This window comes from Perca flavescens, chromosome 7 (genome assembly GCF_004354835.1).
Source record: "Perca flavescens isolate YP-PL-M2 chromosome 7, PFLA_1.0, whole genome shotgun sequence".
In the NCBI taxonomy this organism is placed as follows: Eukaryota; Metazoa; Chordata; class Actinopteri; order Perciformes; family Percidae; genus Perca; species Perca flavescens.
The window spans coordinates 14,284,794-14,426,407 of record NC_041337.1 but is presented as its reverse complement, the minus strand read 5'-3'; the positions used below and the strand labels follow the sequence as shown (position 1 = coordinate 14,426,407).

Here is a 141,614-nt window from a genome sequence, read left to right as displayed (position 1 = left end):
GCCAGGCTTTATAACTTCCATATGTAAACATTGGCTGTGAAATAATCCTGGAAACATACATTTAAAAAAAACTTTTGTACATACACTGTGTATACACTGAAGCATCCCAAATAGCCTGACATAAGGTGAAAGTAAAGCCCTGTTGATGATGCAAACTCACCTTTTTGTGCCTCCTCAAAGCGGTCATTTTCTGCCAACCACTGGGCATAAGGCACAAAGACGTGATTTTTGAACTGGGGGTGTTTCTCCACCAGTGAGAAGGCCTGAGAATGGACAGGTGAGTACAAAGAAGAGACATAAAATACAGTGCATGTTACAAGTTGACATGAGAATGTATAAGTCCCATGTATTGTAATATGGATAAAAAGTTTTGTCCTGATTAATTACGGTTGAACTGCAGTTGATTAGGGACATGCAAGTTATCACACATTATTCAGAGAAACAAACATTACTTCCAGTCAAACATTGCTTCGCAATACAGCTTTATTAATGAGTTGAGAACAAAAAAAGTTAAGTTAAGCTAAGTTGATTTCACACTGAATTGGAACTACAACTTCAGCTCTTACGCTGTTTGAATGACAGGGTATAATGAGCTGTTGAAGTGCACTGTGGACACATATTTGCCTGTTATAGTGAATGATTAATCTAAATGTCCTGTGGCAAAACCTGAGCCAAGAAACGCACACCAGTCATACAATACAGTTAAAGAGAGCTAGAGACTGTGTGTGTCCCAGGCCTGTGAGCCCAAAGTCATTTAAAAAAATACTTTGTTGTAGAAAAGAGTGGGAGCAGTGAATAGCATCCATATGGCCCATGCTGTAACAAAGTCTGTGCTCTGTCCCGTCTTGGTGTTCACCTCCCCCAGTGAAGCACACAAAGCCTAACCGTTCTCTTAACCCTTCCTCAAGCCTCCCTCTCTCTACTCTTCATTTTTTCTCTCTGAGGATCAAATAAATATCCAGGAATACTTCCTCAGACACTAAAGCAGAACCATGTGATTTGATGTTCTGTTTTTGGCTCTTCTGTTTCAGCGTGCAAATCACCAATGTGCATCTCAGTAACGCCCTAGACTCGATTAAAGATTAAAAATGTTCTTGTCTGAGCAGCATCATGGAGGAATTGGATTGGAAGCAGAAAAGAGCTTTAAGCTGATACTCTTTCAGTGCAGTAGTGTTTTGTGCTTCTCACTCCCTAATCATCATGTGGGCATGGATTCAGAGAAATCCAAAGCTGGATGATTAGCTCTGGTGTGTGCGTGTGTGTGTGTGTGTGTGTGTGTGTGTTTTAAGTTTGTTAAAAAATCCGGCAAATGCTTATTGTTTGCATTCAGTTGTGGTTACTTTAACAAATACAATACACTTCTAGTGAGACCCCTGCTTAAATTGAACAAGCCATGAACATCACGTGTTTTGTGATATGGGTTTCTGAGTACCACAATAGTTTATTTAGAACAGTCCCATGTGGTTCACATTATATTTATGTGATGTGTCTCAGGAAACTATATATAAAAGTTGTGATAAGCAGAACAGGTGTGCCTTCTGTGTGAATAATTGTGTCGTACCTCTTCCCAGTGCCGAGTTTCCACATGCAGCTGCACTAGAGCCTGCAGGTCTCCCATCTTGGAATAAGTCTCTGAAGCATAGCCATGGTGCTTCAGCCTCTCGAAATAGAACGCACACTTTGCCAGCGGTTCGCGTTCAGCCTTGTCCAACTTACGAGCAATGTCGATTAGCCTGGGTGAGAGGAGAGAGGAATGAGAGAGCGCACACACACACACACACACACACACACACACACACACACACAGAGGGCGAGTGCAGATAAACCCTTACATGGGGGTCTGCTGTATCAAATTATGCTCATGACGCCAAAAAGAATATGAACCAGTCAGGGTCACTGGCTGAATCAGATTCAGGTTAAAGAGCCCTGACTCTGTTCAGCTGCAGTGTTTATAGTGCTGACCCACTGGTAGCACCACAGGAGACTTACAGCATGCAGACAATAGGTCAGATGGAGTCAGCGGGGAGTTCTGATATGACCACCAGACCACTGGCTTATCAGTTTGCTGGGTTTTCAACAACACACACTCACACCCCTCATTCCCACTACGCGTGTATGAGAAAGCTAATAGAAAGGTAATAATTCCCTATGTACTTTCTTAGCTATCATGGCTTTCACTCAGCATAACAAATATACCTTTTAAAAACAGATCTGAGTGAGAGATGCATGTTTTGGATATTTACTCAAGTGATCTAATTACAAAATACCTCAACTATTTTTCATTTCAAAACTTTAACTACTGGACACAAGATGTCTACTACAGTACATCACTGAAAAGTCCATTCTCAGTGTGTGTGTGTGTGTGTGTGTGTGTGTGTGTGTGTGTGTGTGTGTGTGTGTGTGTGCACCGGAGGCTTAAAGTTTTCACAACACACTTGTTGCATACATGATTGGCTTCCAATCTCGTGATGAAACTTAAATTTAAGGTTAGCACAGAGAAAGTTTCTCCCTTCAGCAAATTATTGTGAAAACAGCATTCTAGCTTATAAGAGTAATTGCAAGTAACTGAGGGTCAATCATTCAAGTCAAGTAACAATAAACAACACATATTTTTAGTTGAGAGGAACTTTAAACTTAAACACATCCAATCAGGAGTCTGCAATGGTTAAAGCATGTGGACGGCTTAGTGGGCTAAGTGTGTATCTGTATCAGATTCAACCTTTGGGTTCAGGGGTTTAAATGTGGCTCTTTGTATTTTGTCCCCTCCCTATCCCAAGCTAGATTCACCATACCTCTTTTTAGAGTATTCAATTCATGTCTAGAAACATAGACCGTTAAAGAATGAGAATTCCACCACTGACAGTAAGACTTTAGACATTAGACAGAGTGTGAACATTTCTAACCATATTAACTTGACATTTCTTTCTTTTGTTTAGTTATGGACTAGAAATGTGCCTAAAGTATTTTGGATGACATTTATAGATTTGGTAAAAAATCATGCACACAAATCTAAAAGGTGGTTTAGTAAATGTTAAACAGTCTATCTTATGGTGGAGGACTAATCTACAAGGTTTCATACAGTAACTGACACCTACATGTCTTCCCAGCCGTGTTCCCCTATAATGTCTATGGCTTTGAGATGTTCTCCTGCTGACAGGTACATCTCCGCTGCTGCCCGGGGCTCCTTGCTGCTCTTAGCCCAGTCTGCCTGCTTAGTCATCAGGATCCGAGAGTTCTTAGGGTCTGTTGCTCCAATAAACTCCTGCAAGAAAGACACGCAGAGTCTTTTCAAATAATTACAAACTTACTAGTCTCACTTTGCCAGACCCTCCTCCAAAGCGCGCTGGAGGAGAGTCTGGTTACTCCACATAGCATTCGGGGATGGGAGGAAAACGTGCTCTGGTTTATTGGCATTTCTTTAAACCAATCACAATCGTCTTGGGTGGTGCTAAGCACCGAATAGGCAAAATGTAAAATAAGCACGGAAGGAACTTGTTTTGGTGGAACATGTGTATGTTTAAAAGTTGTGAAATACGGCGGATTTTCCGGCGGCAACGGAGCAATCCCGGAAGTGGAACGTCAAGGATATAGACTACAAACTTACCAACATACTAACGGATAACTGGGAAATCCTCATTAACAATGATGAGAAGCGAGGAATGTATGTAACACAGTTCATCTGAGAGGAGAGCAAGAGAAGTCCATTTCTGACAGACAGAATCACTTGGGTCAAGGCCGAGACAGGAGAAAGACAGTCACACAAACAGCAGGGGGCATGCCCTCCGGTGTCCATCCTACCTAAAACAAACAGCCTGTAGGACCAGATGGCCACATAGCCGCATAAATATACAGCAGCCACATCAAACAAACATACAATCTGATACATACGCACACACAAATATACATGGACGAGTCATAGCTGTGTCATCTGCTCCAGCAATGTGAATGTAACGCTGATGATCAAAGTGTCCCCCCACATGTAAACATAATAAAGCATGAATTTGTCTCAACTCCAACTGACCCCCTCATCAAAGTATTCACGTAAAAGCAGACCCTCACCTTATTTTTCTCAATTTGTGCTCCATTTCCAACTCTAACTATGTGTGTAAGTTACCCTTGTGTTGTACATAGATATGTCTGTAAGAGCATGGTGTGTGTGTGTGTGTGTGTGTGTGTGTACTGATCAGATGATATATGTGGAGATTTCAGTGATATATGAGGAGATGAAAGACAGACGGTAAAGGGGGGCCATTTGAACACAGTTCAGGGCCCCAACTTGGCAGAACTGCACACGATGAGGAAAAGCATATATTCTAGACCCCTAAAACATCCAGTGCTTTGCAGGTTGTTCTGTCCATATTGATACAAGAGTATGTTGTACATGCGTATGTGCATTTTTGCCAATCAATGATTTAATCACCTTGGCATACTCAAACATGCGCAGGTCAGTGTACATGCTCAGGGCTCTGGATTCGTGGCCGGTACGTTTGTAAAGCTTGGCTGCCTCATGGAATTTCCCCTGGTAGGCATAGACGTCTGCCAGGAACAGCTCATTGTCGTTCTCACCCCGCTTCTTCCTCTCCTGCAAATCAGGCAACACAAACACTTCATGTGAGCAGAGATAAATGCATATACACACAACATGTGTGTTCACACACACAATGAGTAAAAAAAACACAGAAGGCACTAACAACTATTGGCTTGCTGGATGCAGTCAACCTCACACTCTGAACCCACACTAAACTCTTACACCATCAGTCATAATGAAACTAGAGAACAAATACAATGTTTATAGAATAGAGTAAACATTTCTTTCATATCCCCTTTTCAAGAGTGAAAACTGCTAAAAAACTTTGTTCCGGCACTAGCCAAGTTGAAAAAGACTTTCCTCTGCTCTGCATGCATATTGTCAAGGCATGTGTGTGTGTTTTGCTGTGTGTGTATATGTGCTTGCATGTTGTGCATATTGGACCAGAGGAGGTAATTCAGGACACAGCTTCCTCCCTTGTTCGAGAGTTTTTTAAGTGTAGCTCAGGGCACAGCCTTGCAATTAATGTATGATGACCATAATAAGTGTAATTGACCCAGTATCCCCAAAGTTTGTCTAAATTTAATGATGTCAGCTCTGGTTTGAGCAGAAATCAGCAAACAAAAATGGGAACTTGGCTTTCCACAATATTGAAGGATTTTCTCTCCCTTTTTTAAGAGTAGGTATTACCTCGATGCTATTGATGAGCTCCAGGTAGCGCAGGTCTCTGATTCTAATGAAGGCCTGAAATTGGGAAAAGACAAGATATATTTTAGAGGATGGTCTCTCAGAACCTGATGTTTTGTGTTCTCTTTTGCAGTACCAGCTTCTTTAAAATCCTGAAAAAAAGTAAATGTGAACAATTATTTATATTTGGCTGCCTGGGTAATGTACCATACATGACATGAAGCCTAAAAGTAAAACTAAGGTAAAAGCAAGGTATTGTCACCACATTTGGAGGAGTTGCTGCTATTTTGTACATTTTGTGTGTGTGTGTGTGTGTGTGTGTGTGTGTGTGTGTGTGTGTGTGTGTGTGTGTGTATGTGACTGGCCTTCTTGGCGGTGTCAAAGTCAAGTCCTTCCAGGGCCTCTGTGGCTAAATCCCTCCAGTCACTGTCGGTCACACCTAGACAGGCGATCTGGTAGGCTTCCTTAAACATCTTCTTCTCCAGGTACTGGTACATGGGCGCTGACTGGGCAGAGCAACAACACCACCGGCAAAAAGCATTACAAACTTTACATAGCAAACTAATCAATGAATAAGAAGATGACCACAAACAAAATTATATCTTCACCACACTTGTCTCAATAACTCATAGTAAAGCAATTAATGTAAGTAATTTTTGTCTTTGTTGTACAAACGAATACCATGATATTTAAGATTCCAACACCAACCAACCATTGGCAGTTTTTTGCTTTTATTTCTACATTGTGGAACACCGTCATTGCCTCCAGACTACAATCAGCTGACAACATACTACACACCTGAGGCACCTCCACAGCCGACATGGAATAGACGTGGAGACAGAAGATCTTAGAGCCGTTGTAGCCAACCATAAAGCCTTGCATCTTCTGCTGGTGTACAGGGAAGTTGCTAGCCTTGATGTTAAGGTAGCCATTGCCAGAAAAGCACAGCATGTCCTCACACTGGGTGTTCCAGGCCACGCTGTTAGCATTAGGCTCCTACAGGGAGAGCAAAAGAGAGGAGGCAGGTAAGGGAGGGTAGCGGGCAAATAAGGTCTAGAGGTGACTGTGGAACACAGACCAGGCAGGAGTACATATAATATATGTACCTGTACCTAATACAAATAATTACACATACATGTGTCTATTTTATTCCATCCCATTGCACCTCTGGAATGTATTTATCATTCTATTAACTCTCTCCACTGCCTGCTGACCTGAAAAAGCAGCTCTTTACTGTTGATGTCATAGACTAGGAGAGTGTTGTGCTCATCCACCACAGCAAGTTTATTGCGGGAGGCGCTCATGTCCAGGCAGCGCACCGAGGTTGACAGCTTCAGCAACGTGATGGGAAACAGGTTGTCAACAAATATCTTCAGGATCTACATTATAAAAACAATGACAAGCAGAGTGAGATTAGAATAGAGCATCAGAACTACCACTAGCTGTAATGAATGTAAACCCTTAACAGGAATAAATGTTGCCACTTGCAGCCCCATCCACATAAAAATAAATCTTCAGGAAGAAAGGCGTTTCTTTTATGTTCAAATTCCTGGACCACTGGCTTAAGAGCATGATTTTTTCAAAATACTCACAGCTCCATTCTTTAACCCTACTAGTAGGCCCTCTCTGCCTGGCGGACCACCAATCACTTTGATGTAGCGAATTAGAGACTCCATCACCCATTCTTTTTCCCTGACACTGGTGAAGGACAGGCACTGGAGTCTCTTCTCCTGCACAAGAGCAGAGCGGGAAGGGTGAGACCACAATTACATTTAACACATCAAACACCAACTGCTCCAGCATGAAAAAAAATATTGTTTTTAATTATTTCAGAGTGTTAATCACACCCTTTACCTTATTCAAGCATACTTGTAAATGTAAAAAATCTTAGTACATGGTTCTTTAAGCGTGGCTTGACATCAGAAAGCATTGCTATAAAGACACAGACATACAAAGCTCATACCAGCACAGCCTATGGTCTAAAAGCTGTCTGAGGCATGAAATACAGGCATTTCTGTTAGAGAGAGATCTGAAGCACCACTGTCACACACAGACAGATTTAAAAGAAAATAACCTCTGTGTTATGGCTGCTCCTCCTCCCTACCAGCCTCTGTCAAACACATAGAGACAAGAAGCAGAGAGGAACCCCGAGAGACACCCACTGGTTCAACAGACTGTGGTCCTTCCCCTTCCTTCAACTGTCTTGCTTTATCCAGTTTGAAGAGGGTTAATAAGGGGAGAAAGACAGAGTCTGCAGAGCACATGCACAGCTGGAGCCTTTTGCATACTAGGCAGAAACATCTGGAAAAGCAGCAATTTCATGATATTATCATTTTTGGGCTAGTATTGAATGGCTAAATACTGATTCATTCTGCGTCCATCATGTTAGTGCTCAAATGTCTCTACGACCTCTTCAGTAGTCTTTCAATGTGCAATTGAATAATTTACAAAGAACCAAAGTGTAACTGCAGGTTAGTAGAATTTACTATATTATGAGAAGCATAACTGGAGGAAAATAGTTTGGCTCATAATGTGAGGAAAGACCCAAAACACAGGCTCTATAAGAAGCAAGCAAGACATTTTAAGTAAGCAAATGTAAATTGAAGTTTTGGATGCTTTTGTTTTTATGCGCATTACACTGCACAATGACTATTGAACTATATCGCTTCTGACCTGACACAGGATGATATGCTGGGAGCAGACCACCAGCAAGTTGCATTCAAACTTCCTGCAGATTTTCTCCTTGATCCGGTAGTGCATGTCTGAGGAGTCATCTGAATAAAGCTCATAGATGAGGATCTTCTCAGGCAGCTGGATAGCAAGACGGTTTCTGTAGATGGCGATCTTCTTCACCAGCTCACGGCACTTTATCCTCACTAGGGAAAGAAGGAAATGAAGGGAGAGTGTGACATTTGAAGGTGAGGAACGTTTAATTATCTCAGCCAATGCATCCTGTTGAATGAGTTTTTTCAGGGCTTAGTGTTACAATCTGTCATGCTGCTCTTCCTTGTATGTGTAAAATATGAAATACTCTGTCATCTCTCATTTATAAAAACAAATTAAGTTTGAAATGAGAAATGCACCATTTAAAAAACCCTTAACAAAAATAGTAATTTGATGTTAATAGGACAGATACAGTGGATATGAAAAATTACAATATATTCCTATTAAAGGTATTGGTAACGTTTAAAGTTTAGTTCAGAAAATACTGCCTCTATATCCTTGATCATGGCACTTAACTGTGCTGCTTCAAGACACATACATTATTATTTGGAGTAGTAAAATAGGTCCTCTATTATGAACGCAATATCCTGTTGCCAAAGCAAAAGTCCACCTTTTTGTTCAGTGATGAGGTGCTGGACAATGACATCAGTCATGCTGTCTCTATAAGCATAGCGATCCTTGTAGAGGCCGTGAACTGTACTGAAGATAAGTTGGTAGCAGGCGATGGTCCCATCCTGGCAGCCCAACACCTAGATAAGAGATAACAACGTAGCAGTACATCCTATTAACACCTCTAAGAAAAGACTGTGAGAGTGGGAAATGTTCCTGTTGTTAAAGCATCTATCTACACAGTAAAACTGAGACAATCTGCCAGCAACCAACTCATTCTTGCATGCCCCATCACTTTCAGTTAAATATAGTGAAAGGAAAATTGCTAAGGTGTTACTGTTAATATTAAATGACTGGTGTAACTGTGTAGCAAAATCAGATCAAGGAAAATGTGTCAAATGCAGATTGGCACCCTGAATATCAGGTCTGAGCTTTATCAGTGTTTTGCATTACATGTTCCTACGTCTTTTCTTACTCTGACACACACTAACATTTAAGGGTAGGGATAACTTATTCAGACATATGGCTTCACAAGCTGTGGACCCACCACAAAGTTGGAGTCAGGCTTAACCCGGCATGTCCACACCCAGGCATTCTGCTCTCCAATGGTTCCTAGCCGCACACCGTCTTTAGTGTAGAGAGAGGCCTGTTTATCAGAGCCCCCCATGACTATATACTCGCCCTTGGAGAAGTAGCTGACGCAACAAGGGTCATAGGTCAGAGTCCTGTCTTTTCCAATCTGAAAGAGACAAAGGGAGAAGTGGACATTAAACCAAGAAGTATATCTCATATTTATTGCCTAGGAGCCTGGGCCAACACCTCCAACTGTCTGGGGGGACACACAAAGTTCACAGTACATTCAACCATCCCTTTGGTGTTTGATGAAAAGATAGACAAAAAAGTGTTCCCCTCCTCTATTGTATTAATGTTCAAAGTCCATTTGCACAACATCAAAACAGTCCCCCAACTCTGTGCATCTGTTTCTCCTCAGTCTGGAAAAAAGCTGGCTGACAATCCAACTTATTTTCTTTCATTGCGAACAATTCCTGGTGTTGTAATCAAAACAGAATGTTCACTTAAATAGATAAATAGGCCAATGACAATTTATGAGCCAAAGGCATAACGGCAGAGTAATGAACAGTGCATATTTGTCTATAATTACGGTACTGCCAACAGGGAATTTAGGAGGAAGGCAGGACAGTTAGGGGGCCATTAAAGCATAGCAGGATCACTTCCAATGTACTGTTATGGTTTCAATAGAGCCTGACAGTCTAATTACAACAGGAAAGTGTTTTTAATACCATATATTTTGGACAGATAAACAGAAAGCATTGCCATTTCCTATTGCTATAGCAAGTGATAGCACATACAGTGAGCTGATTGTGTTTCAAAATGCCATCAGTCTTCTGGTATTTCAGAATCAGAATCAGAAAAGGTTTTATTGCCACAATAAGTGGCAATAAAACATGTCCATGCAAGGTAATGAGACTGCCTATATTTAGTCATCAAGATGTCCTTTTAAAAAGTTTGAAGTGGCAAAGGGGAAATCATTTTTTTATTAGAATGTGTTGCATGAGTAAGACTCAGTATATCTGTATGTATATGTACATTGCCAAGTCTCCATCTTGGTTGTACTTAGGTTAGTCTCACTTTGCCAGACCTTCCTCCACAGCGCTGCAAAAGAGGGTCTGGCTAGTCCACACAGCATTCCGGGATGGGAGAAAAACGTGCTCTGGTTTATTGGCATTTCTTTAAAACAATCACAATCGTCATGGGCAGCGCTAAGCACTGGACGGAGCCACGGTGCAGCTGCAAAATAGCCTCGGGAAGGAACTTCTTGGTGGAACGTGTGTACTTTCAAAAGTTGTTTTAGTTGTGCAACAGAAAACTGAGATTGGACAGATAGTCTAGCAAGCTGTCTGGATTTACCCTGCAGAGATCTGAGGAGCAGTTAACCCTAGTTCTCATAAATCCACCGGAGTTTAAAATTCCAACACAAAGAAAAGCGGAAGGTACCGGACATCCGGTTGAAAAGAGGGACATCCAGCGGAATTTCTGGCGACACCGGCGCAATCCCAGAAGTGGAACGTCATGGATATAGACTATATTTAGGCATACTATGTGGTAATTTAGGATTCAGGATTTTTCTTTTTAGATAAACCTGTGGTATTCACCTGCTTTCCACTGAGCTGATAGAAGGAGAGCTTCTGACCCCAGTCTGCCACAGCCAGAATATCATTGTGCTCATCCCTGTGAAAATACAACAAAAATGACTTTTGGCATAAGTACTCCTGTCAACATACTGTACTGACAGAACTTTCGTGTTTAGGAAGTGATGACTGTTAATAAAAGCAGAGAGGTCACCCTTCATCTAGGGGTGGCATGGTCAAGCCCTTTCCCTTAACAATTGAAAACCTTTAGCTTTACTATGTTTTTATCCTTAAATATTTGAATTGCATGTCAGGACAATGTATTTGTATCTTTATTATGGTTGTATACAGTAAGCCTTGGTATATATCCATGTAAGCCTGTGTGCTGAGCATCCATGAGCAAGAAACGGAATCCCTTGCAGCTCAAGAGACACTATTCCCTGGCTGACCTCAAGCTCTGACCTCCCTGTGATGACAAAATCTTATTCCATAAAGCAACCCAATAATAATATATCTGGTGCATCTTGTCATTGTCTGTCATCACTGCACTCTTAACTTTAACATGTTATCTTCCTGACTGCCCTTTTCTCTCAATGAACCTGTTTGTTTGTCCTCTGTAATGGCTACATCTGCACTCCTGGCTTTGGCTATAGGGGGCATCAAAGAACATGGACAGCTGCTCCAAGGCATAATCCTCTCCCTTCAATACTCCCTGGTTGACCACTGCCACCTGCTGGCCCCACACAAGCTATTCACTTAAAATACAATGTACTCTCAATAGCACATCATTATTTAAAACTAGCAACATGGATGGACAGTGTATAAGTGTGTGTGGCAGTGTGAGGTATTACATTTAATAAATTGCCACTATTACCACTATTTTTTACTTTTTAAAAATAGCATGGTATTGCCAATACCAACGCCAAATTTCTAAAATCTTATGCTGCAATAATTAAGTAAGACTAACTTAGAGGGGTTCCAGGCTATAGACCAGATAGGAGAAGAAGAGCCTCCTGGACGTTCTATCTTGACCTTTTCCTCTCCGTTTTTGTTCCGAATGCTCACCACTCCATTCATCATACCGAGGGCAAGGTACTGGCCATCGTTCGTCCACCTTCAATCAAATGAAAGCCTTTAACATTAATGTTTACATTAAAGTATACCAATGTTGCAGACAGTTATAACAACAACCTTTACTTACCCACAACATGTTATTTTGCTGCTCACTTTATGTTTGTTCACAGATTTTTGCTCCGGGGACCACAGACCTAAAAATGTTTTTAAAAATAGGTAGTCAGATGTCCAGTGCTCCATGTGGGCAAGTTCTCTATTTACAGGTTTGATAGTATATTATGCACAAAACTTTCCAGTCCAGAATAGACTCAAACTCACGGTGCACTCACCAAAATCCCCAGTAGAGCATGAGGCAAGTTGATGTGTGACAGGGTTGTAGGCAACACACTGGATAGAGTCATTGTGACTACAAATAAACACATGAAAAGAAAAAGAGTAACACACTGCAGAGGATGCATTACTCTACAGCGATGAGTAAATGTGACACTTACGTATATTTTAAAATACCCTCCAGTTTAGACGTCCAGATGATGATGCTTTTATCTGCTGAGCCTGAGGCAAACCTTTTACCTGCAGAAGAATGCATTGGTTAGTAGGATAACAATAATGACTGAAAAAGGAAAATGTAGTGTACAAATGAAAAGCCAGTGGAGTACCATCTTTAGCATAGGCCACACAGTACACTATATCTTTGTGTCCTTTTAAAGGCTGGATAATAGCTCCATCTGCTACATCATAAACCTGCAAGAAAAATGCAAAACATTACATGTAATAATAGTGCATGTATGTTCTTTAGATATAGTGCCTTGGCCAAAGAAAACAGGAAAGCCTCACCAGGACACGAAGCCCTGCAGCAATGATGAGTTGGGTGCCATCTGGCTTGAAGGCAAGATCATAAACACTGAAAAAGAGAATCATGGATTTGTCTTCTGAAACGGTTTTTAAATTGATTTATTCGTCAATCAACAACTATGTTGGTTAAAGTAATATATATTAAGTAAACAGGCAAACATTCTAGCTTTTCAAATGTGAGGATTTGCTGCTTTGCTCGGTTTCTTTAATAGTAAGCTGAATATCTTTGGATGTATCTCTGGATTTTGGACTGTGATCGGACAAACTAAGAAATCTGAAGAGGTTGAGGTTGTGGAAATAGAGAAGGGCAGTTTTTCCACTACTGTATGTTTTTTTGAGTTTGAAGGCTAATTGTTTACATTGCAAATAGCAGTAGCCTATGACAAAAAATCTTAGGGGGAAACAAATGGACCTTGTGATAAGATAAGATAAGATTTTTTGTCATTTACAGCAAACAAGACTTAACGTTAACTTGGTTTACAAAAACTAACGTTCCCCAACGTTCCCTAAACGTTCTGTGTTAGTGGGGTAACCGTTAACGAGAGCTAACTTTAGCTTCGACCTAACCTTATCTCGTGCTATACAATAACGCTGACATGCTAACTCATTGATAGAACAAATATGTTGCATGTAAACTAAGATACAATAATCATTAACCAGCTTTATGATAACCGAATTGCTGCGGGCTAATGCTAATGCTAGCCAGCTGGCTATACTAGTTTACATAGCAACCGCCGTTGCTAACCACCTAGCGTTACATCCCAGCATTGGGCCCAGGTTGACAGCGTAAACACAAACATCGAGACCCTCACCATTGATCCCGAATGGTTTCTTTCCATGCTAGAACGGCTCTCATTTCCACCTTTTAATAGCAAACGGGACGGATTTTTGTATCAACAGGTTCTTGTCGCTTGTTCGGTCGGTTTTTCATACGAAGCTCCGTTTTGATAATTCGTTCTCACTGCGCAGACTCGGATCTGCTCGCAACTTCCTGCATGAAGGAGGCGGCGAGCCTCCAATGTTGACATCAGAAAATATCCTGAAAGACAACGCGAGCACCCATGCACTCCTGTAAGAAAAAGAAAGAGTTCGAGGTTAGTTAACAAATGTATTGCTGTTTATCATGTCAGCATCTGCTGTAGATCCATGATACGTTACATTGTAGTATGTGAAGATGTCATCCATGTTTTGTTAATGATATACATTTTAGGTAAAGACGATTCAGGAATAGCTGCAGATGTTGGTTGTAAAACGTCCGCAGCTGGACATTGAGCTGAAGGCAGTGAGTGAGCTTCAACAGTGACTCCACCACGAACCTAACACTCTCTCAACCGGGTTCAACAATAATAATAACAACAACAACAACAACAACAACAACAAACCTGTCAAAATGCATACTAGCTGTGATAGCCACCAAAGTTACAAGGACATGGATGACTCATGCCACACCTCCACATTGCCCCTTGGCTGGATCAGAGAGGTTAGGCAGCGGAAAGAAGGGAAGACAGCAGGCAAAATGGACATCTACATTACAAGGTGACTAATTTTTTTCTGTAACCCTGTCTCTATAATCATACCTTGAACCATGACTAAGTGCTTTGCAGATAAGTGTCTAATGGATTTTTCTCTCTGTTGTGTAAGTCCCCAAGGGCAGAAGTTCCGCTCAAGAGCATCCCTGCATGCTTTCCTCCTAAAAGATGGAGCAGGGAACTTAGACATAAACCTCTTTGATTTCACCACATCCAAGGACAATGTTGTCACCACTTCACAATTACTCCCCTCCCAAGTAAAACAGAGGAGAAAAAAGAAAAGACATGCAGATGGACAGCAGACGACAACAGAAGATGCAACACCTCCAAATAAATCTAAAAGAGCCCCTTCCTCCCTCAGAAGTGAAACTAAAGACAGAAAAGTAAAGAGTGCAACTGTGAAGTGTTGCATACAAGCTGCACCTACATCCACAGAGGATGATGTCAAACTGCAGAAGAGCCCTCAGAGTCTGAGAGAGAAGCTACTCAGACTGGCTCCTTCCAGTAACCAACAAAACAATCTCATTGTTCACAAGGACGAAGAGGCAGACTCGCAGCCTTCTGTCCCGACTCTGAATGTTGAGCCTGCCACTGAGAGTGAGAGCGAGAACGAGGGTGAGGATGAACAAGGCGGAGATGAGATACAGATTCACAGCAAAGGTGACAACAAGTCTAATTCTGAACTGGAGGCCGTCGCTGAAAGACACCAGGATGAGGAAGGCGAGGTGTTGTTACCTGACATCACTGGTGGGAGCTGCACACCAGTGAGAGATTCCCAGAATGATGATCTACACTGTCTGACAGCTTATAAAAGTAGCAGTTCAAGTTAGTTTTCTCTGGATCTAATTTCAGCATCTTGTACAGTGCAGTACAATCACTACAATTTCAATTTTTTTCTTTATCCAGTTTCCAACTGCCTTCACATTTCTTCTTCATATTTCTTCCAGTTAAGGATACATAACAAATGTATGAAAAAATAAATACATTATGTAACACAAAGAACCTAAAACCAAAATGAAAGGAAAAAAGGGGAATGGAGATATGTTCAATGAAGAGGGAGGGAACAAGTAATCTCAATTATTACAGAATATATGTGATTTGTTCCATTTCAGAGTTCATTCTTTGAGGCAGGATCAGGTTTCAAGTAATACACTTGATGGTGGCCACTCATATGATTTGTAATAAGTAGAATACTTCTTTAAGGGCATCAAACACGTACTTCCAATTGTTACTTAACTTCAGACATGACCAAAAAATGCACAAATGATTATTTATTTGCAGTGTCTGGAAGTATATTGTCATTACTTTTCATTTGAATTCCCACCAGTATTATAGTCACCAACTGTGCCTACCTACATTCATTTCTACTTTATTTTTGTTTATGCACATAAATATTTGACACAGTTTTTAATCTAGTAGGTAGGCTAAGTGTGTTTGAGAGACCCATAGATGAGGAAGGAGTCTAAGGTTAAAAATGCAGATCAGGTTTTTTCTTCTTCATTTTCATTTCTTTGTAGATGTCTTCATAAATGTGTGTGTGAGGTTTTTTTTTAAGCTCTGCAACAAACAACCAAATTATTAACATAATATCAAACGTCTCAACAGAAATTGTGTGCAATGATAAAAGTATCAAATAAATCAAATAATAAATAAGGTAATTCCCTTACAGGACACACAACATGTCTGAGATCAAACATAAAGAACAAAATGAGCAAGGTAGTATATAGGCTCTCATTAAGGTGAAGTAACTGCACCCTGCCTCAGGTGTGATCATGGGGATTTCTGACATTATGTGTCATAAGAAATGTGTTCTGTTTTTATGCATACATATTCCCTGTCTACCTAGAGTCCAAGAGTGTGGAAGACAAGCGAAAAACAAGCCCTTATTTCAGCAGGAAACCCAACAGAGATGGTAATGTTAAAATGGTTTATTTAAGACAAGAAGCAAAGAGAAAGCTTGTATATATGTGAGATATACGATATATACACTCAATATTTAAGGAGACGTGTACACTGTCTGTAAACAGGCCTTAGCCCCCCCAGAAGGAAGGCCTTCAAGAAGTGGACACCCCCTCGCTCACCCTACAACCTCGTACAGGAAACCCTTTTCCACGACCCTTGGAAGCTCCTGGTGGCCACCATTTTTCTGAATAAGACCAGCGGTAAGATGCAACATACACACTTTGCGTTGCATTGCAACAGCATTGTATCAACCAGTACTCAAGTCTAGCATTTGTATTTTTTGTCTTACTATTCTCCAGGCAAGATGGCCATACCAGTACTGTGGCAGTTCTTTAAACGTTACCCGTCTGCAGAGGTGGCCCGCGAGGCCGACTGGAAGCCCCTATCTGAACTTATGAAGCCACTAGGCCTGTATGAGCTTAGAGCCAAAACAATCACTCGATTCTCAGGTGAATGTGCTTGTCCTTTATTGTAAGGGATTACGTTATCCACTTCTATGAACATTAATTACAGTACTATTGGATGTCACTGTAGATGTGTTTTTTAGTCAAAAAATTTGAAGCAACATAAGTTGCCAGAAAAATTTCACAATCCCTTTTCTCCCATGTAGATGAATATCTAACTAAACAGTGGCGTTACCCCATCGAGTTGCATGGTATTGGGAAGTACGGCAACGACTCCTATAGGATCTTCTGTGTGGGCGAGTGGAGAGATGTGAGTCTTTTCCAAACTATTTTGGATTACATTAGTTTTGTAATGTTCATTAATGCCAAATCTGATGTTTTATTGCTATTTTTTATGTCAAAGGTGAAACCTGAAGATCACATGTTAAACAAATACCACGCCTGGCTGTGGGAGAACCATGAAACATTTGGAATCTGAAACACATAATATGAGGAACTGCAAGGAAGATTTGATGTGGTGCTGACAAGAAAATCAGTTTGATCATATAAACAATACACATAACAATATCAGTATTATGATGTACATGCAATGTTAAACCTGAATACCTTTCAAATTATGCAGTTATATTTCTTCTTCCTTTTTTAATTTTTTTTACTTAATGTGTAATAAAATGGTTGGTTTAAAAGTTGGAATGATTCATGCGTGCATTATTCAGCGAGACTTCTGAATCGTTCCATGTCTTTATACGTAGATGTGATCTTCTGACTGTATCTGGTTAGTCCATTGTCACAGGCTAATAATCTTTCTTTTTGAGTGCACTGATGCATGACCTCTCACTCCACGTAGCAGCTTTCTTTTTGGTGCATGGGGGTAACCTGATTCCCAAGGCAACTGTTGCCAACGCAAAACTCTCAGTGAATGCACAGGCATGTCACAGTTTAATCTCTAACTAGTGCCAGTACAGTAATTTACTATATTTACTGTACATTTGGAGTTGTGTTATTTACTAGAAATCAGAAATGCTACTTTAAAGACATAATTCATTTGTGCAGGCATTGACACTTAAGCTTGATTCCAAAAAGACTACTCTGGTGGGCGAACAGAAGAAACAGCCTGAACTACAAAATGAGACTACGTAAGAAAACGGCGTTGTTTTTCCATTTGTTGTCTATTTTAGTGTTTCTAGTAGACATGTTAAACATTTGCTGTGATTCTGTTCATCTCGATCTTCATCACCACAGCAGCCATCTCTATAGCTTCCACACCAGTGTGTATTCCTCACGACACACTTCCTGTCCGACAGAGTCGCTGCCTGGTGGTCACTCCAATGATGTTTCCCAGCATCTCAGACTCTGCCCGGCTGTGGAGAAGCAGTCAGGTGAGCACAGATTAATTGACTGGCTGTCTCATAGGAAGATGGTGTTTGCTGTGACATAAACAAAAAAAGACTTCTATAAATGTAAATCTGCTCTCTAGAGTATTCCAAGACTGAACCCTTTACATCCACCTTTGGTCTATAAACGCACTGTCAGTCTGGAGACGCCAGCTGTTCACCACCACAACCACCAGAGGACACTGATTATGCAGAGGAGAGAGCACCACAGGTAGGAGCATCTAACCAATACCTCATTGTAACTCGTTTTTTTCTAATGACAATTACTGTCTGATGCCATTGCCATATTTGCTTTGTAGAGCTGAGTTCAAAGTCACTGACTTGTAGTTGGTTGATATGTCAGGTATCATCAAGTGTGGCGAAAACCTTTTTATGGAACCAGCAGTGAGAGAGAAGAGTACAGGTAAAATAATAAACACTTTCACTTCCAATACTGGTCTAGTCTTTTTTTTTTATCCTCTAAATCTCTCCAAATGGGGATTGCATTACAACACATACTGCATATATACTTCTTAACATTCATTGGTGACAAAGAAAATATATTCTCTTTCATGTAGGAAGGAGTTGCGAGAGCAGTTAAAGAAGCAGATGGAGGAGAAATGCGCAGCTCTGAAACTGCAGCTGGCCAGTAAAGTGAAGGAAGCAGAGTATCTAAGAGAAGTGGACCGCCTCGCCCTGTCCAGTGAAAGAGACTTAAGGATCCAGCACAGCAAAGCAATGACAGCTTACAGAGATGAGAACAAGAGGGTAAGTCCTACACATACATTATGTATCAACTGCTAATGCCTTTGTGTTTATGTCCCTCACAAGTATCCTGATAATGCTTCAACATGCCTGATGCTCTGATGTTACAACAATGTACTGTAGGGAGTGTGTGAGGTTTTTCTCGTGTGTGTAGCTAATGGAGCAGAGCTGGAGGGACAGAGCACTAACACGTTCCCAGGAGACCCTAAAGGAGAGAAAGCTGCTGTGTCTCAACCCCATTAACTGGAGTGGAACACTGAAATAGATGGAACCTCAAGAATCTAAACTTCAGACTCAGGCCTCACTGTAGCACTTGGGCATGCCTAAGTGTCAGATGAAAATGGGATGCAACATATATAATGTAATGTAAAGAGCAGAGGAAGCTTGACAAAATGAAATTAAAAATTCAAATACAAAACATGAGGAGTGACAGAGTTTTTATTGTAAAGCAAACATCTATATAACTTATAATGACTGGAAAACCTTCCACACTAAGAAAATCAAAGACAGTAGATGGTCCGGTAAGAAGTGATGCTTCAGTGGCTTAAACATGATGCTACTATATCTTCTAGAATTACAATTGAACAGAATTTAAAAAAAAAAAAAAAAAAAACAACTGCATGGAAAATGCACATAAAAATCCACAGGAAATGTCAAGAGCAAAATATGACAAACATCTTCTCAATAAATATTGCTTTCAAAATAAATAAAAAGGCAACAAAAATGGCTTAATCATCCAGATCAGAGCTGGTATTTACCAAAAAACATTCCCTCATACACATTAAGTGGTCAATAGCAGTTGTGTTGGTGATCCAGCAGCTGTTAAAGTCAGTCTTCCATGCCAAAGTTAAATTAATTAATACATACAGTGCAGTACCTGTCATTTCAAATCCTATTTTCATGCATTATTACTAAAAAGAATCTTTCAGTAAGTAAGGAGGTAAAAGTAATTCTGTGATCACAAATAACCAGTGGCTCATAATGGAAATATCCCAGAGTTTCGATGAGCTTTCTCTTTGGGGTGATCCTAAACATTCCATATTTTACCACATGCCCATTGCAAGAAGCTCTGAGTGTTGCAGTAACCTGACAGACAAAATTCACGTACCATTCAGTCTACGGGAAACCCTCTGCTTCACAGCATTGAGATAAAAAAAAACACAGGGTGGACATGATGACTGGAGGTTTTGATTGTGTGGAAGAAAACTACATAATTTCAACACAGAGGCCAGATGAGACATCCAAATGCATAATAGATTTTAACAATCAGTAGTGGTTTTCAGATCACCCTTTTTCCCAACAAAGTTGAGGTAGGGGATTAAGTTCAGTTCCCTTTATATCAGTGCAGTGTTGCTTTGATATTCCTCTTCAAGCAACATGAAGTAGCCTTCAAGTTCTCACTTTTCCTGTATTATGCTATCCGTAAACATTAATGAACCCAAGCCCTTTCAAGTAACTCCCCAAGTAAATCCCTGAATGGCTAGCATTACAGGGATAGTCTTCTGCCCCCAGTTGAGTCTTATTCACTTTAACTGGCTGGTATTCCAGTGTCCTTTCTCAAATCAAGGCTCCAGACAGTCTAGCGTCCCTTCAGAAATCCATCCAGCATTAAGTCTCCCTTTTCTGTCAGCCAGTATCCAGCCATAGCAGCTACACCGCCGATGAAAATGGCCGTGAAAACCATGTCACCCTTTGCGGCGAGCGTTGCTATGGCACAGATTACAACGCCAAAGAACATCTGCTGCAGTACAAGGACCTCATCATCTGTCATATCGTCAAACAGCCCCTTCTCTGGGCCAGCTGAGGAGGTAGAGGGAAAAGAAACTTAGTCAACAGATCTGAGAAGCGGTCAACAATATATGTCTGTATATTTACTGCTACTTACCAGGGGGCTTATTCTCAACACATATGCTATCTCTTCTAATGAATCCATCAGCACAGTCACAGTGGAAGGAGCCCTCCTCATTGGTACAGGCCTCATTGAGTCCTGGGCATGCTATTGCACGATCACTACATTCATCTATATCTGTGCGAGGAAGCAAAAAGAAAAACAGTTTAAGGAAATCAGGAAAAAAAAAAAAAGGTGTGGCACAGAAATACAGAAAATAAGCAGTATATCCTTACCAAGACACTTCGCTCCACTTAATTTGTAGCCACGTGCACACTTCTTACAGCGGGCAGGACCACTACCCATGCAGCCCACACATGCCTGGTCACAGCCTGGATACAACAAAAGCCCAGTGGTCAACATTACGTACTAAACTGGGCATTATGCGCTATACTGTATGAATAACTGAATTAGTCACACAGTGGAACATGAAAAAACTGCAACTAATGAAGTTAACAATACCTGCCCAACTAGAGCTCATTTTTCAAGCAAAAATGCCAAACGTTCACTGGTTCTACCTTCTCTGATGTGAAGATTTGAATATATGACGATAAGATTAATGTCTCTAAGTTTAGAATGTTGATTGGATTTAAAAAAGAAAAGAAAAAAAACAACTTGTATGCAATACTTGAGCTGTGGGAAAGTATAACACTCATTTTTCACCATTTTCTGACTATAGAAAATATTTAGAAGATTAATCGATGATGAAAATAATAATTTGTAGCAGCCCTGTACCAAACCAACCACACAGACAACCACTCATATTTTGTGATAAGATAAAGTAGATTGTTTGATTATAACTTCTACAATTTTGCAAATGTAACTAAAAACCTGCATCTTATCACAAATACATAAAAAAAGAAAAAGAAAAATCACACCAGCTGCAGAAATAATCTAAAAAACCTTGAGGGGAGCATACTTGCATGATTTCCTTAGGTTCAATACAGTACACTAACAACAGCAACTTAGACAGCAACTACAAATGAGAACATACCTCTGCATTCATATGATCCTTCTGTGTTGTGACAGTAGGTGTTAGAAGGACAACGAGCCAGTTCTGTACCACACTCGTCAATGTCTAAGAGACATACCGGGGCAGTCAAACAACACACATCCAAAAAAACTTGCACAGAGTCAATGAAATGTAACCAAATGACCGCTAAAGCCAAACTCACCTACGCACTTGTTGTCATGAAGGATCCAGCCGGCTTTGCACTCGAGGCATTTGTAGTCCTGTGGCCCTGCACATTTCTTACATGAGTGGTAGCAAGCTACAAAGAGTGAAAGACGAGTAGACAGCAGGAAGGTCAATTTTGGAGGACCTCAAACAAAATTACATACATGTAGAAAGTTGAAACCATTGAATCTCAGGCACCTGCACAGGCTCCTATGCTGTTGTTGGAGCTTTTCTCTCTGTAATAGCCATCAGCACAGCTCTGGCACAGACGCCCCGAGTATCCAGGATCACAGACACATTCTCCATCTCCGAGGCGAGTCCCTTCCCCCTCGCAGCGGCCCAGACCTCCACACACACCACCAGGGTCCGATGGACATTCTAAATTGGATAAATGTGCTATTAGTGGTACTATGGAACTCTTAATAACCAAGGCTCTGAATTAGCATGGTGAATTTCACATCTTGATGGAGTCTATAGCATCTCCACATGGGGCAACCAAGTACAAATGAGGTTTAGCATGGTAAGGTTTTCTACACTGATATCAGGAAGCTTCTGTTTAATGCTTTATGTTTTTCATACCTTTGCAGTCAGGTCCAAAGCGTCCAGGTGGACAGCAGAGTCTTAGCTCCTCTATGCACAGCCACTCAAACAGGTCCGGAGCCTCCTGCTGCCTACAGGACACAAATCATGTCAGTCATGAAGTTAAAAATGGGCATGGTAAGACATCTTATTAAAACATGTTCCTCTCTGTGATTCAGCAATAAAAACAGAACAAAAAAAGATATACTACGTAATCACATTTACCTGTGGAACCACCATGTCTCCACTTGGTCCTCTATCTGCTCCAGCAGCCGGTTACATTCAAAATCTGCTTTTTCACAAGCGGCTTCCACTATCTCTAGGAGCCGAGTCTCACTGAAACAAGAGATCAGCAATTAGAGATGTTTGCCAGAAGAACAGAACATATGCTATCTCACCCCCACACACCCACACAGCCCCCCAAACAATAGTGGGGGACCTTGCTTTGGTCCATTGAGAAGATTCACTTCCCTCAGTGGACTGTAACATTTAAAATAGAGTAGTCTTATATAATCATTCACACATAACAAATTATCTTAAATGTGCAAAGAAGTCAAAGAACTTCTGAAAGTGAATCACATTAGTCAGGATGGTTCCTGGATTTTAAATTCAAAAATATCAAAGTTAGTCTTTTCTTCGGTCTTCTTTTATATCAAGAATTGACTGACTCCACAAAGGTCCATAGATCAAGCAACTAAATAAAGTGTACAGTACAGGCCAAAAGTTTGGACACACCTTCTCATTCAATGAGTTTTCTTTATTTTCATGAGACTATTTATATTGTAGATTCTCACTGAAGGTATCAAAACTATGAATGAACAAATATGGAATTATGTACTTAACAAAAAAGTGTGAAATAACTGAAAACATGTCTTATATTTTAGATTCCTCAAAGTAGCCACCCTTTTCTTTTTTGATAGCGCTGCAAACCCTTGGTGTTCTCTCAATGAGCTTCATGAGGTAATCACCTGAAATGGTTTTCACTTCACAGGTGTGCTTTGTCAGGGTTAATTAGTGGAATTTTTTCCCTTATTAATGGGGTTGGGCCCATCAGTTGTGTTGTGCAGAAGTTAGTTTGATACACAGCCGACAGCCCTATTGGACAACTGTTAGATGGTCAAGTAGCTGCTAGGAAACCACTGCTAAGGAAAGGTAACAAGCATAAGAGATTTGTTTGGGCCAAGAAACACAAGGAATGGACATTAGACCAGTGGAAATCTGTGCTTTGGTCTGATGAGTCCAAATTTGAGATCTTTGGTTCCAACCGCCTGTCTTTGTGCGATGCAGAAAAGGTGAACGGATGGATTCTACATGCCTGGTTCCCACCGTGAAGCATGGAGGAGGAGGTGTGATGGTGTGGGGGTGCTTTGCTGGTGACACTGTTGGGGATTTATTCAAAATTGAAGGCATACTGAACCAGCATGGCTACCACAGCATCCTGCAGCGACATGCCATCCCATCCAGTTTGCGTTTAGTTGGACCATCATTTATTTTTCAACAGGACAATGACCCCAAACACACCTCCAGGCTGAGTAAAGGCAATTTGACCAAGAAAGAGAGTGATGGAGTGCTGCGCCAGATGACCTGGCCTCCACAGTCACCCGACCCGAACCCAATCGAGATGGTTTGGGGTGAGCTGGACCGCAGAGTGAAGGCAAAAGGGCCAACAAGTGCTAAGCATCTGTCGTGGAAGTTTCCTTTGCAGCAGGGGTGGGAGTTTTCAGAGTTTAGTATAATGAAACAAATAAGACAGTCTGAGACTAAAACCAAGTTGGGGTTTTTGTATTTTATTAAAAACATATATATTTGCAAATAGGAGCAACATGATTTCACAAAAGGCCACAGCCCAGTGTGGAGTCAGTTCCTCAAATGAGTGAACAGAACCACTAGGCTTTTATGCATCTTCAGAGTGACAGCACACACGCACTTGGATTATTATGACGCTACAATTCTTACAGGCAATCTGATACACATGCAGAAATCTCGGAGCCATTTCGCCTCCTCCTCCCTGTACGACTTTCACCCCCCAGTTACATCTTAACTGGCATGGGAAAACTAGAGAGTTTTAGGGTGACCTTGTACCTTTATCTGTTCAGACAAACAGTGCTCACATTATGTTCCAGACTGGATACCTCAGCAGTTTAAGCAGAAACTGAGATAAACTGTCTTTCAATAATGTGAGAGAATTAAAGTAGAAATAAACATAAAAATATAAGGCATTATGCTTAAATGTAATTTTCCCATTACACATCACTGGGAACTCCTTCAAGACTGTTGGAAAACCATTTCAGGTGACTACCTCTTGAAGCTCATCAAGAGAATGCCAAGAGTGTGCAAAGCAGTAATCAGAGCAAAGGGTGGCTACTTTGAAGAAACTAGAATATAGGACATGTTTTCAGTTATTTCACACTTTTTTGTTAAGTCCACATGTGTTCATTCATAGTTTTGATGCCTTCAGTGAGAATCTACAATATAAATAGTCATGAAAATAAAGGAAACTCATTGAATGAGAAGGTGTGTCCATACTTTTGGCCTGTACTGTAGGTGTGACTCCAACTGAAACTTTTATCTTACCTGCGTGCATACTTGGCCAGCTTTTCTTCTTCCCAGGCAGTGTTTCCTCCCCCAAAGTTTTTGTTTGCCGTTCTCTCTAAGCCCTAAAAAAAGGCAACATTTCAAGGAATATTTTAAGAACTTGCTTAAGAAGTAAAGCATGAACTGATGGAACATTAACTTAACTGCAGTACCTTAATGAAACTCTCTGTGAGTTTTCGGCAGGTCTGGCATGGCGCAGTCTGAACTCTCACAAAAGAGAGCTCTGAGAGAAGCACCAGAGCAGGCAGGAATGGCCAGGCCCACCACATGATCCTTCAGAAAACACACACACAAAATCAGTATATGGCAAATACATTTTTGTGTTTAAATACTTCTCAATGATCATCACAGCACGTATCATCAAATACACATACTTTGAAAAGCTTTACCTATCAAACATCAACTGGATGCTATGCATTATTACTGTATGTAAAGGAGGTTGACAAAACAAGATCACCTGTACATTATAAAGCAGTCCAAAGCCATGCAATATATAATAGCATAACTTTTGTGAAGCATAATGCTCAGTATTTATTGGGACAGTCTGTCAGAGTGGTGATAACTTTTGTATGTTTTTTAAGCTGTAGTTTTTGTTGTTAAACTGGATTGCATTATATTTAAGCCCGGTTTAGTTTACACTCTGTGACGTCAAAAAAAAATTAATATTATCATGATACAGATTTAAGTAATTTTTATAATTTGCGTGATATTTAAAACTACACACAATGCAATCCTCAGGTAGCTCAGTGACGTGTCTCCAAATATTGTTCTATTAACTCATTTTAGCCTGGTTGGGATCTAAATACAGTCTGTTTAATCCAGACTGTTTGGGATGCTCTTCTTTCACCGTTATCTTATTTTAGCTAGCTCAGCATCAGCACCACACAAAATTAGCCAACTAGCAGCTGGCTAAGGTCAATAGGTAGCTGCTAGCCTAAGCTAACGTTGTCTATCGTTGTCTTCTAATCTGTCCGGTGTATCTTTAAAGTATATTAAACTCAGCGATTACATAATCCTAACAATATTTAAGGTTACATATCTACTACGTAGCTAATTATTGAATTCAGTTTACGTTACTCTGATATTAGCTAGCCGAACTGCTTCTTTTGGCCATTCTGGTCTTAACGTTAACGTTACCTTATTGCAAAGCCACCACGTCCGCCGAACCAGTGAGGATTGTCCGATTCCCTGCTGGTTCACACTACGCAGGCAGAATTTCACATTTTGGAACGACACTTTTAATGCTTCAACTGTGCCATTTTTGTTGGTAAACCAGCTGAATGACTAGCTAGCTGACTGACGCTGGTAGTGCTCATGCAGGCTCGTGTAAAGCTAGCCCTGCGGTAGGCTCAGAGACTGGATGGGATGATGCTGCTTCCAGTTGATTCTCTGTTTCCATGCAGCTGCAGCTGAGCCACACAGGATATGGCACCGCCCAAACCCTGCTGGGATTTCATTTATCAACCAATCAGTCAGCATCCAATTTTACACAGTAAAAGTAGACACATCATGTTCATCAAGCCATTTAAACAACAAATCAGTCAGTTAATATGCATTTAAAACACATTTATCGACCTATATGTAAACATTTAGAGACAATTCCAGATATCTGCAATTATACCGATTAAAATGACAATTCGTAATATATTCAAATTCATTCACTTGTCAAAACCTATGCTCTGACTGCACTGATAAAAACTTGTGGGTTCCACAGGTTGTGGATTTTATGTAGGCCTATCAGGAATAAATTTCTATGCATGTTAAACTAATGCAGTCTTTTGCCATGTTGAGATCAGAAGAGCAACAGGGACAACATGATTATTCAGACAGATTCTTTATTCAAATCACACTTACAGTAGGACAAAACATAGTATAAAACAGACTCACCACGCATGAATAATGCAATTGAATATGTTTAAAGAGAATGGAAATAGCTGTTAAAAAACAATTCTTCAAGTCAAGGCTTTCATATGCAATAGCCTATAAGTGCATGCAGAATGTCGAATACTAGTAAATATGTCAAACACACAGTAAGTTAGTTTAAGACTGAAAAATGATGTCAAGAAAAAAACAGTGGAGCAATTGCTTCATTGAGATCCTTGCATTTAAGTGTAATTTTGGTACGTTTATGAAATATATTCACCACATGCCACTGTGATGTGACCAAACTGCGTAGCCAATCAACTGATGTATTTTTCCTTGAACTTACTTAAGTAGTGTGAGGTTTTAACGTTGTGCACTTTTATTTATATAGAGCAGCAAGAGCTCAAGCTATAACAACCCAGCTTTTTTTTTAATAAAGGAAATACTCTTTCCACTCACAAAACATGTCACCCCCTTTTCAACAGCCATTAGTCCCTAAATGTTTAGATCAGCAAATTCAAAAGCTGCAAACTGATACGGATGTATCTGAACATCTCCCAGAGTGTCACTTCAACTCAATACTGGCTGTTCATCCCAAAACTTAAGCTTGGTCTTGTGTCATCCTCTCCTGCTGTCAGACCCATTCCATTTCACTGACCTTGGGGTTTGAGTCAGGGCTGGAGGGAGGTGTGATAATACAAGGCTGCAAGAGCACTGTTTCCCCAGAGTCTTCTACTCCTACCCCAACACAACTCTGGGACACTCCTGCAAGGCGTAATAAAGTTGTCCCTGCTGTAAACCCTGACAGCCCTCGTGCCAGAGCTCGGGATGCCAGTCTGAGCCCCCCTGCTCTTTTCCGTCTGGCTGATGCGGTAGCCATTTGCCGAGACCCAGCCAGTTCAGTCAGAAAACCCAGGCTCTGGGACGGGAGGCTGTAGACATGAAGGCCGCGGAACAGTTCTGGCAGCGGCCGGAAACCACCCGGAGGCTCAGGTGGAAGTGATTCAAACTGCACCAACATAAACCGCTCACCAGCGCGGCCCTGTAAATAGTCTGCTAGAACACAGCTCAATGAAGCAGTAAAAACATCTACACAGGGAGAAGAAGCAGCGTAGAGTCTTTCTGCCTCCTCTTCCTCCATGACCCTGTTCCTCTCCTTGGGAGTGTTTCTTTCCCAGCTCCGGGCTCCCCATTCTTCAGCCCTTATCCAGGCAGCCTGGGTTAGGACCAACACCACTTTACCCCCCTGCTTTTGCAGTCGGTTCAGTCTTGAGTGGAGCCATGGCACGGGGCCCAGTACGCTAAGCTCGGCCTGGCTCCACAGGTCAAGAGACACACTGAAGCCGAGGCCTTGGAGGGACGAGCCCAGGTAATTCATCAGCTCTGGCAAAGCCTGGTTGTCATCAGATGGATACAGCAACACAACATGACCACCACCCACAGCTCCTGTAAAAGATTAAAACCTTTTAGAAACTTTAAAAGGAATATTTCCAACAGCTGGTTCTGTCCAACAGTCCAAAAATCTTTTTTTTGCAAAGAAGAATGAGCCACAGTAGCAGCTACGGTAACAGTGGCTACTAGAAAAGATACAGAATATAAATGTCAGAAAGAAGGGTAATATATGCAAGTGAGCATTTAAACACAAGAAAATGAATAGTCACACATCTCTACAAATGTATGGATGAAATTTCATTCATAGTGTTAACCCGTTTAACCTCCTGAGACCCAGCCCATTGACTTATGTCCACTGTAGTGGACATTTGAGTTTCATTCCTCTCCTTGGAATCTTTTGTGCAAGTCTCTTAATTCCTGCTGTACTAGTACAGAGGACATCCTGGGCTTTTCAGTGATGTGTTATTTGATTGGCTGGGAGGCCGGGAATCGCCTCTATCTTTCAATCCAAAATCGACAGCATAGGAACAAGCACATTTCATGGAAAGATAAGAGATGAGTCAAATATTGTTTGTCTATGGTTTTGTTACTATGATAATCATATATTTTCTTGTTCATTAAGGTGTTAGGAATCATATATTGAGTTCTGATAGAAACTACATTATGTATCTTTTGAAAAATGTCAATTATAGTGGACATCAGGACTATCTTCATGTAAATAATGACTCCACATCTACCAAATTTGTCTGTTTTCGTACTCAAATGATCCTGTTGTCCACTACAGTGGACATTCTTTAAATAAATAAAAATAAAAAAATTTAAATTGTAAGATGTTTTTTTAACCTTAAACAGGTATGGAATCACAAAAAAATATGATTAGGAAAAACAAAATTTTCCTTGGTTCTCAGGAGTTATATGAGATGTGGAAAATCATGGTTGCCCAATATGAAATAGATGTCAGGCCTTCTCATACCTTTAACATCATCTTCTTTTAACCATCTCCACATGTAGCCTAGAAGGAAAACAGAAGTACACAATGAGGTATTTTGATAAAGTGGTATTATTATTTATTTATATTTAAAAACTGACCTTTAAGGACCCCTTGTATAAGATAGGCTCCTATTATGGCCAAACACATCAGTAGTAGTCCAATGAGGAGTGGCAGGCTCCATCTCCATCGAGGTGCTGGAAAATAAATAAATTATTAAGTCTTTAAAAAGCATGTTAAAGAAGATTCACAGACAGCGATAAGTGTACAGTGAATGTGTAATTACTTATCGGCCACATTCTAATGACAAAATGTAACTTGTTTTAGCTGATAAGAGTTAAACAGTAAACATCTGGGTCTGGATAATAATTGTCTTACTTGCAAATGGACACTGGGGCTCTAAGTATAACTCCATCCCATGTATCTTTATCTAAAAAAATAATGAAAGAGTTAAGGTTAGCACAGTATGTAGGCTACTGAAGTATAAAGCAGTGAAATATGTTTTAAATTGTATGTAAAAGATTATATTTAATATATCGGGATCACCTGAACACAAATCAGAGGATGTGACGACCCATTGAACTCTCCTGTTTTCTGAAAAGTAGATGAAGAAATACATGAATGAATGACATAAGGATCAAGAAGAAAGTGAAGATTCATCATTAAACATGCAACAATAATGTAAAGCATATAGTTCATAATAATTACACGTTTTGGAGGGTGAGGGTGGTTGCAGTTAGGATGTGCAGTGGAGGATTAAGTATTTAGATCCTTTACTTGAGCAAAATAGCAATGACCCAATATAAAAACTGTCACGCCCCCGCCTACCATGACTTCCGCACAGTGACAGTCTGGTGTGTGTGTGTGAATGTGTTTTGGTTTATTTCTTCATTTTTTATGCCTGCCGTGTGTTTTGTTTTTTTGTCTGTCTGTTTGTGTTTCTGTTTCCACCTGCATGTTCCACAGTGTGCACCCCCACTGCCAGCCCACATTTACAGCTTCAATACAATAAGATTCTTTACCACCTACTCCAGTCAGTGCCTGAGTTATGTCCCCATTCCTGACAAAAACTAATCATGCATTCTTAATGTTACTTAAGTAAATGTACATGAGCATTGTTGAAAAAGAAAGTACTGTATCAGAGGAAAAAGTACTCTTTAGCAAAAAAAATGGTTATATTAAAGCTGCGGAAGGCAATTTGTTTCAGGCGTTGTTGGGCAAAAATGTCATAATAATCTTTCAGCATATTGTTATTCAAGTGGTCTGAGAGAAAACTAGACTTCTGCACCTCCCCTTAGCTCTGTTTTCAGGCTTTAGAAAATCTGGTCTGTGACGGGAGACTTTGGCCAATCACAGGTCATTTCAGAAAGAGAGACCGTTCCTATTGGCTGTTCTGCGCATGCATATGCCCGTGTCACAGAGAGAGCTGCAGCATGAGGTCTTACTCTACTTAAAATCCTGGCGTTATTTAGTTTTTTTGCTTTACTGTTGCTTTAAGTGTAACCGGTATTTTCCACCAGGCGCGTCTGCGCTGCGGAGGCGCTGCGGGCCGCATGAGCAATCGTGGCCATGCATTGCTTGATATTCCACCAGCCGCGCCACAGCACATCCCAGAAGCGTGCATGAAGTGTCTCTCCATACGTGCCAGGTCTATTTTCACACGGGTTGTTCGGACACCCGGGCAGGAAGTGAAACAGCGAGACTATCGGGTCAGTTGACCAAAAGACACCCGCCAATATCGTTTATGTCTCCTCTACAACACCACGGACAACAAGGGATTCGTATTGGAGGTTGAAACATAATATGATATCACAGATCTTTTTTTTTGAAGACAACACCAGACAAGAGAAGGCATGGAGTAAAGTTACAGGAGTGGTTGGAGTGGAAGGTAGATGCTAGCTAATAAACATTCAATTGTTCTGTAAAGTACTTGTAGGGACAATAAAATCTGTGAGTCAGGCAGCAAGACTCTCCACTTGTGAGGCACTCCCAATGTGGTATGGCGCGTGGCGGAGGACGGAACAAAACCGCGGCACAGCCGGAACGCAGCACAGACGTGCCCGGTGGAGAATCGGAGTACCGGTACAGATCCATTTGACCGACACGTCTGAAGTGTGGTGTCGCGACATCATACATCCATGCTTGATGCTCCACGCCCTTGACTGGCAGCTGATTGGACGAACGCCTGACGTGGGTCTGGCTGCTCGAGAATTTCAACCGAGTGTCATGGCGGCGCGTTGAGAATACAATCGTATTCATTTATGAAAATAGTTCCCCGAAACATGTTTCTGAAAACATTTTAAGCGAGAAATAGGCCATACAGTTGCTGAAAGTTACTTTGAAAGATTTTCGTCTACTTCTACTGGATAGTCGCATCGCATTCAACGGATTAATTTGCATAAAGATGGGAATCGTTCAGCTTTTGAATGCGCAGCATTTTTTCAAATGCAGCGCCGCCTTCTCGGAATGCTTAGCATGCACGTTGAAGTCGCTAGACGTCACCCTGAGGAATAGAGTGGAGCGCGGCGCGACAGAAGCGTTGCATGGTCAAATGGATCTGTACCGTAAGTGTTATTATTATTATTATTATTATTATTATTATAAAATTGGATTAATGTTAGTGATGCATTAAGCAGCATTTTAATATTATATATAGTCAAGATGGAGCACAGTTTAACTGATTTATATTCTGTTGGGTAGTTTAATAGCTGTCAGACAAATGTAGTATAAAACGCAATTTAGTGGAGAACAAGTATAAAGTAAAATTGAAATACAAATAAAAAACAAAAAAAACTCCAAAAAGTGAGTATAGTATTTTCCAACTCTGAAGATGTCATTGCTTGTAAAGAAACCAAAAGTTTTTTCTTGATGTTTTACCCAGTGTACACTGCGTGTTGCACTCCAGCCAGCATGTTTGTGGAGTATCTGTCTGGAGCCTGTCACCTCTTCACACTGGCCTCCTGCCAGGTCTTTCTTGCACAGCCTGACCTCTGCCTCCAGTCTGCAGGGGGCAGTCACATTCCAGATCAGCCCTACATCATCCTCCCTCATCGGAGACTCCTTCACAGAAACAGACACGTTGTGCTGCATTCTTTCCAGGGCATCTGAAAATATAAACAGTGCTGAACTGTGAAATAATTTACAATGAAAATGTATCTTGCTCTGTTTGACCTCAGTGAACTCCCTTTACATTTTTCATTTTTGAAAGGGCAGTATTCCCCACGAAGCGTCTTTCCCTTTCGCCATACCTTTAAAAGAAAGGTTTTTTAAAAGAAATTAAATATATGTATTTCCAAAACATGTTTGTCTTTTTCTTCTTATTTACAATTAACATGTTAGCTAACCTGGAAGCACAGGCATGGTGCAACAAAGTTTGACGAAATGGCAATTTCTTTCCTGCCTTTGGGCTGCAAAGGTTAAAAAGAAAGTTAAATAGATTTTAGATTGATTTTTGACAAACAGAGCATATTAATATAAAAAAAAGTTTAGCATTGACTGACCCACGGATGAGCCTCTCCAGATATGTCATTCCAAACCATCTTCCACATGAGCTCGTCTTCTCTGGTATCATTGTTTTCCAGTTGGACGAGGACCACATTTCTCTCAGGATCAGTCACAGAGAGTCTGGGAGCTGACACATCAATCAGAACGTATAATTAAGCCAACCCACTCTATAAGGAAGTAAAACTGATACTGGCCTGGCACTGCCTTGTGCATACTTGATTCTTATTAATGTTACAAACATCTCTTACCACATTCCTTTACAGTCCCCTTTAGGTTCATGGAGCACACTGAAAAAAAAAGGGTGGTGTTCAGTGACGTTAGTAGTCAGCAATTTAGCGTGTCTTTGCTCACATAAACATCACTTAAAAGTTACCTTCTTCTGAAGATGGGATTGTGATATTTTGAATGTTGTGTGTTCTCTTTGAATAGACCTCAACCACAACAGGACTGCCAAATGTCACTTTTTCTATCAACAGCAGCTGCATTTGTAGAAAAAAAAAAAAATATATATATATATATACACATTATAAAGTGTTTAAATCACTCAATAACAGCATGAACACTAAAAGACAAAGATCTTTTGGAAACTAGCCTTTGAGCTATTTAATAAGTAGGAGTGCAGGACAGTGAGAGAATAACAGTGGTGGATGAAGTATTCAGATCCTTTACATAAAAGTACGGGAGTAAGTCACACATGGGCAAGTCGCAAGCAAGTATCAAGTCTTAACCTTCAAGTCTCAAGCAAGTCCAAGTCATTTTTTGTGACAATCAAGCAAGTCAAGTCAAGTCATAGCTTTGGTCAAGCGAGTCACAAGTCAAGTCATACAAAAGTTTCCATTTTTAAACAAGCTAAAGACAGTGATTATGAACTGCTGGAGTTTTATTTGCATTTTTTACTTAAAAGACATTGCGTCCACATACATTGAAGAGTTTAAATTAACACAGATAAAAAAAATCACAGCCTAAAACTGATATTAGGCCAACAATAGATCAACATTATTCAATATGCCTCAAACATGACATTAAATCATGAAATTCCTTCAAACAATTAAAGTATAATGTTTCCTAAGTCAAATAATATTCTTCAAACATGCCTCACTTTTATGAGACAGAAACACATCCTTTAACCTTTCCTTCTCTTAAAGAACAAAACATATTCTTTAGGAGTAGCTGAATCCCACCACCTTTGCTTATCACATGGAATGGAAAGTATATGTTGATATTTGACAGTGTATTTGTGAGTGAATGTGTGCGTGTTTGAGAAAGAGAGAGTGAAAAGTTATTAATATTGGTGAGTGAATGTGCGTGTGTGTGAGAGTGCAGAGTGCGTTGTATTCCAGACAGCAACCCAACATTGAATAAATATTGATTTTCCATCGGAATCATCATGGTTGATATTAAAATGTCAATGCAAAATAAATGTTGAATCACCATTACAATATCGATGAAACCTGACGTTATTAATTTTGATGGCAACAACATTGGAACAACATTGATCTGTTGTTATCTTTATGAATGATTAAGCATTGATATTTGGTTTACCGGGCGATATTGCCAATGTGTTGAAAAGTCATTGATTTAGAGTTGACCGGGAAGCAAAATTACGAATCCCACTATGGCCACGCCATGACCCGCCCTACGAAGCAGCTCGATTGGTTGGGGTTAGGCATTTCACCTCGAGTGGTTAAGGTTAGGGTTAGGGGATTGGTCAGGGGATAGGACCTGTAGCTACATGTAAGCATGGACGCCTGGCCAATAGTAGTGTGTGAACGCTATTGAAGGGCGGGTCTTGGCGTGGCCATAGTGGGATTCGTAATATCGCGACCGGGAAACGACGTGTTGTTGAAAAGCCATCGAAATATAGTTGACCGGGCGTTAGCTAACGTTAGCTAGCGTTAGCTAACATTCGTTAGCGTTAGCTAGCAGTAACAGTCTTAGAATATGGTACAGATGAAGTTTGAAATGTTTTGGCAAGGAAATTATTGGATATGACTGAATTTCCATGTGTAGTTGCCTTATAGCTTTTGGATTTTGCTGAGGACAACTTTTAGAATTTGGTCATGTTATCTAATGCTAGCTAACGTTAGCTAGCGCTAGCCTTAGCCTAAACATTCATTTTGAACTGATGTTTGGCAAGGATGTGACAGTATTTGTTGCTCTAATTGTGTTGTAATGTGTTTGTAGAGAGGAAAATGCCAGGCGGAGAGGGAAGAAAAGAGAGATCACCTGCCGGAGGGACTGAAGCAAGTAAAAAGGTAACCTTCAATTTTGAAAAGTGATGTGAATGTAGGGAAAACATGATAGGTTAGACCACAACACTGGACAAATTGCCTTATATCCGATCATTGAAAAATACTAGGCCTAGTGAATTTGTTTCCAAGTGTGTATATGTGGGTGTTCTGTTTAACTTAAAGGCTAATTTTTTTTGCATTGTGCTTTTATTTTCTGTTTTAGATGCTCTTACACAGCAGATGGGGACAGCCGCCGTCACCCAATTTACTTTTGCCCGGGCTGTGCAACAGTTGCTGCGCTATGCATCAGACCGGGCAGGATGGACTGGACGACAAACCAGTCAGACGTCAGAGGACCATGAACTGTAACTATGCTAAAGAGGCTAATAAAATGAATTTGTTTTGACCTTAAACAGTGTGGTGTGGTCAGTGTTTTAGGCTAGGCTATAGGCATACAAGCTTTCAAATGTTCCATCACTTTTTAACATCCTGGCTGTAGATAAAGCAGGATATTCATTATAGGCTATTTAATTTAGGGCATTACTTTTTAGTATGCCTAGCAATACTTTTCTATGGCTTAATAATGATTGAAATTCCATTGAAATCACGTTGATCCTTAGTTCAGTTGAAATTACAACATTGTTTCAATATTCCTGATAATTGAACTACCATTGAAATTCCGTTGATCTATGGACAGGATTTCAACGTTGTTTCAATATTAAAACAGGGTGCAAAATGATGTTGAATCAACATCAGAATTTGATGTTGTTTCAATGACTTAATGTTGACAACGGAATGTTGATTTAACATAGTTTCAATGACTGTTTGCTATCTGGGATGTGTGCCTAGCTTTATTCACATACTTACGTCTGCATGTGTGTGTGTTTATGAGAGAGAGAGAAAGAGAGAGAGCAGTTTGTGTTGTGTGTGTGTGTGTGTGTGTGTGTATGTGTGCCTAGTTTTATTCGCTCAACAAAGAGGGGAGGGTGTGCTTATTCATGGCCAAAAACTGAAGGGACTTCTGTCCATCACAAACGTCCAAATAGTAGTTCAGCTGAATATGGGGACTGGAACCCGAATCTCTCCCGATTTGAAGTGTCTGATGAAATTCGACGTCGGAAATAAGTACTACAGACCTTGCAAACTGCCATATGTTTTATCTTTGCCTGGTCAGATGTGTAATCCTTATAGCCAAACTTTATTATTTTCTGTGCAGAGGGATAGGCGCCGATTTATGTTTTCCTCCGTGGGTGCTCACACGCGTACACCCTTTACAAAAAAAGTGTTTGCATTTCAGAACCTTAGGAAACGGACAGCGGCCGACACGAACACACACGCCATAATAAAAGCCAGGACAGGGCCACTTCTCACAAGTTCAGATAGGATTGGAGATGAAAAGTTTAATTGGAAATTAAGAATCAATGCCACCGACATAACCAATCACACTATGACAGACGCTCCACAACTGCAGTGTTTAATTTTAAAATAACGTAAAAATGAACTGGCAGTCTGGCACTCGTGGGCGGTCAGTATTTTCCGTGGGTGCTCCGGAGCTCGAGCACCCACGGTATCGGCGCCCATGAGAGGGATCCATGACGTTAAGTTAGCCTACTAGCCATAGCCAGTGTTGTTTACTGACGGTCTGCCGCCGCGCGCCGCGTCATCATATCAACGGTTCCTGCGCATGCAATAGCACTAAAATCGTAAAATTAACTCCTCAATATCAGAAGGGAAAAATATATGTATTAAACAGAAAATCAAGTAATTTCAAGTAATTTGACTCAAGTCTAAGTCAAGTCTCAAGTCATGAATATCAAGTCAAAGTCAAGTCGAGTCTTTTATGAATGTTAATCAAGCAAGTCTCAAGTCCTAAAATTTGCGACTCGAGTCTAACTCGAGTCAAGTCATGTGACTCGAGTCCCCCATGTCTGATTAAAGTACCAATACAACAATGTAAAAAATACTCTGTCCCTCATCTCCATACAGCACATGCCCAATTACTCAAACCACATGTATGACATTCTCCCTCCATCCACCAGATGCCCCCGGACTTTCCAACCTTTCCACATCCCTGCGCCTGTTCCCACTTCACTAATCAGCCCGGCAGTCACCTGACTTCCTGCTCATTCACCTGCTCAGCTGATCTAACTTCCCTCATCAGTGACTCCTACTTCATATACTGGTCCACTGCCTGTGGTTGTTGTTGGTTACTCATTGTTGCATTAATGTTTGGAGTTTTGTTACCTGCAATCTGTTTGCCTGTTGCTTTTCTTGCTGCCTGCCTTTGGATTCTCTGCCTGTAATCCTCATTTCTTAATAAATATTTTAACTGCATTAGTCCGCCTGTCCTTGTCTGCATTTCATTTGCATTTTGTGCAGTGGTCCCCAACCTAGAAGTCTAGCCCCTCATACAAGTCAAAAGATACATCTGATGGGCCATAAGATGATTAATTGGAAAGGAAAGACGAAGAAAAATGTTTTGTTACATAAATCTGTATTCATTTTTTGAAATTTCTCTAATTACTTTTTTGTAAAATAATTAAATATCTAATTGGGCCTCAAACAGTGATTTAAATTAAGCCATCCGAGAAGTTTAGAGATGAAATGTTTCTTTGGTGGAACTGGAAACAACTAATAGACATCTGAGAAGTGCCCCAACACCAGATTCTGCATTTTTGTAAGGAGCCACGAGCTGAATGGTTGGGAACTGCTGGTTTAATCTTATCAATGTGTTCTACCTATAATCTTATAATATATTTTTACATAAAATCTGTCAAATAAATGTAGTGGAGTAGAAGTTTAAAGTAATGTAAAAAATGGATATCAGTACTGGATGAAGATAAGCAGGCCTACTTCAACATTTTACTTACAGTTCTTGAGTGAATCTACACAGTTACTTTCCACCACTGACTAGTTAATGAATTAGTGAACAACAGAAACAACAACTACATGAGGTAATTCCCTTATAACTTCCCAATATTATCTACCTTATGTGTGGGCTGATGAGAAGAATTCTGGTCAGAACCAGAGAAGCTTGATCTAAACTGGAGTTTCTTGCAAACATTCCCAAAAGATTCTGGGGAGCTGACACAGATTTTCACCCAAGCTGTAACACAGAGAGTAGAGAAGAAGAGTAAACTGTGTAAATAGAATGGAAAAAGTTAATTTAAGTTATTCTATAGAATGCAATGTGTGAGACATAGTGTGTGTTATGGGTCGAGCTTATGGTTGTATACCTTTTGGCTCAGTGAACTCCTCTTCATCAGTATGGTCACCAGACTCCTCAGAAACCTCCTTTGCATTATCCACTTCTGCAACAACAATCACAGTCAGTAAATACCACAGTGGAGAACACAATGTTTTAGAACAAGTCCAACGACTACAACAATGCAGGAAACAGCTGCTCAAGAGATGACTAGACATTACTGTCTGCGCAAACAAAAGCATTTATTTTGGCAAGAAAAAATTTCAGAAGTATTTAAGGCGTGTCACCCTAGCTCACAATGTCGCAAGATTTACAACAAAGCTACCTTGGACTGTGATGTTGATTTGCAGGCAAGGTTCACAGTTGTCACGTGTGGCTGAACAGCACAGAATCACGTCAAGCTGCACATGTGTAACATCCACTGTATCATCTGAATCATCAGGGTACGGAGGGACTGTGGAAAGAAGAGCCGTTCTGCTTTAGAAAACTGTGAGATTATTACCGTGATAAGAGATGCACTTGTGTTGATTGGGTCACTACCTGAGCTCATGCTGCAGTCAGTCAAACCCTGAGGAAAGAAAAGTTGTAGGATGAGAATTGAATTTTCAACAATTCCACTTGCAAAAAAAAACTCTTGAGTAGTGTATGTGTCAACAGTGGTGAAAGGGTTATTCAGATACTTTACATGCGTAAAAGCAGCACTACCACTACTATTGGGCCGCAATACATTTTCATATAAATTTCACATAAAATAGCAATGGAAACTACAAACAGGTGACAAATTAAAGTATATGATAGTATTTCAGTAGGATAGGAACAGTAAAGTGACATTTTTATTTAGATCTACTGTATAGGAGGGACATATTTTTGGACCATTGTGTTAGACATCCCTACACCACCATTATCAATACATCAAAAAGCATGATGCTCCATTCCCAGTAGAGTTCCACAGTGCCATTTATATGTTATATACATACATTACATTACATAAGTACGATAAGTTCAATTTAACTTATCAATAGGCCCTTTTCACAGCAGACATTTTGACTTGTCAAAGTACTAATAATATTAACGGTAGCTCTGTTCAAGTGTTCCAGTAAGCCATGACAGTGTGACAGTGAGCCAGCTTGCACAATACCAGGACGATCAAACTGAAGCCGCTAAATGGAATTTGGCCATCATTAATTTGATTGTTTACACCTGTGATTTTCCCTTCTGTGATATGTCAAAATAACTTTCATTAAGAGGCATATACTGTACCTATATTTCTTCTTTAATAGAAGAAGAAATACTTTTAATGAAACGCAAGTGGAAATTACATTGTTACATTATGTTGTTATTACACATTACACCTGAAATACACACACACATGCAAAAACAGGACCTTATACATGCACTAATGGAGAGATGTCAGAGTGAGGGGGCGCCTGAGCAGTTGGGGGTTCAGTGCCTTGCTCAAGGGCACCTCAGCAGTGCCCAGGAGGTAAACTAGCACTTCTCCAGCTACCAGTCCACACTCTGTACGGTTCCCAATTCAAGTCCCTACGGAATGAACTAGTTTCATGCTAGCATAAAGCTTGCATGTGTATGTCATACTCCATATATTGATGTTCTCTCTTGTTGATTTAAGTCTCTGAAACAAAATTCAGAGGAAGTTTAAGCTACAACATCCCTCCTTGGAAATTGAGCGGTGGAGTAAGGTGTCAGGCACAATAGTAAATAAGTAATGGACATTAAACTCTGATCTCTCTCTCTCTCTCTCTCTCTCTCTCTCTCTCTCTCTCTCTCTCTCTCTCTCTCTCTCTCTCTCTCTCTCTCTGTCTCTCCTGATTTACCCCAAAACATGAAGCCTGCACACAAAATGTTGGTAATCCTGCATGTATGCATTGGCTAGAGTTTTCATACAACAATAAAACAAGGTGGTAACACACTTAATTTAGCAGAGGGATATTTATAAAGTAGAACTCAATTCTAAACAACGTATAACTTACTCTATTATTTGGCTCTTGTATTATATAGGGCACATTGTATGATATAAGAGAAAATGGTTGTACAAATTACCTAATAAAAGCAAACAAGAAGAAGGCCTATATTGTAATAAATTCCCTACAGAGTAGGACTACATAATAAATACACACTCTGTATCTGTTATCTGTAGCGCTTTTAAATCCTGTCAAATTATCATATCCTGGTTTCAGAAACCTGGATAAGACCCGCTACCTGAAACACCACTCTGCTCCGGTTAAAACCAACATATGTGGCATTTAAACGTATCCTGTTCTCTGAACGTTCTTTGCCGGCGCAGAACATATAGCGGCTGGTGAGAAGTGCACACAGACCCAACCTGGATGCTGTTTTGATCATGGGTTCGTTACCTCGCTACAGATGAGTTCAGGTGCGTCATGGTCAATCATCTGCAGCGCTCTTGCGGACATGAAGAGCCAGAGGCGCAGCAGTGACAGCAGCGGGAGAGAAACATGTGGCACCCGATGGAGCGTGAGAGCCATTTCTTGGAGAGCGCCTCTGCGCCTGGCACTGGGAGTCTCTCTCCTCTCTGCTGCTCCACGGCTACACTCCGAAACACAACTCGTAGAGCACGTTATCCTGAAATCCACCCAGCAGCATAGCATGGCAGTGATAGTTCATCGGAGAAACGAGTGTGGCTTGTTCAGCACCAAACTGTTGTGACGCTCCGAGCACTAGTCCTTCCCAATGATTGACAGCTCGGGAGTGGGGCGTGTCTCAGCGCTACCTGCTCAGGTGCGATATTGGAAACTTGTCACAGGTTTCTGTTTGGTTCTGATCATTCAGTGCAATTTATATCATAAAATAAATATGATCTAATTTGTATACAACAATAAGCCCAAAGCAGGTCTGCTATGCGGAATGCATGACGATTCATAGGACAGTTTGACTGAAAATGTGTTGTTAATAATAAGCCCATCAGCTAAAGTCAAATATTTCTCACAGATAACGATTAACTCTAAAGTAGCTTTGCACCCAACATAGAGGCTGTTGTTTGAATGTTTTCAGTTAGAGTGATAAAGTTTAATCATTAACCTTTAAGTGATAGGTCCGTTAAGTCCACTGGTGTAGATAGGAATTTATATTATTCCTTATCTACTGTATGTTATGGAGCCCTGTCACCTGTGTTAACTGTGTGTCTGTGATCCTTTAGTGAACAACCATAAACATGCAAAATCATTGTGGATCTTAAATGTATTTGGATATTTATAGATATACCTTTTTATACAAATTGACAACGCAATTTGACATCTTGAATATGTTTATATATATATATATATAAACATATTGCCCAGCCCTAGTTCCGGTTCCACATCAGTGAATGTTTTTGCAGTATCGTTCCAGTGGTAAATCTACTGAATTTACTTCCTTAGTACTGATAATCCTGTCAAGCAGGTGTGTCAGCATCAGAATACTGGAGTCTTGTCAATGTGTCATTTGAAAAACAGGTTGAAGAAAACACATGAAACTTATAAAAAAAAGTTACATTATTATACATTAATCCTTTTTTATTAAAATTGTTTTTATTATATTTCATTTAAAATGTTCTAATGCCAAGTGTCAAACAAATATTTATTCAAGGGGCAATCAAATGTTTGCTGAATTAACCCTTGAGTTGTCCTTGAGTCAAATTTGACCCATTTTCAAAGTTCCTGTATCAAAAATATGGGTTTCTTTCAATCAAATTGCTAAAAATAACATGGATAGTTCCATACACGAAACAGGCTGTAATTATTCAACAACATACATTCCTCTGATCTAAATTATTAGCTAAAGTAATTATATAAAATATAAATGAGGTTTATTGACCATGAATTACAAACATAAGTGTAAAACTAGAGGTGATAAGTTGGAATGAAGTTGGCTTAGAAGATGTATACTTTATGCTTTATAAAACAGGCAAAACAGACCGGGCCAATTTTGACCCGGGAAGACAACACAAGGGTTAAGCAGTGCATTAAAAAAAACCCTGATGGATGTATACTTTGTTTTTAAGAGGTAGTATGTATGCACATATTAAATAATAGGTCTCATATACTAAAGGCAATATTAGTAGTACAGGACCACATGCGCTAAATGGTCAAGCACATTCAATTTCAATAAATTCACTTAATCTTTCTAGCTGTTGCTCTCTAACACTGGAAATCCTGGGACAGCTTTGGCTCAATGTCCCGGCTTAGAAAATCACAAGCAAATTTGCACCTGTGCTGTTACAACTTTCAAACACTGATAAATGCATTATTAATACTGTAAAGTGAGGTCTAATTTGCAAACAGATTTTCATAGTGGTTAGCATATTTACACACAGTAGATAGGGCAGCCGTTCGCTATGGCTTCAGTCACGAAAGCAACATAAAGAGCCTCTGTTTAAAGCTAAATGCAGAAGACAGGACAGAGTATTTACCTCTTCTTAATATGCAAAATGAGTGGTGGCATTTATTTACATGATGGTGTCAAGTAATGAAAAGTTCTGACAGAGTGATTGGCTCAGAGGCGCTCACACTGAAACACCAACTCCCGTGTCTTATGTACTGTATAATGTATCATGTTTCCAGCAGAACAAACGGCCTGTCCCCATTAGACACTTGAAACCTGAGATCAAAGTTTCTCTTCTCGCCATGGCAACACATGGAGAGGCTCGTGCTCTTGTACAGTTCCTGGCCTTTCCACGTTGGCTGCCAGTGGCAACTTGAGCCTGCTTTGAGTCTTATCTGACATCATTTTTTGTGACGATGTGACGCTCAGCTCTTGCATTTTCTTTCCTTGCGTCTGAGGCAGCAGTGTTTGTAGTCTTTGGGCAAGCTGCCGTGCCAGCCACAGTGACAACACTTTAGACAGGAGTCTGGGCCAGCAGTTCCACCTTAATTTACCAGTTTGTGTCTGTCTTCTCATCCCTCCCAGCTCCTGTATTAAACCCCTGAAATCCTGCGGTAAGCAGTATCGATGGACACCTCTCAAGGCCTTTGGGATGTCCCTGCTTTGGCAGAGGCCGTGGAAGAAGACAAGGGCTACTCCTTGACCTTTGCATTCCTGCAGTGCCCCATCTAGGCAGGCCAGAGCAGCAGTAAACACTGGTACGATCACTGTAGAGGGCTCCCTCTGGGTGTACCAGTCTTTATCATCACATAACCTGGCACAACCTTTTTTCCCCGCAGCTTTCTCTTTTTTGCATTTTCCCAGTCTTCTTGCAATTAGTTTCAAATCCTCGTCCCGCTCTTCTCTTATTTTCTCATGTCTCACCTCTACTTTGCTGTAATCTTCCTCTTTTCTCTCATTCTTATCAATGTTTTCCCTCTCCTCCCTCCACTTCTCATAAGTCTTTGTGGCTTCAGGACTCCAAATAATCAGCACTTTTCCTTGTGCCTTACGCACAGCTTCCCACTGCCCGTACAGCCAGGGAAGTGGACCCAGATCTGCCACTCCAGTCCCAGTCTGTGTTTGTGAGCTTTGGGCCCACAAAGCCATGTGCACTTTGGCACTTAGCTCCCCCTGCAGGATTGAGGCTAATGCACACACGGCAGAGACGTGGGCTGACTGCTCTGATGAGCACACCAGCAACACTGGCTCCTGGATGCAGAGCCAACCTAGAGTTATGGGAAAAGACAGGGGATTTGTTGGCTAAATTTCAATTCTTCCTTTCCTAAATTAAGCACAGTTACCTTCAGAAATGAATCAAACTAATCAATTGAAGCAATACAATAGTGGAATTAAAATTATTTGAAATTTGAAGAAAGACACATGCAACCACTCAAAGACACAGAGACTACTGAACCAACCTGCAGCTCCACTCTTGGTGAGACGGTGGATACAAAATCCCAGTAAAGCAACAATAACCACAAATAACAAAACTGCCACAGCATACATGCCGCATCTGTTGTGCGTGTCTGTAGAAACAGAAAATGTGAATTTATTTACTTTGTAGGAGTTGTGTGTACATGCATGCATTCATGAAGTGATGGACAAAAGTGCATGTGATGGTACACTTGAGCTTGTGTGTGTATCTTGGCTACACTCACAGTCCGGGCACAGAATTCTTCTACCATGAAGAGCAGGATCCGACCGCCACACCTGCAGAAAAGCAAATTGAAAGAGTGAGAAGAGAGAAAAGGTAATGCACCGTGTCCAGAAACACCTTTCTCTGGCATGCACTTTACCTGCACACACGGCTTCTCAGCAAGAAAGTGAAGAGGCACATTTATCGTTGTTTCAGTAGTAGTCCGTTCCTGTAAAATGGATAAGAAGTGGCACATATTTACTCACATGAACATTTAATTACCATATTTTTCTCTCTCTTCAGCTCTTTCTCTCTCACAAACCAGTACGTATGCTTACCATTGTCACAGAGTGGACCTGCCCCATGGGTGTACATCCCCTCTTATTAAGGACACAGAGTTGAGCTGAGAACTTTGCAGCAGGAACAAAAGAGGTGAGATACAAAAACACACTCATCCTGCCAGGTCTGATATACACCTCCCATGAAGACATGTCTGTGAAGAACAAGGAGAGAGGGAGTCAAGAGAGGGAAACTCCTAATTTGTAATGCTAAATCATTTTTCTTCTTTTTCTGATGGTTATTGAAATCCAGCAAAATTTGGGAAAATAATTAAGTCTATATCTCATAGCCCTTCCTCATTCTTACCCAATCAGATTACTCAGGATTATGTCAGTGTTTCTAATGAGAAGGAGTTATGTGATCTCTTTAATAAACACTTTGTTGCTGCCAGTCACATATTTCAGAATTCAGGCTTAAATGTTCCGATAAGAACAATAACAAAAAAACACCTTATCTAGTATGTCAGGGGATGCATAGTTTCTCCTTCCGACCCTTCTCAAGACTTGAAGTGCTCAATGTTCTCTGTGACATTGACCCGAAGAAGTCCACTGGGGCTGACAAATTGGATCCTAGTCTTTTATTATTAGCTGCACCTTTAATTTAACTTTATCATCAGAGAGAATTCTGGATGTATGGAAGACCGCTTATGTAACTCCTTTGCATAAGGGTGGTCCTACAAATGACATGAATAACTATCGGCCAATTTCAAAACTACCCTGCTTAGCAAAAGTTTTCGAACGTCTGATAAGTAATCAAATAAGGTCTTTTTTATCTGACTGTAATATTCTAAATGTCTTTCAGTTTGGTTTTAGATCTGGGCATTGCACTGTATAAGCGGCCTCTAAAGTTGTGAGTGATACTGTTCGTGCCCAAGATAATAAGCAAGATTGTCTTGCACTTTTTATTGACCTCTTTTAGGCCTTTGATACAGTGGATCATGCTATCATTTTAGAGCATCTCAACAATATCGGGTTTGATATTGTGTCCTGTAGGTGGGTTGAGAATTATTTATCTGGTAGATCTCAAGCTGTTGTGGCTGATGGTTATCAATCAGATTTTCTGAATATCTGTAAAGGGGTTCCTCATGGGTCTGTTTTGGGGCCTCTTTTATTTATTATATTTATTAATTAATTAATATTAATATTATTAATTAATAATTTTTTATTCTGGTGTTAGAAACAGCTCAGTTCATCTCTATGCGGATGATACAGTCATCTATTCAGTTGCCCCTCCGTTGATCTAGGTCTTCTCAATTTACAATCAGATTGTTGTGTAATCCAAAGAGCTCTTTTTAATCTTATATTGACCTAGACAAAACTAAGTATATGAGTTTTACAAGAAATGTGTCTACTGTGATAATTAAAAGACACATCACCACTTTTGATGAGACACAAATTGAAAAAGTTTCCAGCTACAAGTATCTGGGCATTTGGGCGGATGATAATCTTTTAAACCACACATAACTAAACTTGTTAAGAAATTAAAGCCAGTATTGGCATTCTTTTATAGAAATAAATCTTGCCTCACCCAACATTTTAGGAAATAGATTGTTCAAGCTACATTTCTATCTATTGTTTTAGATTATGGGGATATCATTTATATGCATGCAGCTTCCTCTACATTGAATCCACTTGATGCAGTTAATCACTCTGCTCTTAGATTTATATCTGATGATGGATTCAGTCCCCACCTCTGTCTCCTTTATCACAATGTAGGCTTGACTTCTTTGGCTCTAAGAAGGGAGCAACAATGCATTTTATTTATTTAAAAAGCCTTGCTTAAAACATTGCCTGTATATTTAACAAGCGGAATTTTAAATCGTATCACTATGACACTCGCACTAGTGATTGCTTGGTCCTAAATATTCCATTTGTTATGACAAAATTGGGCAAAACTGCATCAGAGTATTATGCTCCATATAAATGGAATAACCTGCAGATTCTAATGAAATTGAACAGCCTGTTTCCATTTAATCACTTTAAATGTCTTCTTTATGAGTTCATGTATTCTGAATGTGCATATTTAGTTGTTTAACATTCTGTAATTGTTTTATGTGTGTACTGTGTATTGGAACTGTATATTATATATGTTTGTTTTTAATGTATTGCAATTGTATATGGCATGTAATCAGGGCTTCATTAGAAATGAGAGCTTGCTCTCAACTGGCCCTGCCTGAATAAATAAAAGTGATATATTAACAGGCTGAGAGTCTTCACAGCTTTTAGAAAAAAGCAAAACTTGTTTTATTCTTTTTTGACTCACCGGCTTGGAAGGGGCAAGATATATGATGGCTGCCTTGTAGAGAAAACTGCAAAAATTAAACACAAATATGTGAATCTGTAACTTAAACACAGGCAAACGGAAATATTTCAATCCAAGCACATTTGGCTAATCCTCACCTGCACACACATCTGAGGGTGTTTGTCCACTGCAGATGTGTTATAAATCTGTTGAGGAGACACAGTGGGTGTTTGAGAAAACTTTATTAATTTATATCAGGAATCTATCACCAATACTAACAGCAGGCAAGCCAAACATACCAGGTCTGGCCCATCTTCCTTCTCTTTCTCCAGTGTGGAGTTGAGTTCAGGTGTGCAGAGGTGTTCGTGTTGCCTCCAGCAGAGGGAGGCAGAGATCCTCAGGTCACTGGCAGGACACTCTGAGCTCCACTTTAAACTTGACTCATACAGTGTGACTTCAGAAGAGAGCCAAACATCTCTGACATCTGTTGAGGCAATGTGGACACAGATGTTTACAACTCTATGACAACGTGTCTGACTGCGGCTAATCCAAGGAGGAAGTTGTGGTAAACCAACCAAATATTAATTTACCAACATCAAAACTAGAATGCTGTGTCAGAGTAAAGTATCAAACTGGTACAAGAAAGTAATGTGCTTTAAAAGGGTCAGTTACCCCAATTTAAAAAAATTAACATTTTCTTCTCACCCCTTCTGGTGTCGAGGCATGCAGATAGTTTTGATTTTAGGTGCTGAAGGTTTGGGATATTTGTCTCTGAAACTGCATCCACCATCCCAGTACAAGCCAGGTGAATTAAATGAAAGGGATAATTTATCAATTTGGGAATGCTTTTTCACTTTATTGCCAAGACTTATATAAAAAGATTGATGCCAGTCCCATATCTGGTCAGTAAATATGAAGCTATAGCCTGACCTTTGGCATAGTTCAGCATAAAATCTGGAACCAAGGTTAACAGTTAGCCTTGCTCTGTGTGACAGTTTTATGAGGGGTTATGTGCCGGAACCATTTCTTAGACAGCAACAGTGACATAGCCTTTTGACAGAGCCATGCTTGCTTGCTAGTCGTTGTGCTAAAAGTGCTGTTTGGCTATCTTAGTTCTATTGGATACAAGATCTTCTCTAACTCTTTGTCTGACTCTCGTCAAATGTAAAAAATTACATTTCAAAACCACATTATATGGTAAATACCAAATTGTTTTTACAGAAACAATGTCCTCTATTTCTGTGGAAGTAGTTCCATTGAAAGGAAAGGGAAACTGTACACAATGAGGTCATTGCTTCTGAAAATGAAATTAAAATTATATTTTTTTAATGAAAGCAAAACTATCTGCATTTCTAATACCACTAGGTTAATATGTCTTTTTGTAGTTTTGGTGACCTGACCCTTTAAAAGTACAGCAATTTAAACTATTTTAAAACAAATGTTTTTTTCAGAATATCATTCTCTAATAAAACTGATGTGTTCTACACAAAATGTCACAAAACATTTTGTCTGTGCCTTTGAATTCCAGTTTTAACTCATCTAGCTGGCTATGTTCTCTTCCTGATGTCTTTTTAAATAATGTAGCAATGAGAAAGAGACTTCAGTTTGTGCACTAGTTTACAGTGCACATCCCATAAGATGTACAGTAAGCTATGTGACCAGCAGTGCAATGCACCCCATGAAAATTGTTTAGGCTCATTTTTGGAAAAAAAGCTAAATGGGGCACATTTAAAATACTCTAGATTCAAGGCTTAGGACACTGCGAAAAAGATAATGTCCTGCACATTTCCCTGGGGTTTACCATAATTCCTCGAATGTGGAACGCCCTTGTCACAACATTAGGAGATTTGGGCGGTAACATAATTTGACCCGTCTGCAGGTATTGGATAACATACTACAGAAACATACATCTTAGATTAGCCATATTTTTAAATACTAAAATAAAAACTTTGTACAGAGTGTGACTGTGTTAGAAATGGACACAGAAAGAAATTACATAATAAACAATATTTTTATGAACTGTAACAAGATGTAAAACTGGCTTGTGAAAGACTGCAAGACACCACCCAACAGACAAAGGGGAATGCCTGTTTTGTATTTCTGAATCGTGAGACAGGAGTATATCAGTCGTCAATTACAAAACAAGGGTAAAATAAAAAAAATTCCCTGCAATGTTTATTTTCAATCTGACTCTGACATGAATCATCCATCACACTCACCTGCAAGGCTCTCACTTTGAAATGGGCACTTTGTATGTCGCAGGGAATCCGTACGGGTGTAATATACCTGTCAATACAAAACAGGAATTAAACTCATTCGACAAAATAATAATTTTGCACGTGTCAAAAAAATTATATGGAGCTGGAAGTACCTGCACACACAGACAGGGCAGCAGGTAACGGATGCTAAGAAGAGCTGATCGAAACTGAGATGGATCAATCTGAAAAGAACACACATGCTTACTTTCTTTAGTGTGTAAAAACAAAAGTGCACATATGCAGATAAATGTGCCTCTGATACTTACAGTAATTTGGCGGGAATGTTCACCGCCGATGCAGTCCACTTGACTTTTTTTGTAACACCATTTGGCGTAAACTTTGTCTCCAGGCTCCACGGTGACCGAGATGGATTTAGACGACAGGTTCACAGACAGATTAAAGTCTGGCTTGGGATCTAAGTCACACACAAAAATAAAGCTACAGTACCGATATATAATCATCACCACATACAGCTCAAAACATACAGATGGGTGACGTGTTGAAGGAAAACGTGGATAAGTTAGTGAAGTTGAGAAACATAATAAATGCAGATGGTTTGGGTTCGCTTTTACTCTTAGACTGAAGGCATGCAAATCAAAACAAACCCTAATTCTTATACAATGGATGATTTTTGACTGTTGTGTCAGACACTGCTCTCCACCACCATCATCATAACACCAAATTAGGAAATATGTTTGCAACAATTCTGTTTGATGCCTTCAGTAGAGAGATTATTGTACAACTAATACAAATGAGCATTAGAGCTGTTCTGGAGGCCCGTAGTTTTTTTTCTTTAATTTGTCACCCATCTGAGACAGGATATAAAGTATCACACCTGACTCTTACATTTCCTATGCGTTATACAGGCTGCTCGGATGGAGAGAATCAAGGAGAATGTATGAAAGAACCAAAGGAAGGAGCAGAAAGGAAAAATTAAACCAAAAGAGGTAAAACATGAGGCCAGAAATCCTAAATACACTACCTGGTACTGTGTAATTGACACTGCAGCGTGTTGAATTTGTGATGTAGGACGCAGAAACAACACTGTTTGCTACAGCTTCATCACAATCATGTTTCACCTCCCACTGAAAAAAAGACCAAAAAAAAAGACTCCATCATCATCAGAATTGGCTTCACAGCAGCATGTTTGAGCCTAAAACAGGAGAATGCATCTTACCAGAGCAAAACTGGCATTGCTATGTGACTTGCACTTGACATGGTTTTCACCTGGTTTTTTTTTATAGTTAGGCTAAGAAAGAGAGAATAGAGAAAGAGAGATGATACCATTGTGTTCCACCCACTTAAACTAATAAATGAATGAACTGTAGGCTCATCATGACATTTTACATGTACACATGAGTTTGGGGCAGGTGCAAAGAGTCTAACCGTTTTTTTCATGATAGGCCTAATTGTGTCAAGTTGTTGAGAGTGTTGAATTTCAATCTTCGGGGCATCACGGAAGTCTGGAAGAGAGCAGTGTTCAACTTTTGTCAGACGTGCGACAATGACAGCTTTAGAAGATAACAAACTTGATTTTGCCGCTTGACTCCGTACCACCAGACTTCATCCAAACATGGACAGTGACACGTTCAGAGTAACTCCCCTTAGAGTCCTGGACTGAGGTCAGTTTCACAGGGCAGTCTCCCTCAACATAATCTGTACAGACAAGTGAAGAGCATTATTACAGCAAGTGGCATGTGGCTTCCACATGGAGTCATTGATATGATGCTATGATGCCTTCAACGTACCCGTTTGATTTACCATCTAAAATAACGACAAGAGAAAGACAACATAAGTTTAGCACAAAACTGTATCGATTGTGCCCATTGAATCCACATTAAATCACTATACTTTTTATTAAGAATATTTAGGCCGTTCAGTTAGGCTAGTGTTTTGAATGTAATAGGCCTAAATCTAATCTTATTGAAATATTATAATATTTGACCCTCAATTCATTATTGTGTTAAACTCACCCGACATGTTGTGGCACATTCCAGCAGCAGTGGAAACACCGCGACGGCAAGAAATGCCAACGCGATGCCGAAACTCCTTTTAAACATCTAAAACGTTTAAAATGGCAAATGTTTGCATAATTATGAGCCACAAGTTTGTGCCCTCGCGAAGCCGTAGTTTTTCCGCTAGTCCACGTAGCTGGTTTCTTCTGGTAAGAGCGAACACTTCTGCATATCGTCTGTGTTCAGCTGCTGAACACCTGAGCGCGCGCCCTTTAAAAGAGACAGGGGGGTTGTATGATCTAGCCTTCCTCAAGTAGACTGTTTTTTTTCTTCTAAGCGCTCAGGGCCTGCCAAATGACTAAACCAGGAGGGCGTTTGTTAAACAAAACATTTTTGGATGAATAATCGCGGACAACTCAGCTCCACCTATCTCAGGGTCCCAAACAGCAGAAGTATGTAGCTTTGACTCCAAGCCTAGTTTTATCTTCCTGATGCCCCAACAGAAAATACTACCATGGAACTCGCAGCTCGTAAACCTAATATAAGTCATACATTACCCAGCACTGTCTTCACTAGCTCTCTCTCACACTGTTGTACTAGCGCTCTCTCTCTCTCTCTCTCTCTCTCTCTCTCTCACACACACACACACACACACAACACAAAGCCCAGGTACAATCCACCCTGCAGCTCCAATTATTTCTTTTCAATATTACAATTTCACCCAGACACCTCCTACCTACAGTCATAAATACAAGTGTATATAAAAAGACTCAATATTAAATATTCATAAAATACCAAATACGTGTTTGCACAAGTATTTGCCCCCTTTAATATGACACCTATATCATCTCTGGTGCATCCAATAGGTTTTAGAAGTCAATCGATTGTATAAGTACACCTGTATCTGAAAAGAGAGTTAGTATTGTGACAAAACCTACACCATGAAGACAAAGGAACACTCCCAAGCAACTCTAAGAAAAGGTGATTGGTAAACACACACCAGTGGATAGATACAAGAACATTTCCAAGTCAGTGAACATCCCTTGTAGTCCAGTTAAATCAATTTTAAGAAATGGAAAGAGTATGTAACAGCTGTAAATCTTCAGGCAACTGGTTGCTACATCATCATAAGGTGTGTTCTTACGTTACCAATGACTGATGCTTATCAGTGGTTTCCACTCATGTTAAGCGCAGCTCAGTGCAGGAAACAAGACGCCTTTACTCAGAAGTGTCATTTTGGTTGCAAATCTAAAGACATCAAAATTGTGGTGAGTGGGTGTTCGAAATGGGTGGGGGATCTTTATCGTGAGCGGAAAAGATTGATCAAAGATTCTGGTTTGTGGAGAGGAAAGTCACATTGGCTGTCATCACAGGCAAATGAGCTCATGTCGCAACTGATAATGTAAACGGTCAATTAATTTATGGGAAACTTAATTAACTTGGCTGTAAAATTGAGTCATACTGTAAGCCTTACAGTATGATTCCATTTATTACAGTGTAAGGGATTATACCTGAAGATGCAGTGACATGGTTTATGTAATTTTGTGCTATCCTGTATTAAGGCCCTGCAATCTGTTTAGGTGCATCTTAAAGTTTTGAAAGGTTAACACAGGATCTGGGATTATTATGGAGAAGTTCATTTGTCAAAATCTGGTATAATTTACAGGCAACCAGACCACTGTCTCAACATCTGGGCATGTAAGATATACATGCAGCACATGAGGCAAAAAAACAGATACAGGATACAGAGTATAGGATACTGTGAGTTTTTGTAAAGGTTGTCCAACCAGTAGAACCAGTTAACTGTAAGTCTGTCCTTTGAAAGAAACATAGGTAGTGTTCATTGATGGCAAACATTGTACATGAAGAGGTGTTTTGTCAGTTTATGTTAATCAAAATCAGAAAGATGGAATGTAATAAATCTTGAGAAGCACTCATGAGTCACAATTTCTTTGCAAATAGGTTATGGGTGGGTAAGAATTTAAACTGAAGACACACAGATATTCCACACATGAAGGAACCCAGGAAGAACACTGAAACTAAGCAGACAGAGTCAACTCTCAGACACACAGTGACCACAACAAAACCCACAAGTTTAAAAAACTCAATTCTTTTTTTATTAAACTTCTATCTTTATGCAATCTGTATATATAAAAGTTCTAAAGCCATCAGCCTGAAACTAAGACAGACAGTGAGGCGATCACGTGTTTCAGTTTAGTCCTCATTATTCATTGAACAGCGGCCTGTGTGACAGACGTACATTAAGAAAATCGTAAAAACAGGAGACATGATGAACACAGAGTGACAGACGAAAAAAAAGGACCACACAATGGTGTCTTGTGTAGCAGGAGTGATTAGAAGTAGTCCATGATAAAAACGAGCTTGTGGACCTTGTTAAGGAGTAAGCATAATAAATAACATCAACGTTGGTTTGCCCACAGTTGAGGCTGTAATAGTCCTCTTTGTGCTCCACTGATAAATGACGCGACACTAGCACCAGGCCTGTTTTTTTTTTTTTTCTCAAAGAGGTGGGCGATATGTGAAGATGTGTTGGGGTGATGGCATTTCCCTGTCCAAATGTAAAATTATAGTTGTGTATGTGTAACACTGTTCATTTCTTGAGTCTGTAAACCATCCTCTCATTTGTTAATAAACATATCGACCACATATGAGGAATATTTTTGATTGGTCATTTGAAACATAGCATATTTTTCCATCATTATTATTAATTCCATTTTTTTTTTTTTTCTCTTAAATACAATATTTTACACGTCAGATTAAATACGGCTTAGTTTGCATGATGTGTGTGTGTGTCTTGGGGCCAATGTAGTGGATGTTTGTTTATTTACCCACTCTGTGCTTCTGGCACGGTTTCTTGTGTTCTGTGATGGAGGGCTGGGCTCTCGATAGAGAACCGTATACTCAACGACACCTGCAGGGACCAACGCATAAGGTGTGTGTGTTTTCAGTCACTATCGCTGGTCTCGCTGCTGGGGTCTCCCTGCACCTTGCTGCGGTGCTGCATGGCACGGTGGTAGGCCACCTGCACTGACTTGCGGATGTTGGATTTCCTTCCCTCCAGCATCTTCTCCTTGTCCAGCTCCTGGTCCACCCCGAGCGGCACCAGCTTAGAGCGCGGCAGCCACTGCCTGGATACACACAAACGCATACTTGAGTGTTAAATCATTTCCAATTAAACAGAGGTACAGTACATTGAAAACAAAAAGCTCTAAACTAAATAATAAACATTCCTCTGCAGGCATTACAGGCCGAGTGATACCATGTGGAAGATAAATTGAATAAATAACTTTAACTCTTGATTTTAAAAAGGGCTACGAGCTGAAAGCAGTTTAAGACGAGGGTCATCAAGGCGGTTGAGAGTGACACTGGCTGTTGTCATCATCATGTTGTCAACACGTTTTTCACATTTCACAAAAGCGAACATTGAACATATGTGACTGCGCAGCACACGGTGACCTAAAATACGACCTGTTTTCCCCCCTCTTCTATTCTAAAAAACCACATTTGCCCTATTTCTGCTAAATGTGCTGTCGTCTTGTGCTTTTGTACAAGGAGTGCGGTTTCCATTGAACTACTGCCAAAGTTACTCGTGTGCACACATCCCGTAACAACAGAAGCCTGTTTTGCTTGCGTCTTACTGTGCTTACCGTTTTGGTGAAAAAAATAAAATAGAAATGTCAGAACAAACAAAGAAGAAACCAACGATATAATGATTAGTGATGATAGGTTTAGTTAATACAAAAAAGATGGGACAAGATAAATCAGAGCACTGACCAAGTTCTCTTGTTGTCAAAGAAGAGGACCAGGAACAGGTGCTCCCTGGCCTCCTGGGTCATTTGCTCCCCTAGTTTCAGCACATCCAAAGGTGGGACAGGGATCGGGACACCGCGGTGGAACACCCCCTCCCTGGGCATCTTCGGGTCAATTATCTGCAGGCAGACGGTAACGAGAGGAGGGTTAGACATACGGTCATTAAATTGCAGAATCTCCTGACTTGGTCTTTGTTATTTGCAGTGTCCAATTGTGTCTCACCAGAGCAGGATATGAAGGATAGCCTCTGCACTTCGCCCACACCAGGTCCAGAGCTTCCAGAGAAGAATAGTCATCAGAGGTCATCCAGCATCCGGACCTGGCCCGACCACGCACCACTGACAGTAAAAGAACACAGGAACAGGATGACATTCACCATTGTGCAATCTCACTTCTAGCTAAATAACGGGTGTGTACACACACTGTTTCAAGTGTTTATTAGAAGATAACCCCTTTTCCTTTGGAAATTGTGAGAAAAACACAAAAAAATAATCTGTTCCTGTAATGGGGCAACTGGGCTGGTTGTGAAAGATTCAGCTCCAACAAGACTGGGTGAGAGCTGGGTTGGGCTTCCTAAACAAAAGGCCTTGGTCGTCATTTGAGCTTGAAAATTCAACACGTTCACACGGTGAATGCTCAACTCTTTATCTGCATTTTCTTTTGTTATGTTATCAATATCATGGAAAACACTTTCAGCAGCTGCCATGTGTATGTCTATTGATCATGTTTGCAACTGTGCAGGTCAATGCACTGCAGTGTCCGATTCTCAGCTTTTAGTTTTCAGTAGCTTTGGGTTTTTAGTTTATTATTAACTATTGCAACATTAACCACAGACAAGACAATAAGTAGATGTGTCCTATCACTGCATATTATAATATATTTGCATTGTGTCGTGTCATTTTGCAGAAATACTGTTGTGCTATGGTTTTGTGCCATAAGGACCAATTCTGTCCTATCCTTTGTATCTTTTTTGGAGGAATAAATGGGAAGGTTTATTTTCTTGGCATGGATTGTTGCCCCAACCAAAGTTGAAAAAGTTAATAAATCATGAAAACCAAGGGGCATTGAATGTTTAATTTTTTAAATTGGGCGCCAGGCAAATGTAAAATACATTATAAGTCACAGAGCAAGCTTTAAGAAATGTCAGTTATTTATATCATTTTGATCAGTAAATACTGCTAAGTCTGAACCAGTGTCATGACAACATCATGAGTAATCTTTTTACTGGTATCCAAGACACTATGTCAAATCATATCAAATCAAAGAAAAGCTGACTGCACTCATACCAGATCAGCAGATTGCCCGTTTTGAATTTCCATCTACTGTGCATTAACATTCAAATCATTCTGACAAATCTCTCACGGTCTACATTCATTGAAACTAATTGTGTAAGCACTGACACATAGATGTGTGTGTGTGTGTGTGTTTGTGTGTTTGAGGAAATGAAAGTGTGCTTACAATGTGAAACACTCCGCGATCCTCCAACTGAGTAGGAATCATTTTCAGTGCCCGATGTCTCCTCACTGCTGTCCTCCTGGAAAGCAGAGCGAGAGAACGACGCCTTTCCTCTGCCCTGCTTAGAGGGGGTCGTACTGAGAGAGAGAAGAGACACGGGACTATAAAGATCCATAGAACTTTAATACAAGTGTTTAAAATATGAATGATCAAAGAGGTTATCAACTATTAATGTCAACACCATAAAATACAGCTAACCACGCTTTAGTAGTTGCTAATACTGACTGTTCTGGTAAACAAGAGGTTGCTGGTGATCTCATTTTCTTTTATACTTTATCTGTTTAGTGCTACTAAAACAATTATTACATGTTTAATCCACGCATAAAAGCCTTAATACCACTGAGATCGGGTTGGCTGACGCTACTGCCACATCATATCTGAAAGCACTTTAAAAAAGGGATAGTTCAACATTTCTCAAGTCAAAGTTCATGCATACCAGCACCTCAAAAGCTCAGTAATTAACACACTGTATCTTGGTTTCTTAATCCATACATAAACAATAATGTAAGAACGACAAGATGCTGTTTCACAGGGATTTACATGTTTCCTGGTGACCAGGGGCCGGGTGCAGTGACTTCCTGGAGTCTCCGCTGGCTGCCTGGCAACATCAAAGTGATGACAAGACTCCAGGAAGTCACTGGAAAGCAAATAAGCATATTTAGCAAAATGTCGAACTGTTCCTTTAAAGCTGCATTAACTGATTTTTTGGGCCTCTTGGCGGCAGAACTCCTCAACAGGCTTGCAGACACACTGTCCTGACATGATCTCGCCTTATGAAGTTGGTATGGCTAATGTGTCTGCTGTACAGTGGGTTCATCTGGGCCTGTTCACTTAAAACAGCTGCCTGGAGCAGCTGGAAACAGGGCTGATGAGTGCTGGGAGTAACCCATTCGTGTAAATCTGCGCTGTAAAATCCAAAAAATGAGGTCATGTTTGTGCACTAATCACCTGGTCCGGTCAGAAGCTGCGCTGCTGCTGCTGCTGGTTGTGGACTCCGAGTCTGAGCTGGAACGAGGGAGACGGGACTCACTTCTGTACACGCGGAAGCTCTCCGTTACTGGCTGGTTTCCTCCATCGAAACCGTTAGTTGGCAAACCTGAGGAAGAGAGAGAGAGAGAGTGAACTGAGTGTGTGTGTGTGTGTGACTCAAAACTTGTACATTAACGTTTATTATGCATATGTCTACTGTACGTACCTGGGAGCAGGTCGTCATTGTCACTGTCGCTGTCAGAGCTGGAGCTGCTGCGGGGGCTGCGCGGCCTCTTCCTCTGCCTGCTTTGTGACAGCAGAGGTAACTGAGGGGGACCGATAGGGCTTTGGCTCAACCCCGTCCCAGCATAGCCAGCATCCCGGTTCTTGGGAGGGCGTCCTGGCCTTTTGGGGGGTCCGGCCATTTTTTGGTTCTTCTTGGAGAAGAGGACAGATGTTCGACGGCCCACCTCTGGAGCCAGGGCAGACGAGGACACACTCAGATCTTGAGGAGGAGCGAGGTTTAGAAGTTAGAAATGCAAGCAAATGCTTATCATGTTATTGTCCTTTAATAGCCGTTATCAATTTCATGCACAATAATGATATTTTACATCTTCCTAGACGCACCTTTTCCACCAATCTCCTGGCTGCTGCTTTCCCCCCCTTCATCATGGTGTCCCAAAGAGGATGGGTGATGGGGGAGGGAAATACCCCGGTCTCCTCCTCCCACAGACTCCCGGCCCCCCATAACGGAGCCTCCCTCCCGCTGGTGCGCAAGCTTCCTCTTGATTACACTGATCTCCTTTCTCAGAGCTTTGGCTCTACGAGACTGACCAATGCTGTGCTTTCCCGAGCTGACCTCATCAAGACGCGCCTGTAAGTAATGCAGCTGCTCTTCCAGCGGCAGCCGTCGCCTGTTCTCTGGCAGGAGCAGGTCTGTGAGGGGCGTAGAGAGAGAAAGGCGGTTAGAAAAAAGAAAAAGGTGAATAATTATCAAATCAAATATGACAACACTAACAAATGGAAGAGATGTGGGCTGTTTCCCTGTGGATGTTTGGTAGAATTCCTGAGCTACCAGACATCTGACAACATTATGCTAATTTGTGTAATATTGGTATATGGTGTACAAAATTCAGCATGTCCGGTATGTCTAATACCGTTCCATTGCTCAACACTCGTGACAAGGAATGTATTGTAACTGACATTCAATCACTCAAAGGAAAGAAAAGACAAACACCAACAATAACATAGACCTAGCCTCGTAAGCTAAAATATATATTTATTCTTACTACCTTTCCCTCTTTTTTAAACTTAATCTCTACTACACCCATGACTCATAGTCTGCCCTCCTATACCTTTGTGCCATCTACACTCCTCCTATTTCTCTCCCACCCTAATTCTTTCTAGGGCTGTCCTCGACCAAAGAAATTCTTCGTCGACTAACACATATACGATTTTGTAATTGACAGAGCTGTGCGCTTTGAGAGGTGTTTAAGACTAGAAAAGCACAATATAAATGTAGTTAATTAACCATCTGTAAAACTGAGTTTCTCCACAATTAATCCTGCAAAAGCACCACTTTAAATCTTGTGTTTACCATAAATGTGCTCAGAAAATTCTTGGAAATAAGTAATTAAGCATGAATAAGCATAAAAAAATGACTAATCGACTAAAGAAATCTTAGTCGACTAAGACCAAAACGACCGATTAGTCAAGTAATCGACTAAGAGGTGGCAGCCCTAATTCTTTCCACTATTTCACTCACATTTGTGTGATGATAAAGTATACATTTTCATCTAGTCAGCCAAAAGTGTGTAACCATAGAACATATTGTTTTGTCTCCAAATGCAAGGTATCAATTTGCCACCAAAAAGTGGTTGGACAACCTAGAAGTTTCTCTGCAAAAGATAAATCATTAGAAAATTGTGCCTGAAAAAAATGCTTCATCTGCCATAAACCTCCATACCTTCTTCATTAGAGGACAATGGCCGGTCTCGTTCTCTGTCTCTGTCTCTGTCCCGCTCTCGCTCCCGTTCCCGTTCCCGCTCCCGTTCTCGTTCCCGTTCTCGTTCCCGTTCTCGTTCCCTCTCTCTGTCTCTGTCTCGGTCTCTGTCTTGGTCACACTGACTGTCTGGGCTCGGCTCTCGGGGGAGGTGTATACCAGCCTCATAGTCAAAGCCTATCCGTTCAGCGTGGCGCCTGGCGGTTCTTATGACAGCCCCGCCCATCTCCCTGAGCCGCAGGGCAGCGCGGTAGAAGACTGTGTCCTTGGCGTTGTACTTTAAGCAGTTGTTGACAATGAGGCCAAAGTCTGCCTCAAATGCCTCAAAAGTGAGGTAGTGATGGGACTCCAGAAGGTTCCACATGGTCTGGAAGTCCATTGGAGTGTCAATGTGGTCCAGGTAGTCTGGCACCTGGACAGTAGAGATCAGGCAAAGGCATGACCTGTGTGCTCTAATAAGCTCTTGTATATGTACAATGACTTTTCAGTGCAGATGTCAGTGTGTAGAAGTCAAACAGAATACGTATTCGAAATGTTGTGCCAAAAATTAAATGATGCATTGAGCGACATGACAGCCAATATTTGTTTACTTAAACACAATTTGTTTTGGCAAGGATTCCTTGTATCAAAGCTACTGAGCTGTAGCCTAGAAATCTAGATGCACCCTAGCGGCAGCAAATGTAATTTGCAGCCAGGGGGGTCTAGGCACTCTCTGTTGACTTGCGAGCTGGAAAAACCAAACTCTAGTCAGGCCAATCACATCGTGTATAGAGTCGGTGGGCGGGCTTATGGCTACTGCTGCTGGGAACAGCGGTCTTCTGGAAGACTTGGAGTTAAGCTTTTCTTTCAGAAAAGAACAAAGAACGGCACAGAAATCATTCTTAAAAAAGGAAGATGTGTTCAGAGTTTTGCTGACCGGATACGGCAAAAGTTTAATCTATCAACTAGCTCCGCTACCTTCTTCGTTGCTCTGCCTGGTTGTAGCGCTATCCTATTACGTGCTGAGGGAATTTGAAAGACAACCGTTGATCCCGCCCCTCAGATTGAGCCCTGTCAATGGTGAGTTCCCAGACCCAACATCTTGATGTGGGTCTGGCTTGTCAGGCCAACTGAGCTGGGATATTATACAAATAAGTTTAACAATTTTTCATAATCATTTTATTATAAATATAGTTATAAATAAAATGCAAATAGAAAAAGAAGTGAGGTGCAATATATAATTTAACATACATTATGTACCAATTTAATCTGATGTGATCAGATTAAAAAAAATTACATTTATATGAAAGGAGCACACATAGCTTAAGTGAATATGCTCCTGAGTGTGTGAGTGTGTGTGTGTGTGTGTGTGTGTGTGTGTTTACCTCTGCCAGCGGTACAGGCTCAGTAAAAAAGTTGTTAATGTCTCTTTCCTGTAACTGCTCCAAAGTACTCCTCAACAGCACCAGGAAGGGAGTCAGCTGCATCTCCAGCGCCATCTGCTGCACCTTAATCTAAACACAGACATCATTTATTTTAACAGTGTACACCTGCTCACTGAGTACAAAAACATAGACAAACATGCGAGTTACACTTTACATGAACGTGTCATAAACATTATAAACAAGTCCTAAACGTTTATGACATAACGCTTCTTTTAGTAAATGTCATTTGGTTTTTGTCATGACAAGTTATGGTTAGGGTCCATGTGTCATGACAGTGTCATATGTTCATGACAGTGTCATGTCACTCTTATGTAGATACCTTCAAGTGTTACCAAAATTTGTAGTAAGAACATTGTATTTGTAAATCCAATTCAAATGTATGCATTTACCCACACACTCATATGTGACTGTGCTAAACCGCCAGTAGCGAAGGAAAGCATTGTTTTCTGTGTAAATATTTTATTTGGGTAGCACACCTAAACAGTGGATTAATGAATTGTGAATTAATGTGTGTGCACTCTCATGTAGATAGGAAGAAAATAGTTAATGAATGCATTGCTGATATGCAGCCGATACTTAAATGTGTCAGAGCTTCCTGGCAGCACCTAACCCTTCCACGCCCCCCAAGACCTAACCACTAAAAACAAACTAGTTATTGAGACAGTGTTTCATTGCCTGCACAGAAGCAAGTCCAATCCAAAGAAAAAAAAAAAAAAAGAAAAACATAGTGTGTGCTATGGCTAGCGTTAGGGTTTTTAATATCAGTTAGTAACAGACATAAAAGGTAATTCATATCTCACCGTCTCCCTTTTGAGTTTTTCCCTCTTGCGGATGAGCTCCACCAGTAGCCTGGCTCTCTCCAGGTCGTGTCTAAGTCTCTGCCATGCCTTCAGCTGCTCCTTTAAAGCAGAATGTTTCTCCTCGCTGTCCCTCTGCAACACCAACACACACACAAACCCACAAACGTGTCAGACAACTGCATGAGGCAAGAGCAGAACTACAGTAGCATATACAATCACATACAATAACACAAGTCACCGGAGGGAGCTGCGACGGAGGTTGTGGTGGGAGTGGGTCGATGTGTCGTTGGGACTGCAGATGGGTTTGGAGCCGGCGTAGCAGAGGTACGCCATTACGACTTTGCCTCTTCAGGGTCCAATAGCTGTGAAGTCGCTGCATGAACTGGCTCTTCCTGGGTACCGTCAAGTTACTGGTGATTTTGCTCAGCCTGCAGAGAAACAAACACTACTTCAACTCTTGCTGTCTTGTCTTGCCATGTCATAAAAGTAAAGCTTTCGTGATTGTTATAGGGAAAGACCCCCCTGTTCCAGGAGGTAAGGGCGATTTACAGAACAGCACTTCTAGAGCAAGCAGATATTAGTATGCAATTAAAAAAACACAAGGACCCACAATAAGTCAAGTGATCATTTTGGTTCAGGTTAACCTGCTGGTCCACATAGTTTCGTGTTAAAGGGTTACTAGTCATATATGGTCTTGGAGCACACACAATACAGGTAAAACATGTAGTGTAGGTATGTACCTATGGGGAGGTATGCAGGGCACAGACACCACTGGCGCAGCAGCTCTCCTTTCAGCCAAGATCTTCCTCGCTCTTTTCATCTTTAGCCTGGACTTGGCCTTCGCCCTCTTGGCTCGCTCAGAGCTCCAGCCTTTGGAGTCGTCATCATGGCCAATGCTGGGCTCGTCATCCTCCTCCAGCTCTCCTTCACTGTGAGACGAACCCATGCTGGCGCCGCCCACTCCTCCCAAAGGCCGTGCTGATCCCGGAGGCGTGTGGATGTCACAGTAAGCTGTCTTGCGGACGCTGAAAGAGGTGCCGTTGGCCCCAGTCTCTCTGACTGGCTCCATTTTCATGTAGAGGCCCGCCTGCTGGGCACAGGTGACGTGGAAAGCCGTGTAACAGTTGGCTTTGTGACACTGGATGCAGGCACCTGAACCACGCTGCTTGCAGATGTAGCAGGTGAGCTTCCAGCGTGCAGGAGGAATGTGCTCAATACTGTCGATTGGCTCCAGAAAGACTGTGTTAGCGAAGCAGACCTGAGGGAAGGCAGCAACATTCACTTTATTGCAATATTCTTTTTAAAAGTGCTAGGGTAGTAATGAGATAGCAGACTGACTGAGCCCTGTTAAACTGCACATAAACACTGATGTTAATCTATTCATCTGGGTGTATATCATTTTAGTTGTGTTTTGCATTCTATAATTTATGCATCTAGTGCTTTATCAAACCACTGGCACTTAACATGCTGAACAACCATCCATATATGTACAATACAGCATCCTCACAGTCCTAGACTGTCAATACAGTTAAATCCTTATGCACCCACTGAGGAACATTAAAGCAACATTGAGTCTGAATGAAACAGACTAATGCTAAAAGCTGTGTGCACTACAGACAAACACAGCAATGCGGAGTACTGCAATATCTGCAAAATGATGCAGTTCTGATCAAGAATGCATGTGGTGGTGTATGAATTTTACCTCCGGGATCCAGAGGGCACACACAACGTGTGCCCAGCGTGCATCATCTGTCTGTTTGAAAGCACCTCCCTTGTTGGGACAGAGAGCACAGTCCACAGCTCTACTTGGCGACTGCAGGCAGCGCCGACATAACCACTGGCCCTCTGGGATGTATGGAACACCATAGCATTCTTGGTGCACTGCCAGGTTACACATGTCGCAGAACAGGATCACATTGCTGTTCTGACACTCGCCATCGTTACAGATGCAGCAGACAGCATCTTCATCGATTAGGGTACTGGGGTCAGCCTGGGGGAAAAGAGGATAACGAGAGATCAGAGTTGGACACATTCTATATGTTTCTAACAGCGTTCTAATATTGTTTTTTCCCTTAGCTTCCAAATTCAGGTACCTTGTTGTGGCTCTCAAAGTACGACTCCTTCTCCAGGCGATCCATGAGGTACTCAAAGACTTCCTGAGGGATGGGTGTAACACCGTCACGCCGCCGCTTGTCGTTCATGATGTCAAGCCAGATGTAGTCTTCCTCGTCAATGTCATACTCGACCTCCTCATCCAGCTCCTCCACAGACTTATCAATGTACCTGAGCACCAGAATGGGAAAGTAGAGGAACATGTCTTATACATATATTATTACATAATAGTACATGGGTAGAAAAATAATGACAGAATCTGAGGTCAAATGGATTTTCTTATACATACACAACGAGCTGTACAAGTGCAAAAAAAAACTGTGTAAATGTTGCTTCAAATATTTGACTCACCACATTTCTGTTTAACAAAAGATGCCTTCGCTATACATGCACCCCATTAAATTGCCTGCCATGTACTTAACAATAATCTTGCTTCTAATTCTAATTCTTACCTGCTATGTAAATTATTAATGAACCAGATTATAATTCTTAATGCAGACCTGTAGTAAGATGATGGTCGAGGAGGGGCATCGGGTCTCTCTTGGTCCAGTTCTCTGAACACAGCCTCAGGGAGCTTGACTGCAGGGCCGGACAGAGCGCTGTGATGATGAGATGAGCCATCCTTCTTCTTTTCCTTACTCTTATGCTTCCCAGACTTTGGAGTGGATTTGCCCCCATTAGAGGAAGGGATATCTGGCCGGTCCTTGCCACTACCTCCTACCTCGCTGCCTCCAGCTCCGCCATCACTACCGTTACACACCCCTCCGCCGCTACCACCAGTACCAGATGGAAGTGCATCCTCTGCATCACTGTCTTCCTCTGACACCACGTCAATGTTCTCAAAGATGCTAATGCGTTGGATGCGTCCTTGAAACTCCAGCTCCACCATGCGCTGTGCCTGGGCATAGGTCATTGTCTCTCTGCCCGGGGAGTGAGAGTGATCTGACCGGTTGGGGCTACCCGGTGTGTTCCCCCCGTGCCCCGGTCCTCCACCTCCCTTACCTCCACCATCGTCCGTATCACCTGACCCGGCCAATGAGGCGCGAGGAGGCCGTCCTTTTCTCTTCTTTTGGGGCACAGTCTGTGCAGGAGTTGGGTTATCATGGTCATAGTGGTAAAGGTGATACTCAATGCCACTGTAGCTCTTGTAGACTTTACGACAAGTCTCCACAGGACACTCGTAAGGGGGCTTGGTGGCCCGCAGATTGTGACAGAACGTCTTTACATCAAAGTCCAGTCCCATTGTGCCAACAGCCACTGCTGCGACAGATGCTGTTCAAGTTTACATCTGGGAGAGAGGAACACAAAGGAGAACCATAAGAGGATAAATTCCAGAGATTTAATTACAATACATTAGTTAGATAGTAGCTACTGTCAATGAATTGTAGCACTTAGAGACACCAGTCTAGACAAGTTGTGCACCTGTTATAGTGCAGTCACGTGACCATGTCCCTCACTCCCAGTAGGAAACAAATTGTTATGTTTGGCTCCCAGTAGCAGGTGCATTTAGGTCAATATTTTTTGCTTATGTTCCCTGCTAACTGAAGTTATATCAGGTTGACGTGCAGTGAAAACAGACGGCATAACAGTAAGCCTAGTTGCCAATAAATTACAGCTTGTTTACATAACATAAAACAACAGTGCACAGGACGAAATTTTGATTGATGATCCCAAAAATTAACCATAGAACTTTATAATCCAGCTAACGTTAGCCCTAGCATTTCACTGATGCTTTCTCCTCAAACAATGAAACATTGTAGCCTGACGCTGTTAGCCAGCAAGCTAACAGCAGCTAGCAAACAACAACACCAGTTCACTATCCAAACAGCATATACTACAGTTACTACTCACGAGTTAGCTAACGTTACAAAGTAGCTAACGTTATTGCTTGCTTCCGTTAATTGGTCATCTTAATCGACGCTCTGTGTTTCATTCAGCTCAACAATAACGTTACACTACGTTTTAATTCGCGTGCTAAATTGTAGCTCTATCCACAGGGTAGACGTTAACGTTAGCTACATAAAGAGGAGTGCTACTTAAACGTTGCAGGGTTTTTTTGCATTAATAATAACAAACAATACACACGAGTGTTTAAAGTTAGATACACTGTAACAGCGTTTCCCTCCAAAATGACCTCACCCCGTGTATCCCTGAATCTGAGCAGCAAAATGACAGTATTACTAGAATTCATCAGGTTATCGTTACCACACTACTACAGCATGCGGCACAAGGTATATTGCTTAATTAAATAGCTAACGTAAGTTCGATCAGAAAATTCTCTGTGGCGAAATAGCTGTGAAATGTTGTGCGATGCGAGGAAAATAGGCAGGCATGCTTAGGGCTTTACTACTTCATGTTTTCAGGTTACAGTGGGTTAAGATGAAACACGGAAATTGCCACACAATTCTACTCTGAATAACCTTTTAATTGTTAAAATGTGACCCAATTTTTTCTGACAAAACCAGCCTTCAACCGTTTAACGCTACAGATCTGGACTAACGTTATAAACACTTACTACTCCACGTTCCCCAAGACTGCGTGCTTCGGAAACCTCACACCAGATCGGACGGGTTGCAGATCGGTTTTAATGCATAAAATAATCCCAGATGAGATTTACAGGACGCGTAGGTACAGTGAAATGTGTTTATAAAACAATATAATATCCCGATCATGTCATTGTGTTGGGAATAATTCAGGAACTCGGTTGAACAAAAGGGGCAACCGTTGCTGTAACGTTACGCCGTAGACGCGGGTTGACACATTCGCCACACAAAGCAGGGTCTATTTCTCGGCTTCGGTGTTAAAATAGAGCCTGTTTGCACGTTAACCCATATTTCATAATACTACAAATTATATTCTGTTCGGAGAGTTTATGAAGTAATTTATTTTTCATTTCTACTTGACCAGTACTTTCCTACATTCGTGTTGTATGTTGCGAATCTGTAGCTTTGTTTCAAAGATGTCGGATGGACTGAAGTGAAAACATCCTGGCCTGACTGCGCGTCACACTTTTAAACAAGTCTCCAAACACTTGAACGCCCTCTAGTTATATATTATTTAGAATTCATTGGTTGCATTTATCTTAATGGTTAATCGTAACTCCATGCTAGAGAAAAACGATAAAGGCAATAAAAACAAGGACGCACACTATCAAGCACAAAATAATATTTATTTCTCTCTCAACATACAGTCTGTGATGATTAGAGTGCAGCAGGGTTGGGTGGGGTAATGCAGTGGGACATTCAGCAGGCAGAAGCAATCCCACACAGTTTGAATACAAGCCTTTGATCATCAGAGCAGATTCACCAGGGGGCAATATTGTCCAGAGAGAAGTGAGATGAGCAGAGTAGAAAGTGTCAGGACTGCTCCTACTCCTCCTCCTCCTCCTCCTCCTCCTCCTCCTCCTCCTCCGTAATCTCAGCTCCATCCGTTTAAACACTGCATCCAAATGAATATGCAAACAATAGTTATTCCTTCCTCTGCTAACCATGAGTTGGCAACCAAGGAAGTGGAACAAAACCAGATACAAGTGACAGAGAACAGAAATCTCTTACTACTGGAAGTATTTCACCAAAGCAGAAGACTCTGCATAATATCCTATAAAAGTCCAATTCAAACTGAATTTATGGAATAATATACATCAAAGCAACCCCTCCCCCACCACCACCTCTAAACAGTCAAAAAAAAAAAGAAAAATTTACAAATATAAACTACAAGAAAACTGTACAATTCACAGCTTGGCAGACATCGGGGTGCTGAAACCTTTCAAATGTGTTGAGATGTAAAATATTTAACCATTGTAGCTGTATTGTTTCTTTGCTTTGTGAAACATGAAAAGTTGGCCATGCTCGTCAGTGATAAAAAAGTACAGGCGGTGAAACCCACTATATACAGTGTAGGAAACTCTTAAACAGGTTAGAATTAAGGGAGACTATACTGTATTGTTGTGCAAATCTCCCGCATCAAGTATCATTTGAATTCTGAATCACTGAAAAGAAAATTGAAAAAAAATAATGCTGTCATCCAAAGCAACTTGGAAAATAAACACATCAAAATGTCAACAGGGCAAAACACTGCTTTGTGAGGGTCTCATTCGTGAATTTAATTTGAGGAGTTGTTTTCATTTAAGTACCATCTCATGTGACTGTAATGCTTAACTGTACAGTGGAATCACCTCAGACAATAGCAGCATTAAAAAGTCAAGCTTTAAACATCAAATAATTTAAAAAACATCAGACCTAACTGGTGATCGCACAAAACATTTCACATATAGTGTATGCTGAGTAGTAGGATAGCCAGGTTGAAAGAACATTTAGCAGTAGTGAGTTGTTTGCTTGGTTTGTAATGTTTATACTTTACAAGGTAACTTGTCTGTTGCTTGGTGATTTGTAACTTTGTTCAACTCTTCAGCTTGCTCCTGGCGCACACCAGAGATAAGGCTTGTGGCAAGGCCACGATCAAAGCTTTGTGGAGGGGGTTAAATTGCACTTTTAAGCCTCAAGCCTTCACATATTAATTGCTACATTCTGATCAGAACACTTCCAGAGGCATATTCTGTAGAAAGAACTATGTACAGTATATATGGCTCTGGACACCACCTTTCGTCTGAGCACAAGGCTACAACATTGCCAACTCTTGTGCTGCCCAATGCATCAGTTGTCCTATCAAAAAGAGGCTGTGTCCGACTGAACCATTTGACCCGAAAGAGTGGATTTGGCTGCTGGCGTAATTTTTTTTTTTTCTTCTCTCATCAGTCGTACATTAACCATTTGTTTCTGCAAGGCAACGGTACATCTCACCACTATGGCAATCCATCTGTCACAGGGGTGGAAAGTAAACAAGGGTTAAAACATGATTTTATTATTTTAAATAAGAGCATATACTGTATTAAAAGTGCAGTTATACAAGGGCATACATATGTAAACAAAAAACAAAAGTGTCAGTAATGCATAAAAAAAAGGCACTGCACTCAAACTATGATGCAGACATGCTTTCACAGAAGAACAAATTATCCATAAATCAATGTTCAAGGCACTACATTCCTTCAAATATCTTCATCATAAATCCTGTCCTGTTACTGCACGTGTCAAACTCAAGGCCCGCGGGCCAAATCCGGCCCCTTGCAGTTTTATATTCGACCCGTATATATCAATTTGGGTTCACAATAAGTTTTGCCCTGCCTAGTTTTGCGCCAAACCAGAAACACAGGAAAGTGTTTTTTTAAAAGTACATTCAAAGCAGAATTTGGGCAGATTTGTCGACTGAGAATCAGAAATTCCCCCAGAAGCATCAGATAGAGTTTTCATATTCAGGCTGAGAAACTGGTTGTTGTTTAAAAAAAAAATTGTAATCATTGTTTTGCTTGATTTGCTAAATTCTACAATGGCTAAGGAACTCTTTTAATGACTTTTGTAGGGTTTCACGTCAACAAAAATGCGACAAAAAGCGTACAAAAATGTCGGAAAAAGCAAAAGATTTACAAAAAAGGTGACAAATGTCTGAGAAAGCCACAAAAAAGTTACAACAAAAATGAGGAAAAAAGCTACCAAAATGTTAAAATAAAGTGACATGCGGTAACAAAAGCACGTCAATAAACTCTCCATGTCTGGCCCTCGGTGGGATTCTCTTTTTCCAGTGTGGCCCTCTGGGAAAATGAGTTTGACACCCCTGTGTTACTGTATCTGAAACCACTGTTATTTGGATTCCAATGTAGTGAATAGTGTACGTAATACAGAGAAAGGCAAAAATCAATGTGTAAACTGCAGTTATAAAGAATAAAGTGAAATGTTTTGTGTGACTGCAGACAAATTGTCTTGTATGGCTGAGTTTAGTCAAAACCAAAACGCACGCACACACACACACACACACACACACACACACACACACACACACACACACACACACACACACACACACACACACACACACACACACACACACACACACACACACACACACACACACACACACACACACACACACACACACACACACACACACACACAAATATAGGTGATGTATAAAGAATATCAACACTACAAGATCAAATGATGTACATGTGTGGCTCTGGTGAACCAGAACAGAGTGGTGTTGGACAATCATGCCCATACACACAAACAAATATTAGTTAGCAGATTAAGTAGTCCTAGTGGTTTTTGGACACGGGCCATTCTCGGAGTCGGGCATGACCAGAGGGTATGCTTGGATCCCTGCGTTTGCCATTGTGGCATAGGGCATCATTCTTGAAGCACCAAGCAGGCCTACAGGACCCACAGACCCGACAGGAGTAGGCATGCCAGGCCACTGCTGGGGGTAAAGAGGACCAGGAACCATCCCGCCATAGGAGCCTGCTGGCAAAAGGTACCCAGGAGGGAGCATAGTTGAGGAGTTGGGAGCTAGAGTTGTGGGCATACCAGGGCCTAAAGCAGCTGTCAGGGGGCAGGAAAGAGGCAGCTGGAACTTGCGTGGACCAACATGGCATTTCATCTGAAACAGAAGGGACTTGTTGTACAAAGTAGTGCATAGACTGCCTCAAATGTAAAAGATCAAAGTACAACTGATCCTTTTATCATCTATCCCTGAGTGCACACCTCCAGTTCCAATACCTCATGTGTAGCTGCTCCCATGGGTGGCGCTCTGCCCTCCAGGTCCTGCTGGCGTCTCTGCTGTTTGATCTGGTTGAGGGAGGGGCGTGGTTGATTAGCTGCAGCAACAGTCTCCTTCGTCCAGTCATCTACCAGTTTGTGAAGATCATCGGTGAACGTGCCTCTCTTGTTGTTGCTGTTGTTGGTCTGGACCTGAGCGAGCTGTGTGATTGGCTGGGGAGATGGTGACGGTGTAGCTGTGGTGAGTGACGCCTGTGTCTGATTGGAGGCTGTCTGAGCTGTGGTGGTGTTGAGAGTAGACCCTGCCAAGACACAAAGGGCTTCAAAATCTGGCCAGTTTAGTAAAAAAAAATTTACAGTCAAATCAATTGGCTGCTTTATGGCGTAATATAAAAGGCAGTTGTGACACAATATACCTATAATATAGAATAGTCCTAATGGCTTTGTTGAGGCCAGAGTAAATGTGTATGCAACTTATTTACTGTGACATATTTTGCCAACATAGCAGCCAAAGGATTGCAACATGAATGACTTTCATGAGTAATCATAGACAAATTAAATGTTTGATATGCAAGCAATGACAAAATTCAGCAATCAAGACATTGGCACTACCATGCAAAACAACAAGAAATGTAAAATAATGCAACAATCTGTAGAGTACCCACATTTTCAATAATAACGGCCACATTTTCAAAGTGCCAAAATAAAAAAAGAGAAAATAAAGTGCACAGACAAACATAAGGAGTACTAAAATAGTAAGGACAGAGTAAGAAAGACAGAGAGTAAGTAAATGAGATAGTTACTACTACTGCGCTCTTTGCCTAGACATAGTCGTTTCAGAGTGGACCCTATAAAAAGGTAAAACAGCACAAGACAGAAACAGTTAGGCCAGGACACACTGCACACCACAAGTATGTGGAAAAGCTGCTTCAAAAGCACATTCAGCTATCAAAACAATTGGGGAGAGAGAAAGAGGGAAAAGGAGGACAAGGAGTTTTAAAAATCAGTGAGGCGGACTGGAAGAAGGAGCCTAGGTGTTCTCTTAAGTAGACAATCATTTGAAAAGTTGACTATTAGAAACTACCTGACAAGCTTAAGAGAGAGCACTCCTAGCTTTGGTTTCTGATGTTGTGTGTTGAAGTTCCCTCATTTATAGCAACAATGTCAGGATGAAGACCACCATATTTTATGCTGCTTTTTAAATTAACTGAATACATTACTGAATACAACAAAAAATATTTTCTTCTTTTTTGTGATGGACAGAAATCTGGTAAAATGCAGAACTCTATAAATCTTAAATTGCCTTTACAAATAAAGAGTAAAATAATTTGTTTTTACGGATTTGTAAAATGTATGAATGATATGGTCCATTAGTTAGTAGGGAGAGACCAAGATAATTTTAGTTTTCTAAAAGGAAGACTGGAGCCTGGATTAAAAAGAGATCCTTTTGTCGATGTGAAAATGCCTGTGAAACCAAAATAAATAAAGCTTCAAACTAAAAGAGCACACAGATACTAGCTGAAACTCAGAGTCAACACTTGTCAGAAACATGCATGTAACTCAGGAGAGGTGGAAGGAGAAAAAAAATAAATAAAAAAGGAGTAATATTGATGATACAGCCCTTCATATGGCGGAGCAAGCCTCCATCAGTGCCCTGCCTGGCGCCTGCACCATGCACGTCTTCTCCATCCAAACATGAGGGACAAAGAGAGCCCTGCCTATCAGGGAAGGGCTGGTTTTTTTTCTCTGTGTTAGTATACAGATGCTTACTGACTTGGGCAAAGTGCCTTGACTTGGGAGATGTTACACAATCAAAATTAAGAGTGGATGGAAACACACAACAAATAAAGGTTTTGGCATTCTCTCTTACACATGTACAGACACACTTGTGCAAACAGGCACACTGTCTTGTTTTAGATCTGACCTCAGGCCCATGTTTGGAGAGATCTAGCCCCAGTGCGATTGCGGGGTCTGGTTTTCTTTAAGCCAGAAGCACTGCACAAAGCATTTGTAGGAGTGGGACGGGGCATTATACCCACAATTGTATGGTTATGAATGGAACAGTGCTTCTGTAAATTGTGGATGATTGCCACAGTACAGATAAATACCTATAACATCCAAGTTATTTGCAGCCTGGGTATTGGAGGCCACACACACACACACACACACACACACACACACACACACACACACACACACACACACACACATCTATAAGAGGCATACACACCCTGGCAATCTTTCCTTTTCAATCTTCATGCCAAGAAACTGAATGGTGTCTTGGTAGTCTGGGGTAATTCTGAATTTATAGAACCAGTTACTTTTTGTTGTACTTCATTCTTTCTGACCACCAGAGACGGTGCTTCCCACCTAGCTTGGGAAAACCCTGATGAACTTCCGGTAAATTTGAGATTTGCTCTGCAAGTCAGTCTGGCCAAGAGCCCATTCAAGCCCATTTTCAATTTTTCCAAATCGAGGCACCAATCAGTATTAAAGTTCGGACTGATAACGAGGACATAGAGCGTAACGATTGCGTGATAGCTTAACGGCTGTATTTCCAGACTTTGACATTTAATGATATATGCACAGTTTTAAAGACAGATATTTCGTTATTTACACTGTGTTCTGCAGTTATATGCTAGGGTATTTGATGATATCTTGTATTCCATGCAGTCGGGCCATCTCCTCCTCCTGCGCTCCATAACGGACAATGTGACGGCGAGACAGCGCTGATTAAATATTAAGAACGACTTTTGATTTAAGATTTGAGTTGGAGGTGTTTATGGAACAATTATCACTCAGAACAATTATCACTCAGTACAATCTTCATGATATGGTGTGAAGAAATGTGCGTGAGGCATTAATACTTAAACATATTAAGAGTAGCCTAATCGTTATTCCCACATGTACTTTCTGCAGTCTGACTTCAGTTCACCACCTCACCATCTGCGTCGCCAATTCCTATTTGTCTCCAAAATGTGCGTACGCATGGGTCAGATTTTGCGTGCAGGACCGCATATTCTCCTGTCAAGTTTTTTATAAATCACAACCTTTGCATGGGAAGTGGTGTACGCACATTTTCAGCCCCGTTTTGTGCGTACGCCATGTTTATAAATAAGACCCCAGGAGTTTAGAATTTCAACACAAAAAAAGCGGGAGGTAACAGACATCCGGCCGAAAAGAGTGACATCCGGTGGAATTTCCAGCAGCACCGAGCAATCTCAGAAGTGGAACATCGTGGATATAAACTATTGTCACCCTGAACATCCCACAGACCCCCCCATTCAAAAATCTGGCAGATCAATAGAGTGTTGCTGATAACATGAAAAAAAGCGTATTGAACAGCCATATCCAATTTGACTGACAAAATTCAGCCCTACTGTCAGTATCAATTTTCTAAATTGATATCCAAATGCATGCCACTTGAATTGGTGTTGGATTTGCAACTCTGTTAAATATGTGTAGCGGCCTGTCTTTGTTGGTACTACTACAACTGGGGGGCACCAAAGTCAGAAATTTCATTTCTACACAGTGGCTTTAATCAAATTCACATAATGGCTCTTTTCCAGGAAGTGACAAACATGACTGGGAACCTGGCCCTGGCTATTGGCTATGGAAATGAACCAAAAGCGTCATTTTTGACTTTTAAGTGTCCACAAACACTTCTGCACCAATTACAATGTCTAACAGCAGTAACAAGTAAGGGACTTTCAGCAAAGTCATAGGCCAAAACACAGGCTACACAGAAATGTGACCTGCTTCACTGATTGCTTGAAGATGAAAAAGAAACATTTCCTGGCTGCACAAGCCCTTGATTCTGGTGACGTGTGCCTACATTAGCTAGATTCAGTTGAATTTGTGCATGTGCTGGATATTCTCTGGCAGCCAGAAAAAATATAATACAGATCACAAGCTTTGAGGTTGTTGAGGGAGGGGGGCGAGGAGTAGGGATAGAAAATGGGTGATGTATTTCAGGTGAGTAGGCCTGTGAGGAGGGTGAAATAGAAGATCCACTATATTACAGAAAAAAAAAATTGGTTGATAGAAGAGAGAGGCAGGTTAAATAAACAGAAGATGGAAATGAGTGAGGGGAAATATTAAAGAACAAATACAAACAGATGGACAGAGACACAGGTCCACTGAGGAATCTAGTGCGTGGTTTGCTACTAGATTTATAGGTGACTCTCTCTGACGTTTGGTGGTAAACCGTCCAGCCTGTAAAAATGAATATAAGAGGGAAGAAGAGAAGAAACAAGAGAGACACTTTGTAAAAGTGTACAGAGACTGGGATGAGAAACCCCCACCATCAAAAGCACCAGCAAAGGAGTGCACGATTACAGGACCCCACTACAGTATATCTGGTAATTAATGAGAAATTTCAGCCAATATACAACTGATAATCGAGCATTATAAGGGGATCTCAGGAACTACCGGGTAAGGGTATTGTGGTTGTATGTTTGGGTTTTGACCCTGATATTATTAGTTTGTCTATTAATTTAATATTGCTTATTTAATGGGGTCAGATTTACAGCTTGTAGTAATTTGCACCTGTCTCTAAATGTGCTTTTGTCATAGCATAAAACCAGAAAATACACTACAGCATTAGATTAAAATATAGTAAAATAAATTGTACCGAAAAAAAAAAAAAAAAAACTTTGTTTAGTTAGTTTATTATTAGTTAGATCAAAATGATCAACTAATAATAAATAATCTGTTAAACATATTTGAGTAAATTAAAAAAGAAAATACATTTGAACCACAACTTCTCAAAGAAAAAAAACAAAGACTTTGACTGAGGCATAGATGCAACAAAAATATTTTAGACAGAAATATACGTTTATTAGCTGCATAAAGCTGTTGGGTTCTGTTGACTATCTTAAAGCAAGTTTAACTAAATCAAAACCTTTCAAACTAAAAAACATGGCAAACTGCTACAGATTCAAATTATAAAACTAGGAGGGTGGGATACTGTGGTCACTAAAAAGGATATCCCGTCTCATTGCTAACTCCAAAATACTGTTAGCAAACTACATAAAAGAGCCATGTTTTAGTTGTTATCAGGTGTTACTGACTGTTAGAATGTAGACAGCTCTTGGTTTTACAATAGCCAAGAGGGACAGTGACCAACATGTCAGCCTTAACATGTGTGTGTCTCTATTTTTGTCTGTCTAACTTGTAGTAGACTTAAACGCGGCTTGGTTAATAATTTGGTTATATAATGGCTGCTGAAAAACAATGAGTCATATTTATATAATATGTGTGTATATGTATAATATTATTTATTATCAATATATTATCTTCTATACTGTGGATTATAGTAGATTAACTGAGAATCATTTTCCATGATTTTTTATTTTACTTTTTAGAACCCATGTACGTCATTTTTACATCAAGTTCTTGGCATGAACTGAATATTAACTCACTGTTCTTTATTTCTCCCAGGCTACATAAACAAAGTACAAGTTTGTGAATTTAAATTGTGAACTTTAAAATGTGTACCACTTGAATTATTGGATAATGTGCCAACCCCAGCTTTCAAACAATTATTGGTTATCATTATCAGAAATTTAAAGTTTTCAAAAATCGGTCCATTCCTATTACTTGCGTAATGGTACACATGGTATATACCAGGACGCAATGCAAATATTTATGTATAGCACATAAGTACCACTTCTCCTTTTCTCAATCAGACAGATGCTAGCCATCTCATAAATACATTTACAAATGTTTACGTTTACCATATGGCTAAAATGTTATATATGTATTTTAAGTGGTACTACACACATTACTATACACAATTATGTGCGTTTGTGTCTGTAATCCTTTGAGATGAGACTCTTGAACCTTCTTGACAGAAGGGACAACATTAACACTGTTAAGCATTTACCTTAGTGGCTGTTTTGTAGATAGCATGTCTCACACACACACACACACACACACACACACACACACACACACACACACACACACACACACACACACACACACACACACACACACACACACACACACACACACACACACACACACACACACACACACACACACACACACACACACACAATGTGTACCTTGGCCAGGGCCAGCTTGGTTGGCTGTCCCATCGCCGTGTAGCCCAGCGTAGATGTTGTCTGAGGAGAAAGAGCCCTTTAAGGAACAGGGTTGCTGGGTGTGGACCTGCTCTGGGGCTGCACTGGGCTCATTGCTGGAGCTAGAGCTGCCACTGGAGTGGGCAGAGCCATCTGACAGAACTGAACTTTTCGCCGGGGAGCTGGATGAACTGGCAGCACTCTCACCTTGGAGCAAAACAATAAATAAATAAAAGAAAGAGAAAAGTGTGAGTCAGAGTGAATCACTTGCGAATCGCACACTCCTACGGTTTTCTGAACCGGACGCCATTCCTGCGTTTTCACTTGTGTGCTTCAGTCTGAAAATGTTCTCCCATACACACAAATCATCCCATAAACCACTTGTCACCACACCATCCAAACCCACACACCTTTCCTCTCTGTGGAGGTGTTAAGATTGTTTTTGAGCTGCTGCACCATCGGATTGAGCAGTTTTCCAGCCTTCAGCTTGTGTTTGCTGGCCTTGCGCCTGCGACCACTTGGGGGTGCAGCATGAAGTAGGCCGACATTGGGGGGCAGTGTTTTGCCCAGCTCAGTGTACAGATGCTCAATCTCACTTCTCTGGAACGCCTGCAGCTCAGAGATCTCCTTCATGTGTCTAGTGAGAAGGTACAGGGAGAGAACAGACAGAAATTAACTGGCTGCTATTCAATTTCGGCATCTTTTTTTCCATTGTCTTTTTTTAAGCATTGCCTCAGTAATACACTCTCCATGTAGTCCACTAAAGCCTCGGTCACTGGATCTTGCAGTCATAAAACCTGCATCAAGGGACATCCTTAGATTAGCATGGACTGTCTGCTTGTTGGTAAAAAGTTACTAACATTTGTTTTCATACCATTACTTTAGCACTTTTCGTATACTAGCACAGATTTATGCTGCTACTTGCAGCCTTAAGTCACACTTAATTAGTTAGTCATCAGTCATTTTCAATAAAGTGGGAAAACACCCTTATTTTTAATACCTTGGTAATGTAATACTTCAATAATCAATAATGTTGATAGAGGATAAGCCTCCTTTGCCAAAACGTCTCGACTACTAGGCAGTCGTGACCATTAAACATGATTACATCTATCGTCAATTACTATTGTCGGTTAACACAACCTTGTTTTCTGCCAAATGCCATAATGGTAAATTAAATCATGCACAGACTTCTGATGACTATGCAGAGGAGCTTACCTACACATATACACAGACGATGCAACACATTTGTGCAGCTGTGGATGAATGCATATGTGTGTAAGTTACTTTACTTTTCTTTCAGCTTCTGCAGTTCTTTCCTCATATCTGCATCCTCAAACTCAGAGTCATTGTCACTGCTGATGTAGGATGAGTGGGCATGTCCTGCAGAAGGCGAGGGAGCGTGACCATTCATTGCCGCGGGCGGTCGGCTCGGTGAATCAGAGCTCTGCTCACTTTTGCTCCGACCAGAGCGCCGCAGGAAGGCCACTGCCCTCTTCATGAGGTCGCTTCCACTGTGCTCAGACAGGGCATGAGCTGGGGGAGCGGGGTGGGCTGGAGGAAGGGCTATGCTGTTGCTATCTTCATCTGCTGAGTCAGAGTAGTGGTGAGAGGAGTGGTGGTAGTTGTGATGAGTCGGCGTATCGATCGTCTGGGCCCGGGGAATATGGCCTGGGGTGACATCAGGGCTGGAAGTGGGGGTGGCTTGGTAGAAGTTTGGTGGGGCAGAGTAACGGTTACTACTGTGGAGTTTGGATGTTCCCGCATTCTCAGGACAGGCTGCAGCTGTCACAGATCTGCCCATGGCCACACAGTCCTCTTTCCTGCCTGGGCCCTGGGTCTGGCTGTGAGACCCTCCAGAACCACTAGAGGGTGCTGGGGAACTGCAAGTCGTCTTGCTTTTCTCTAAACGACAAATGGCATCTGGTGGAGTGGGGATGATCTGAAAGGAAGAGAAGCCCTTGTTCATAACAAAATCAGGGTCCATAAACCTCACCAACCAATGCAACTTTAAGCAACAACCTGGACCCAGGACAAACACTGGAATAAGTCATGACTTGTAATATAATTTAATTTGGTCAAAAAGACTCAAATTTATATTGAGCAGATGTGCCCTCAAGGGTTTTGAAAGTGGCAGCTTACTTGAAAACGGCTTTTGGAGCTATATGAACTGGAGCTGGTGGTCACATCTCTTCTGTTCAAACCCCTGTTAATGGCTGAAGGATGAGGAAGACGGTTTCAAAACAAATGATTCTCTTATCATGCAGTAATATTGTGATTTGGACATTACATAGATAATGTTACCTACCTGCCACTGAAGAGTCACTTAGTGCACCCACGCTATCTGTGCTCTCAGGAATCTGAGGCTAACAGAGAAAAAGAGAAGGGTGTGTGTGTGGGAGGTTGGAATCATTTGAATAGTGGCAAGTGGTAAATCGCTACATGTGCTAGATCAGTGTGGTAAGGCTAGCCATTATCCTCTCCTGACCTCAGTTTTGTCTGAATGAGTCAGACCCTGGTTTGTTTTTGGAAGCATGCACAGAAAGAAACGCACACACAAAATGAAGCTGCCAGAGCAAGAGATCACGATGAATTATGGTGCTGACGACAGTCATTTTGTTATCCTAACCCTCTTTCTAAATCACAGTATTAGTCTTGCTCTTTATAGCCAAGCCAATAGTCAAATCAATGACAGTGCAGGGAAACGATTCAATGATGATGCCATTAACTTAGCTCCTAACCAATGTTTGAATGCTCAGATTACACACACACACACACACACACACACACACACACACACACACACACACACACACACACACACACACACACACACACACACACACACACACACACACACACACACACACACACACACACACACACACACACACACACACACACTCTTACCAGCTGCTCCCCCTTCTTTTTTGTAAGTGCTCCCTCGGTGCTTTGGCCTTCTGAGACTGGAGGTGAGCTTACTCCCTCTGTACTGGAGGCCTGGGGGTCAGATGCAGTGCTAGAGGGCTGGGAGGGAGTATGCTCCTGGTACAACAGGTTTCTCAACTTTTCATCCAATGTCTTGATGGTGCGGTCTGCAAACTCCACTCTGCGTGGTCCCTCACTGTCCGACTCTCCTGGCCCCCCACTTACTGGCTGTGGGTGGCTTGTGGACTGGGAGTTCTGATGGGCTGGACTCTGGGGCTGGGAGGTGACTGTCCCAGGCTGCATGGGCGTGGCATAAGGTTGCTGCAGGACCACAGACTGATGGGAGGCCAGCTGAGGGGGTAGTTCTCCAGTAGGACTGGCCTTCTGGTTGGCCTGATTAGTTTGAGAAGAGGTCAAACCACTAACTGCTTCTTTATCAATAGCATTCACATTCAGAGAGACAGGTGGCACAATAGCGCAGCATGGAATGTCCGTTACCATAGAGACAGCAGAGATGCAAGGCTCTTCCACAGGAAGGGCGTTGTGATGGCTGGCACCAACAGCAGCAAGGGGATGTTTATTTATACAGGGCTGAGGCTGCTGGATCCGTGTTTTTTCAATGTTTTGGTCTTGAGATTGCACTGAGGTCTGAGCTGCAGGGAGCAGAGAGGAGGAGGATGGGCTTTGGGAGCATAAAGACGTGACTGGGGGAGACACTGCAGTCGTGTTGCTGTTGGGCCTGACTGATGATGAGGCAGACTTTTCAGATTCTGGAGAAATAAAAAGATTAGAGTTAAATGACCAAGGCCATAAAGAAGAGAGGCTGGGTTCTGCAGGTGCCAGTGTGTTAACATTACTGCTCGCCTTCCCCCACCAGGCTCTGTCAGCTGGAGTTAGATCCTGCCCTTAATTTCTGCCTAGAACCACTGAAGAAGCGCTCTTATATAACTGACCCCAACGGATAAACCACAAAGAAGCACACTCTGATGCATGCACAGCGTCTTCACTATCAACAGCAGCAAGACACAAACGATTCCGTTTCAGTCCTATAGAAAATATACTCCTGGCAGAGAAAGCTGCTGCTCATATTAAAGAATTTCGTTTAGTAAGTAGTGAATCTCAAGACATCAAGGAAGCATTAATGATACTTTGTATTTCTGAGTGTGCATACCCTGGGCTGTAGAGGTGTGAGATGTAGTCTTCTCTTTATCCAACATAGGCGTCTCAGCGACAGGGCAGATGATAAACCAGCGTTTGCCAGTGTGGAGGACTTTCAAGGACAGAAAGAAAGAAAAAGCTCATAAATGCACATATACTATAAAATCAATTCAGTAGAATAGCTAAAAGGTAAAGAACACTTTGGAATCAAAAAAACTAAAGCGTGGGAGAATACAAACAGATTTCAAAGTAATTCATAAAATCATCCTCATCACTACAGGCCTCATAAGAATATACAGATGTACAGGGAGGCAGCTAAGTTTAACTGGAACTGAAAAGTGTGAGTGAATTTTCTTGAGTGAATCTATAAGATCCAGGTGGCTCAGAGTCTTACCATTTTGCTGGTACACCAGCTGTGGTGTGCTGGGTGCGAAAGCCTTCAATCCCTAAAGAAAAGCAAAAATTACTACACAGATTTTTTTTTAAGATAATTTTTAGGGCATTTTTAGACTTTTATTTGACAGGAGAGATGAAGACAAGAAAGGGGAGAGAGAGGGGGAATGACATGCAGCAAAGGGCCGCAGGTCGGAATCAAACCTGCGACCGCTGCGCCGAGGAGTAAACCTCTATATATGGGCGCCTGCTCTACCAACTGAGCTATCCGGGGGCCCTACTACACTGATTTGATGCAAGTGTATCAATTTAATAGGCATTTAAATATGTCCTCAACCAGCCAAAGAGCTGAACATCAGAAACAAATTCAGTTAAAGATCAATTCAAATCAAAATATCACATCAGCAAGAATAGCATTATTGGCAGCGTTGCATGCAAAGTCATCTTGAGAGTGCAGTAGACAGATTGTGCCATCGCAACTATTAACTGTCAACAGTTACTTTCTCACCTCTGTTCCCAGAGCGCCAGCTCCCTCACACTGTTTGGGACTGCCTCCTTGGTCAGAGTTCCTCTCACTCTCGGCGTCTTCACTCAGCAAGTCCTCAGCCTTGTCCACAATGTCCTTCAGTTGCTCGATAAACACTTCTTTTTCTAAAGGCAGAATGAAATCATTCTGCACCTGAAGGGCACAATGGAGAAAAAGGTAACAGGACATTAAAGGTTTAAGCTTTAACAAGCAATGTTTAAAACAATACTGTGCCAGGGACAACAGAAGTATTAGCATGTTTAGGAGGGGAAAATCATTTTAAGAGTAAACAAAATTCCAGATACATTCTCTATTCAATTTGAGGCCAAAGAAAATTTACTACTTTTGCATAATTTAATACGTTTTTTTAAGTATTTATGTTTCTAAGCATTTCACATCATAAAAGTTAATTCAATATATTGCTTATGTAAACTTCACAAGTAGGTGTTTGCTTTGGACAACCTATATTATACATGATAAGTTGGTAGAGCCATGAATATTTATTTATCTATCTATAAATATGAATTAGTTGGGATTGGAGGAGAGAAATGGCAAGAGAGAGAGAGAGACAGACAAAAACTTTTGCTGCATTGCAGCTCAGAACAGCAACACAGGGAGTTTCAGAGTTCTGAGCAGTAATAAAGCTCAGGCAGCTTACCACATTACAAATACCTTTGCATTAATTGAAGGGGCAGTGACTTTGTCTCCTACTTACCATGTATGTAGCAATCTCTTCCGGTGCATCTCCATCCAGGTCAAACTTGAAAGTAACCATTTTGTGGTTATGAGTTTCCAACTGACATTCTACCATCTTATCGCCAGTGTTACACACCTGCAATAAGACCAGACACAATAAATTAATTGTCTGCTATTACATTATTTAGAACATTGGTTTAAAGAAATGTTTTCCTTGTTGGAATATATTTTGGTTACCCACATTGAGCATGCTGAGCTTTGGCCTGCTAGTCTTCTCTTGCCGAGAACGAGTGCGTGTAGACCTGCGGTGGTGTTTGCGGATTTTCCCTTCGCCTTTACCTCCATATGTCCCCTCGTAACCGTCACTCATCTCCTTCCCTGACGTGGCATCAGAGTTGAGACTGGTTTTGGTGAGGATAGGCAAGTACATCAGTGTAAGCATGTATTGCTTTATTCATGAATACATTAATACTGAGCACACAGCTCTATGTTGAAGTGGACTATTAGTTTCAAGATTACAAAGTGAAACATGTTCAAAACTGTTCCAAATAAAGATGATGGATTGACAATAGGTGTGTACACACACACACACACACACACACACACACACACACACACACACACACACACACACACACACACACACACACACACACACACACACACACACACACACACACACACACACACACACACACACACACACACACACACACACACACAAGGTGTGTGATTAATAAAAAGGAAGTGTGTGTCACACAATCTTCTGGGTGCAATTGATAAATCTTGTAGTGGAAATGGAAAGAAGCTAATGGTGGTTTAGTGAAAAGGTTTTGCTAAGTTTTATCGTTGCTGTGGAATGCCTGCAGGATTTGGCAAAAGCCTGATATATTAACCACGGGAGACGCTAAACTCCACATGAGCTTGAAGGGGATATAGATTTGTGGGGGATTAGCTATCTTCTATCCATCCATTATGAAGGAACAACTGAACTTTCTGAAATGTAAAGCTGCTGGTCACAATGATATGACAGATCGATAGATGCCATGAGTGTTCATCAAAGTGCACTCTGGTTTTACAGACATTTGTGTATAGCTGGAGAGGTGTCCTTTTGTCAAAATAATTCCAGAAAAATAGACAGCTGTCAACTAGGTCCACATTACACAACAAATAATACAGTATAAGAAATTGGACCGGTTTTACTTTAGGAGGAACAGCTAGCTAGTTAGGAGTTGTTCCATCATTATTTTCTAAAGGCAAACAAGGTTGCCTCCTTTGCCTCGGGGAGTGTAAAGAAACAGGCAAAGGCAATGCTTTTGCTAGTGTTAAGCTTTTTGTTTAATTACTTTTAGTTTGCGACAAAAAAACAATGTAGCCAACCAATGCATGTTCTACTCTGCATCCTTTCAACATGGCAATTCCCTGAGTACAGAGCCTCTAATTCATTAAGTCTGAAGTAAGAGGACGGAAAACTGTTTAAGACCAACTGCATTGTCAACATTCATGTCACTGCTCATCAGGCAGAAGGCTGACTAGGGATTAATGTCCATTTGACAGAACCTGAGAGCTGGCTGAGATTACTCTTCCAATATGCATTTCTTATCATTCTTAGAATCACTGACTTGTCACCTGCAAACATGGTTGAGGGGAAAGAAGCTAGTACCTGTCATAGCTATGTCCTTCAGTGTGTCTCTCTGCAGCTTGATCCTACAGAAAGAACAAATACAGAAACAAACAAGCAGAGAGAAGGAATAAAAGAGATGAACATGTATTGGGTAATTTTGATTACGTTCCTGACAGTGACTTGAGAGGAAGTACAGTGATACAACATGTGAGTGCACTGGTATATATTTGGTATAGGTGGGCAGAAGAAGAAATGAGAACTAAAAATGTAGAAATCATATGCCCATACCTCAGTGTTGGTCTCTGTTGGACCCTGACCTGCAGCTCCAGTGAGACTACTGAGCTGTTTCTGCTGAGTCAGACTGGAACTACCAGACCCAGATGACGCTCTCTGAAAGTCAGAGGGCTGAAGCACAGGAATCTGGCTCTGAACCTGACTCTGGGCCTGCAGGGCCAGCTGGCATGGATTATTGTTGTCGAGCTGGGCTGCAGTAGTGACTGTGCATGGGTCTGACCCATTCAGCAAAGGTGAGGAGAAGACTGCAGGTTGGGTGAGCTGAGCGGGCTGGACTGGCTGAGCAGAGGAGACAAGCTCAGGATTGCTGATTTGGGCCTGCTGAACCTGCTGTAAAATACAAACCAGATTACACATTTGTATTATACATATATATAGAGATATTCAAACATTTGGCTGTTATGTCTTTTCTTGTTAAGAATTCCTCAAAAATATTTAACAGGATTTCCATCTATGAAGTACAGTATGAATAACAACCGTTATTAGCAAAGTCATTTTTCCATCTGCATTAGGGCAGGGCAATATATGGGTATAATATCGACATCTATATTGGAGGCTAGATAACATCTTCAATTTTGGGTATCGTAATATTACAAGTGTTGTCTTTTCCTGGTTTTAAAGGCTGCATTACAGTAAATAAAACATTTTCTGAACTTACCAGACTTAACAGCGGTTTGATTATTTTCCTTTACCCACTTAGTCATTGTATCCACATTGGTTATTATTTATCAAAACTCTCATTGTGTAAATATTTTGTGAACACAGCAATAGTAAACCCTAGAATATCAGTGCAATATCGACATCTATGTATTTGGTCAAAAATATTGTGATATTTGATTTTTTTCATATCGCCCAGCTCTAATCTGCATTATTTCCTTTATCTGATTTATCACTCAGCCACAGAATAACAGCAACGATCTGACAGAGAATACCACAATCAAAGGTTCCAGTTCACACCCTCTTTGTAAACATCTGCACTCCATTGCAGCCATCATAATTACCTGCATTAGAGGCTGATTGCTGCCATTTGTGGGAGGGTGTGTGTTCTGACACGTGGCATGTGGGTATGTGTGTATGGGCTGGGTGACTGGTGCTGATATAAATGCAGGTTGTGAATGAGAAGATTCAGATCTAACACTCTGCTGCAGAACAGTGGTGGGCTGGTGCTGTGGGGATGTGGGTCCCACCCTAACCAGCATTGGTGAGGGGGAAGGTATGAGGGACACTGGAGTGGGTGAAACTAACACATTTTCAATGTGCAGAGGAGAAAGGGGGGACACAGAGGGGGCCACAGGGAGAGTCTGTCCAGGAGAAAGGAAGATGTGATTAAAAGAAGAGGAGCTTGAAGGGTGAGGGGCAGTGCAGGAGTGAGGGTAAGAGGATTCACAATCAGTCACAGCTGTCATCACCTGGATTGTGGGATACTGTGAAGGAAATTGAAGGGAAAAGGATAAAAACAGAGGAAAATCAAATGATCTAGAGAACAAACATGAGGCTTCAAGATAGCTTGCGTTAAGTCTATATTATTATTGTTCTGTATAATCCAAGGTAAGAACTGCTGAGACATACAATAATTCAGACACAAGAAAAATGAACAGCTATTACCCGGGTAAAATACTTGTGAAAAGTGTGAGAACAGACAATACCTGGGATGGATGTGTTGGTGGTAGAGAGTTTGAAATCTGCAGAGGTTGGAGTTGTTGCTGGACAGTAGCCTGAGCCATTGACTGTTGAGGAGGCAGTGCCTGGGCTGGTGCACTTGAAGCTGACTGGGTGAGATTCTGCCCATGGCTCTGTCCATCTAGTACAAGCTGTGACATGCTATGACCAGCAAGAATATTCTACAGAAGAGCAAAAAGAGGAGGGAGAAAAAGAGGAGGAAGTTCAATAATGGCAGGGATTCCGGTTTCATCTCTCAGTTTGGAAATTTGCATTTCCTGCTATTGACCCAGTTAAGAATAGCTGACATTTTCCATCCTGTCCCTAAGCCTGGAATGAGCCCGAATCTGCTGCACATACTTGAGCACTGCGTTTATCCCAAAGGAGACACAGAACAAGACTGGGAGGTTTGGCAGATGCAGCGGCTAAAACCACTGTTATTGTTTCCTTCATCTCTATGTTGGCTGTTGTCCAAGGAAACTCTGGTTATTTTTTTTAATTCACCTACTGTCCAACACAGCTGCTACCAATTTAGCTGCACCAAATCAAAACCAGGCTACATAATATGAGTAGCCTAAAAGCAATAATAGCATTGCCATAAATAATGTTTACTTGTTTAAGTGCATTATTTTCTGTCCCTCCCACTCTGACAAATTGTGTTCAGACGAAGGCTTTCAGGAAAGCAGCGATGCAAAAATAGGGTTGAAACTGATGAAAATGATGAAAATGAAAACAGGATGAGGTCAGAGATGGGAAAACAAATTTGAAACTGAGGCAACACGTATGCCAACTTGCTACAATATACTGTAGTGATTATCATCCCTCACCTGTTGTCCTCCGTAAGTCTGGGGAGCAGCAGTAGACTGTGCAGACAGGTAGTGGTTCTGAGCTAATGCAGTCTGTTGCTGCAGCGCATTGGGGGCAGAATGTGCATAGTTTTGAGAGGCAGCATCAGGTAGACCAGCAGCAGGGTAACTCTGGTGTGTGGTTGCAACCTGCACAACTGGGAGTGCTGTCGGATGAAGTTGAGAAGCTGGGATATGAACCTGTTGGACTGTAGACTGGGATACATCCTGGCTCTGTTGTGGAACTGCAATCTGCATGGCTTTCTGACTGTGCTTCTGTAGAGTTAGGGTGTGTACTTGTTGCTGACCAGGAGACTGAATACTTTGAGAAAGCTGGGTAGGCTGTTGTGCCATTTGTTGATGTATGGTATGCAGAGTTTCTTGGCTAGGCTGGAGTTGAGGCTGAATATGAGCCTGCTCAGCATGTTGGGTTAGTTGTATATTTGACTGAGTATTTAGTTGGTGCTCTTGCTGAATGGGTATCGGTTGGCTGTAAAGTGCTGGTGTCGAGGAGCTCTGACCAGGCTGCTGACTTGGCAGTTTGACGTGTTGCAGTGCGCTGGGAGCTTGTGTAGTATCATGACACTGGGCAATGGCTGCCATAGTTGGGGCTAAAGATGCAAGAGGGTAGCTTTGTGCTGGCTGCTGTGCTGGCAGAGCGGTTGCTGCTGCAGCAGTCTGTTGCTGAACTAGAGTAGGATATCCTGATGCAGAGTGAGCCTGTTGTTGAGACACACAGTTCTGAAGAGTTTGTTGGACTTTCAAAGGAAAAGTCAAAGAGCTTGCTGCTGTTGCCTGCTGCTGTTGGTGGCATGGTGCTTGGTAGCTCTGTGCAACATGTTGTGGCACAGTTGATGCTAAAATATTTGCTGCAGCTTGGGTCTGTTGAACACTTGGAGGTGTGTAGCCAGCTGCACTGACTGTATGCTGGACGTTGACTGAACATAGACTAGCTGGAGCTGGTGTTGCAGCACTGTGTTGGCCAGCATATGGAGCAGCAGGGTAACTGTGTCCAGGCTGGAGGCACTGCAGTGGTGTGTGCACTGCTGTGCTGGATGAAGCCAGGCCCTGTACAGATGTTTGATTCGGGTGACCTGCGGAACTGGCCTAAGAAAACAAAGGAGAGAAATTCAAATTAGACCCTCACAGGAGTGAATTTTACCGGTCAAGGATAAAAATCACACAAAAGCTAATAACTGAGCCAATTATTGCCGGATGCAAGTATGAGAGAATGACATACAAAAATAAGTTAATGAAACATCGGTTTCAACAATGAAGCAGGCGGTGACAGGTGTGTGCTAAAATAAGGACACAAGAGAGAAATGGTAGGAGAGACCGAGGGGAGAGAGATCAGACAGCTGCCCCATTTCCTTCAATCAGAGGCCATATATCCAAGGCAAGCTAAAGCAAGGCAGCTGTAGCACTGGGCCAGTAAAGCAGAAAGGAACATCTAGGTCAGTTTTAGAAAGGATTGGTTAAGGTTAATCAGCAAGGAAATGTAGTCTATTAGAGATTGTGCCATTGTCCTCCAACAGTAGCAAGCTTATGATTTTCAGCTCTTAGGGCCTATACAGGTAGCAAGACTCAGACCGTAGACATGAGATCAGACCAGCTCCGGGCTAAACAATGCTGTACCTCGGACAGGCTGGGAGAAATCAGTTAAGCAGGAGTTGGCCCCATATGGGAAACCAAAGCGACTTGTCTGCTAATGTGACCTACCACTCCCACAGCCCTGGTAACTTGCTGCTCTCTGGCATAGAATCTATCCTCGCAGTCCTGAAGGGGTTCTCGGTCACCAACCATACTGCCACTCAGGAGATTACTCTTCAGGCTGCTGTCTCCATCACTGCGGACAGGCCGGTGGGCAGCTGAGGAGTGCAGCAGGGAGGCTTGGGAGGGTATGGTGTGACAAGGGGCTGCTTTGCGGCAGATTATATTAAACAGGGACTGCTGCAGCAGTGAGAAATTGGAACAATCACTCAAACCTTTCAGCCGTCCATAACTAGGAGTGGTCATTGCTCCACCAGAGGACAGGTTTTGTCTGAAGTCACATGGACAGAGGTGTGTTGGCATGGCAACAGAAGGACGGCAGTGGCTCCCTTCTCATGACCTGAGAAGATGCAAAGAGAGGCATGCCTGGCACATGTGGCCTTTATGCGTTGCAAAATGGTGGTTATGACGAGAGGTCAGACTCAGAAGATTACTAAGGTCAGAGTGTCTGCGTACACTTGGCACAGGAAGTGTTAAGTTCTCACTGGTGGACTCTGATAACAGTCTGATGCTGGTGTCACTACAGCGGCGGTACTCAGAGGTTGAAGAGACAGGGAAGGCCTGCAGTAATGGTAGAGCACCCTGGGAGGAGAACCCATCCTTAGCCTCTGAGTGAATCTCAGGGGGGCTGAGTTCTAACCGTTTCTCTGGTACAGTGGGGGTGGGACTGATTGATCTCCGCGACTGAATGAGGGCATGGAGTTGAGCAATGTGGTTTGCCCTGTGAGTGTCAATAACAGGGGCACTTCCTCTCCGGGTTGCAGCTCCCAATCGAGTCCTGAGCTCTGGGCTCAGTGTTGCCCCCCATACTTCACCCTTTTCACAGGAGTGAGGTTGATCGGTCAGAAAAGGGCTACTGATGTGGCACTGATCGAGGAGCAACCCAAAAGCAAAACACATGTTACTCAAAATGAATAGCTTGTAACAAAACAAACTATATGATGAGATGAGGACAAACAAACTTGCTGTGCATGACTGGGTTAATGAAGACTGATGTGCAAATGTCCAGAAATGTGTTGATTGTACAGATGAACGTTGTGTGTGCGGATACAGTGTCTGTGCCCAGTTCCAAGGCCATGTGAGCCATGGCTGCTTTCAAAGAGTGTTTGTATTTTAATAAATCTGAACGTACATGGTCCACCTGGGTGTGTATGCTCCTGATACAGACCTGCTGTGTTGCCATAGTAATAGGCTCCAGCAGGGACTGGTAGAGGACACTCTGCTGGCTGCTGTGGGATTCCGAGTACACAGTGGAGCCCATGCCACTATCAAGTGTGCCGTCTGCTGCAGAGACACAGAAATCTTGCACTTATTAAAAAATAAAAAAGTCAGAAATTAAGCTCATTTATTTTTGAGTAGAGGAGAACTGAATTTTTTACATGTCACTGAGGTGGCACTGGCTGGTACGTTACACAGCCTGTTGTGCTGGTCTGCCTCTGGCTCTTCAGGTTCCAGCAAAGGGTGTCCTACATGTGCAACTCCAGCAGGGATGCCCTGAGATGTTGTCATCTGGACCCTGTGCCCCCCCTTCACCTTGTTCCACTGGAACTGCAGCAGACACAGTTCTCTCTCTTCTCCATTTGATCAGTGCCACACGGTCCCTGATGGACTTTCCCACAGTCTTAGCATCACTGTCATGGAAGAAGCCAGACTCCACCTGACAAAGAAAAGGGAAAAGGCATGACTTCCAGGATATTTTAGCATAGAGCATGTGAGAGAAGAGAGATCACATTGTGTGAGGGAGAGAGAAAGAGCAAGAAAGGAAAAGAATAGAAAATCTATTTCAAGGGGGATCAGAGCAGTGGGGACAAATTGCTTTTGTCAGCAGCTTGGTTCACTGTTCACAACCGAACTGTCTGAACTGTTACATCTGCAAATAAAGATGAAGACACAATACATAGAAGACATGTTATACATGCAAAAACAATCCAGTTGTCTCAAAACCAAAAGGGGAGAACACAACATAAAGCAGTACAAATATTTGAAAGAAAAAAGCTAGACAAGCCAATATGTTGTGAGTATTAAATCTAACACTATTTAAATAAACCACGTTCATTCATCTGATGTGCAGCATACAGAATACATGTTATAAAATGTCATAGAAAACACATAGTAATAAACACAGTAATTGTTTGGAACGGGCCGATTGCTTGGCCTGTGGTATTGCTGCATGTAGCATTCTCCAGAACCATTGTAACCCCAAATAACTTACAGAAGGCCCTTGAAGCAACCCCACTGTATACTACTGACGTACTGTGTACTTCTACTTCAGAGGAAAACGCTGTACTACTACATTTAACTGACCGAGAACTGTTACGGTTACGTTGCAGATTCAGATTCTTACTCACAAAATATCACAATTTAAATATGATGCATTATTATTCATTAAACTATCCAGCATTAAAATAGAATTCAAAGCTCCCCCTTAAACAGATGTTAAGTGTAAGTACATTGTGCTGATTTAATGTCTCTTTTCACTTGAAGTAAACATTTGAATGCAAGACTTCTACTGTGCGAAATTAAGTTTTACTATTAATAATTATATAGACAGAAAGAAAACTATTTGAGTACTTCTGCTATCACTGCCAATAAAAACATTTCCAGTCAGAGAAAGGGTGAAAAGTAAAGGGAGACGCTGTTTGCCTGGTGCCCCAAATCATTATATTATTATAATAAACATTTCAGCTAATCTATTGTTATGGCAGCGTTTTTGTCCAGCAATTTTTTTCCCCCTCAACCTTTATTGTGCAGTCGTTTAGTTTTATTCACAGTTTATTAATATCTAACTCTGTCCAAACTGCTCCAAATTCCAAACGGCAAGTTCATTGGGTACCCAGGAAGCCAAGTTTGAAATAGATTCTCGAGTTATTTGAAAGACAATGGACACAGACACACACACACACACACACACACACACACACAGACACACACACACAGAGACACACACACAGAGACACACACACAGAGACACACACACACACACACACACACACACACACACAGTCCAAGGTTTATAGTTAGATTAGCACACAAACCAGAATGAATGACAAAACAAAGGGAGATCCAGGGCCATCAATGGAAACAAACCACATCTCTCATGTGCCTGTCTGTAGAGAAATGACTGTGGATGAGGAGTGACGTGACATGGGAACATGCTGGCCATACAATCTCATTGTGCTGTTGGTCCACATGTCTGCTCTTATGCCCAAGGCAATTGTTACAGAGAGGCCTTTCTATCCCAGCTTGACAGCCTGGTCAAGGCCAAAACAGCACAGATAAATGGAGGGAGAGAGAGCAGATAAGAAAGAAGGGAAGAGATGTGAGGGAGAGAGAAGGGAAGAGATGTGAGGGAGGTAGATGGGGGGGGAGAGAAGAGAGAGTGAGAGAGAGAATGAAAAGGAAGAAGTTGGTTAAAACAAGAGGCAGAAAAAGAGAAGGCCAGGAAAGCAGCTGACACAACTCACAAAAACTTCTCTCTTTCACCGACTCCTTTATTCACACGTCAAGCACGTCCTGTAAGATTCTTGTGCAATATCTAATAACACATTGCAGATGTTTCTCAGTCTTCATGCAGTAGACTGGCCTAACATAAATCTGTTTCAAAGCAAGTTTGTTGCTGTTAAAGGACAAAGCCTGACAAAGACTATGTTTATATTTTCCATCTGAAGTTGAGCTGTGTTAACTCAAATCGCTCTTAATCCAATACCCCAATAAATAATTGCGTGGTGCTCCAGAATATTAGATGAGTGACATAAAGACTTGAGGTTGGTATTATCATTTCTCCCACAAATCTTCAGTTTTTCTGGGCCATGTTTTTATTGCAGGGCCTGGGCGCCTTATCTGATAGTGTTCACTTGAGAAAACAATGTAAACAAAAGGAAACAAACAAAACCGCAATCACTGTATTACTGGAGGATCAAGCAATCACTAGTAATCTGCATTTGTGTCCATTCCCCAATGATGAGATATAAGAAATGGCAGCAGCTAGGACACACTAAGCCAGAAATACATGCAAATCATGACAAACTGCATAACTAGGATGGGTTAAAAAAAATTGTCTAGATGCCATATTTTTAAGGGAGACAGCAGCATGTAAAACAAAGAAATAGATAAGGATTCCAAGTCCAGATTTATCTCCAAATATTTTCCATGTATGAATAAGTTCTTCTGACTATACCTTCAATTATTTACTCACCATCTCTTGTGCCACAACCTCAGGGACATCCTTTTCCAGGTCAAACGTGAACTCGATGGCTCCACTCTCCTTGTACTTCCCTTTTAACTTCTTGTGGTCCTCCACCCACAGTTTCAGGGCTATGCAGTCCTTTTTTCCATCATCCTCCTCAGCTAGCTCCACCCTTACACCTGTGTCCTCAGCAAAGAAAGCATGGTTCAACAGGTCCTTGATGGTGTACCTGGGAGAAGGAACACCAGAGCTCAAGACTCAGGCACAAAAATTACACACACTGGTGCCATTTATCTGTAATGTATAGTGTTTGCAGATAGCGTTGGCATCAATATGGTTAACTGTGGTACAAGAATTCTGGTGTGTTGATAGTGTAAGGACATATAGGCACAGTAATTACGTCATACATGGACATGGATTTCCTTTGGAGCAGAGACAGAGCCACTGAAGTCACTCACTGAACCCAAGCATGCTTCAATAAAAAGCCACTGGAAGCTTATTAAGGGTTATTTTCCCCTCTGTACACAAACTCATTATGTAACAGAAATTGAAAGACACCCGGCAGATATGGTGGGAGACTGTAGTGCTGCTGAGAGCCCAACTGTCAGCACCACAGCAATGAAGGGGGGGTGAGACGAGGCATGAAAGATGAGAGGGCACCTTGTGGGCCCTATTGGATGGACACTGAACAATAATGGGCACAGTCACTCACCGCTCCTCTTTCTTTTGGCAGATACACTCCCCAATAATCTCCTTGATTTCAGGATCCATGACCTTGTTGTAGCTGGCTGGCTTCACTCCCTGAGGAAATGGAAATATAAACAAAATGCTGAGGACATGCCATTGAAGGATACTCTGTTAATGAAAAATAATGATGAAGGAAAAACAAAGGAAAGAGCTTAGGGATGTTTTTGTGATACTCCACCCCAAATCTGATCTTTTTCAGATACTCACACCCTGTAGGCTTTTCAACCTTGACAGAGCACGGCAACTGAGGTCAGCTTGATTGACCATGCAAGTTGCAATGGATTCCAAAAAGCATCAAAGCATTTAAAAGAAACCTTTCAAACCACTCCTGCAGCATAGTCAACTTCTCTTTCTCGGAGAGCTCAGTATGTTCACCAAATTATAGCTTTAACACACAACATCCATCTCAATTCTTACACACAACCTTGGTGAGTTTGTTTGTGGGCTGATGTATGCTAAATTGCGCATGTTGCACCCGTCTCCTGATCTTACATTGGTCAGGAGAAGCAGCGGTCTTGAGTCTGCCCTGGTTCCTGTTGTTGTTTTGTTTGTGAACTACAATTAGAACACAGTTATACCTAATTACTATGCTATTTTGACTGTTCAGAACATCCTGAGCATATGTATGGACACCGACAGCAGGAGTGGTTAGAGAAGTTAAGATAGACAATTGTATATACTTTTCCACTGTGAGTGTTTGAATCTCAATAGATTTTGGTTGGAGTATTACTTTTTAAATGGTGGGATTTTTGGTAATACTACATTTTCTTAGCTCAGCACTCTGCCCTCACTTTTTGCATCTTATAACTTATAAAATACTGTATATGCATGCTCCGAATTAACATTTCTACCTATTATGCAGCTGCAAGCTGTATATGCTCAGGGAGTAGTATAAAGCTATCAGGGTTTCTCTTTGATCAATCTCCTATTAATATCCTGCAGTGGTCCCTGCAGGGCACTATAATATGCATACAGTAACAATGCAGATAACAGTATCTAGAGACAGCTGCATTGATGCTGCCCGACCATTAATATGGGCATAAAGCCTACTCTTCTTCAACAGCAGGGGAAAGAGTCATCTCTCAGATTCCCACACTGCCAAGTCTCAAGTGTGGAAAATCAATACCCTTCATCAAATCAGGAAGGCTAGCATGGTTTTAGACACCCCCTAATCTAAAAGCAGTTTACAGTATGTTTTGCTTGTAGAGACACACTCACTGAAATGGAATGGAATACAGCCTTTAGGCTTTATTTAAAAAACAAAGGGGATTTGGACTCCCTCTGTGACTCCATATGGCTCATTAGATTATTCACCCAAGAAACAGAGCAGAGCAGATCTTGTACTATAAAAGAAATGCTGCATTTCTGCAATTAAAAACTCCCTGGAGTTATGTGGTGAAGCAGCTAAAACATCCCTAACATCATTGTGCCCTATTTCACAGGTTCACTGAGCATGACCCTGAGTTATTACAAAATGCATGTTACAAGAAGGAAGACCATGGCAAAAACAAGTTAGAAACACAATTATACCTTTTTCACACCAATGACCAGGGTTATCTGACCCGTGTTCAACCCTTCTTTTGTCAATTGAAACCAAGCTGGTCAGCACTGGGTGATCCCTGGTTATGACAATTTAGATACGACCTGGGTGACAACCCGGGAGCAATGCCTATTAATCACCTCACATAGGCGGGGGTTTACAGATCATATTCAGTGAACAACTAATTTTGTTACATACTTCAGTCCAGCTGTACACCAACAGAACTAGTGTTTTGTACTTTAATTCCTCATTGTACAGTAGGCTCTCTGCAGCCTGCAGTTTCAAACTGCAGGCTGGCTAGTTTAATTGTCCACCTCTGCATTTCATTTATTGCAGGTGCAGCAGTAAACAAGGAAGTATCTCTAATATCGATTTATGACAATTTTTGGACGAGGGGAAAACATTTATCTAGAAGTTTTATAACATTGTGTGATCAACAACATTAATAACATAACATTAATAAAATAATATTAGAAGTAAAGTTATGCTTTGCTGTCGGCTTGCCGGGGGTGTTGAACGTCAAAAAGTAATGAAGTAACCTGAAAACCGCGTGTAGTTTCTTTTTAGCATCTCACATCACACTTTTGGTCACTATGACCACTACTGTCAGAAACAATGTACCAAAATATGAACCATAACGTCGCTGTCAACGGGCTTATCTGCTAATGTTAGCTACCAACCGTTACCTTGAAACAATCCACCAAACAGATGGTACCGTAAGGTTTCATTCATGAAACAAACTAGAAAAATGTACAGTATCTGGACTCACACTAGTGACTTTGCGGTATATCTGAGCAGCATTCTGACACTCAGAGTAGGGGTATTCTGAGGTGGCCATCTCCAGCATACACATGCCAAAGGCATAGACATCCACAGCCTCATCATAGTGTTCCTCATACATCTCTGGAGCCATGAATTCTGGGGTGCCTGAAGAGAGAAGAGTGCCAAATGGATAATATATGTATTTACTGCAAGAACCATTAATCTGCCAAATTACTTTTTAAAGTCTCCTACCTATGACGCTCTTAGCAAAGGAAGCCGCCTTTAGTGTTGCCAGTCCTAAATCCCCTATTTTGACTGAGCCTGTAGGTCCAGTGATAAAGATGTTGTCACATTTTAGGTCCCTATGGATGATAGGAGGGGTCCGGGTGTGGAGAAAGTGCAGGCCTTTCAGGATCTGTCTGCACCAGCTCCTCAGGACCTTTGGCTTCATTACCTTGAAACGCTTTAGATAGCTGCAAGAAGGAGAGGAAAACATTACTTGACAATTATAGGAGATCATAAAATATATTTTCAGTAAAACATAGATATGTTGACATTTCTTGTAAACAATATAGAAATGGCAAGTAAAAAACCGTCACAAAAGGCACAAATGGTTTTTTTTCCACTCATTTGTCACAGGAGTTGTCTGTACAACATCTACCTTCAACGGTACTCACGTTTTTAGCGTTCCTGACGTCATGAGCTCTGTTACTAAAACAATGCACTTCTTCCCTTTAAGGGGTGACTCCCAAAAGTCATAGAAACGGACAATGTTTGGATGTTGAAGACCCTTCAACATCTCTGCCTCCTCCTTAAAGCGCTGACGTTCCACTTTTGACAGCTTGCGATCCTAGAGGAAAGACGACAGATGCACCAGAAAGAAATAATGAATATAAAGCACTAATGATACAATACTTATAACATATTTGCTTCACAGGAACTGCCAGATGGAAGAGGCTGTCACCTTGGAGGCACTTCCTTGCACATTTTAAACTCATGCATCCAGTATGTTTTAGCAACTGGGAAACATGGCACATCTCTAATTGGACCATTTGTATATTAAAGCTAATAACAGTTTAATACCAGTCAGATGTGAACTCTCACTTGTTAAGCTTTAATTTATCCAGAAACACAGGGCATGTGGAAAGAGACATTGAAAGGGTAGCAAGAGTGACTGGCGGGAGAATGAACCCACACATTAAAAGGCACACTATGCAAGATTTGTACCTTAACATAACAGCTTCAAAGTCATTTCGATGGTAAACAAACTCGTAGTAAAGCGCATCATCCCAATAGCAAAGCAGGGGGGCAGGCCGCTGGCCAAACCAGCAATGCAGGTTTGGGAAGTGGCGCCCCGCCAAAATCTTGTGAGAATCACGAATTGCTTTACTACTATCGGTTCTGCAAACATCCGCTACACCAGCCAGAACCTTTTGGACATTGGTGACCAGCACCAGATATCTATTTCGAGTGTCTTTCATTACACGCACAACATCCCAGACGACATAGAGAGACCGCCGGGCTCTCCATGGATTGTCGTCGGGTCTAGGAGGCGGCGCAGACGGAGGAGGGAGAGGAAGCATAGCGGGGCCGCAGGTCCGGTGTTATGCTAAGGCTAGCATAGCACACAAGCAACCTCTACCGAGCCGGTATCTCTCCAATGCCAGATCCCTGGTGCATAAAACGGACGACATGGAATTACAACTCGCTGGAAATCTCCATGTTCATGAAACCTGGCTTCATCCGGGGATACCCGATGCTAGCATGCAGCTAACAGGCCACACTCTGCTACGCTGGGACAGGACTGAGGACTCTGGTAAGAGCAGAGGAAGGGGGCTCTGTATGTACATGCATGAGAACTGGTGTAATAACAGGACAATTAGATAAACACTGTTCCTCTGACCTCGAGGACATATCTGTAAGATGCCGGCCTTTTTTTCCACTGAGAGAGCTAACAGTAGTGATCATCACGGCTGTGTATATTCCACCGATGCCAATGTAAAACACGGCTCTCTCTCTCCTGCTGGACACCATAAACTAACAGCAGCGGGCCCACCCGGACGGTGTTCATATAATTGCAGGACACTTTAATAAGGCCAACTTGAAGACTGTACTCCTGACATTTTATCAATATGTCAAGTATACTTGCTTGCGTTCTATGTTCTATGTTGTTGCGCTTGCTTGTTGTAGGTCAGTTTTTACGAAGTTGTCGATTCATCCATTGTTGATAATAAGATCAGGCCGTGAGTGCAGAAGATCAGGCCGGGATTTCCGACAGTGCAGAAATACAAATACTCCACAGTGACTCTAGGGGTAGCTGTTTGACAAAAAACAGAAACTGCATAGTACGCCTTTAACATGGTCACACCCTCTACACCAGGGGTCCGACAGGTAGCCCCCAAGCCCTCAGGCCTGTTCTAAAAATGAAAATTGAATATTGATATTATCCCCACCTTGTTAAGTCATTGTTGATAATTATTGTGAGGGGTCATTAACATGACCAGTGTCTTCACATAAATGCATTAATTTAATAATCAAAAACTAAAGGCAAACTGAGCAAATTTGTTATTTCATAAGAGTGTATCAAACTGGTAGCCCTTTGACTCAATGGTCTCAGTTTCAAAAAGGTTGGTGACCCCTGCTCTACACACTGCAGCTAAAGGTTACGTGTCATCGATTTCTTCCATCTTTCTTCATCTCCTTCACTTGCTTTCTCACCCACTACCTTTTGCTCCTTTACCCCCTCCCTCCATATCTGCAATCTGTGTCTGCAACCCTAACACTAACCACTCCCTTCTCCATAACCAAGCATACCCAACACACACAGAAACACATCTGCGATAAGCGCTTCCTCTCAATCGTTTCCCTCTACAGTTCTCTGTAAGGCTGACCCCACTCTGAGAGCACCTTGCTCTAGGTAGTGCCAAGGGGTTCTTTACTGCAATTTCCCTTCTTTTTTTAACCACCACAGCAACGGCTTATGTAACAAACACACATTTACACTCAGCAGCACTGAGCATGGACTAGAAGCACGACCCCACCCCTAACAGGGAGCGACGACACCGACGGTGGAATGCGATGAAGACAACGTAGCGAGATCCATTTAATTATTCAACCACAGTGAACTGCCTGTAAGATGAAACTGCGTGACAAATATGAAATCAACCTGAATAACCTAAAAATTAACAAACTCAAAATGTGTTGTGATGCAATGCGTTGAGGAGTAAAGTGATATGATAAGAAAGCATGGTGGGTGGGTGTGTGTCATATTAGGTTTTGTGTGCAAGTGTGTGGGGGGTGGGGATTTTCACTGCACTCTTCTAAAGTCCCATGAATAATTCAGTTCTGCAGAAAACCTTTTCTACTGAGGAGAGCTGAGCAATGGAGGGCTGGGGGCTGGGGCCGCCCAAGCTGGGCTGGGTTATCCCCAGATGCTGATGCAGATTGCTGCACAAGAGCAGCACATTGACTGAAGTTTACCTGAACCACATGTCTAAAACGAGGAAAGAGACAAATTAAATCAAATTTTAACCCTTGAGCACTGCAGCTTTCCTCCCCTGAGGGGACACTCTTCTCCCCATTTTATTGTTTTATCTTTCTTGCTCCCTCCTCCTCCTCATCTCTGCACTCATCTTTCAGGAATCCTGCTGCTATTCCTAAATAACCCCTTTACCCCCACCACAGAGTGTTCCCCAAGTCCCAATCTCTCTCTCACACACACACACACACACACACTTGCTCTCCCACTTCTGTTTTCCCTCTCAGCAGCCATTGGGGCTTCTGCATAATTTAGAGGCCACATGTAGGCTCAGAGGTGTTGTGCACAGCATGGCGAGATACACAGACATATACATATGCACACTGAGACACTAAAAGAATGTCACTCCCAAGACACACATACCAGACAAAGGATATCACGGCAAGCATCTGTAAATGAGATTTGTTAATTGCTTCATAGTAACTGTGAGAGATTTGAGCTTTAACAAGTGTGACTCATTATTAGATTTGAAATCCGCTGCATACAGTTTATTTAGTGTTTCTGTGCATGTACGTTTTCAGAATCTTATCAAGCCTTTACTGTACACATGGCTGTAGAAAAGGTTCAGCTTGCCACAGCAGAGTGTGGAGCCGCCCAGGCGAGGGGACACACACACACACACACACACACACACACACACACACACACACACACACACACACACACACACACACACACACACACACACACACACACACACACACACACACACACACACACACACACACACACACACACACACACACACACACACACACACACACACACACACACACACACACACACACACACACACACCTGGCAGGAGGGACAGGAAAATAGATTGTGACATTAGCAGGAAGCAATCTATAAAGCTATGATGTAGACTCTGCTGGCACCCACTCCATCTGTGTACTGAACTATATTAGTTCCCCAGCTCTGGTAGCTCATTCAGCTGCACAGACATATCAGACCAGGTAATAGATTAAAATGTTCATCCTGGGAACTGTGCAGGCTAATATACCATGTAATTGCAAAACTATGTGTTCAAATTCAAGTTCCTGGTATAATGTCACATGTTGTCTATAATGCATGCTGTCCATTTAAAAAGAAAGCGGCCTCATTGTGGAGAGATGGCGATCAGCTCAGCTACTTTACTTAAAGATCTGTAAGCTGTAAGACTTGCAGTTCCCATTAACAGGAGCTAATGGCTATATATAAAAGGCTCTAGCTGTTGCACTGTCCACGCCATTGATTGAGCATGGCACAATACTGCCTTAGTTTGGAGTTTGAATTGCACTGAGGCCACCTATGCTACAGAATGTATGGTATGCGCTAGTAGATGGTATCACTCCAGGTGCCTTACAGTGCCAGCAAGTCCTAGACAAGTCTACAAGTACCCTAATATATCTGGACCCTTGTTAATTATTTTGAGTTTCTAAGTGCAACATACTTAATAATAATAATAATAATAATAATAATAATAATAATACCATGGTGAACCTTTGATACATAAATGGCTTTGATTTTTGTGTTTTAAAAGAAAAAACAAGCTTGTCTATGTAATGTAGTTGGCATCGCTAACTAAACCTTATTGGCCTATTAAACTAATGCAGAGAAAAAAAAACATAGCCTAACAAATCTGTCAAACAATGAGCATTCTTCATGTGAAAATAGTTCTGGAGTATCCAGCTTTCCAACAGACAAAAGTACTAACCGTAGAAAGCTCTGAAAGCATGTCAAAGAATTTACCATTTAATTGGAATTCCTGCCATCAACAGAAGCATAAAAAAACTTATGCTCAAACAACATCACAAACCCTAGTGAGTCAAAACACTGTTTTCCTGACCACAGAATGATGCAGCCCATTTTTTCCTGCAGTGACTGTACTTTTTGCTTGATAAAAAAAAAAAAAAAAAAAATACCCACAGGGATTGAGGGGCTATATCAGGATGATGGTCAGCTATTGATTATCCACTAATAGAATCAGATTGCCCCTAGTGGGGGAGCTGTCAGGCTAAAGAATGTCGAGGCAGGGCACCTCTCTGGAGCATCAATTTTTAACATCCGACAGACTCACAAGTGCACACAAACACAGTGAGTGATAGATGCTGATGGTGTTCTTAAACTGAGAACAACTTTATAAACACAAATTCTAAAGCTGAAAACTACTGGGTAGTGTTTTAATAAAACACACACACACACACACACACACACACACACACACACACACACACACACACACACACACACACACACACACACACACACACACACACACACACACACACACACACACACACACACACACACACACACACACACACACACACACACACACACACACACACACACACACACACACACTTAAATATTTTAATCCGAGTTGATAAAGCACTTGATCACTTGTGATATTCTGAAAAGGGATAAATAAAGAGACAAATAAATAAATACATAAACTTCTGGTGTACTTACAAACTTGCCAATCCATTGTTTTATGAGTACATAACCTATTTGTACTAATGTAGAAGTTTGGTATAATTTCAGGCATTAGTGGGGTCATTTACGAGATACAAACGTGGATCCATTAGTCCCTGCGAAAAGATATTCAGCTGATAACGCTAACTCTCCCAATGTTAGACCCAGGTGAAAAAAGCTTCTGGGAGGGGGTTTGTTTGGCTCAAGGTCATGGTGCAAAGGACCCTAGGGTGAAATTACTCCGAACCATCACTTTAACACACAATAAACGAGAAAAGACCAGTAGCAAAGCACAGAGACAAAGAAGGTTTTATTCTCTAGTAAGAAATCTTAGGACCATAATGTTTTTTGGCATTGGCCCGGATGGGTCAATTAAATGACCAAGCAGCTGACCCAAGTCACCATCTAGACACCACCCAGCCGGTCTAATCTAGTTCTTCACATTTTAAGTTTAAGAGTACCCCCGATTAAACCATAATAGTTCACTCATAAAATCACTCATCTAGTGAGACTCACAATCAAATGAGTAAACTTATTAAGAGAGCAATAGGTTTCCGTATTAGTTGAAATTATGGCAGCCAAATACGCTAAAAGAAATCAACTTCTCCACAATCTCCACAGCTTTGTGATCTAAGTACCATTTTCTCTTTCACCCATTAAGTTGGCCTCATCATGATCCTTGGTTAACAAGGAGCACATTGGGTTTTGTAACAATGGTGTGACAGCAATGTATATTCAAACTTATCTTACCTCTACTATAAAACCTAGACAGCTATACCCAGTATGCTTGATATTAGGGGTGTGCAAAAAAATCGATTCAAATTGAGATTCAAGCTCTACAGATTCAAAATCGATTTATAGAATTCCAAAAATGTATTGGATGTATTAAGAATGCTCAATCCAATACTCTGCAGCAGAGCTGCTACCTCTGAACTCAATGAACTTCAGGACTCCACTGGCTCCGTTTGCTCACCGTGATATTCTCTCCCGACCGAGATACATCCACCGGGGATCGGGATGATCTTATGCATCCAGTAAGTCATCCTCTGCTATTAGTTTGTTTTGGTCTTAAGTTTTAAATGTATACTTTTTAATGTTCGATCTCTTACAAATAAAGATCTGCTGATAAGAGAGTTTATTAGTGATGCTAAACTGGACATAATGTGCCTCACTGAAACATGGCAACAGGCTAATGATTATTTCCATCTTAATCAGACAGCCCCTAATGGTTATTCTTACATCAGCCAGCCTCGCTCTAGTGGGCGAGGGGGTGGGGTTGCTGTAGTCTATCTTGACACTATCGGAGTTAAACCAACCAGTATACCTCAGTTTTCTTAATTTGAATGCTTGGCTGTTAAACTCTCTGGCTTTCAACCATTGATAATTTTAACACTTTATAGGCCACCAAAGCCATCTGATCTGTTCTTAACTTAATTTTCTGCTTTAATGACTTCACTTTCTGTCTATTCTCCCAATATATTACTTGTTGGTGATTTTAATATTCATGTTGATGCCGCTACGGCTTGTTCCATTGCTGCAGATTTTATGTCATTACTTGATGGTCTTTATGTCATTCAAAATGTATCTTTTCCCACTCACAACAAAGGTCATACTTTAGATTTAGTCTGTTCAACTGGTATTGTTCCCTGCAATGTAACTCATGCTAGTTACCCATCTCCGATCACAAAGCTGTTTTATTTGAAGTCTCTGCCCCTGTTTCCAGGTATAAACACCAACGCACCATAGCCTTCAGAAATATAAAACACATTAACCCATCTGACCTTATGAATTTCATAAATACATACTCGACCACTGACTCCCTCTGTCCCCTCAACCTCATCACTCATTACAACAACTGCCTATCCTACTCCCTGGATGCCCTTGCTCCAGCTAAATCTCATTCTGTCTCCTTCAGCCACTCTGCTCCGTGGTACACACCTGTGCTCCACCAGTTAAAAACCTGTGGGAGACGCCTTGAGCACCTGTATAAAAACGGACAGGCCTAGTATCTCATACACAGGCCTACAAAGATCACCTGTTGTAATATAAAAAAACACATTTTCTGCTACCAGATCATCTTACTATTCTAACATTATAAATTCTGTGAAAAACAATTCTAAGCTCCTCTTTTCCACAGTAAACCGGCTACTTAAGCCTCCTGATAACGTCTGTTCTGACCCCTCACCGGAACTCTGCAACAAGTTTCTAAACTTTTTTCATGCAAAAATTCAAGACATTCATCAGCATCTACTTAATATTCCTAGTTAGTGACGGGTCGACCCACACAGACCTCTCAGGTCGTCTGGGACAGGTCTACTCGTTGTCCCCAGAGTCAGAACTAAACAGGGGGAAGCAGCATTCAGTTTTTATGCTCCACATATCTGGAACAAACTCCCAGAAAACTGCAGGTCCGCAGCAACTCGGTTCTTTTAAATCAAAGACCTTTCTTTAAATAACGGTTAATTTGTTATACTGAAGTTGCATTGATGACCCTGTATGACACTCGATAACTGCTCTTTAAGGTTTAATTTCTTATACTGCACTGTAACTTTTATTTGCGTATTTTATCTGTTCTTTAAATTCTTATACTGCACTATCAATTTTATTCTTGTCTTTTAATGTTTTAATTTAATTTTAAAATCATTTTCTAACTGCTCTTTAATGTTTTATGTAAAGCACTTTGAATTGCCCTGTTGCTGAAATGCGCTATACAAATAAAGCTGCCTTGCCTAGTTCTCCAGTCCATAACCTGCCCTACACAACTACCTGACAGGGCTCTGCCTTTACGACTTCCCTCTCAAACTTCACCTTGGCTATGGAGAACCTGATCGCAGAGCTTGTCAGTAAATCAAAAACATCCACTTCCCAATTAGACCCCCTGCCTACCAGTCTTCTCAAAGCATGCCTGCCTTCCATCTCTCCCTTACTCACTACAATAGTTAACTCCTCCCTCTACACTGGCATTGTATCGCCCACTTTTAAGACTGCTGCTGTCACTCCCATCCTCAAAAAGCCCAATGCTGATCCTGATGATTTGAATAACACACACACACACACACACACACACACACACACACACACACACACACACACACACACACACACACACACACACACACACACACACACACACACACACACACACACACACACACACACACACACACACACACACACACACACACACACTTTAGGAAGTTCAATGTGCCCAGTCGAGTTCACATTTCAACAGTCAACCTGGTAGCTGAAGTACTCATTAAACGTATTTGTTTGATCCGAGTACAGCACTTTAAAGCTAAATGTAAAAGCTCTTTAACAGTTTTATACTTGAATTAAATGGATTTGAAAGCTGGCCAAAGCTTGGCACTTTAGTTGCAAAAGTTTTTATTTGTGTATGAAGACAAAGTAATATCAAACTACATTTAATTTGTTTCGTTTTTCTTTTAAATTGTATGTATATTACAATCACATGGGGAAAGTAACTACATTTACATACTGTGAATTTTTTATTTTTTTTAAAATCGAGAATCGTTTTTAAATCGAAAATCGATATTGAATCGTGAGCCTAAAAATCGGACTTGTATCGTGACATTTTCTGAATCGTACACCCCTACTTGATATGTGCCATAACACTTAAAGTGCTCATATTATGCTTTTTGGCGTTTCCCCTTTCCTTTACTGTGTTATCATTTTTTGTGCATGTAATAGGCTTCCAAAGTGCAAAAGCCCTAAGTCCACCCAAAGGGACTTACCATCTCCAACAGAAAGCACTGTTCCCAAACTGCTCCAAACAGCTCTATTGTAGTCTAGCCTTTTCTTCCATGACGAACGTGCGTCACTTTGTAACACGTTATAATGCTTGCCTAGCTGCTAGCGTGGCACTCCCTCATACTCTGCTTCTGACTGGCTTGTAGTGTTTACCTAGCTACTGCGCATGTGCGACTCCCAACAAAGATGGAACAGAAGTGAGATGCCTCACTCTGTAGCTAAAACAGAGAGCTCAACACACAGGGTGAAAAGAGGAGCTGCAGCAATGTGCAGTACAACAAAAATATGGTGTTTTTAAAAATTAAACCATGTAAACCTATTCTGATAAAACCTCTAAATACAATTATGAACCTGAAAATGAGCATAATATGAGCACTTTAAGAAAGAAAATATTTCACCCCAGGATGTACTTATAAAAACAAACTAAATCCGGACTCTGTTAAACATAAAGACATTAAAAAAGGTAAGTCTCACTCACACACATCTGGCCACACTAAACCACAGAGCATCCAGGCCTTAGTATAGCTTTTGAACACTGCAATGAAAAACTTAGGTTCAGTCACAACGATAATGTTATGCTTTATTTATTTATATCTATGCAGGATGGTTCTCTTTACTGGAGGTCAGGATATCACAGAACACGACACCTTAAAGCTGTGTCTTATTCAGAGCTTAGACATTTCAACATGAGGATGTTTGGAATCATGGGACTGGTTGCCAGGTTTAAGGAGGTATGCCAAATTACTTGGCCATCCTGCCACCCTCTGCACCCATCATCTCCAATAACAAATGACTATTGCAGTGCTTCTGCTGCCGTAAAAAAGCTGGTGCAGGGTGAGCAATGAGGCAGCAGAGTGCCCAGAGCTGAATTGTGTCCCATCAGTTATGACTGCACGAGAATTTGGCCAGCAGCTTTTAACAGCTTTACTGTTACTCTGACATGCAGCCACTCTACACCCAAGCTGTGCTAATTGGCACACTGGCACTAAGAGTGGTACAGTACAACATTTTAAATGAGAAAGAGCTGGTGAGACTGCTGTAAAGCTATGAGAGCAAAAATGTGTATGCTATCACCAAGCCTCGTCAAGGAGGAGCCTGAAAGACTGGAACACCGGCGAAGATGACAAGCCACTGAGATACTATGATAATAAGACAACAGTACTGTTAAAATCTGCCTACGGCCAAATGACTACTCTGTTTGGGTGTGAAGGGAGTGAGCTTATAAAAATGAGGGGGAAGAGATAAGGAGAAGCTGTGAGGAGGCGACATATGACAGATACCACCACACCCCCAGCACCCTTAGTTAAAAGAAAAGAAACAGGGGAACAACAAAGCAATATGTCACAGCTATGCTTATGACTAACTCTAAGTGGACTATAGTGAGATTTTATTATATGGGTGTTTAAGGGTATAACTGTGTGTCTGGCTGATTGTGACTGGGAGTTAGCCAGAGTGGATTAGGCCATACAAACCTCCTATAAACCTCTTTCCTGTCACAGATTAAATGTGTAGGCTGACAAACAAACAGTTCTTTGACAGAAAGATAAAGAACTAAAATGTCTGATTACATACTTGCCTCCTCAAAAAGACTAATGCTTCTTATGCAACAGCCATGATAACTGCTGACTGATCACATCTTTGTTTCTTTTCCTTAAAATCCTTCACATTTGAGGTGTTAAAAAATAATTTAAATGATATAAAATATTTTACAGTTGAACTACATTATCAAAACTGAATGAAAATATAACAAATTTTGCAATTCCAAACTTCACTGGAAATTTATTTTCTATAAATAACTACACAAAAAGGCATGTAAAATCAAAATGCTACCAATAAGATTAATAATGGTAATATACAGTATACACTACCGGTCAAAAGTTTGGGGTCACTTAGAAATTTACATTCCACTCCATTATAGACAGAATACCAGCTGAGATCAGTTGCATTGTGTTTTTTTAAACCAGGGCAGCAGTTTTCAGATTACATTATGTGCTTACATACAGTGGGGAGAACGCGTATTTGATACACTGACGATTTTGCAGGTTTTCCTACTTACAAAGCATGTAGAGGTCTGTAATTTTTATCATATGTAATCTTCAGCTGTGAGAGACTGAATCTAAAACAAAAATCCAGAAAATCACGTTGTATGATTTTTAAATAATTAATTTCCATTTTATTGCATGGCTACACATAAGTATTTGATCACCTACCAACCAGTAAGAAGTCCAGCTCTCACAGACCGGTTAGTTTTTCTTTAAGAAGCCCTCCTGTTCTCCACTCATTACCTGTATTAACTGCATCGGTTTGAACTTGTTACCTGTATAAAAGACACCCGTCCACACACTCCAACCTCTCCACAATGGCCAAGACCAGAGAGCTGTGTAAGGACATCAGGATAAAATTGTACACATGCACAAGGCTGGGATGGGCTACAGGACAATAGGCAACAGCTGTTGGTGCAATTATTAGAAAATGGAAGAAGTTCAAGAGGACGGTCAATCTCCCTTGGTCTGGAGCACCATGCAAGATCTCACCTCATTGGGCATCAATGATCATGAGGAAGGTGAGAGATCAGCCCAGGACTGGACAGCAGGACCTGGTCAATGACCTGAAGAGAGCTGGGACCACAGTCTCAAAGAAAAACATTAGTAACATACTATACTGTCATGGATTAAAATCCTGCAGCGCACGCAAGGTCCCCCTGCGCAAGCCAGCGCATGTCCAGCCCGTCTGAAGTTTGCCAATGACTATCTGGATGATCCAGAGGAGGAATGGGAGAAGCTTAGGTGGTCTGATGAGACAAAACTAGAGCTTTTTGGTCCAAACTCCACTCGCCATGTTTGGAGGAAGAAGAAGGATGATTACAACCCCAAGAACAACCGTGAAGCATGGAGGTGGAAACAACATTCTTTGGGGATGCTTTTCTGCAAAGGGGACAGGACGACTGCACCATATTGAGGAGAGGATGGATGGGGCCATGTATCACGAGATCTTGGCCAACAATGAAGATGGGTCGTGGCTGGGTCTTCCAGCATGACAACGACCCAAAACACAGCCAGGGCAACTAAGGAGTGGCTCCGCAAGAAGCATCTCAAGGTCCTGGAGTGGCCTAGCCAGTCTCCAGACCTGAACCCAATAGAAAATCTTTGGAGGGAGCTGAAAGTCCGTATTGTCCAGCGACAGCCCCAAAACCTGAAGGATCTGGAGAAGGTCTGTATGGAGGAGTGGGCCAAAATCCCTGCTGCAGTGTGTGCAAACCTGGTCAAGAACTACAGGAAACGTATGACCTCTGTAATTGCAAACAAAGGTTTATGTACCAAATATGAAGTTCTGCTTTTCTGATGTATCAAATACAAATAATGCAAATTAATTACTAAGAATTTAAGAAACATTTGAATGTAATTTTTGTCCAGTTTTGTATTGGATTAATCAGATGAGATGAAGATGAAAAACATAAGAGCCTTCTGTGTGCACTCAGAGTCATTAGTTTTCCTTACTCACTACTGTTTTTCTTCTCTTGTACTAATTCGCTTAAGCTTAATAGCCAAACAGATTGATTCCTCACGCTGACGTCGATTCAACATGTTGAATCGGATGAAAAAAGGCAGACAGGGGCCGACTAGTAGTGATGGTGCGTGATACACCGCACAAACTAGGGCACTCACCGTCAGTCAAAGTTGGCCCAACAATCTCCTTGGGGTGTCAGGGACGTAATGCTAACACACTATATGCAGACCCACTGTAAAAACCCATAGTTAATACAGCTAGCTATGAATAGTTGTGGTGCTATAACACCCAGGATGCTCAATGCCCATGTACTGTAAATGACTAAAGCCTAAAGAAGCCAGCGTGGGCTGTTGCAAGCCAGAAAGTGAGAATGGGGAGAGTGGGCAGTCTTTCACATGTGCCCCTTTTCTTACACCACTGATGAGGGTTGGAACTGAGACAAGGCAGAGAAGAGTGGTGTGCTGGTTAGAGATGTCCTGAGCTGATCTTTGCAGCCTGGCCAAACCCCCTCTCTCAACCATTTCATCAGCCGCTGCAGTGTGGGGGCACAGAGCCAGGGAGACAGCCTTGATTCAGCATATTACCCTGACCTAGACTAAACACCACGCAGGCAAGCAAGGGCTTTTCCTGCATAGATAATTTAAAAGCAGCCTGTTTCTTAATGTGAGAGGTATATTTACTAAAACGTGTCCAGGTCCTCAACAAAAAATTAAATTTCATTTAATGTGTTAAATGCATCACTGCCAACTGAAACTACTACTCCAGGTTGCTGTAGGTAAAAAGACAGCATAATAGCATGCTATCTTAACAGCACTAGCCAATAAAATCAAAACTCACATTTCTTAGAAGGTGCTGTATATTTTGTCAGCTTTGACGGTAGAATATAGGACAACAGCTGCAAGTGTCAAACAGTTTTTTCCATTACACTGATGTGAATACATACATACATACATACGCATTTCTAGACTTATTTAGGCTGTGCATATAGGCTACAAGTTGTACAGCCACCTGTCATATATAAGCAAATAAATAGCCAGATCAAGCGATAATTTTCTCTCATTTTTGTAATATTTTGCCCATGGTGAAGTGAACAAAATATAAAACACTTTTTTACAAGTCAACCCAGTGCAACATAACCAAAATGCTATAGCTTATATGACCACATGTTTGAATTAGCAACTCTGTGATGCAGGTGACTAAGATAAGACCCCAGCAAACCCCTTTATGGATGCATCACATGTACAAAATGTAAATATATCGCAGCCACATAAACTTCAATTTTACCAGTGATATTACTAAAGCTAAACAGAAAAAACTCAGAGCAAAACTCTATTCATCTATTATACAGTCCTTGAACATAAGAGGCTTTTTTAACTCATTATTACGTAAATAGCTTAGTGATACAGAGGTCAACAAGAGTGTGTATTGAAAGTAACCCATGTCTTCATACCACAGAGCCTACACTAAGCAGGAAGCCTTAACAGGATACAGAGGTGCTCCAGATTCGTTCATACAAATAACCTTCTTAAATTCGATAAGGATTACTCGTCCTAATGAGATGTTGTAACACCTTCTATTGTTGGGGGAGGGACGAGGGAGGTCAAAGGCCATTTAGTGAAATGATCATCAGTTCAAGGTTAGACTGCAGGAGTGTATGTGTGCTAAAGGAGTTTCTCTGGGAGGTTGCTCATTGAATCCTGGTATGATCAATGAAGACAAAACAACCAGTCAGATGTGCAGACACAGCAAGCACATTTATCGTGGGTTTTGGACAGGTTGGAGGGTTTCAGAGAAAAAAAAAACAAGACATTGGATAACTTCACCTAGGACTGTGGATGGCCATTTCTTTACCATTTTATAGACCAAACAATTAGGCTAATCAAGAAAATAATTGGCGAATAATTAGTCACAGATATAATCCTTAGTTGCGGTCCAACTGTAATGTGGCGAGGAGAAAAGTCTCAATTATAAAAATTCATGCCAAATGCATTGGCAAAGAGGTACATTAAGCCCAAATAGATCCTTACCATAACTGAATGAAATGACAATACTACAAACTGTGGTCTTAAAAGAGACAAAACATCTGACCGGTATGATGAGCTTCAACAAATGGATATTGGGCTACTGCAATGTACTGGAAGGTGTTTCTTTAATATTGTCCACCTCTGTTTATTGAAGATCTTTCTACCAAGCATATCAAACTTACATAAGCATTCGGAATGATGCAGATTTTCTTACAAATAGTTAGAACTTTCTCAATAAGCAAAACATTGCTGGTGGGCTGTTAAACTAAATGAGAAGGTGAGCTTCCCTCATTTGTCAACACTAATTGTTTTAACTACAAGTGGTGTGTGTGCATGTGTGGGTTCCCATTGGCCTTTGCTAAACAAAGATATACAAAAATTGGTTGCACAAAGCATGAATTTGTTTAAGACGTAAAGTAAGCCGATTATGGAACATTTATTCCCTGGCATCCTTCCCCTTAAGACAATGTGTGACTCAAGCCAGGTCATACTTTTTCTCTAAGCCCGTACACAAATGTAAAACTGACATGAAACTGAAAAGTATGCTTTTTAAAATAATTATTTCTTTTTTTAAATAATGCTAGCTGTGTCCGTCTCCTATATATAAGATCTAGATTGCATTAACTAGCCTTTTTCCAACAAGTCTGATGGAGCTTTACCAAAAGCCACATTTATGTGGCTCTAACAGGCTTGTACTCCTCTCTTCAGTAGGCTGAGTGACACGGGAGCTCAGGCATGCCTGAAGAGGAGGCCACTGATGGGGCACGGTTAGCTACAGCCACTGGGTCTGGCTGCTCTTGCATCCCTGTGACCTCTTAACGCCAAAAGGGCTGTAACCAATGACCCACTTGAGCGTCTCCAACTTTGTTTTCCTTTTGCCATCTGAGCAGTCAAGAAGGGGTTGTTGTTGTTAGCGCTATGCATGTTAATCCAAAGAGACAGCCATAAACTATGCTCAGAAATACATTACCATATATAATAATATAACATGGCTCAATCTAATCAACCATTAAAGCAAAATCCAGTGTTTGTAACCAAGATATTGACCTAATGGTGTCATTTTCTGGATCCATTTGGTTCAAAAATACCCACATTTCCAGTAAACACTTAAGAGACAGGTAGCTTCATAGTCTGCGATAGTATCATTGCCAGCTCTGCATTCACAAGCTGAGAACAAGATTTAATCTACAGAACAACACACTCACTGCCAAATACCACAGATAGTTCTGTACATAGTCAGAAGTAAACTCTGTGTCTGTGTGGGTGCACACAGAATTCAACACTGAAATAAAAATTATATACACAGAGCCACAATTGGCAGAAACTGGAAGTTTCCAAAGTTTAACAAATAAATTCCAGTGAGCAATGATAAAAAGAGACAAGGCAAACAGAAACCGTTTCTTCTCAACAAGAAAAAAACTCACAACAGGCATCTTTCTCTCAGATTAACATCCTTGTCTGAGCCAGGGCCATCTGTGTTATGCCAGTAGCCTGGCACAGAAACAAAGATGTGGGGGAGATGGGAATGGGAGGAAAGGGGGCAGGGGGTTAAGAGAGAGTGAAGTGGGAGGAAGAGAGACAGAAAGAATAAACACAGAGCCAGATTAAAATGTCTAGGCAAAAAAAAAAAAAAAAAAAAGCCACGTGACCACTGGAAGAAGGGAAAACAGTGGAAAATCACAGAGTCATGTCTCCTTCCCTACACCTTCCACAGAGAGTCTTCCACCACAGTTCACTGAGCTAGGTGCTGGCATCATCTACATGCAACACTGAAGAGTAAACATGCATAACACAGGCAGGCAGGAATACATTCTTCACTATTTTGGGTGCAATCTTAAAACTAGTTGATACCTGTACTATGCTGTTGACTATGATCGAGAAGATACGGTGGGATTGTGGGCAGCGTCGGTTCTTGGCTCAGACCAACTTTCTTTAAAAGTGACTCCTTGCATGACGCACAACAACATTAGGCATGCTGGTAAATCCCACTGGAGCTACAAACTCTAAATTTCACTTTAAGAAAGTCAATAAAACATTTAGTTAGTTTGCCGCACTAAGATAAAGAGTCTGCTGGCCAATCTTAGTATACCTACTCAGATTAAAGACATGTTCAGTGCACACCATCACACAATGAAGCAACGCTAGACCTTGTCCAAAAGGATCAACATTAAATGGCACTTTGATTGTGGCTTTGTGTAGTACAGCAGCTTAAATGTACTGAAATATCCAAAATGACGAGCTGAAACTTTTAGTTGATTAATCAATTGTTGGCAAATTGTTAAACAAAAACACCCAAATTCCCTGGTTCTAGCTTCTCAAATGGGAATATTTGCTGGTTTTCTTGGTTCTTTCATTTTAACAAACTGACTGAAACCACTTAGAAGGATCAACTCACCGAAGGTCAATTTTATAAAGGCAGGATTAATAATCGACATGAGATCACAAGCAGTTCGGATCAACTAAGGAAGGCACCATGAGACCTTATTGACTCAGGCATACAAAGTCTCAATTAATGGTTCTGATCCACTCAGTAAGCTAATGAACCAAAGAGTACTCTGGAGAAACACATTGATCAGGTCAGCATAGTATTTTGTTTATCCAACCGTTTTATGGAAAGCTACAATATATAAAAGAGCAACTATATGAGAACACGATTGTGAGAAAGGACCATTTGTATTGTGATTACCATCTGTTATTGACTGTCCACTAGAGGGAGCTTTATTGTGTCACTAGGCGAGAATAAAAAAGTAAACTGCTTCCTGTTCCACATCCTATCATCTGCTGAGTCCAATTGCAACTCAGTGTTATCAAGTTGAGGTCTGGTTTTGCTCACCGCTACGATCAAGTCTGTATGACATCATCACCCAAATTAAGTCATCGTACCTCTCATCGCAACTATATCTTTACTCATTCCTAGTTATCTTTAAAGTATTTTCCAGTGATAAGGTGTGTCGTACAAAACCGGTCTAGTTCTTTCAATGCATTCTTTAGTCAAATCAGGTTACTGACGCAGCATGTTTTCAGTACCATAGGAGAATTAGTATTCATTGATGCCACAGGACCGCCACACGGTTCCCAGCATGCTACAGCACAATTGGGCTGCTTCCTGTCTGCCTACCTCCTGTTGCACAGAGGGAGGGAGGCAAGGAGTAGCACAGCTCATAACATACAGACACAATGCTGGGACCGAGCACACACAAGCATCTCCTGCACTGTCCACTCCAATAACTGTGCTCAGTCTCATTACATTATCAGCTGGGCAAATTACTCAAAATATAAAAAGGATGGTTGAGCGTAAACTGTTGGAAATTAATCCTAACTACGGTATTTTAATCTGAACGTTGAAAGAACAACATCACAGTAGAAGTTCTCTTTCTTTAAGGGGGCCAACCTTGCTTACTGTAGTCCCCCTTAAGCCTCCTGGGAGAGTGAAGGAGAGAGGTAATCTCTGCTGCAGTCTCCAAAGGACGGAAATAATTAGTTAATACCTCTGCACAGTCTAAGCTGGGGTTTTTCCTGTGTGTAATGCCAGACAAGATAGAGGTACGGTGGTATGCGTCTTCACGTCAGCAGCTAATTCTTGTCAATCACTTTTCCTGTGTAAACCATTTAAAATATATTGGTACCCATTTGCAATTTAGCTTACTCCCTAATGAGGCCAATTGACAGCTCCCTGAAGACATCACCATTATACTAACGTCATGTGTGATCCTTCACAGACACAGAGGGGAGCACAGAGAGGGCTTCCTGTGAAAGTCAGGCATTCCTCCACAAATATAAATCATTGATTGAAAAACAACTTGTGCATTTCTTGTAGAGAAAAAGAAAGTAAAGATATTTATTACTGAAATTGTCTCCCATGCCTATCTGCAAGAATAAGAATAAAAAAAAAAAAAAAAAGGGTGGTAAATGAGGCTGCTGAATACGGTTTGTCTATCCATAGTCTCAGTGTGCCAGACCCTCCTCCAAAGCGTGCTGAAGGAGGGTCTGGCTACTCTACATAGCATTCGAGGACGGGAGGAAAACGTGCTCTGGTTTAATGGCATTTCTTTAAACCAATCAGAATCGTCACGGGCGGCGCTAAGCTCCGCACAGAGCCGCTGCAAAATAGTTGTGCGAGAGAAAACTCAGATTGGACAGATAGTCTAGCTAGCTGTCTCAATTTACCCTGCAGAGATCTGAAGAGCAGTCAAAAATAGTCCTCATTAATCCACCAAATTTTAAATTTCAACACAAAGAAAGCGTAAGGAAAGAGAAAATACATGCATCCGGCGGAATTTCCTGCAGCACCGGAGCAATCCCAAAAGTGTATACTAGTAGTAGTATACACTTCTAGATATGGACTAGTCTATCCATAACTGACACAGACTCAATGCTTGGGTGTCACAGGGATAGATTGTAAATCAGCTTTAGTACTTTACCTGCAGCTCACACCAGGCAACTTCCACCCAAGTCTCAGTATCCAGGCCCTTGTAGACCGTCTTAAAGGACCCTCTCCCCAGCTCTATGTCAAATTTGAGAAATCTTCCTCCTGGAGATGTGGAGACTGCTTTCATCTCTGCTTCCTCCTCATTCTCCTCACTGGATGCCTTGATAGCAGCTTTACCACTATCATTGCATGTAAGATTTAATGCATCTCCACCTTTATCCTTCTCTTCATCGGCACTGGCACTCTCTGTTGCACTGTCTTTTTGGCCACCTTGACTTTCAGTGCTGGAACCTTCCTGTACCCCACAGCTAGTCCCTCGTGTCCTGTCCACTATTGTCCGCAGGTTTATGTTTAGGATCTTATCCCTGTTATTGCATTCAGGTGCTTCAAATGCCTGCTCATCTGGTTCCGAGAACCACAGACTTCTCCTGATGAATCTCTGATGCACATTCCTCTGATAACTGGAGGAAGGGTGTGCACTGGCATCAGTCCCTTCTCTCACTACTGAGTCCACAAGATTGACATTTCCATCACCCATGGCCTTGTACATATTCATAGTCATTTCACACTTTGAGTTGGGTACAGATGGATGTTTCAGTTCTTGGTGGGCCGTCGAGTTTGGATTTGCCTCTGGCTCCATGGTGATTTAAAAGTGCAGTCACTTTGGTTTCCAGGTCATTCGTGCCATGGCTAGACTTCCAAGATGTAGATTTACAGTAGAGATGAATACCTGCAGCGCCCACTCGGTGACGCAGTTTGCCAGCAAAGGCCCTTAAACAGTGACAGACGAGATTTCATTCGATATCAGGAGCTGCAAAAAGAAATGTTGCCAGTTAACGTTAGTGAAACAAAATCCAATAATTGTAGGGCAATGCTGCTGAAGCTATAATGTTATATTGGGTTTATGGGTGTCAGTCATGTCACAGACTTTAAGTTAACGGTTAGTTGATGTTAATAAAAGCCGGTGGATAAAAAGACAAGCCCACGAGTTAAAACATATCGTTAGCAGAAGCAATCATCGGCCAGGTGAGGGAAAAACTAGCAAGCTGGCTCCGACGACACAAGTTAACGTTAAGTTTGGCATTTCAGAGCTAGCTAACGTTTGTTGCTAATTTACCGTCATTATCAGATAACAATAGGTTAGCTAGTCTTCAAACATGTTATTCCATTGAACCAACATGGGACACGACTTACCTATGTTCAAAAAGCGAAGAAAACCGACCAAAAAACCTCGGCTAAACCCACGCTAACGATACACGACACAGACAGAACTGCCAGGTCCAGTGTTAGAAAAACATCGCTAACGTTAGCCGATTGTCCATGGCAAAAGGTGGACTTTATAACGCCCTATCTGCATAGTGTCCCCATTTTCACGTACAAAAGCTACCCCAAAGACCGTAAACGAATATAGGTTCAACTCAGTCTTTACTAAGTGACCATATACCTCATATTAACGAGAAAAAAACGACGAATATGTTGTATGTATCTCCTTTCAAGTCCTCTCATCCCTTGCTTCGGTTGCAGATAACGATGCCGAGTCTCTCCGCGGTTTCTACTGTATGCGGAGCATGTACGTTATTTAAAGTCCAGTGGGCCGCTTTAAGACACGGGAAATGTTAGTTTTCCTGCTTCTCCTCGGCAATTAATTTACGCGGACAGTAGTTTTCGCTTGTCATCGTCGCTCCCCATTAAGTTAGTTAGGTTAATACAACGGTGAGAAACACAAATGTGTTCCCCATTCAGCTCGCATGGTTCCACGCCCCTGGTAACGACCGGAGGGGACGTCCAATCAAACAGCACGTTGGGACACCACAGAGAGCCACTCATACTGTTGTACTGTTCAACAGTAATTGAGTGAGACATATCTCACATGAAAAGACCAACAAATACTGTGTAGAATCATGCAAGGGAATGACAAAGCGGTAAAATGATTATTCCATGCAAAAGCCTGTTATCGTCTGTAATAATTCTTTCACGCCCTTCGCCAACTCATCCATCATGTGTCTCTGCCTCAGAGCTCAACAGCCTTCTTTACAACAGAATTTTCTAAGAACAAAATAGTGTCGAAAATATAATTGGCTACATCTGCTAATCTGTCAACTAGACTGTGCTTGCAGTTCCGGTCTTCTCTTCCCCAACAACAGGACACTTTTCAGCTCAATTTCTCAGAGCTGCATCCTGCAGCTGAGTTGCAGTAGCCTACCACACGGATGGGAAAATGATCAGCAGCAACAGGGGAACCGATTTTTGAGGTATAACTGATTGATATAAGTTGTGTGTTACATAACTTACAACTGCAAGAAATTAGAGCCTGATGCAATGTTTCTCTGTCCACCAAAGGTATTTTTTTAATTATTGCTTTCTTGCTAACAACTGCATCCAAATCCAACTATAGGGAAATCCAACAAGTACCAAACAAGTGCTTAAAGATGGACCTGGAAAATTGCTTGGAATTCAATGCAGCAGTCTTGGCAGCAAGTTTACATTTTTATTAAATTTTTGTTTGGATTTTGTCAAATAGATGTTAATTTCCCTTTGTGTTCATTTTCAAAGCCATAGTTTGTGGCGCTGTTGCATTTGTATGTAAGGTGGTCATGTTAAACTATCCACCCCCCTGTAGTTTCTGCATTTTCACCCCACCTCTTCTTATATCAGCCTACATGTCATCTATATGGGGGGGTGATGCATGTCCACACAAAACCAAGTCAATAAAAAAAACAGAGAGATCTTCATGTCTGTTTCAGGCATGCAGGGTCAGATGACAGTATGGTTCAGTTGAGGAGTGGAGCATTGTTGGCACCTAAGTGACTTTATAAATAATGAATCCCTTCCTTTGTTTCCACTTCACTGTCCAAACACACAAACACATGCACACACACAGTTTTACTTTTACATAATGTCATCCGATTTCATGCCACAACAAGGAGTGTTTATTGTGTTTTATGTGGCGATTGAATTTGCCATTTGACAAGTAATTACAATATATGATAGTTCAGATGCAGTTTTACAGGGCAAGGAAACGGGCATCACTATGTTATCTCCATAGTCACTGTCTTTATAGCACCATTGCATTTCAGATAGATGTGTAAGTGTAAGAAGAAGGGAGGAGGAAGAGAGAGAGAGACCAGAGATACTTGCTTGTGACTGTCAGAGCTCAGCCAACAGAGGCAGAACATAATACCCTTACGCTCAATAAAATGAGCAATTGGTCTCATTAACAATGTGTCTCCCACCAGGGTGAGTCAATAAGAATGGAATCAATCCAAGATCTTATATGCAGACTTTCCACAGGCTTTTAATATCTGTGCCTGTGTTACACTGAAATCTAAAACCCATCAGATTCTGTGTCAGATCTCAGTTCATTGCTAGCACATTCTATTTTGAGTATGTCTAATCAGTAGGTGTTACGTTGCAACATTCTCTAGAATAAGAAAGTGTTTCAGTCTCTGAGTCCTAGCGGGATGGATCACACTCTGAAACAACCATGTTTTCTTTGCACTGTGTAAGGCTGTAAAACTAAAAGCCCAACAGAGAATCATGGAAATTAGATTTACATTTGGGTCGATTCTCATCTGGAGGAGGGCCAGAGTTTGAGGTGAGTGAGAGAGAAAGACTGCTGACAGGACATGATGGATGGAAAGCAAAGAAGTGCTGATGTATGAGAAAAAAGAAAAAAAGGAAGGGAAACACCCATGCAGTTACAGATGCAAGTTTGTTTGCTTTTTCATCGTGTTGCTAGCAGCAAGTTCAATTAACTAAATAATATATGCAAGGTCTCACCATGTCTTAAGTGGTGTATTGTATTGCTTTCTACATGTCAGATACAGCGTGGTACAAAGCATTAGTCATGACATGCTCACAGTAACTGACATGCAGGTATTTAGCTTAGCGGTAATTAGTTAGTCTGAGGATGTGGGAAAAGTTTAGGATTAGGTGTGAGAGTTGAATGAGTTAATTTCTTTTGCTTGGAAGTAAGCCAAAGCTTTAGTTGGCTTTTGAAACACAATGAACAACTTTTTTTTATGGTTCAATTAAGATTTAGGTTCGATTAGAAATCACAGCCTTGGCGCGTGGTTAGCTCACCTGGTAGAGCGGCCGCCCATATACAGAGATTTACTCCTTGATGCAGTGGCCGCAGGCTCGAATCCGACCTGCAGCCCTTTGCTGCATGTCATTCCCCCTCTCTCTCCCCTTTCAAGTCTGACCTGTCCTATGCAAATAAAGGCCTAACATGCCCATAAAAATTATCTTTAAAAAAAGAAAGAAATCACAGCCTTTCCAGAGTCTGCAATTTGAAAGCAGGTAACCTAATGCACTGCAATTACCTATGAAGTAAACAAAAAAATAGTTATTTATGATAGGAAACAACTTTAATCTCATGTGTGAAAGTGTGGTGGATAGCTGTGGATGTAAAGAAGCAGTCTTGTATTTGTTTTTAAAACACTGCATAAATTGGCACCGGTTTAAAGCTTGCTTTGCCCCCTAAATTACTTCCAGGCCTTTTAGTTTTTCAGCCCAATTACTCCTCTCCATTCTACTGTTCAGGTAACATTCAACAGTGATCATGCATTTTCAATGTTTCTCCCTAGACTAGAGAACAGCTACCCACTATGAGGTTATATTACTCAATCTACATACATGTTTAATAATTGTCCCTATTTTATAAGTTCTTTGTATTGTGCTTTCACATTTTATGTATACAAAATGGGCCTATATATATTCTTATGGTACAACAGTCCAGGTTGTTTGGGAGGTATTTTTCATCTATTCATTCATCACTGTCATTCAAGTTATATAAATGTACCTGATCTTCTCAGTATAGCACTTTGGTCAACTTTAATAATTTTAAGAGGTATTCTTTAATTAAATGACCTAACCATCTGATTTCCTTTGAACCACTTTCTCCTACGCCCACATACTGTAATATTAGTGACACCTGATCATATTCTGCAGAAAGCAGAATATGTTCAGTATTATTGTATGAAGCTGCTATTCCACAGTGATACTTTTCACATTCTCTATCTCCCTCTGTCTTCCCTCCCCTCCTCATCCTCCTCCCTTTCTCTCTCCGCAGTGTCCCCTGAGTCTTTTTCAGACAAGAAATGCAGTGTGAATAATTCATCACAAAAATATTGAAACCTAGGATCAGTAGGCCTACAGAGCGATTAACTTAATGAATACCATTTGTTTTAGATTGTCCAAAATAGCAATAGATCTGTAATGGCTGGATGACTGACAAGCGATCTGTTTCTCAAATGGAATAACAAAATTCAGTGCAAATATGGGTTGTTGTGGGTGTTTTTCAATGTGAAGTGTTGATCAGATGCAACCTGTCATATGTATCATGCCCCCCACCTCTCATGACAGCACAGTGTGACATACCCTGACCTATATTCACTAGCTTTATGTTTTACATCAACTCCTCCGGGGTTATAAGTTGTTCTCAGCCATGTGATATAAGTAGACAGCAGGATTAAGCATATCAACAAGCTTGTACTAAACGTCAAAAAGAGTTCTTTATATTTGCTGGTGAATTTCTGAGAAAATCCATCTACTGTGTTTCTAGACATACTGACAGCATGTCTCCAACCTGCAATCTCACAACAAGCATTATCTCTCTCTGTTCTGTTGACTCTGGGATAAAGGGCTGTCTCTGAAAAGCCTCTGTCAGAGTTTGAGAGCAGAATGGCTGACCTTGACACGTCATGACAGTGTGCCATTTGTGCCGTTTGGCACAAATCACAGTCACAAGGGCGCTACACCACACCACGTCGCTTTTCTGTGGACTTTAGGGAAAATGTTTTGAAGAGCTGTCCAATTCCTTGTTTTGAGTTTTACCAAGACGCATTATGGCTCAGAGTGAAAAGAACACCCAGAGAGATGTTTTTCAAGGTTTGCTGGATGTTGTCAGGATGTCTCTGCAGTGTTCACATGAAGCTATATGCCAAATTATAAAATCTGAAATGATAGGTATGCTGCCAGATGAAGAACTTGGCCAGTGACATGTATTCCATGTAAAGCAATGGCTTACTAAGAGAATGAAACATGGCTTGTCCAGTGGTTATCACAGGATTAAAAAAAAAAATAATAATAACGTATCACAATAATTACAGCAAACAGCTCTTCTTCAACCCCACACGACCACACCTTCCACGACCAGTTTGTACTTCCCCCTCATATATAAATTTAACTGTGCCAGCTGATTGTTGTAAATCTACTAAATACATTGTAATTCAGCTGTAGTCTACCCTGTAGCAAATTAGAGGGTGCAGCTCTTCTTTTCTCTATCCCTGGAGCAGAAGGAAGACAGATCGTAGCAGCTCAGTGGTTTGGTTAATCCCTGACAAACTATGCTCTCTGCAGCTGCAGGGGTGTGTTGTGAGAAAAATGGGAAGGCTTCAGTGTCAAGGAAAAGACTGCGAGCACTGCTGATTATTTTGTGTTCGCTGAGAGTGTGCAGGTTTTGGCCTTGACACGACCAAATCCTCAGCGATGGTGCTCAGGTTTTAGCCAGGCATTGCTGAACAGTAGCTCCAAGTGAATGTTTATTCAGCATTAGTGCTCCTAAGGAAGATGTATTTACATCATTTTTAAAAGAGAGCGAGACTGTTTATCCAGCACCATCAGTGTATGAATGTGTGTGTGAATGGGTGAATGAGAGGCAAATTGTAAAGCGCTTTGTAAGGTAAAAAAAAAAAAGCGCTACCATTTTTGTAAGGGTAAAAAAAGTAGCAGATGTTTTGTTAAAATCATCACCCACACAAGAATCAATAGGTTGTAGAATTCAACATAAAACCATTTTTTGTTTTCACCAGCTGCAGTCTAAATGACACTCCTCCGTCCTAAGTCCCTGTTATATATAATATATAATATATATACAGTACAAATAAAATGTCTTTTTTTGATTAATGAAGAAAACTTTGTGGTTTTGCAGAGTCCAAATCTGGGATGGACAGAGTAGACACACAGACACACACACACACACACACACACACACACACACACACAACCTAGCAGATGTTTTGTTACATAATCATCACCCACACAAGAATCAATAGGTTGTAGAATTCAACATAAAACTAAGGTTTATTTTTTTCTTTAATTCTTTTGGTTTTCACCTGTTCACTCATGGAAGGGATGCAGTCTAAATGACACTCCTCCGTCCTAAGTCCCTGTTATATATAATATATAATATATATACAGTACAAATAAAATGTCTATATGTCTCACAATGATTAATGAAGAAAACCGCTACTGTAAAAAGATCGGTTTTGGGTTTTACTCAGTGCAGTAATACAGCTAAATCTGTTCCTGCTTTGAGGGACAGAGATATATGAGCAGGAAATTACAGAAGAGTCACAGTATCATCCACTACCAGTGTGTCAGACACACTGGTTTGATTTGATAAAGTCAACAAATAGTGGACTAGAGGGCTCACAACATCCCTGCCGAAATGTGCACATACTTTGTCTGTGCTGGCCATGGTTTTCTACAAAATATGCTCAGAGAACCAGAAAATTTTCTTTGGTGCAGATTGAATGTGATTTTTGCATTTGAAACCATAGCTAGTGGAAAGCCTTGAACACTGCAAATGTGCAGATTGAATGTGATTATTTGAAACCATAGCTAGTGGAAAGCCTTGAACACTGCACGTGCTGACTTTTTCATGTTCACCGATCTGTTACCAATGTGTCAGTATCTCTTTGCTGCACTAATTGCTTTGTTTTCAAAGGTCACTCTTCTGTAATGGCTGCTCCTTGTGCTACTTAGGTCAGAATGATAACCAGATCCTCCCCATCAATGCACATGAAGCACAAAATTACTGCTAGTCTCATCAACATGCTGCCTTGTTGCTCTGTTGGGAGAACAAACCACAGCACAGAGCGTGCCTTTCTTCAAGCTTTTCTCTTCATGTGCTATCTCAAAGCCATAAACATTATCTCTGTGCCAGTTACTTTCTTCTCTCCCCAGGCCTCCTATCCAGATGCTGGACCCACCAGGCCAGCCCCTATGAACATGAACCACTATGCTAACAAGAAGAGTACAGCTGACAGCTTGCTGGATGTGGCTCTACCAATAGCCAACGCTTCCCAGCTAAAGGCTGTGCTAGAGCAGGGGCCACACTTCACATTTTACAGCCCCATCATCACCCTAATCAGCATCTCTTCCTGCAAGTCATAGTCGGGGTCCCGCTCATCTTCATAGGTGAGAAAATAAACAGAGCCCGAGCCCTTTTGGTATAAACCAGAAGTGTCTTTGTCTGGCAAACTTCACATCTCTCAACCTTCAGCCATTTGTGTGCATCTTGGCAAGATTCACGGCCATTGACTCCTGACAAACAACCCAATACCAGTTTGACTCTAGCTGTAACTATGGCAACAAGAACTGATACCAGGTCAGAGTTAACAAGGTTGTAGTGCTGCTGTCAGCCCTTGTGGGAGTGGATGAAGGAAGGTTACTTTGTTTCTTTGCTGTGTATGTGCGTGTAAATGTGTCAATATGTGTCGGTGCTCATGTTCTATGCATGTCTTGGAGTAAATTTTAAGTAAAAGTTAAGATTTTTTTTTTTAGCTAACATTAATGTAAAATCTAGTAGCTTAGCTACATAAACCATTGTAAATACTCCCTGTGTTGTTGATCAACTTTAATTGTAAATTGTGTCATTTTATAGTGGGCTCACTATATAATTCAAAGTGAGATTATTGTTCATAGTTACACATAATCTATTTTAGCCAGGTCACAATGACTCATTTCTAGTAATAAATAAAAGACTGTTTGCCAGTATTCTCTCCATACCTAAAATATAACAAAGTTATCTATATTGCACTCCTCTCTCAATAGTAATCTATAACCTTAATAATCTAAAAAGAATTTAGAATTAAAAAGCCATGTCCCCTATAAATGTTTGGTTAAATTTTTCCTCTTACTTGAACTTCTCTCTTTCTATTCATTCTACAATAGAGATATTGTTTACAAGATTGAAAATGTGCTGTGTTCACAAAAAAAATCACAAAGGTTGTAATTAATCATCATTATAATAATCAGTCATATTAACTGTAAAATAAGATTTTTGAATCTTAAAGGATCACGTATCAGAAAGAGGGTTGGTCCGCATGTGAGAGTCATCACACAAATTCATGAACGCCTGCCCCCTTTTAACCCTCTCCCATCCACCAAATCTTCAAACCACCGTCCCCCCCACACCTCGTTTCCACCAGAATATCAAACACATCTCATTCTCATTGCTCTTTTCATTCCTCTTCATTCATTTTCTTTGACTGTTCTGAACCCCGCTGCCCTCTCTGCCCTCCCCCTCCGTCCTCCCCTCCCTCTAGCGTTGATCCAGCTCTGTTTAAATGGAGCCAGTGGTGCGTGATGTCAGTGGCCTACATACCACCGACCCCCCAACCCAAACCCACTCTACCCCACCCCAGGCAGATCAGACACACACAGCTGCGGACACCGTTTAACCTTTGGTAATCTCCCACAAACACACACATACACACAAACAATGACATGTCTCTGTGGAGTCACAGCTACTGTATACTCCCACCTACAATTCAATTTGTACAGTACTTTGGTTGTTTTAAATGTGCTATATAAATAAACTTGACTTGACTTGAGTTGACTTGACTACACACACACATTTCCCTGATCACACCTCACTTTTTAGTCATAAGCGGGCCCATGTGATGATGAAGATGACAACTTTTATTAGTTGCTATGTCATTATTACAACATTGATTACTTGTTTTTGGTCATTTTGTTTACAACAAGGTGTTAACAAAGCACTTAGAAAGGAAGTTGTGTTAAACAGGAAATAAAAGCTTCCCTTGATCAGTTCACTCTTCCCTGTATTGTTCTTTCTGTTTTGTTCTGTGCGCTTTGAATCAGAAGCGTGTTGTCTTTGTCATAAATGGCTGAATCCACAGCAATAGAGTGACGCCTAACATATAATAACAAGTAGTTGGATGTTAAGTTGAAAGTAAAGACACTGAGCACCACATGTGAAAAAGTGTTAACACTATATTTTATCAATCATACAAAACAATTATCAACAGAGAGTTTGTTGATTTTGATTGATACATGCCCACTACATTTTTGTTTAAATGATATTCCATTTGTATGGTACTCATGTAAGCACTAAATTGTACATGGAGTTTATTGTGTTTGCTGACATTACCTTTGCCACAACTAATTGTTTGGGGTCTCACAGACCCCACTGATGTATGTATAAAAATAACAATAATAATTTCACAATCAACCAGTTTTCTTTCTAGAAATTTAAATAGACTTATTTTGGAGTCTCTGAGACCCCAGACAGATGTTATGCAACATCTTAAACATTTCATCAGTTCACAAATCATGTTTATAAGCAATTATAATTAAATTGGGAAAGCCATGAAGTATCAAGGTGAAGAAACAACAAACTATATTTTTGAGCTATTAAAGAGGGCCCCGATCTCCAGGAGCCCAAACAGAACATTAGTATTATTATTATATTTTATACAATATCTTTCACATTGAAAAAGATATTGGTATTGAATGGTATTCTACACAGATTTTATTCAGTTCAGTTAAAAAAATAACATAATAATAATAATAATAATAATAATAATAATAAAATAAAAGTTTGCACAGGGAAAAAATAAATCATATGATTCCTTTATCCTCATATGCCTTTGTCAAAATGAATTATTTGATATTCTGCATTTTTGTGTGATCACTCATGGACATGTTAGTTCCCTGAACCCAGACTTAAGTATATATGGATTTATGGTTGACAGTAAATCTGTGTATAATAAGTTGGCTTGAGTCCCAGAATCAAGTAGACTGCTGATGCTTGATATGACATTCATTGAGTGTGTGTTTGTGTGTTGTTTAATTGTATTGCTTCTGTCTGCAGTTCGATGGAACTTGAACGATGAACAAAAGCATTGGAGGCTGAACATTATGGAAAACCTGGCCACAGGCCAGTTTTTATCGTAGTGGTAGTCAACATCTTCATCACAGCCTTTGGAGTTCACAGGCTGAACCGGGGCGACTAACCAAGAACACACACATACACACATAGGTATTCTTTCTGTTTTTGCTGCTCACATATATTCTTTATGCTCGCCCTCTTTCTCTGCTCCCCTCTCTCTATACAAACAGGTATTTTCTCTCCTGCCTTACTGTGCAGTTGTCTCCTATAGATGTCCATTTAGTCAGCATGTTTTTGGGCCTCTCCTCCCCTGACCTGTACTTCACAATCCCCTACCTGACCTACAAACAAACACACCGACCTCTCCAGGCTCTCAGAGAAATTTCCAACAGAAAACAACTCACAAAAATCCAACTACAGTTCATTTACCAGAAAATCACTGTCCTGCACGAAGACAAATCAGCGAACAATAGAAAAACGGCAGTAGTGACAAAAGGGGTCTGGTACCTAAACAATACAACATTTGTTCTCAGTGGACAAACAGGAAAGTGTAGACAACTGCAGTCAGGCACATGTGAGGTCACACTGTCTGTCTCCTTTGCTGCCCGAGAGTGACCCTAAGCACCGGCCAGACACAAAAGCACAGTTAAACACACATGCGCACAATCACACACAAATGCTGACAGCAGAACAGGCTTCCATTTTTAATTGCATTGATGACGTTCAAGCAATATGTCACGGTTCATTTCCAGGCAGCTCAGACCACGTTGGTCTGATGGGTCTGCTGAACAAATGTATGCAAAGCAGGGTGTGCCTCATCTGACTCAAAGCTCTGTCCCACCTCCACAGCTCTTTACCCTTACCAACACAGCTGACCCCAACCACAGGCGTCATGCCTAACATTCAATTATAGCAATGCTTGGTTGTGCCATGACTCTCTCTGTGCTCTGAGCAAAGCTGGAGTGCGACTGTGGTTCTCTGGACCAGCAAATGGTGAGTCAGAGTCAACACAGCGCAGACCCAGCAGAACTGCTTGTTAAAATGGAAGCCTTAGATTGTGTTTCATCAATGTCACTGAAACCCCAATTAGAGTCCAAGCAAATGCTCATTTTATACACTTCAGTGGTTTAACACAAGGACATAAAAGCTGTTTGAGTTTCACATAACCATCTGCTAAATACCTGAAGAATATTCATGTTCCTATCTATATCTTCTTCAACATGATTGTGACAAAGCAGTTTTCAGATGACAAACCAACGTCACAATCTGATCCTTTTCCTCCTCCACAACTATCATTGGTAACCGTGGAAACAGCCAGACGAGCCGAGAGCCAGATTGATGACACACACAGCTCCACTCAGGGCAGATCTGTGGACTGATATATATATATATATACATAATGTATGTCTATGGCTCCATCTCAGTCCTGAAGTTGAACATGAGCGGCTCTGTGGGGGTCCAACATCACAGGATGATGATCATCGGGGTTGTGTGCGAAGCAGGACTATTATTAGCTCCATCTTGGGAATGTGGATACCAGTATTCAAACTGAACAATCACCCTGGTGACACTTTCAACCCCCTTTAGCATCTCATCATCCCTCCTCTCTCCCTGACTCCCCTCTCTCATTTGTTGCTCTCTCTCTCTCTTTCTCTCTTTGCAGAGAAGACAGAGGCGGAAAAGCCAGCTCAGTGCTGCAAATCTCCTGAGATCAGACACCTGAGATATCTGAGTACCGTGTAAACCATCATTAATGTGGCCATTCCTACTGATTCGTCATTATAAGAAATACTTGAAAGGGCTTCAAGTGAGTATGAGATGCATTCGGCCTGCACAAGTCTTTCTTTAGCAGTCAACAGCGTTTAATGTAGCATTTAATTAAGTTGACTCTATTCAATCAATGTGGCTGTCTGTTGCTCTATTTTGTCATTTTTATAGCACACCAAAACATTTTCCATCATCATGTTTCCCACTTTAGGGCACTGAATGAGGAAGCACTGCCCTCTAGTGTATTTATGGATGCTGTTCAATCAGGGAAATAAATGTTTTATTGTGTTGTTATCTCTATTTCATGTTCACAGTGCCAGACACAAACATACCATCATGTGATTTTAAAGCTTTAGTCAGTAGGCTTTTTAACAGTCTCTTTATTACTGTATTAGAAGGCACTGAAAGTGGGTGAATGGGTGGAAAAATATGTTTATGAGAAATTGTACTCAAGCTACTAACACAGGTGTTTTCACTTATGTTGCCTAAATAGACCTTATGTGTACAAACTGTGCTTGATTGCATCTTCCTCGCTCTTCTGTTGGTTTAGTTGCACCTGTTATGGCAGGACAACTTAACCCTTTATTACTCGTATTAGCACATAAACTTAGCACAACAAGTAAGGAAATTTGTGTTTGGTGGATTATTTCTCTGTGAGTAACAATGCTTTTTGGCAATAAATCTTATACCGTTGGAAAGCCTATTTAGTTCCCTTTCAAATGGTGCCCCATTTGTAAGGAACATGCATTTGTGGGATGAGCAGCAGTGCTGAGTATGTGGTTTGCGCCCATGAAAAATTTACCAAATCTTCTCTGCCAATGCCAAACAGCTTTTTCTGCCATTGACTCGTTTGGTGGATTGGATGATTGAAGTTTGAAGAAACAAGACATATTGGCAAGTGAACAATTTATTCATTTCACAAACAGGAGCCTCAGTAGCGTGTGGAAGAACGATACACAGCCACAACAGCCTGGCACCTCCTCCTCATGCTGGTCACCAGCCTGGTCACACACTGCTGTGGGATGGCATCCCATTCTTCAACCAGCAGTCCTGACCTCGACCCCATTGAACACTTGTGGGATCAGCTTGGGCGTGTGGTTCATGCCAGAGTGACCAACACAACCACATTGGCTGACTTGCGACAAATGCTGAGTTGAAAACACCTGTTTGGGTGTGCAGTTATAGCCTGGTTGACACCAGACCCTTCTCAGTTGTAACTGAGAGTGGCTTGCAGAGCAAATCTCAAATTTGCCAGAAGTTCGTCAGGGTTTTCCCAGGCTAGTGCAGTTACTCATTTTAGCTGATTGGAATCCATAGTTCTGTACACACAATAAATCCAGATCAGACTCATTGCATTTTTTTTTCATGTAAATAGATGCTAGCTATGGGAATTCAAGACACAGCAACTCATGTTATTGTCAGCTTCAGATAAAAAAAAAAAAAACGTACACGCTTACAAATGCGTGACATTTTTTAGCTCTCAAAGCGTATATGAGTTTGGCACAGCAAAGTGGCAATTTTCACAGCTTGTTCTTCTCATAGGTTACTTCTTAAGCATTTCAGCATCTTAACGGTCTCATTTCTTCTGCTTTCCAACCTCAGCAGAGGAAATGAAAACATATTTAGCACCTTCACTAAATCTTGCTGCAGAGCAGTGAAGAAACAGACCAGTGCTTCTCAGTGTCTCAATTTCTGTGGGCAGAAAGAGTTTTAAGATATATGGGGAGTGGTTTAGGAATATGAAACAAAAGAGTTAGATGGGCTTTGGGTGATTTTTGTACAATTCTTGATATTCAAAGTAATTTCAGATGTCCAAGGACAAATAAGTCTGAACACTTCTCTGTATGACTCACCTCCGTAATAGTAGAGCATTGCAATACCAGCAGCAAAACTGAAACAGCTCAGGAAGAACATTGGTCCTGCAGAAGGCAAGAGAAGAGATAATGTTCTCATCAGTGACGAATAACAAACAAATTAATATCTGATCAGCTGGTGGGCATATGAAACGTGCATGGGTCAGTGTCTTCCTAATAAATGATATGAACTAAAAAGCTTAGAAAAAAAACTGAAATGTACACTAATATATGACACGAGTCAAGAGTCCAAAGCTGCTCTGTGAAAAGACAGTAACTGTCTTGTTGTCTAAACAAACTATCATTTCCTTGTATGACTTATGATTGGGAGTCATCACTGATGACCCATTTCCCTGCTGACACACCTTTGACCCCCACACTGTTCAAAGGAATGCATGACAGAGGAAGCTGTTTTGGACGAGGGGTTTACATGTGGGCTTAACTGACCCACAAAGCCAGAGCCCTGGATGTAATAGGATGATGAATGGTGAAGCAGTGCAGAGCAGGCAGGGCCCACATTAAGAGCTCGGGGTTAAAAGGTTCAGCAGACAACTATGTTTGTTAAAGAACAAAGCTTAGTTGGGCTTAATGGGCTTATCTGAAGATCAATGAGGGGGTACAGTGCACCCTGACACACACACACAAACTGTAAGACCACCATATAAAAAAAAAACTCCCTAATAGTCAGGCTGCAAAATGAAACTTCTAAACTGCAGATTAAAGGCTTGTTGAGGTCCATTAACTACAAATCATTACTACATTACACTACTGCCCACACTTTTCCAAAGTTTTAAATTTGTTTTGAGAATGACTTCTTACTTTCCAGGCAGCCACCGGTTTCAGTTCCTGCCAGTATAGGATTAAAACTAGACACCTTCCTTGAACAGGCAATCCACCCAAATACCCATTGTTTGACTCGATGTGTGTTGCCTTTTGAAAAGGAACAGGACAAGAGCATACAAACAAAATAACATTCTCTATCCCCTCGTATAAACATGAAACTCCACAGTGCCCATTTTTGTCATCCTCTCATTTTAAAGTTATGTTACCATCACATTGTAATGCAGTTTTAAAAAGGGGGCCTTCAGGCTTGTTATGAACAGAGCTTGTATGCACTTATAAGCTCTGTTGTCATGGAACCAAATAAAATATAAATCAGTCAAGTTTATAGAAGAACAATCGTGAATACAATGTGTTCTTGAATGCACCGGAGAGAAAGTGTTATTAGTTAGCATACTAGTTCCTGCTTGCAACTGCATCTCTACTTGATGATAACATACATTAGTCAACATAAACTTGTTAAAAAAAAACAAAGCTGACTGACTGCTTGGATTACCTCAACTAAGTTTAAAGTCTCTACAATGTGATTTCCATATTGTTCTAAAATAAAAACTGCCAGGTACTCAATCTAACAACATATGCTGTGCTTTGACAAGTTGCTGACGCGTAATGTAAGGTATACATGGATTGTATATACTTGGCTAAAACGTGTAAATAGCTGTGGTCTAACACGCAGATAGTAGATGCCTATATATGCAATTTAACTTAAAGGGATACGCCACCGTTTGTTGAAATAGGGCTTATCACGGTCTCCCCTAGCTGTAGATAGGTGGGCCAACACATTTTTTGCGCATGCATTGTTTTAGTCCGGTGCAACACCGGCAGCACCGCCGCTAGTTAGCTTAGCGTAGTTAATGGAATCCTATGTTAGCATGTTGTGAGTAAAAGTGAGCCAACAAAAGACAAAAAAAAAAAAACCTAATTACTTGCACTGAGACAAAAAATGCATTGGCCCACCTATCTACAGCCAGGGTAGACCGTGATAAGCCCTATTTCAACAAACGGTGGCGTATTCTTTTAAAATATTAATCAAAAACATTAAGCTCTAGGGCTGCCACCTCTTAGTCGATTAGTCGACTAATCGGTCGTTTTGGTCTTAGTCGACTAAGATTTCTTTAGTCGATTAGTCATTGTTTATGCTTATTCATGCTTAATTACTTATTTCCAAGAATTTTCTGAGCGCATTTATGGTAAACACAAGATTTAAAGTGGTGCTTTTGCAGGATTAATTGTGGAGAAACTCAGTTTTCCAGATGGTTAATTAACTACATTTATATTGTGCTTTTCTAGTCTTAACCACCTCTCAAAGCGCACAGCTCTGTCAATTAAATCAACTAATCGATTAGTCGACAAAATCGTATAAGTGTTAGTCGACTAAGAATTTCTTTAGTCGAGGACAGCCCTAGAAAGCTCATATAATGCTCTGCTTTACTCGGCAGCAGTGTGAGGTGTTGATTAGATTTACCTCTGTCATTAAGCACACGTCGCTCTGGGTGGATCGCCACATTGTTTGTCCATTTTGGATCAGCCATCTCTAGAACAGAGAGTTAAAATGGTTAATGGGTAAACCCCACACTTTGAATAACAGCCTGTGTAATGTCACATCCACTACTTGAACTGTAGTCCAGGCAGTACATTGGCTTCTCTCTGAATAGGATAAGCCTCCATGAGGCCAGACAGGGCAATTACACAGCAGGGGATCCACCATTATGGGACACCGGGGAAGTTGCTAGTAAGATTTGCCAACCCATCTCACCTAAAACATATCAGATAAACTGGACAACATAACTTTGGAAACATGAATGAAAAAGTAAGGGGAGCATGAATGGATAGATATTTTAATACAAACAACTTGTGTAAGCAGAAAGAAGCTTTTCAGGTTTAAACCACTAACCCACAAGATGATGTGTTTGAACACTGGCACATGACTATGCCAGATACATGTGGATTAATACACATTTGCCATTTTCTGGATGTTGATGTCACTTCCATTTAATTTATTTGGACCTTGACAATGTATAAAACCTGCTCCGATTCTACTGTACCTTTAATTTTATCTCCCCACTAAACTGCTACAAGGCATTTCATTCGAAAAATACATTCACGTGTGACTCTGCTGGACCACATTTTTGTTTTTACCTCTTTGTATGACTCTGGTGGGCAGGCTGGAGTAAACGTCCTCAGCGTGGATGTGAAGTCCTCTGTAGAATTCATAACACGCCTCCTCGCCCTTCCCATACAGGTGTTTCAACAGCTCAGGTAGCCGCACCCTGGTGGGCACGCTCAGGTTCCTGAACTGCAGGGAGACACATGCTGAATTGAATCACTAAACACACCTGTATACCTGCATACTTCTGTTGCAAGTTCCATTTTTAGTTTGGCAGATTCAAGAGTAAGGGCATGATGACTGTCAAAACAGGATGTTTTGTGTTGTTAGAATGATGTCACATGTTATCTGTAGTGACCATGTGGGCTTCCTTGTCACTGAGTATCTGGGGGTATATCCTGTTCAGCTGCAGCACCAGTCTGTCAACCAGTTCAGTTTCCATCCTCTGGTCGGAGCACAGGAACTGGGCGTCCCTCTGGAGCTGCTCATGGTAATCGTCAATGTCTAGTCAAGAACGATAGAAATGACAACATTAAAGGAGAGACGAGCAAGAGGCAGTGTCAAATAAAATGCACTCTACACTACATATATACTTGAATTCCTAAATTCATATATATAAACGCATCAGTGATCTAAAATTGCATGTACCATTGTGTGGTCAGGTCAAAAACGTATGACCCTGTACATTTAGAGCATGGTACAAAGCTCTAATTGATGGCCCACAGATTTTGTCAAGTCTTAAGTAGTTTCTTAGTACGCAGCGGGTCTTGGCATCAGTCCTGTTCTGAAAATAAATGACTAAGAGGTTTATTCTCCTGTTGAGAAAGGTGTTTTTGTCCATTTGGCAACAACCTTGCATGAATACCAAGTCAACTTAGTTAAGGCGTGCATAAATAACAGACAGATGTTATAATGGAGAGCCTGTGAGGCGTGCAGTAAATACCAGTTCTTTGTTGACTGTTACAGGAGCTGCATGGTTCAACTCAATGGTAATTTGAAGGTGTATTTTATAGTGATTTTGACACCAAATCCCACATTTTCCTGCCAACTCACTCTTGATGTCCTCCCCAGCTCACTACATCTTCATCACTGAGGTGTAAAGGGACACTTAGGACATAATGAGAAAAAGGTGATGAGCATAGAAGCAGATCTCCTATTAGTGTGCACAGTGTCTCTTAGTAAGTCTTGGTTAAGGGTTTACTCATGACCATTGTTGATCTTTGCCTGTGCATTAATGTGATTCACATCCATCATTAGGATTTCTGAAAAAGGTCCACATTACACAGGCAGATTTGTGCTTTCAACTGATCAACAGCTAGTAGAGATGCAGCAATTTTATATCACATAGATACGAAATTAGAGTTAGTTCTGTGTTACATTTGTCATCAAGTAAATCTAGTTTTACTTTTTCTTTATACAACTAGCAACATCTTTAAACAAGTCAGGCAGAATATCCTGCTATAAAAAAAAAAAAAAAAAAGCAAGAGTAGATAAAACTGCCTCATAGTGTCAGATTTGAGCCAGTTCTTCAGATTTGGATGTGAGTGACAAAGAAAGGAGCTTCATTGTGGATATCTTTTTATAAAGGGCTGGGTAGATCGATTAAATAACATAATGTAAAGATTAAACTGCTGATGATTTATTTATAGGCTTGATATCTGAACAGAAAAGTAGGTCTAGTAGTTAAGTAACACCCAAATACTTCCGTCACATGAAGCCAAAAATAATGCATTTCATAACACATTGCTTTACAAAACTGTGGCGCACCCACACAGCACAGTAGGCGGTCAGCGATCCTTTCCTTGAAGTCAGCGCGCGCGCATGGATTTCTGTAAATGATCCAAATCGAGCCAAAACATCTTACCCGTGATTCACAAACCTGTCATAATGACAAACAAACGGCGCATGGGACTTGCTCTTTCCGACCGACAGCCTCCCGATAAAACTTCCTGGTCTCCCCGGCGTGACGGTCTCTGCTGTCCAGTTACATCACCACGCTGCGCCGCCTAGGGCCGCATGACTGACCTCAGGGTGATTATCAGTCCGCAGACAGCGGCGGTGGACTGAGCTGACAGGCAGATTACAGGATCTAAGCTTTCTGTTGCAAACAGCAACACAGAGGTGAAATTTATAATATTTTTATTTTATTCCCTTCTTTAATTTATACCAATGTCAATTAGACCTGATCATAATAATAATAATAATAATAATAATAATAATAATAATAATAATAATAATAATAATAATAATGTGTTGCCTTTACACACCTGTGTGTAAACTACATCATTATACAGTCAAAATCACTGTACTGCTGCTGCCTTCTCATGTTGGCTTGTAAACATTCGGATTGGTCTCTCAAAGGGAAATAAAATGTACAATGTTGCACTCCTCCCATTGCAATACAGTCTCACTCATTATCAGTAGAAGTTTTTCATTTATTTACATTCTTTAAAATAAATGTACACACTGGCAAACTGTGCTTTCAAGCAGCTCTCCTTACTAGACAAAACAAACTTTCGAGGCCTGGATGAGTTTCTCAGACCACTTCCTTAGCTGTCTACAATGTATTGTGAACTAAAGAAAACACCTTAATTGTTAACTTTAACCAAAACATAACAATTTGATATTGGTTTCTGCAAAGCTCAATTGAGGGCATGAATGTCCCTTGACCTTCTAATTACATGGAGTGTCATCCAACAAGTCTGATGTCCTAAAAGTGCAATGGCTCCCTTTTTCAGACAGAGGGCGGTGTGCCATTACAGTTTACAAAAGGCACATAATCTATCTGTCAGATCAGTATGCCTATAGAGCCTTTATACTGTGCAGAACTGCAGACGTTATAATTTAAACAAGACAAGGAATGTTCAGTTATTACTTCCCATAGTCCTCATCGTACAGACCACCATATTTGGCCAGTAAACAAGTTCTTGACTCATGGTATTCACCTCCTGTGTAATGTGTCCTCACACTGATATAATCCGAATGGAAAAGTCTTTGGCAGGGTTATTATTCCTCGTGTTGGACTCATCTGTGGTTGATGGGTTCACTCCTGACAAACTGCTCCGCTGTCCTCCATACTGCCACACCACACCAGGCCCCATTGCTGAGATCTGGTGATCTGGGTTCATAGTTTGACTGGAGGACTGAGGAGGTCTGTTGTATTCAGGTGGACCAGAGATCTGTGCAGATTCTAAATTTCGGAGTAAGAGAGGCTGGTTATAGCCGGGGAGAGGAGAAAGCAGAGGAGTGCGGCCATATGTGCAGTCAGCACTATAGGCGAACTGCTGATGACATCTGTGGAGGAAAAAGACAGGAAGTTGTTGTTTCTGCCGCTCTGCATGTCTTCAGGGACATTTTGAAAAAATAATTTTTTTTGACCGTTTAATCAAAGGTCAGTCCACATCTCACCTGCAGGCTTGCATGTTGTCACACATGGCTGAGTAATCGGTGTCCCACAGGGAAAGCACCTTCTCCTGGGTATTGTTGTTGTTGTTGTTCCTGCCTTTATGGCTGCTGCGAGACCTGCTGTTGTCCTCCTGATGTTGGGCCTGCTCCTCACAATACCACATATCTGACTCCCTGTTTAAAAGAATCCATATAAACCTGCAAGTCAGTATTTCCGTTTGTAAATGCATCACAGGAAACTGACTGTTAACTCTCTTCTTTGCTCTTCTGCATCATTTACTTCCAGTAATGGATAGAACTAAGTACGTTACCTAAAATTGATTTGAGTTATTTCCATTTTATATTATCTTTCCTACTCCATTAATCATCTTAGATTCATCTTGTGACCCTCAGCCCTTATTTTTACTTAAAGGCTCCTTGTGGTGTGTTTGACCTCCAGTAGCTATTGAGCTCTTTATCTATGAGTGGGTCTCTGTTTTGTTTATCTCATGCACAAGGACACACATGCATGCGCGCACAGATGGGTGATGTTGTGCACAGTCCTGATAATGGTTTCATATTATTCTATAAAAATATGCAGCAATGTGCCAAGAAGAAGACAGCGAGCCAGTAAACATGGATGTAAACAATGCTGGATTTAAAATACTTTAAAATCGGCTTTGCAAATGTTTTATGAGGAAGAGAATGCTTTCAACACATTTGTTAGAGCTCAAGGATACACACAATGCATTTGTGTAAGTAACAGTGACATACATAACTTTTGTTTCTCCACAGGGCCCCTTTAAGAAGGATTTGAAATGAATGACTTTTACTTTTACATTGTGGTATTGTTACTTTTAAGTCACCTGTCATGCGTTTTGTCCTTTTTGATGCAGTCGAGCAAACAGCAGGTGATGAAGGCAACAGACATGAAGAAGATTATGGCCAAGCTTACGATGGATGCCAGCATAGCCACACGGAAACCATAGTCCTCATAGGGAGACAGAGCTGGAGTGAAAGAGAGAGGAAGACTGTTGACTGATTTATCCACTTTATTTCCATGTCATGCACTCAACGTATTAGACAGCTCCATTCATCATGCTGCAGAATCTATGTGCAACGATTTCTTATCAGACTCAGGTACCACACAAACCACTGCCACCTTAGGCTTTAGGGATAAAGTCAGCCACATAGACGGCTTTAGCACAAATCTGTCATTATGATTTAACCAGAGGGGATTGGCAAAAATAAAGTCATTTTACATGCCAGCTTGTTATGGAAAAGACAATGAAACATCAATTCCATTTTTTATCTCTTTCAGTTTCACATGAGGCAGCTTCTTCTCTCCCATGATGATTGATCCTGAAACATAATTAAGATCCTGCTCTCACTTTTTCCACTCGCTCATCAAGAGAGCAGCTAACTGTGCACCTGCTTGAAATTATTCCTCTCTATCTCCATTAGCATTAATAATCTCTTTTAATGAGCTTTATCCCCAAGCAAGACATTATTTTCTCTTGAATATGTCCTCACATAATTTAGAAGAATTAATTATTACAAGTCAAATCATACCTCAAGTGTCTTCATGTAACATTGCCCATAGCCACATTGCCTATCACATAATGTTTAATATATATATATATATATATATATATATATATATATATATATATATATATATATATATATATATATATCATATCTCGTCAGAATAATGAGCAGACAGACAGTTCAGGGGAAGTTTTGCAGCTGCTGCAATTCTCCCAGTAAAAGCGTTTGGAACATTTTAACTGCACACACATATTTGGGTTAGAAAGTGTATGAATAACTGACATATCAAGGTCTTAGTTCCTACTCACGTGTACAGTAGTTCTCTCCCACCCATTGGGTGCTGTTGGCGCCCAAGACACACATTAGCTCACTTCCAACCAGTTTGTGTTTGGCTGGGCACTGCAGGGAAATGACTGTGCCCACAGTCGTGCCATTGCCCTGGATGATTCTTTGGGTGCCCAGGGCCGGCAGGGGCATGGGTGTGCACTGAGCCTGGTTCTGACCTAAAAAAAAAAAAAAAAAAAAAAAAGCTGACGGTCAATTGGAGAGGAATCAGATTGCGTGCATCAAAAACAGTGGCTCTTATTGAATTATGTTGCAGATGTTAGATGTGAATTACAGTTTTTGCCTATTGCTTAAACACTTTTTGCGTAATTTGACTCATTATGTCAAAACTCTACACACAAGCCAATCAGACATAGCACTTGGAGATTAACAACTCACATCTATGCCAAAATGAAACACTGCAATCAAAACTTAACACTCCTTTTTAAAAAATGAAATTCTTGCAACAAAATCATACACACAAGCACCATTTGAATTCCTCTTTTATATCACCAGCAACACACTGATGGGCTTTATATAAAACACTGCAGTCTTTGTGTTTCTATTTTTACTGTCATTTTCTCAGACTCAGTCTTCTGTAAAACTCAAAAGTAGAATTTCTGCAGTAATCTAACAGTTTTTACAAAAAAAAAACATTCTTACAGAAGTAAAGAAAAATAGAATCACAAATCATCAAATTTAGCAACAAAACAAAAGTAAAAAAAACAACCAGTTACTGGATAAATTGCTATTGGGAAAAAAAAACTATACTTGCTTTGTGTGTGTGTGTGTGTGTGTGTGTGTGTGGTAGGGGGCTAGGGGGGGCGCGGATCCTGCCTTCTGTTCGGATCTGGTCACAAGACCTTGTCAACATCACAGGCGATGTCTCTTCCACTTCCGACTCCTCTCTCTCTCTCTTTGTCCTCCCCTTACTCTGACTCTCATTGCCTCCATGCTTGCAAACTTCTCAAAATGGCTTACAGTTTTTCTTGATTGCTTTGATGCAGCAGTCAACTCAACCTCCACATTTTCAAAACAGTTAACACACAGGCCGAAACAGTGGCACTCATGGTCAAAATGACACATTTTGTTTGCAAAAGGCTCTAGCCGTGCCAAAACATTTAAATATGCAACAAAAGCAAATTTTGCCTTCAAACAACACAACTTGCAAACAAGTGTATGAGCTATTCTAATTAACCATTACTCAGTGGACAACAAAATACAGAACTCTTGCTTGCTTACTCATTGCTTGTCATTGTAGCCTATTACTGTACGTAGCTTTCATGCCATTGCCATTTGTTGTCAAATTTGCTTTCTTGCAAAGAATTGGATCCAGAATCAGAAATGTTTTGATTCAAATTTTATTGATTATATTATTGATTCTTATTTTCAAAGTGGCTGAAAACTGAAATACTGTAAATATTACACAAAATACATGTAAACCAAAATAAAAGGAGTGTCAAACAGGTGCATCAGTGATTTCATACTGATGTAGGTAGTTTCTAATAGTTAGGAACAGATGGTTTCTGTTTGGTTACCATAGCTAAAACAACGGAGTTTGGACTGCTTGAATGACATCTGTGTTAATTGTTCTGCAAAAGGGTGGGGAAAATGTGTCAATCCAATGAGAAAGGGTTAACACATTTGCAAGAAGTGTCTTCTGCTCTGCTGAGACAGTGATAATGAAAACCGAGTGGATCCCAGTTTCTTTAAGCAGGTCAAAGCAATCAAGAAAAACTGTAACTGAGGCCTAAATGTAGTGCTAAGGCTCAGACTGATTGGTGTTCTGTTTTCTGTGCAAGTGTTTTCAGGTGTGTATGTAAGTGCCTACAATTGCCATTTGAGTTTTGCACTTTAAACAGTGTTTTCCCAATGATAACAGGAAATTTTGTTTTTAAACAAAGTGTCTAATGTAAGAAAACGTGTGTAGTGTTTCGCAATAAGTGTGTTAAAGAATTGCAAACAAAGTGCAAAGTTGACACTGTGTTTAAGCTATGGTTACACTGTGTTTAAGGAATGCTACAAGAAGTTTAGGTATTGAGGCTTTGGTCTAAGCATTCGTTTTTAGTGTGTAAGCAATGGACAAAAACTGTAATCATCAAAAGTTCAGCGAAAGTTTGAATATATGTTTAATTTATGTATCTTCAAAAGAAATTTGTTTGCACAGAGATGCTCAGACAACTCAGAATTCAAAAGAAGCACAGCAACTATTCAGGGTGAACAGGGTGTGAACAACAAAAAAGGATGAAGCACTGCAGATGAGATTCAATGTGGGATGGGACCATCATTCCACAGCTATCAGCACTGAACTACCCTGTAGGGCTGTACAACGCGGCATGACAAAACACAGCCCCCCTGTAACAGCCTGGTGCTGCACTGTATCGGATTCTTACAGTATATCGAAGCAGGAAACGTGATAAATCATTAAACAAAAGGCCTGCGAGGCAGTGGAAACACACGGGCCATCTGGAGCCATACTAAACAACCGGTTATCATACAGCACAGCACAGTGCTCAGCATACTACAGGAGGGGAGGTCTCTCACTGTGTCTGCTTAGTACGCCAGCAGTCTGGCAAGAAGAACCTCCAACAAAAGAGTATCACTTCATCATGACACAAGCTGTTGGAATGCAAATAAACACAATGACATCAAGTCGGTGATTTCTAACATCAGGACAATGTGATTAGGCCCAGGAAAAGTCAAAGCCAGCTTGTTTACTGAGGGAAACCTGCTTCTGGTTTGCACTGAAAAAAACTATGGCCTTGTGGCATTGGAGAAAGTTTGAAGTGGTCCTCTTTATAATTTGTAAATGAAGGAAAACATCCAAGAATCTGACAGTAGCTGTGCACTTGGAGAAACATGTTAACACCACACAAAGGTTGTCAAGTCACACCAAACGTTTGTGTTGTCACAGACAGAATGACAAAAAGAAATGAAGCAAGAGAAGTATATGTACATTTTCTTTTAAAGAATTAGGCATCTGTTCAAATTTTACTATGACGGGCCAGACTCAACAGGGATAAATACTTATATGAAAGCTATTAGCAATAGCTCACCATATTCAAGTTTATGTAACACAAGGACACTTCCGATAAATGAGCATCACTTTTATGTAATGCGCCCGTGTGTGTGTGTGTGTGTGTGTGTGTGTGTACGTGCGTGCTTGTGACTGTGTGAGCGTGCGTGTGAGATGCTCAGCTGTGCATCGGTGCGAGAAGTTTCTGATGTTAAAGCCTTGCCTCCCTTTTTCACTTCCTCTTTTTTATTTTAAATTATTAGAGCTGAAAGAAAGGTGTGCATGAAGTTCAATTAAGGTTCCCTCTAAACCCCTAGCTGACACCTTGAATGATGTATAAGTGTAGCCTATTTAGTAATGCGTTTTATGTTTGTTAAATTATTACACACCTATCAATAAAAGTCGGCAAATGTGTCATATTATAGGCTATATATCTTTACTATTAATGGTATAACAATTGTTACAACAAGTAGGCTACTGTAAGTCCCTAAAGCATCAAGGTAACAAATACTCAGGGCTCCAAGACACACAATTTGGAGATTAGGCTACCTTGTCACAAAATATGTAATACGTAAAATCCTAAAATACAGGCCTGTATGTTAATAATATTACTGCACTAAGAGATAAGTGAAAGTGCCTAAAACATATCCCCGTCCCACACGCTCAACTCGAGTAGGTCTATGTATTAGACATGGTTCGCGATGGCATAGATGTCTTACCTGACTTATTCCGGTCACGACTGTCATCTTTGTTTGTAAAATC

At 41.1% G+C, this 141,614-nt stretch overlaps 11 protein-coding genes across 20 annotated transcripts in view; 3 read left to right on the top strand and 8 right to left on the bottom strand.

The window, feature by feature from the left end:
• The window catches only part of ift122 (intraflagellar transport 122 homolog (Chlamydomonas)), a 20,989-nt gene extending 7,285 nt beyond the window's left edge, over positions 1-13,704 (bottom strand). Inside the window, exons 1-20 of the mRNA XM_028582697.1 lie at positions 13,437-13,704; positions 12,607-12,673; positions 12,429-12,513; positions 12,264-12,342; positions 12,102-12,178; positions 11,900-11,966; positions 11,666-11,812; positions 10,723-10,798; positions 9,096-9,287; positions 8,550-8,688; positions 7,889-8,091; positions 6,808-6,945; positions 6,430-6,594; positions 6,014-6,211; positions 5,581-5,721; positions 5,219-5,272; positions 4,421-4,582; positions 3,096-3,262; positions 1,562-1,733; positions 161-263 (exon numbers count right to left, since the gene is read on the bottom strand). Of these exons, the coding sequence (XP_028438498.1) occupies positions 161-263; positions 1,562-1,733; positions 3,096-3,262; positions 4,421-4,582; positions 5,219-5,272; positions 5,581-5,721; positions 6,014-6,211; positions 6,430-6,594; positions 6,808-6,945; positions 7,889-8,091; positions 8,550-8,688; positions 9,096-9,287; positions 10,723-10,798; positions 11,666-11,812; positions 11,900-11,966; positions 12,102-12,178; positions 12,264-12,342; positions 12,429-12,513; positions 12,607-12,673; positions 13,437-13,480 (2,476 nt within the window). The 5' untranslated portion in view covers positions 13,481-13,704. The remainder of the gene's footprint in view (positions 1-160; positions 264-1,561; positions 1,734-3,095; positions 3,263-4,420; positions 4,583-5,218; positions 5,273-5,580; positions 5,722-6,013; positions 6,212-6,429; positions 6,595-6,807; positions 6,946-7,888; positions 8,092-8,549; positions 8,689-9,095; positions 9,288-10,722; positions 10,799-11,665; positions 11,813-11,899; positions 11,967-12,101; positions 12,179-12,263; positions 12,343-12,428; positions 12,514-12,606; positions 12,674-13,436) is intronic.
• On the top strand, positions 13,405-17,208 carry mbd4 (methyl-CpG binding domain protein 4). 2 transcript variants are annotated; one of them, XM_028582699.1, is made up of 8 exons: positions 13,405-13,718; positions 13,835-14,160; positions 14,266-14,900; positions 16,000-16,065; positions 16,181-16,315; positions 16,415-16,564; positions 16,726-16,829; positions 16,923-17,208. In XM_028582699.1, exons 2-8 carry the CDS (start codon positions 14,015-14,017, stop codon positions 16,995-16,997), a joined length of 1,311 nt encoding a protein of 436 aa, XP_028438500.1. In that variant the 5' UTR covers positions 13,405-13,718; positions 13,835-14,014; the 3' UTR covers positions 16,998-17,208. The 2 variants fall into 2 exon arrangements, with proteins under 2 accessions (XP_028438500.1, XP_028438499.1); XM_028582698.1 differs by having other exon boundaries at positions 14,266-14,978.
• A 100-nt stretch (positions 17,209-17,308) lies between these two features.
• Positions 17,309-19,008, top strand: LOC114558629 (uncharacterized). Its single transcript, XM_028582700.1, has 6 exons — positions 17,309-17,655; positions 17,762-17,898; positions 17,997-18,124; positions 18,257-18,316; positions 18,471-18,660; positions 18,812-19,008. Exons 1-6 carry the CDS (start codon positions 17,646-17,648, stop codon positions 18,920-18,922), a joined length of 636 nt encoding a protein of 211 aa, XP_028438501.1. The 5' UTR covers positions 17,309-17,645; the 3' UTR covers positions 18,923-19,008.
• A 69-nt stretch (positions 19,009-19,077) lies between these two features.
• On the bottom strand, positions 19,078-26,315 carry creld1b (CRELD disulfide isomerase 1b). Its single transcript, XM_028583138.1, has 11 exons — positions 26,034-26,315; positions 25,049-25,169; positions 24,876-24,958; positions 22,527-22,637; positions 22,302-22,393; positions 21,921-22,100; positions 21,721-21,816; positions 21,540-21,623; positions 20,782-20,877; positions 20,543-20,683; positions 19,078-20,457 (listed from the first exon to the last, which is right to left on the bottom strand). Exons 2-11 carry the CDS (start codon positions 25,163-25,165, stop codon positions 20,237-20,239), a joined length of 1,221 nt encoding a protein of 406 aa, XP_028438939.1. The 5' UTR covers positions 25,166-25,169; positions 26,034-26,315; the 3' UTR covers positions 19,078-20,236.
• Positions 26,316-26,764: 449 nt separating this feature from the next.
• LOC114558969 (uncharacterized) lies at positions 26,765-40,586 on the bottom strand. Its single transcript, XM_028583314.1, has 16 exons — positions 40,455-40,586; positions 38,620-38,647; positions 38,405-38,533; positions 38,111-38,185; positions 37,862-37,980; positions 33,017-33,122; positions 32,892-32,930; positions 32,640-32,770; positions 32,484-32,546; positions 32,330-32,387; positions 32,017-32,243; positions 29,686-29,733; positions 29,518-29,569; positions 29,241-29,336; positions 29,125-29,163; positions 26,765-28,205 (listed from the first exon to the last, which is right to left on the bottom strand). Exons 1-16 carry the CDS (start codon positions 40,584-40,586, stop codon positions 27,394-27,396), a joined length of 2,154 nt encoding a protein of 717 aa, XP_028439115.1. The 3' UTR covers positions 26,765-27,393.
• Positions 40,587-42,647: 2,061 nt separating this feature from the next.
• LOC114558745 (uncharacterized) lies at positions 42,648-51,472 on the bottom strand. Its single transcript, XM_028582944.1, has 17 exons — positions 50,910-51,472; positions 50,685-50,700; positions 50,491-50,592; positions 50,323-50,399; positions 50,114-50,185; positions 49,919-50,021; positions 49,203-49,351; positions 49,050-49,118; positions 48,898-48,964; positions 46,978-47,162; positions 46,837-46,884; positions 46,700-46,745; positions 44,437-44,591; positions 44,259-44,327; positions 44,121-44,172; positions 43,881-43,988; positions 42,648-43,688 (listed from the first exon to the last, which is right to left on the bottom strand). The coding sequence occupies exons 1-17, from the start codon at positions 50,994-50,996 to the stop codon at positions 42,703-42,705; spliced, it is 2,391 nt and encodes a 796-aa protein (XP_028438745.1). The 5' UTR covers positions 50,997-51,472; the 3' UTR covers positions 42,648-42,702.
• Positions 51,473-52,981: 1,509 nt separating this feature from the next.
• Positions 52,982-66,547, bottom strand: brpf1 (bromodomain and PHD finger containing, 1). Of its 7 annotated transcripts, none has more exons than XM_028583331.1 (16): positions 66,463-66,547; positions 64,045-64,832; positions 63,526-63,715; positions 63,135-63,422; positions 62,173-62,690; positions 61,656-61,860; positions 61,433-61,564; positions 60,573-60,701; positions 59,173-59,620; positions 57,834-58,142; positions 57,433-57,711; positions 57,186-57,333; positions 56,181-56,314; positions 54,945-55,060; positions 54,687-54,841; positions 52,982-54,040 (listed from the first exon to the last, which is right to left on the bottom strand). In XM_028583331.1, the coding sequence occupies exons 2-16, from the start codon at positions 64,785-64,787 to the stop codon at positions 53,857-53,859; spliced, it is 3,978 nt and encodes a 1,325-aa protein (XP_028439132.1). In that variant the 5' UTR covers positions 64,788-64,832; positions 66,463-66,547; the 3' UTR covers positions 52,982-53,856. The 7 variants fall into 7 exon arrangements, with proteins under 7 accessions (XP_028439132.1, XP_028439127.1, XP_028439133.1 ...); XM_028583326.1 differs by lacking the exon at positions 66,463-66,547 and adding an exon at positions 66,060-66,284; XM_028583332.1 differs by lacking the exon at positions 66,463-66,547 and adding an exon at positions 66,060-66,284 and having other exon boundaries at positions 61,671-61,860.
• Positions 66,548-66,692: 145 nt separating this feature from the next.
• LOC114558946 (serine/threonine-protein kinase WNK2) lies at positions 66,693-116,900 on the bottom strand. The gene is given in 31 exon segments (XM_028583268.1): positions 66,693-68,359; positions 69,958-70,030; positions 70,150-70,451; positions 70,953-70,997; positions 74,266-74,364; positions 76,221-76,445; positions 76,649-76,875; positions 77,528-78,177; positions 78,378-78,451; positions 78,544-78,601; positions 79,146-79,933; positions 80,335-80,433; positions 80,716-80,767; positions 81,223-81,393; positions 81,956-82,072; positions 82,178-82,337; positions 83,600-83,643; positions 83,849-84,184; positions 84,856-85,290; positions 85,501-85,695; positions 86,341-87,465; positions 89,261-89,412; positions 89,508-89,604; positions 89,606-89,785; positions 92,324-92,543; positions 93,027-93,115; positions 95,371-95,528; positions 95,616-95,836; positions 96,041-96,213; positions 115,079-115,897; positions 116,281-116,900. Coding segments are annotated over 30 exon segments (7,227 nt in total). The 5' UTR covers positions 115,727-115,897; positions 116,281-116,900; the 3' UTR covers positions 66,693-68,345.
• Positions 116,901-116,949: 49 nt separating this feature from the next.
• Positions 116,950-126,134, top strand: LOC114558508 (ninjurin-1). Its single transcript, XM_075447432.1, is given in 5 exon segments — positions 116,950-117,338; positions 123,058-123,250; positions 123,253-123,291; positions 125,993-126,055; positions 126,058-126,134. Coding segments are annotated over 4 exon segments (333 nt in total). The 5' UTR covers positions 116,950-117,338; positions 123,058-123,096.
• A 2,721-nt stretch (positions 126,135-128,855) lies between these two features.
• On the bottom strand, positions 128,856-134,639 carry LOC114558948 (caspase recruitment domain-containing protein 19). 3 transcript variants are annotated; one of them, XM_028583271.1, is made up of 6 exons: positions 134,349-134,639; positions 132,936-133,081; positions 132,610-132,766; positions 131,936-132,004; positions 129,631-129,696; positions 128,856-129,469 (listed from the first exon to the last, which is right to left on the bottom strand). In XM_028583271.1, the coding sequence occupies exons 2-6, from the start codon at positions 133,017-133,019 to the stop codon at positions 129,354-129,356; spliced, it is 492 nt and encodes a 163-aa protein (XP_028439072.1). In that variant the 5' UTR covers positions 133,020-133,081; positions 134,349-134,639; the 3' UTR covers positions 128,856-129,353. The 3 variants fall into 3 exon arrangements, with proteins under 3 accessions (XP_028439072.1, XP_028439071.1, XP_028439070.1); XM_028583270.1 differs by having other exon boundaries at positions 134,442-134,639; XM_028583269.1 differs by having other exon boundaries at positions 134,457-134,637.
• A 410-nt stretch (positions 134,640-135,049) lies between these two features.
• susd3 (sushi domain containing 3) overlaps positions 135,050-141,614 on the bottom strand; it is a 7,042-nt gene continuing 477 nt past the window's right edge. The window contains exons 1-5 of the mRNA XM_028583514.1: positions 141,572-141,614; positions 137,821-138,015; positions 136,828-136,969; positions 135,986-136,156; positions 135,050-135,871 (exon numbers count right to left, since the gene is read on the bottom strand). The exon at positions 141,572-141,614 is cut by the window's right edge and continues 477 nt beyond it. Of these exons, the coding sequence (XP_028439315.1) occupies positions 135,541-135,871; positions 135,986-136,156; positions 136,828-136,969; positions 137,821-138,015; positions 141,572-141,614 (882 nt within the window). The 3' untranslated portion in view covers positions 135,050-135,540. The remainder of the gene's footprint in view (positions 135,872-135,985; positions 136,157-136,827; positions 136,970-137,820; positions 138,016-141,571) is intronic.

Excerpts from the sequence above, each read along its gene's own strand:
- mbd4 (XM_028582698.1), top strand. The coding sequence starts at position 14,015 with ATGCATACTAGCTGTGATAGCCACCAAAGTTACAAGGACATGGATGAC. Across the intron at positions 14,161-14,265 it reads ATGGACATCTACATTACAAG|TCCCCAAGGGCAGAAGTTCC; the intron begins GTGACTAATTTT and ends CTGTTGTGTAAG. Across the intron at positions 14,979-15,999 it reads TTATAAAAGTAGCAGTTCAA|AGTCCAAGAGTGTGGAAGAC; the intron begins GTTAGTTTTCTC and ends CTGTCTACCTAG.
- LOC114558629 (XM_028582700.1), top strand. Across the intron at positions 17,899-17,996 it reads GGCTGTGGAGAAGCAGTCAG|AGTATTCCAAGACTGAACCC; the intron begins GTGAGCACAGAT and ends TCTGCTCTCTAG. Across the intron at positions 18,317-18,470 it reads AGTGAGAGAGAAGAGTACAG|GAAGGAGTTGCGAGAGCAGT; the intron begins GTAAAATAATAA and ends TCTTTCATGTAG.
- creld1b (XM_028583138.1), bottom strand. The coding sequence starts at position 25,165 with ATGTGGTGGGCCTGGCCATTCCTGCCTGCTCTGGTGCTTCTCTCAGAG. Across the intron at positions 22,101-22,301 it reads CTTTGGACCTGACTGCAAAG|AATGTCCATCGGACCCTGGT; the intron begins GTATGAAAAACA and ends TATCCAATTTAG. Across the intron at positions 21,624-21,720 it reads TCATGACAACAAGTGCGTAG|ACATTGACGAGTGTGGTACA; the intron begins GTGAGTTTGGCT and ends TATGTCTCTTAG.
- LOC114558969 (XM_028583314.1), bottom strand. The coding sequence starts at position 40,586 with ATGGCTCTCACGCTCCATCGGGTGCCACATGTTTCTCTCCCGCTGCTG. Across the intron at positions 38,186-38,404 it reads AATCAACATCACAGTCCAAG|AAGTGGATAATGCAAAGGAG; the intron begins GTAGCTTTGTTG and ends TTGTTGTTGCAG. Across the intron at positions 28,206-29,124 it reads AAAAGAAGATGATGTTAAAG|GAGCTGTGGGTGGTGGTCAT; the intron begins GTATGAGAAGGC and ends AATCTTTTACAG.
- LOC114558745 (XM_028582944.1), bottom strand. The coding sequence starts at position 50,996 with ATGTTTAAAAGGAGTTTCGGCATCGCGTTGGCATTTCTTGCCGTCGCG. Across the intron at positions 46,746-46,836 it reads ACCCTCAGATGTGTGTGCAG|TTTTCTCTACAAGGCAGCCA; the intron begins GTGAGGATTAGC and ends TAATTTTTGCAG. Across the intron at positions 44,328-44,436 it reads AGGTCCACTCTGTGACAATG|GAACGGACTACTACTGAAAC; the intron begins GTAAGCATACGT and ends TCCATTTTACAG.
- brpf1 (XM_028583331.1), bottom strand. The coding sequence starts at position 64,787 with ATGGGACTGGACTTTGATGTAAAGACGTTCTGTCACAATCTGCGGGCC. Across the intron at positions 63,423-63,525 it reads ACTTTGAGAGCCACAACAAG|GCTGACCCCAGTACCCTAAT; the intron begins GTACCTGAATTT and ends CTTTTCCCCCAG. Across the intron at positions 61,565-61,655 it reads CTCCGGTGACTTGTGTTATT|AGGGACAGCGAGGAGAAACA; the intron begins GTATGTGATTGT and ends TTGGTGTTGCAG.
- LOC114558948 (XM_028583269.1), bottom strand. The coding sequence starts at position 134,484 with ATGCGCCGTTTGTTTGTCATTATGACAG. Across the intron at positions 132,005-132,609 it reads CACCAGAGTCATACAAAGAG|AGATGGCTGATCCAAAATGG; the intron begins GTAAAAACAAAA and ends TCTCTGTTCTAG. Across the intron at positions 129,470-129,630 it reads AATGCTCTACTATTACGGAG|AAATTGAGACACTGAGAAGC; the intron begins GTGAGTCATACA and ends TTCTGCCCACAG.